Raw genomic sequence first — 144,179 nt, forward strand, 5'->3', positions numbered from 1 at the left:
TGTTTACTCCACTGCAGTTCATGCTTTGCATGCAGGTGCCTGGTCATGCAGGTTGTGCTAAGGTTCAGAACGTTAATGCCTCGCTTCAGGCTCTGATGGCACAGCGTGCAAACCACTCGGGTCTTGTCGTCAGAACATTGTTTGAAGAAGTGCCATGCCAGGGAACTCCTTGAAGCTGCCTTTGGGGTGCTCGGTCCCAGATGGCGGCGGTCAGTAGCAGGCGGAGTCTCTTGGCGGCGGGTGTTCTGATTTTGCCCACTGCTCCCTCTTTTGCTACGCTGTTGGCTCGGTCTCACCACTGCCTCTTCCTCCAAACTGTGAAAGTCAGTGGCGCGACCTTCATTCCATGTGGGGTCTAGGACCTCATCGTCCCCTGCATCGTCTTCCACCCAGTCTTGATCCCTGACCTCCTGTTCAGTCTGCACACTGCAGAAAGACGCAGCAGTTGGCACCTGTGTTTCGTCATCATCAGAGACGTGCTGAGGTGGTATTCCCATGTCCTCATCATCAGGAAAAATAAGTGGTTGTGCGTTAGTGCATTCTATCTCTTCCACCCCTGGGGAAGGGCTAGGTGGATGCTCTTGGGAAACCCTGGCAGCAGAGTCTTCAAACAGCATAAGAGACTGCTGCATAACTTGAGGCTCAGACAGTTTCCCTGATATGCATGGGGGTGATGTGACAGACCGATGGGCTTGGTTTGCATGCGCCATCTGTGCGCTTTCTGCAGAAGACTGGGTGGGAGATAATGTGAACGTGCTGGATCCGCTGTCGGCCACCCAATTGACTAATGCCTGTACCTGCTCAGGCCTTACCATCCTTAGAACGGCATTGGGCCCCACCAAATATCGCTGTAAATTCTGCTGGCTACTGGGACCTGAGGTAGTTGGTTCACTAGGACGTGTGGCTGTGGCAGAACGGCCACGTCCTCTCCCAGCACCAGAGGGTCCACTAACACCACCACGACCATGTCCACGTCCGCGTCCGCATCCCTTATTAGATGTTTTCCTCATTATTCCCGTTCACCACAATTTTGAGAATGGCAAATTTGGGAATGCTTTTTCAACCCAGAACAAAAAGTCTGCTTTTACGGTCACTACAAATAACTTGACCAGCTAAAACACTGCAGATTTGGTTGAATAGAGATGTGAGACCTGTTTTTTTTTGCGCTGTGTGACAGTTATAGGTTTAATCACAGAATGACACTTCTATCAGCACGCTAGCGTGTGTCTTAGGTTTTTCTGAATGACACTATCAATAACTTCAATGTAAGATTTTCTTTTTGGGATAGATTTCAAGTAGGCCTGAAATACCACAAACTAGTTATTTTCAGAATGGCAAATTTGGGAATGCTTTTTCAACCCAGAACAAAAAGTCTGCTTTGACGGTCACTACAAATAACTTGACCAGCTAAAACTGTGCAGATTTGGTTGAATAGAGATGTGAGACCTGTTTTTTTTTGCGCTGTGTGACAGTTATAGGTTTAATCACAGAATGACACTTCTATCAGCACGCTAGCGTGTGTCTTAGGTTTTTCTGAATGACACTATCAATAACTTCAATGTAAGATTTTCTTTTTGGGATAGATTTCAAGTAGGCCTGAAATACCACAAACTATTTATTTTCAGAATGGCAAATTTGGGAATGCTTTTTCAACCCAGAACAAAAAGTCTGCTTTGACGGTCACTACAAATAACTTGATGTCACAGCCAGACAGCTGAGAAGCGCTCACAGGAGCTTCTCAGATCCTCCTCCTTGAATTTCTTTGTTTTGGTTTAGTTTCTCATCTCGTTAGTCTATCTCAGCTGTCATGCAGTTAAACTGATCGCTACCCTTTAAGTTCCTCCCCATAATGCAGTAGTGTGCGGCTGATACAACTTCCTGAAGTGTGTGTGCATGCTGTTCCCAGTTCCCTGTTCCCAGTCGTCAGTCGTCAGTCGTCATTCGTTTGCAAGATAAGTGCTGTTTATGTATTTATGATTTTGTCTTTTCTGGATCCAGGTGACCCTGGGAGCCGGTGGTCGTGTCCCTTCACTATTGTAGGGTCTTCAGGTAATAGATAGCCGAGGAACGTGGATATGCGGCCATCCACCTTTGGGGTGTTCGCATAGGCTGAGCAGTGAGGGAGAGTGGCAGGTCTATTGCAGGGGTCTCCCTTTGTTCCTTAGTTGTGGATCCAGAGAGACATTGTTTATATGGTATTGTCTTGTTTCCTGTACACCATCCGTGACACTTGACCAGCTAAAACTGTGCAGATTTGGTTGAATAGAGATGTGAGACCTGTTTTGTGGATAGTGGAGCAGCTGTCAACCTCATTGATAATCAATTTGCAATAACTCATGGTTTCCAGGTATGCACTTTGGGAAAGGATATTCCTGTTTTTGCTATTGATTCAGCTCCACTTTCTCAGAAATCATTAAAGGGCATAGTTCACAATATCCGTTTAATTGTGAGTGATGCTCATGTTGAGGATGTGTCATGTTTCGTCCTTAGCGGTTTGCCTACTCCTCTAGTGTTGGGGCTACCCTGGCTCACTAAACATAACCCCACCATTGATTGGCAAGCGAGGCAAATAAATGGTTGGAGTAACTTTTGCAGAGAGAATTGCCTCATAACATCTGTTTCTGAGGTTTCTACTAAGACTGTACCACCTTTCCTCTCTGAATTTTTGGATGTCTTCTCTGAGAGTGGAGTTCAGGGTTTGCCTCCGCACAGGGAGTATGATTGCCCTATTAATCTCATCCCAGGCGCCAAGCTGCCTAAATCTCGTTTATACAATCTCTCCCAACCTGAGAGGGTCACTATGCGGGCTTATATCTCTGAGAGTCTGAGAAAAGGACACATACGACCCTCGAAGTCACCTGTTGCCGCTGGTTTTTTCTTTGTTAAGAAAAAAGATGGTTCTTTAAGACCTTGTCTGGATTTCAGGGAGCTGAACAGTATCACTATTCGTGATCCTTATCCGCTTCCTCTGATCCCGGACCTGTTTAACCAGGTTGTTTGGGCTAAAGTCTTTTCCAAATTAGACCTAAGAGGGGCATACAACCTGGTTAGGGTCAGAGAAGGAGACGAATGGAAGACGGCTTTCAATACCCCTGAGGGCCATTTTGAGAATTTGGTTATGCCTTTTGGTTTGATGAATGCCCCAGCCGTTTTTCAGCATTTCGTCAACAGCATTTTTTATCATTTAATGGGAAAATTTGTATTAGTGTATTTGGATGACATTTTGATTTTTTCTCCTGATTTCAAGACTCACAGGAGCTCACAGGAGCTTCTCAGATCCTCCTCCTTGAATTTCTTTGTTTTGGTTTAGTTTCTCATCTCATTAGTCTATCTCAGCTGTCATGCAGTTAGACTGATCGCTACCCTTTAAGTTCCTCCCCATAATGCAGTAGTGTGCGGCTGATACAACTTCCTGGAGTGTGTGTGCAGGCTGTTCCCAGTTCCCAGTTCCCAGTTCCCTGTTCCCTGTTCCCTGTTCCCAGTCGTCAGTCGTCAGTCGTTTGCAAGATAAGTGCTGTTTATGTATTTATGATTTTGTCTTTTCTGGATCCAGGTGACCCTGACTCCCTCCGTGTCAGTGTAGGGAGCCGGTGGTCGTGTCCCTTCACTATTGTAGGGTCTTCAGGTAATAGATAGCCGAGGAACGTGGATATGCGGCCATCCACCTTTGGGGTGTTCGCATAGGCGGAGCAGTGAGGGAGAGCGGCAGGTCTATTGCAGGGGTCTCCCTTTGTTCCTTAGTTGTGGATCCAGAGAGACATTGTTTATATGGTATTGTCTTGTTTCCTGTACACCATCCGTGACACTTGACCAGCTAAAACTGTGCAGATTTGGTTGAATAGAGATGTGAGACCTGTTTTTTTTTGCGCTGTGTGACAGTTATAGGTTTAATCACAGAATGACACTTCTATCAGCACGCTAGCGTGTGTCTTAGGTTTTTCTGAATGACACTATCAATAACTTCAATGTAAGATTTTCTTTTTGGGATAGATTTCAAGTAGGCCTCAAATACCACAAACTAGTTATTTTCAGAATGGCAAATTTGGGAATGCTTTTTCAACCCAGAACAAAAAGTCTGCTTTGACGGTCACTACAAATAACTTGACCAGCTAAAACTGTGCAGATTTGGTTGAATAGAGATGTGAGACCTGTTTTTTTTTGCGCTGTGTGACAGTTATAGGTTTAATCACAGAATGACACTTCTATCAGCACGCTAGCGTGTGTCTTAGGTTTTTCTGAATGACACTATCAATAACTTCAATGTAAGATTTTCTTTTTGGGATAGATTTCAAGTAGGCCTCAAATACCACAAACTAGTTATTTTCAGAATGGCAAATTTGGGAATGCTTTTTCAACCCAGAACAAAAAGTCTGCTTTGACGGTCACTACAAATAACTTGACCAGCTAAAACTGTGCAGATTTGGTTGAATAGAGATGTGAGACCTGTTTTTTTTTGCGCTGTGTGACAGTTATAGGTTTAATCACAGAATGACACTTCTATCAGCACGCTAGCGTGTGTCTTAGGTTTTTCTGAATGACACTATCAATAACTTCAATGTAAGATTTTCTTTTTGGGATAGATTTCAAGTAGGCCTCAAATACCACAAACTAGTTATTTTCAGAATGGCAAATTTGGGAATGCTTTTTCAACCCAGAACAAAAAGTCTGCTTTGACGGTCACTACAAATAACTTGACCAGCTAAAACTGTGCAGATTTGGTTGAATAGAAATGTCAGGTCTATTTTTTAGGCGCTGGGTGACAGGCTCAACTTGCCCCTGATGTAATATATGGCCAAAAAATAACCACACTGTTGATGGTTAAATGCACTTGGGTGACACAGGCTCAGCCTGCAGCTGATGTAGTATATGGCCAAAAAATAATCAGACTGTTGATGGTTAAATGCACTTGGGTGAAACAGGCTCAGCCTGCAGCTGATGTAGTATATGGCCAAAAAATAACCAGACTGTTGATGGTTAAATGCACTTCGGTGACACAGGCTCAGCCTGCAGCTGATGTAGGATATAGCACAAAATAACCACACTATCGATGGTTAAATACACTTGGTGATAGCTCGTGCTGGCGCACCACAAGTCACAAAATGGCTGCCGATCACCCCAGAAAAAAAGTGATCTAAAAACGCTCTGGGCAGCCTCAAAAAAGTGAGAAAGTCAATAATAGCACTTCAATGATCCACAGCTGCAGATCGATCACAGAATGAAGTCTTTTGGAGGAGTTAATCTGCCTAATCTCGCCCTAACGTCGCAGCTGCAACCTCTCCCTATGCTTGAATCAGCAGAGTGACGTGCAGCGCTACGTGACCCAAGCTTATATAGAGGCTGGGTCACATGCTGCACTGGCCAATCACAGCCATGCCAATAGTAGGCAAGGCTGTGATGGCCTCTTGGGGCAAGTAGTATGACGCTTGTTGATTGGCTGCTTTGCAGCCTTTCAAAAAGCGCCAAGAAAGCGCCGAACACCGAACCCAAACCCGGACTTTTACGAAAATGTTCGGGTTCGGGTCCGTGTCACGGACACCCCAAAATTCGGTACGAACCCGAACTATACAGTTCGGGTTCGCTCTTCCCTAACTACGACTCCTTCCTTAGTGGTCATCTTTCTCATGAATGTGGCCAATTTAAATACCTTCCCAGGTATGGTTCAATTTGGATTTTTTGTGTTGTACCAAAAATGTGAGATGGATTCCTGTATGATCCTCAACGGGATCTCAGTATACTGGATAAGGTCATCTTCCTTATCTGACCTTATCCAGTTTACTGAGATCCCATTGAGGATCATACAGGAATCCATCTCACATTTTTGGTACAACACAAACAATCCAAATATCAACCAATATCAACCAGATGTGTTTCCAGTGCTAGGTCCATAAAAGCGAGATTCTGATTGGCTGTTATGATGGCTAACAATCCTGTTATAATACTGAAATGCCTGACCACAGGGCAGAAAGATTTACCACTGGGACATAGTATCAGTCTTTCTGTCCCTCGCTTTTAACCTTTCTTACTTTCTATTTTCTCCTCTCCCCATCTTCTTCTGTTTTCCTCCTCTCTCTTGCACTCAATCTTTCCCTTTATCCCTTTTTCTCTTTCAATACTATCTCAATTTGCCCCTCCCACACTCACGTTCTCATTATTTTTATATTAACCCTGAGACAAGTAATTATTCCTTAGTGTGTTATAGATATATTAGTGTCTATAGCATGTATCAGGAACATGTAATTGTACCTCTGACTTTTTATAGCTGACTGATGCCCAGTAAGATGGTGGAAGCTGACATATTCTCTGGTCACCTGCAAGAAAAGAATCAAAAAACAGGTAATTAATACTACAGTGCTGCCCATAATTATTTATACCCCAGGCAAATTTTGACTTAAAGTTACTTTTATTCAACCAGCAAGTAATTTTTGGACGGAAAATTACATAGGTGTCTCCCAAAAGATAATAAGACAATGTACAAGAGGCATTATTGTGGGGAAAAAAAAACATTTCTCAGCTTTTATTTACATTTGAGCAAAAAATACAAGATGTTTTGCGCTGTGGAAAATCTCAAAGGACGTGGTCGGAAGCCAAAAGTGAAACCTGTGCTGGCCAGGAGGATAGTTAGAGAGTTGAAAAAGAATCCAAGGATCACCACCAAGGCCATCCTGGTGAATCTGGGCTCTGCTGGTGGCAACGTCTCAAGGCAGACAATCCAACGGACACTGCACACTGCTGGGTTCCACTTCTCCAGATAAGGCACACAAAAGCTCACTTGGCCTTTGCAAAAGCTCATCTGGACAAAGAAGAAAACTTCTGGACTGGACACTTTTTGCTCAAATGTAAATAAAAGCTGAGAAATATTTTTTTTCCACAATAATGCCTCTTGTACATAGTCTTATTATCTTTTGGGAGACACCTATGTCATTTCCCGTCAAATAATTACTTGCTAGTTGAATAAAAGTAACTTTAAGTCAAAATTTGTCTGGGGTATGAATAATTATGGGCAGCACTGTATCTCTCTGCTTCCCCTTCTCCCCCTTAAAGTTCTCTCTTCTGTCTGTTCTTTCTTTCTGTCCCTTGCTTTAAAGCTTTCTTACTTTCTATTTCCCCCTCTACCCATCTTCTTCTGTTCTCCTCTTCTCTCTCTCGCCCCCAAACATTCAGTTTATCCCTCCTTCTCTTACAATATGTATTTCAATTTGGCCCTCCCACACGCCCGCTCTTCTTATGTTTACATTAATCCTGAGATAAGTAATTATTCCTAAGTGTGTTATAGATATTAGTGTCTATAGCATGTATCAGGAACATGTTATCACACCGCTGACTTTTTATAGGTGACTGATGCCCAGTGAGATGGTGGAAGCTATCATATTCCCTGGCCACTTTCAAGAAAAGAATCACAAGACAGGTAATTAATATTTCTATTAATTACTTATAACATTCAGGCTAGACATGAGTTCTAGACTAACTGCTAGCTTACCTTCAGGCCGCTGAGGGTGGAGCGGAGGGCGGAGCTCTGCCGACTTGGAGGAGAACTTGAAGGCTGGCCGGGTTGGTACTTGGTAGCTGAGCCTGAAGACAGCTCAAGGGCGCCCCCCCGCCCTGAATGATCCTGATCTGAACCCCCCCCCCACTCGCCCCCGGCCCTGACCCCTCCCACCCTTGAGCACGTGACGCAGAGAGAGGGGTGGAGCGAAGGAGGAAGAGAAGGCCACACACTGAGCAGCAGCCGAGCAGCCAGCCACGGTCCACGCACACCACCAGCAATTTGCCTCCCCCGACCCCCAGAACTGCGGCAGTGCCTTCTCCTTCTGGGACAGAAGTGGGCTCCTACCTGGATTGGAGTGCAGCCTGCAGGTGCAGCTGCTTTCTTCTTCCCCAGGACCCCAGGGCGACATTGGTGAATGGTGTATGTAGCGTGTTTGTCTCCAGTCCCCAGAGCCAGACCAAGAGCCAGACTGCAGCCAGAGACCAGCTCATCTTATTGTCCTGGTGGTAAGTAGACAATGCAATATGTTTATTATTTACTGTATTTTTGGCCTTATAAGACGCACTTTCCCCCCCCCCCCAAAAATTGGAAGTGGGGGGGGAAATGGCCGTGCGTCTTATAAAGCGGATACTTCGCTGGCCGCTATGCTGCACAGCACGGCCAGCGAAGTATCAGTGTGGAGGGAGGAGGCGGGGACACTCATGGCGGGGCCCGGTGCAGTGACTCTACTCTAATACACCAGGCCCCGCAGATGTTAAGTACATTCAATCCGAATGGGTCTGTAATTACTGTACTGTACTTACTGTAGTACCTTATGTATAGCATTAAGACAGCGCAGACCAGCAGCTCCCTCGGTCATGCACCGCCTGCCGCAGCTCCCTCCTCATGCGCTGCCTGCCCGTCTGCCTGTTCATTCATCAAGTGAGATAAGCAGGCAGGCGGCGCATGACCGAGGGAGCTGCCGGTCTGCGCCGTCTTAATGCTATACATAAGGTACTACAGTAAGTACAGTACAGTAATTGCGGACCTATTCGGATTGAATGTACTTAACAGCTAAGGTGGGGCCCGTGTATTAGAGTAGAATCACTGCACCGGGCCCCACCATGAGTGTCTCCGCCTCCTCCCTCCACACTGATGCATCTGATGGGGATCTGTAGATGACACTTATGGGGATCTGTGTATGACATAAGTGTCATCCACAGATCCCCCCATAACAGTGCGTCATCCACAGATCCCCCATAACAGTGCGTCATCCACACATCCCTCATAACAGTGCGTCATCCACAGATCCTCCCATAACAGTGCGTCATCTACAGATCCTCCCATAACAGTGCGTTATCCACACATCCCCCCATAACAGTGCGTCATCCACAGATCCCCCTTAACAGTGCGTCATCCACAGATCCCTCATAACAGTGCGGCATCCACAGACCACCATTAGTTCAAAACCTACCAAAAGCACACCTTTTGGTTCAAAATATTTTTTTCTTATTTTCCTCCTCAAAAACCTAGGTGCGTCTTATCATCAGGTGCATCTTATAAATCGAAAAATATGGTAATTGTTTAGTTATTAATACTACATTGGAAACTAATTTACCTCACATTAAAAGGACACTATAGTCCCAGTCCCAGAACCACTACAGTTTAATGTATGTAACTGAATATGGTGTAACGGTTAATGGTGTAACTGAATCTCAATGTTTTTTTGCTAGTATAGGTGATTTTAAGAAACTTCATAAAATTTAAAACTGGATTTATTTTGTGTACTGTTGCCTAATCTGTATTTTGAGGCTGAAACAATGTCACTTCAGTAGGGTGTCAACAGGGGGCGATAGGAATAGTTCACCCTGCGTGGCGAGAAGGAGGGGGTACACAGAGTAACTCGCCATTACATTTTGTTGCATGGATCCAGATAGAAGATTGAATTACTTTGTATGTGACTTTGTAATGTGACTGTGTGTGTAATTATGTTGTGACGGTGTATGATTGTGAGTCTGTGCATGGGGGGTGCTAGCTCTCGCTTGCTCTCTCCATTTTTACTTATTCGTGTTTACATCAACTTCTCTCATACATGCAAGCCATAGTCTTACACACACATATTTGCCTCTTTCAAACACACACACATGCGCGCACATATGTACAGTAGGTTTCAAAATGATTTTCAAGTATTATTGTGGTTTAATGATCATCAAAGAGAATATTAATTGAATATTAATAATTTTTGATGTACATTTATTCTACAATAGTTATTTTGATAATTGAGCAAGATGTCTGCACCACCAGCTTGAAAGAAATTGTCTGGTGCTGCTTTCCGAAAGAAAAGACGGCTCCAAGAAGAAGACACGTCCAAGATGGCTGGATCATTAAATAAGTTCTTTAAACCTGATCCAGTACAAAAAGCTGTAAGCGAGTTGGAGTGCAAAACTAAAGAGAATCGCGAAGCTGTAGATGTCGAACCACAACCTTCTACTTCAACTGTGGGCGAACATTCTCTGGGTATTGAAAGTGATACACACACTGAGGAAGATAGTTCACAGAAATCAGCATCATCATCAGAAGATGAAAATGGAAAAAGCACGCTGGTAGACTTCTTGGATCCAGCTGACTGGCCTGATACGCTTACTAACTCACTTAAATAAACCATCATTATGAAAGGTCCAGCAAAGCCAAAAGAGCACTTTACATTTTCTAAGGATGCATCCAAGAGACGGTTTACATCAACCCACTATAGACAGCGTCTTGGAAATGGTGAAGTGATGTGAGAAAGTGGCTTAGTTATTCTCCTAGACTGGACAAAATATTTTGCTTTTGTTGTAAACTCTTTACAATTACGCAAATGAGCCTGACAATGGGAGGAAAAATGTGTCCCAGTGTCTGGCTACACATGCAGTTTCTCCATCTCACCTCATTGCTAAGGGAGACTGGACAGAACTGTTAACAAGACTTGGGTCAGGAAGTACTATTGACCATTTGTTAAAGGGGATATTAATTATTGATATTTATGCAAATCTCAATAATTAATATTCATAAATAGGCGTGAGTCATCTAGTGATGACTCCGCCTATTTATGCCTAAATAAGCAACAAACACTACTGATTACCTTACTCTACACTGAACTACACTACATGCGACTTACTACTATACTACGGCCGCGACTACTAAAAACACTATACGCTGTATATGAACAATAATGTATTTATTATACAATACAAGTCTAATTATACGCTATATCTATATATATTTATAGATCAATGGTTATAAATATATATACATATAGACGCACACAGCAATATAAGTAAACACACTACAGTAAACAATACAATCCTAACTACACTACACAATTCACAATTCCACCCCACACACTCTATTTATACATTACAATAATACATTTACATACTCACAAATATCGGTAACCCACCCGCCTGGCTACTCACTGTCCCTACGGGGTACAAGGGGTTAAATACAATTGTGGCACTGCAGGGGTAAATACATGCAGGCCAAGGAACATAGGGTTCTGGGAAAGGCAGGGCAAGGGGTAACCCAGGAAAGGGTTAACACCTGGTATGGTAGGGGTTATCAGGGCAGCAGACTGCAGCAGGGATCAGGCAGTGAAGGGGTTAATACAGGGATACAGGAGTGTCAGGGCAGAGCAGGGGAACAGGGCACTGACTTGCAGTGCAGACTGCAGGGGTGTCAGGGCAGAACAGGGGAACAAGGCACTGAAGGGCTTAATGATGGGGCTGCTACAGGGGTACAGGGGACTGAGGCAGCAGAGCAAGGTACAGAGTTAGGTACAGGGCAGCAGGGGTTAAAGAAGACCTTTCACCAGAATAAAGTATCTAAACTGACTATACAGACGTGTAGAGTGGCGCCCAGGGATCCCCCTGCACTTACTGTTATCCCCGGGCGCCGCTCCGTTCTCCGGTTATAGCCTCCGGTATGTTCATAGTTAGGCTCCACCCAGGGGAACCTGCCGCGGTCTCCTTCTCCTATGCTGTAGCGCTGGCCAATCGCAGCGCTCAGCTCATAGCCTGGCTATGAGCTGAGCACTGCGATTGGCCAGCGCTACAGCATAGGAGAAAGAGACGCCGGCAGGTTCCCCTGGGTGGAGCCTAACTATGAACATACCGGAGGCTATAACCGGAGAACGGAGCGGCGCCCGGGGATAACAGTAAGTGCAGGGGGATCCCTGGGCGCCGCTCTACACGTCTATATAGTCAGTTTAGATACTTTATTCTGGTGAAAGGTCCTCTTTAAGGAAGATACTTAGCCAGCTGCTCAACTTCTGCTCCGTCCTTCTGCTCTCCTCCTCTAGGCTGCTCTGGGCTCAACTTCTCTGGACTCAGCCCCCTCCACCTCTCTTCTGAGCGCTGCCAGCCTCTTCCTCCGATCTTCGCTGGTCAGGTATGTGCAGGGCTGTATGGGTTTAGCCTTCTCAGTGCTGCCTGCGCTCTCTCTGCTCTCTGTGGGGGGGCCGGTCATCTCTTCAGAGCGCAGCACATCGCTGCCTGCGCTCTCCTTTCCGGGGTTCTGCCACTCTGAGCGCTGGCTGTGCTCTCCTGTATGGAGGGGAAGGTCGGGGTCCCGTTCTAAGCGCCGGATGCGTTCTCCTTCAGAAAGGGGGGGGGTCCCGATCTGTCCGAGCGCTGGCTGCGCTCTTCTAATCTTCTGAGAGCAGCACAGCGCTCTGCTTCAGGGAGGCCGGTAGGGTTTTCCAACTGTAGAGCGCAGTGCCGCTGGGGTATTTAAACCCTGCGGCGCTCGCTCCCGTTTTCCCGCCCTGCAGGTGTACCAGCCCGCACTCCCAGGCGGGGGGATCCTTTGATCCTCCCGCCTGTGGAGATATCGCACATCTCTGGCGCTGTAATTACAGCGCCGGAGGTGAGCGGCACACAGGGGCATGGGAACTCTTTGTTCTCATGTCCCTGTTAGGCATACCATCTCCGGCGCTGCCGGAGATGGTAACAAAGGGCAGAGGATCTTTATTGATCATCTGTCCTTTGAAGAGGCCGAAACTGGACATAATTGTCCAGTTGTCGGTCCCCCCCCCCCCCCCCCCCCCCCCCGCAGGCACATTCCAGGGGGGGGGGCATCCATGGGAGTTTCTGGGCACAGTTTTAACTGTACATATATACTTATAGATGCTTGGGGCACATCCATAAGTATATATATATACAGTGAGGAACAGAAGTATTTGAACACCCTGCGATTTTGCAAGTTCCCCCACTTAGAAATCATGGAGGGGTCTGAAATTCACATTGTAGGTGCATTGCCACTCTGAGAGACAGAATAAAAAAAACAAATTCAGGAAATCGCATTGTATGATTTTTAAAGAATGCATTTGTCTTGCACTGCTGAACATAAGTATTTGAACACCTAAGAAACAGCAAGAATTTTGGCTCTCAAAGACCTGTTACTGTGCCTTTAAAAAGTCCACCTCTACTCCGCTCATTAATCTAACTTAGTAGCACCTGTCTGAGCTCTTTAAAGTCCCCTGTCCACCCCACAGTTAGTCAGATGCCAACTACTGCCATGGGCAAGACCAAAGAGCTGTCAAAAAACACCAGAGACAAAATTGTGGACCTCCACAAGGCTGGAAAGGGCTACGGGGCAATTGCCAAGCAGCTTGGTGAAAATAGATCAACTGTTGGAGCAATTGTTAGAAAATGGAAGAGGCTAAAGACGACTGTCAGTCTCCCTCGGACTGGGGCTCCATGCAAGATCTCACTTCGTGGGGTATCACTGATGATAAGAAAGGTAACGAATCAGCCCAGAACTACAAGGGAGGAGCTGGTCAATGACATGAAGAGAACTGGGACCACAGTTTCAAAGGTCACTGTCGTAGAACACTACGCCGTCATGGTTTCAAATCATGCATTGCACGGAAGGTTCCCCTGCTCAAGTCATCACAAGTCCAGGCCCGTCTGAAGTTTGCCAATGACCATCTGGATGATCCAGAGGAGGCATGGGAGAAAGTCATGTGTTCAGATGAGACCAAAGTAGAACTCTAAACTTCACTCGTTGCGTTTGGAGGAAAAGGAAGGATGAGTTGCATTCCAAGAACACCATCCCTACTGTGAATCATGGGGGTGGTAACATCATGCTTCGGGGGTGCTTTTCTGCAAAGGGGACAGGACGACTGCACTGTATTAAGGAGAGGATGAATGGGGCCATTTATTGTCAGATTTGAGCAACAACCTCCTTCCCTCAGTCAAAGCATTGAAGATGGATCGTGGCTGGGTCTTCCAACATGACAACGACCCAAAGCACACAGCCAGGATAACCAAGGAGTGGCTCCATAAGAAGCATATCAAGGTTCTGGAGTGGCCTAGCCAGTCTCCAGACCTAAATCCAATAGAACATCTTTGGAGGGAGCTGAAACTCTGTGTTGCTCAGCGACAGCCCCGAAACCTGACAGATCTAGAGGAGATCTGTGTGGAGGAGTGGGCCAAAATCCCTGTTGCAGTGTGTGCAAACCTGGCCAAGAACTACAGGAAACGTTTGACCTCTGTAATTGCAAACAAAGGCTTCTGTACCAAATATTAACACAGATTTTCTCAGGTGTTCAAATTCTTATGTTCAGCAGTGCAAGACAAATGCATTCTTTAAAAATCATACAATGTGATTTGATGAATTTGTTTTTTCTTATTCTGTCTCTCAGAGTGGGAATGCACTTACAATGTGAATTTCAGACCCCTCCATGATTTCTAAGTGGGAGAACTTGCAAAATCGCAGGATGTTCAAATACTTCTGTTCCTCAGTGTATATATATATATATATATATACATATATATAAAACAGGGGGTCTGAATGGGCAGCAATAAGCCCACCTACACATATATTATATACATAGAGATGTATGCTGACAAAGGGGCATACATACATCTCTATGTATACACCTACCACCTGGACTGGCCCATGCAAAAGAGCCAATATATATGCATATACACTCACCTAAAGAATTATTAGGAACACCATACTAATACGGTGTTGGACCCCCTTTTGCCTTCAGAACTGCCTTAATTCTACGTGGCATTGATTCAACAAGGTGCTGATAGCATTCTTTAGAAATGTTGGCCCATATTGATAGGATAGCATCTTGCAGTTGATGGAGATTTGAGGGATGCACATCCAGGGCACGAAGCTCCCGTTCCACCACATCCCAAAGATGCTCTATTGGGTTGAGATCTGGTGACTGTGGGGGCCATTTTAGTACAGTGAACTCATTGTCATGTTCAAGAAACCAATTTGAAATGATTCGAGCTTTGTGACATGGTGCAGTATCCTGCTGGAAGTAGCCATCAGAGGATGGATACATGTTCTCATTCTGTTTATGCCAAATTCGGACTCTACCATTTGAATGTCTCAACAGAAATCGAGACTCATCAGACCAGACAACATTTTTCCAGTCTTCAACAGTCCAATTTTGGTGAGCTTGTGCAAATTGTAGCCTCTTTTTACTATTTGTAGTGGAGATGAGTGGTACCCGGTGGGGTCTTCTGCTGTTGTAGCCCATCCGCCTCAAGGTTGTGCGTGCTGTGGCTTCACAAATGCTTTGCTGCATACCTCGGTTGTAACGAGTGGTTATTTCAGTCAACGTTGCTCTTCTATCAGCTTGAATCAGTCGGCCCATTCGCCTCTGACCTCTAGCATCCACAAGGCATTTTTGCCTACAGGACTGCCGCATACTGGATGTTTTTCCCTTTTCACACCATTCTTTGTAAACCCTAGAAATGGTTGTGCGTGAAAATCCCAGTAACTGAGCAGATTGTGAAATACTCAGACCGGCCCGTCTGGCACCAACAATCATGCCACGCTCAAAATTGCTTAAATCACCTTTCTTTCCCATTCTGACATTCAGTTTGGAGTTCAGGAAATTGTCTTGACCAGGACCACTCCCCTAAATGCATTGAAGCAACTGCCATGTGATTGTTGTCAACTTGCATTAATGAGAAATAGAACAGGTGTTCCTAATAATTCTTTAGGTGAGTGTATATAACCCCAATAGATTTTCTGTCTTACGTAGAAGTGCAATAGCAGCTGAACACAGGAAAAGTGCACAGTACAATATCAAATATTAGCAGTATAAGAGGACCAATAACCTTCAGTATATATCACTCATTAAGTGTCAAATCTTTACCCTAATAAATGTATAAAGTCCTGCTATATAAAGAAACTAATTTGATCAAAACAATAAAGTGCACAGTGCAGCAAAAAGTCAGCAGTAAACAGGGGCAAATAATAATCACTATATACCGACCAATGTAGCTCCAACCCAATGCACTGTTCGCATCTCGCTTCCTCAGGGGATGTTAAAAAATTATTGTATTCAGGTAGCAGATTGTGGTGTCTAATAATGATCTGCTGTCGGCAAACCACTATACAACATGGCATAGCAATCACTGCTCCCCATGCTGTGGGGGAGATCGCTGCATGTAATAGCAGAAGTCTCTTCCACTAGAGAGCAGGCGATAGACGGGAGGGAACGCTTCTCTCCCGACAATCGTCTGCCACATCGGGCATCAATCTGCAAGTTAAACAATACAATGATTTTTTTTCCATTGTTATGGATGCAGAGAAACTATTATGTGGAGAAGGGTGTTTTTGTTTATTTTGCTTCATTATATAGCACCAAAATATTCTGCAGTGCTTCACAGACATTATCATTACTCGCTGTCCCCAGAAGGGCTCACAAGCTAGATTCCCTATTAGTATGTCTTGCGGGACGAAACTCAGGCTAACATGGGGAGAACATAATTTTATCAAATATATTTTAAAACATTTTATTTTTTATACCTTTTTTCAATTTCCTGTAGGGTAATTCGTCACTAAGGGATTTGATCACTAGTATAACAAACTGCAACACACACTATGTATTGCAGTGTATTATGTCTGTTAAGAAATACTGACAAATATCCTAATAGGCCCAGCAATCGCATAGCGACAGGAGGGGAAGGGGGTCGTTGGCTGAAATGGGGATGTCACTTACCCGGTCAAATCCCTTAGATGCCACAGTTGCCACTTAAGTGGTTAAACAGTTATCTTCAATCCAGGATGTTGCAGCGGCTCCAGCTGTACATTTCTGCCATCTCCAGCTGCAGGTAGTGTGTGCACAGCAAAGTCCATTGAGGTTTTTTAGGGCAAGAGGTTAAAATTTGAATCACACAGGTTGCTATTATGAAAAGATGACATACACTTGAATGTGTGAACTGATAATACTCATAATACACCAGAGAGAAATTGTGTCCTGTATGTCTGTAAATACTTGCCAAATAAAGAAGGAGAAAAGACACTTCAACAAAAGTGAGTGCTGGAGTCTACATCTTTTTGTTATTTGTTGCACCTGTATAAGGAGGTTGAAAAACCAGGCACCGAGCACACCGGTATATTCCAATTGCAGACATAGTGAGCTGGCATTTGTGTTGATAATACTCATAGGCTGAGATGACTGAGTGGTTTGTATCCATACCTGTGCTTTACTTAATATCTGTGTGTAAATGGTAAATCGTGGCAAATTATCAATCTCTCTTACCACTTTTGAGTTTGAGGAGCTTAGTGGGAGGCCATGGCCTCCAACATTGCATAATATGCCCTATAACTTACACCAGAAGTTGATGTAAATTAGGCTACTTTCACACTGGCGTTTTGGCTTTCAGTTTGTGAGATCGGTTCAGGGATCTCAAAAGCGGTCCCAAACAGATCAGTTTTGCCCTAATGCATTTTGAATGGAAAAGGATCCGCTCAGAATGCATCAGTTTGCCTCTGTTCCGTCTCCATTCCGCTTTGGAGGCGGACACAAGAACGCTGCTTGCGGATCCGCACCAAACGCAAGTGTGAAAGTAGCCTTATAGTTCAAATGTACCCAATGCATAGCTGGCAAAGCTGCTCTGTTTTGGTGCACAGGCGGTTGCAAGATGTGATGTATTAAATTTATGAGAGGTCTAAACCTACTAAAGGTGTTTTCAGAGTGTTTTATAGTATCTGATTGGTGGGGGTCCAATGTCAGTACAGCAGGCCAAATATAAATATGAAGGTGAAAAAGGCTCTATGAATTAGCCGAAACATTGCGACCACATGGGTGAACAAGGTGTTTTTTCTTTTCGCTCATATTTTGTGAGAGTGCTGCCATTTTTTTCTTTATATATTGTAGGGATCTGTACTCGCAGTAGGATTGGCAAAGACAGATTTTCATGGGGACAGCAGGTTTCAAAGTCTAAATTGTGCTTTATTTGGTCACTTCAGCATAACAGATTAGCATCCAAGTTACAGCGTCACTTGGTGAGGTGAAGTTACAGCACCAGCGTAACATAACATAAAACAAAATAAATACCTGCCCGTCTGGGCTCTACCTAATACACAGGCTATTCCTGTCTCACCAATAGAGTCCTGTTCACACCAGGGAATATCAGGCTTTACTCAGCCTCCCAGTCAGCCAGTCACTAAACTCAAACCATGGAGTTCAGCTCTCCAGGCTTCATTACCCCAAACTGACAGTCTGGTATTTCTTTTTATTCCCCACTAATGATCACAGCAACCTACACCTGGGATCCCTCAGGCTACGGGGAATACCTGTCGAAAAGGGTGTGGACTGGAAGGCCTCTCTGCCAATCCTAACTATCAGTCTAAATAAAATCCAGCCTATGAAATCTAAACAAAACTGCTCCAGCAAACTATGCTTTGCTGAAATAAGTGCAGCTTTCTGGATTTCATCTATCTCACCCAGCTGAGGAATCTGTACACAACACCTTCCACCACGTACATATTACCACTATATATATATATATATATATATATATATATATATACACTCACCTAAAGAATTATTAGGAACACCTGTTCTATTTCTCATTAATGCAATTATCTAGTCAACCAATCACATGGCAGTTGCTTCAATGCATTTAGGGGGGTGGTCCTGGTCAAAACAATCTCCTGAACTCCAAACTGATTGTCAGAATGGGAAAGAAAGGTGATTTAAGCAATTTTGAGCGTGGCATGGTTGTTGGTGCCAGAACGGCCGGTCTGAGTATTTCACAATCTGCTCAGTTACTGGGATTTTCATGCACAACCATTTCTAGGGTTTACAAAGAATGGTGTGAAAAGGGAAAAACATCCAGTATGCGGCAGTCCTGTGGGCAAAAATGCCTTGTGGATGCTAGAGGTCAGAGGAGAATGGGCCGACTGATTCAAGCTGATAGAAGAGCAACGTTGACTGAAATAACCACTTGTTACAACCGAGGTATGCAGCAAAGCATTTGTGAAGCCACAACACGCACAACCTTGAGGCGGATGGGCTACAACAGCAGAAGACCCCACCGGGTACCACTCATCTCCACTACAAATAGGAAAAAGAGGCTACAATTTGCACGAGCTCACCAAAATTGGACTGTTGAAGACTGGAAAAATGTTGCCTGGTCTGATGAGTCTCGATTTCTGTTGAGACATTCAAATGGTAGAGTCCGAATTTGGCGTAAACAGAATGAGAACATGTATCCATCCTCTGATGGCTACTTCCAGCAGGATAATGCACCATGTCACAAAGCTCGAATCATTTCAAATTGGTTTCTTGAACATGACAATGAGTTCACTGTACTAAAATGGCCCAAACAGTCACCAGATCTCAACCTAATAGAGCATCTTTGGGATGTGGTGGAACGGGAGCTTCATGCCCTGGATGTGCATCCCTTAAATCTCCATCAACTGCAAGATGCTATCCTATCAATATGGGCCAACATTTCTAAAGAATGCTATCAGCACCTTGTTGAATCAATGCCACGTAGAATTAAGGCAGTTCTGAAGGCAAAAGGGGGTCCAACACCGTATTAGTATGATGTTCCTAATAATTCTTTAGGTGAGTGTATATATATATATATATATATATATATATATATATATATATATATACACACACAGTACTGTAGAAATGTTTTAGGTAGGGGTGGAAAAATAATTCAAAATAAGAATGCTTTCAAAAATAGAAGAATAAAAAAAAAACGAATCAATATTTGTTGTGACCATTCTTTGCTTTCCATACAGCATAAATTCTTTTAGGTACATATGCACATAGTTTTTGAAGGAACTCAGCAGGGAGGTTGCTCCAAACATCTTGGAGAACTAACATGAAATCTTCTGTGGATGTAGGCTTGATCAAATCCTTCTGTCTCAAGTAATTCCAGACAGACTTAATGATATCGAGATCAGGGTTCTGTAGGAGTCATATCATCACTTCCAAGACTCTTTGTTCTTGTTCGTCTTTATGCTGAAGATTATTCTTAATGACAATGACTGTATGGTTAGGGTTGTTGTCCTGTTACAGAATACATTTGGAGCCAATCAGACAAAAGTATCATGGGAAGCTCTGTGCCTGCCGCCATCCCACTATCCGTGGCAGACATGGACGATGCATTTTTCACCCTGCTGCTGAGGATCTGAGGCTCCAGTCCTGCTATACAATGTTTATTTTAAAACTCATGAGATGTCAAAGTCAAATATCTGAATAATATCAGCTTCAGACAAAATACTCTTCCATACCAGACTCTGACGCTAACACTTGACTTTAATATGTGGCTATGCAATACCCAAACGTGTATGTTTATTGTTTGCATATTATATATTACTGCCTGAATATCTAATCAAATAATCAATAGTTGCATGTAGAGATGAGCGAATCGACTTCGGATGAAATATCTGAAGTCAATTTGCATAAAACTTTGTTTGAATACTGTACGAAGTGATTGCTCCATACAGTATTTGAATGTATTGGCTCAGATGAGCCAAAGTTATTACTTCGCGAAGTCTCGCGAACCTTGGAACTGAATACGAGTTTGGGAAAAGGTTTTTAACAGTAGAAATGAATTTTTGAAGTTATTACCCAAAGTCTTGCGAGACTGTGCAAAGTAAAACCTTCGGCTCATCTGAGCCAATACATTCTAATACTGTACGGAGAGCTCGCTCTGTACAGTATTCAAACTCATCCCTAGTTGCATGTTCCTTTGAGACCATGCAGCATGTGACAGTGTCCTAACACAGACTCCATCAGTAATCTCTTATGCTTACCCTCTAAGCAGAAAGGCTGTACTGGCATGGCAGATCTTTGCATGTCACTTGCTAACTATTTGTGCTCAAGAGTTCAGATCAAATATATTTCTGCCTTGTAAATGGTTGTAAACAGCTGTAGTTGCTACTAAAGGTGGAGTCACATGTTGCAATAATCGGCAGATCTTGACAATCTGCCTATGTATAGCGGCAGCCAATCACCCAATGAACGTGCAAAATGCTCGTTCATCGGGAGATCCTGTCGTTCATGCAGCAACCTAAATTATTGTTTCTGGGCAGTAGATTGTGCTGTCTAAACAGCGATCCGCTGCCCAGCAACAATGAGGACGAGCGATTGCATTAGCGATCACTCATCCTAAACCTGTGGAAGTGATCGCTGCATTTACCACCCCCACTGAACTAGCAGCCAATTGTCAGGAAGGAACACTTCTCATTGCACCATGTATTTGGAGCTTTAGACTTTTAAATTGCTATGTAGACAAAACCTGCTCAACACTGTGCAAGATACCATTTATTTTCTGTTTACACACAGACTAGTGTAGCATGGAGTTTAGACTATTACCTAAACTCCATGCCACTTTAATAACAGATTATAAAAACAATGTCTTAAGGGCCCTTTACACAGGCCAAGAATCTGCTAGATAATCACTAACGAGCGTTCATTAGTAATTATCTGGCGGTGTCAAGGAGCAGCCGATTACCCGATGAACGAGCAAAAGGCTCGTTCGTCGTGTAATTAGATCGATTGTGCTGTCTAAACATGCTCTGCTACCGGCAAAAGAGTCTGTATGGGGTCAAGCGATGGCATTAGCATCGCCCCTCACCATACTGTGGAGGAGATCACTGCATGTAAATACAGCAGTCCCCTCCACTGACGAGCAGGCGATTGCTGGGAAGGAATGTTTCCTTCCCGACAATCACCTGCTAAATTGTCCCAACTTTACCGTATCTGTATCAGTCAGAGTGAGTTTTAGATATACTGTATTTGCTAGCCAGAGAAACTCATCCCATTAACAGTTGAGCCTGAGGCTTAAAGAGGTTGTCCTCTCCTCTTTTTTTATTTTATTTGGTCCCCGCTGCTCCTGTCCCCTGTGGAACAGAAATGTACTGTCCCATCTGTCATCACATGGACCAATGCAGCCATTCACTGGCCCCAGCAGTTTCCTGCCAATTGGGGAGACATCACTGCTAAGGCCAGTGAATAGCTGTAGTGGACCACGTGATGACAGATTTGATGTCAGGTATTCAATTCACTGGGGCCAGACCCTCAACTCTGGAATGGAATGCTGGCGATTAGGTAGGTGCCTTTGTTTCCTAAGGCAGAGCAGATTCTGGCACATTACTATAATTGCTTTGGGATTTGCTTTTAAAGCCCCTTTAAACGGCTAGTCTCGCATACGGCAGGCTTTGGGTTCAAGATCTTGCCACAGACAATTTGAAAAAAAATTATGTTTTTTTTAAAAATACGATAGCTAGATCAAACATTCAAATGATGTTTGACTTTGCTATCTGAATGAGAGATATATTGTCTGCACACCAATTCCTTTAATGGGGTCCGGGTGCACGTGGAGGGCAGTCGCCAATATCAAGGTATAGAGTAATCCACGGCACTCCTGGAATAATTTTTCAATGCTTATTTATTCATTAAATCATAGAAAAGGATCGAGTATCATACAGCAATTCATATCCAGAGTAATTTAAAAATTTTAATAAGCCACATGTAATATCCGAACGTTTCGGTCATCTTGAGTATATGTATGTCATCAGAGTATATGTATGTGTGTATGTCCACTAAAGGAATCCACACCGTCGCATTTACAATCACAAAATTTTGCAGACAGGTACATCAGGTGTTCGGGAAAGTTTTAGACCAGGTCTCAACTCTCTTGCACGTATAGTTCCTGAGATATTCCCAAAAAATTCTAATATAGCACATCACATGACTACAATAGCCAATAGAAGCCTGCAGGTCTTTCTCCTCATATCTCAACTGCCATACACACGGTCACATGACCCTTATCAGCCAATAGAAGCTCACAGGCCCTTAGTCTCCACATACACACAGTTTTACGCCAAGTTTCCATAACAACCCAGCCATTTTTCTTCACTGCTGCAGGTCAGCTTTAAAGGGGCAGGGCGCTGTGGATGACACTGTGAAGGGAGCGGAGTGCTGTGGAGGTCACGGTTAAGGAGGCAGGCTGCTGTGGAGGTCACAGTTAAGGTGACGGTCCACTATGGAGGTCAGTGGTAAGGGGCAGATTTCTGTAGTGGCCACTGTTAATTGGACGGGGTGTTGTGGAAATCACTGTTAAGGAAATGGGTTACTGTGGAGGTCACTAATAAAGGGGCGGCTGCTGTGGAGGTCACTGTTAAAGGGGCAGATCGCTGTGGAGGTCAATGTTAAGGGGGTGGGATGTTGTGTTGTTCACTGTTAAAGGGGAGGGCATTGTGTAGGTTACTGTTAAGGAGGCAGGGGACTGTGGAGGTCGCTATAAAAGGGGCAGCCACTGTGGGGGTCACTTTTAAGGCAGCGCAGTCCTGTGGCATTCACTGTTAAAGGGGCGGGCGCTGTGGAGGTCTCTGTTAAGGGGGCAGGGAATGGTGGAGGTCACAGTGAAGGGGACAGTCCGCTACGGAGGTCAGTGTTAAGGGGCGGGGTGTTGCGGAAATCACCGTTAACGAGACAGGGTACTGTGGAGGTCACAAATAAAGGGCCGACCGCTGTGGAGGTCACTGTTAAAGGGGCGGGCGCTGTGGAGGTTACTGATAAGGGGGCGGGGGACTGTGGAGTTCACTATTAAAGAGGCAGCTGCTGTGAAGGTCACTGTTAAGGGGGCGGGGTGTTGTGGAAATCACTGTTAACGAGACAGGGTACTGTGAAAGTCACTAATAAAGGGGCAGCCACTGTGGAGGTCACTGTTAAAGGAGCAGGGTACTGTGGAGGCCACTATTAAAGGGGCAGCGGGGTACTGTGAGATCACTGTTAAGGCAGCGGGGTACTGTGAGGTAACTGTTAAAGGAGCAAGGTACAGTGGAGGTCATTGTTAAGAGAGCGGGGTACTGTGGCAGTTACTGTAAAAGGGGCAGTCACTGTGGAGGTCTCTGTTAAGGGGGCTGGGAATGGTGGAGGTCACAGTTAAGGGGCTTGTAACCTATGGTCAGTGTTAAGGGGTGGGTGCTGTAGAGGTCACTGTTAAGGGGGCGGGCCCCTGTGGAGGTCACTGTGGGTCACGGTAAATTCACGGTTGGTAATGTTCTTTTTCCCCACGATTATTAAATTGTTTTCTTCACATTCTCTATATCTCGTCCGAACCCTTTGAACCTTGAGATCCCCCTACCTTCCTCCCCTTTTTCTTGACTCTCTATTTGATAAGTGCTAGGAAATTGCTCTCTGGAATAGGTGCCTTATTCTCTAGGCCTTTGTGGCCCATGGCAAAGTGTCATGCTTTCTTTTTTCCTCCCTGTTGAATTAGTCAGCTAACATATATCTTTATAGTAAGTAAAGCCTCATTCACACATCAGTGTTTCACGGACATGTGCTGTACGTGTTCTCCACGGACAGCACACGTGCCCATTCATTTTAATGTGTGTAATCAGACATCAGTGTTTTAGCACAGTCCGTGGGTCAGTGTTTTTAGCATGGATGCATACTCTATTTTGTCTGTGTTTACAGATCCATCACTTCTATTATAGTCTATGGGTCCGTGAAAACCACGGATGCAACATGGATGGCATCCACGGATCATTAAGAAGAGATGCTTTGAAAATTATTTTTCAGCTGTTCAGTGTCAGTGAAACATGGATGCAACACGGACAAAAAACTGACACTCGAAACTTTCACAGACAGCTTCACAAATGCATCACTGACCACTTGCTCACAGATTTGAGCACGGACACGGACGTGTGAATGAGGCTTAAGAAGGACATGAACTGTATGGGTAAGTATATAATGGGGGGTAAGGAAGCCAGACATGGCGCACTCAAACAATTATCCAGACGGAACAAGCATATCGATGACCACAGGCATCTCCCACATGTAACTATGCCTGCTTGTCACTTTAATCTCAGTTTTGACTTTCTTTGACTCTGCTCATTTAAAATGCAATATATTCTATGCTCATTACTCTATGGTACATGCCTCTGATGCGGCCCAGACATAGACTATAGGTTCACTCAGGATCTCATTTTTCCTTCTTCGCTGAAACTATCTACTCTACAATAATTATACTTCACAAGCGTATACCTTTACCTTGGCTTCATTATGTACTATAATTGAATAACTGAATATGGTCACAACTATGACACCATAATTTATAACGAATACTTTATGTATAGAGATAACAAAGCCTTGACCTCTATATTTTCCTATTTGGACACCTTGTATAACCTTCCTTACCCCCCATTATATACTTACCCATACAGTTCATCTCCTCCTTACTTACTATATACAGTACAGACCAAAGGTTTGGACACACCTTCTCATTCAAAGAGTTTTCTTTATTTTTATGACTATGAAGGCATCAAAACTATGAATTAACACATGTGGAATTATATACATAACAAACAAGTGTGAAACAACTGAAAATATGTCATATTCTAGGTTCTTCAAAGTAGCCACCTTTTGCTTTGATTACTGCTTTGCACACTCTTGGCATTCTCTTGATGAGCTTCAAGAGGTAGTCCCCTGAAATGGTCTTCCAACAGTCTTGAAGGAGTTCCCAGAGATGCTTAGCACTTGTTGGCCCTTTTGCCTTCACTCTGCGGTCCAGCTCACCCCCAACCATCTCGATTGGGTTCAGGTCCGGTGACTGTGGAGGCCAGGTCATCTGGCGCAGCACCCCATCACTCTCCTTCATGGTCAAATAGCCCTTACTTTCAAAGTTTTCCCACTTTTTCGGCTGACTGACTGACCTTCATTTCTTAAAGTAATGATGGCCACTCGTTTTTCTTTACTTAGCTGCTTTTTTGTTGCCATAATACAAATTCTAACAGTCTATTCAGTAGGACTATCAGCTGTGTATCCACCTGACTTCTCCTCAACGCCACTGATGGTCCCAACCCCATTTATAAGGCAAGAAATCCCACTTATTAAACCTGACAGGGCACACCTGTGAAGTGAAAACCATTTCAGGGGACTACCTCTTGAAGCTCATCAAGAGAATGCCAAGAGTGTGCAAAGCAGTAATCAAAGCAAAAGGTGGCTACTTTGAAGAACCTAGAATATGACACATTTTCAGTTGTTTCACACTTGTTTGTTATGTATATAATTCCACATGTGTTAATTCATAGTTTTGATGCCTTCAGTGTGAATCTACAATTTTCATAGTCATGAAAATAAAGAAAACTCTTTGAATGAGGTGTGTCCAAACTTTTGGTCTGTACTGTATATATATATATATATATATATATTTATTTATTTCAGATGATATGATATGATACTTGATCCTTTTCTAAGATTTAATGAATAAATAAGCATTGAAAAGTTATTCCAGGAGTGCCGCGGATTACTCTATACCTTGACTTTGCTATCTGACATTCTTCACTTGTCAGAGTGATTTTTACATGCACTGTATTTGCTAGCTAGATAACATAGTAACAGAAAATCTTCCTATTGATAACAGTTAAGCCTTGGGCTTAATTACTAAGTCTTTGGTGTTACATGCAGCAGGTTTTGGGTTCAAGACCTGGCAGCAATTTGGAAAAAAGAGGAATACATTTCTTTAGATACAATTGCTAGATCACAAATTCAAATGTTTGACATTTATATTTGACTTTCTTCACTAGTCAGAGTGATTTTTAGTTTTTACAGTATCTGTGACAAAGTCAGTTATCAGAGACAGGGGTCAGAGAGAGTATTTTGTCTGTAGCAGACATTATTCAGATATTTGACTATGACACCTGATGATGTCCTAAAATGAACACTGTACTGCTAGGCATCTGTAGCTTTTTCTTTCCTGCAGGCCACGGCTGACTCTTAAAGAGCCAGCACATGTGCACCCTGATCTGTTCCAGCCTATGACTGGCCACTTGTGGGTACTTAAGGAAACTTTCCCTGTGGGAGCGTGCCTGAGCAATAGATATAGTAAGCTTACTAGTCCCTGCGTAAGGTGTGCTGTTACCCATATACCAACCTCTGCTAGTTTACAGACTCTGACCCTCTGCTGTCTGACCCATGCTTGTTTACTGTATTAACCCTTTGGTGCCTGCCCTGACCTTGATCAAACTGTGCCTGCCGTGGCCTGTCACTGAGTATTGCCTGAACCCTTGGTGCCTCGCTCCAGCGTTTCTGATCCCAATGGGTCAGCTGTCAACCACACTGGGACTACTCCAAGAGGTAGCAGTCTGGTGGCTCCCTTGCAGCAAAGTACAGATCCCTGTATAAGGGTTAAAAGGAGAAAACCAGAGGACTGTCAGGATAACACCTTTAGGATTAGCCCTAAATTATACCTGTAGATTGACACCGTGGTTTCACATCCACTGCCTGTGACAATAAGTTTCTTCCTGTATTTCTCAGCATTGGGGACACCATTAATCCCCAACTCCATTTGCTGAATACTTAGTGTAACAGATGAAAGACACATCATACATACTTCCCTTCGAAATCAGAATACTTCCAACAGTACCATAAGCTCAGAACTGACAGAAACCAATAGGACCCAGATACACCCATTTACTGTTTCGAGAAGCCTGCCCAGATGGAGTGCAGAACTGGAGTGCAGAAAGATGACAGCAGGTGCTCCGGACTGATGTGGCAAAAACGTTAAATATCTGGCTTTGACAGGAGGCAATTTGTACGTGGAAGGACTAGAGAGCAGTAAAATAACGAGAGTCTACAGTCAACAGTGAAGCATGGTGGATGTTCCTTGCAAGTTTGGGGCTGCATTTCAGCAAATGAAGTTGGGGATTTGGTCAGGACTAATGGTGACCTCAATGCTGACAAAGACCGATGGATACTTATCAATCATGCAATACCATTAGGGTGGCATCTAATTACCTTCACCCCTAAAGGCAGGTTGATAATACCAGTTCATACTCTGTCCCACTGTATTATGTATCATTACATCTCACTATCCAGTGTCAGCTACATAAAACATCACAAATCTGTCAGTTTTTAATATTGTTGTATATAATCCATGTCACTCACTGTTAGATGAGGCTGCAGCTCACGACCCACATAGCTTCAATCAGTGCTTCTCCCTTCCATCTACACAGGCTGGATCTCCAGTTCAGTGAACTGTGCAACTATGGATCAATCACCACTTTATTTTTTAGGAATGTGCTTACGGGCAGTGCAGTTTTCAGCCACTAGAGCAAATTAGTGACAGTTTTCTCCACCAATCAACACTTAATTCAGAAGCAGGAAAGTACTGATTGGTAATACAGAGAAAAGATAATACTCTGAAGGCAGAGCAGTGAACCATCCTAGCCCTAGGGCCCTATACCAGGGCATGGTCTGCTTCCACTGGAGATATACCATTGTTGAGGATAGAGACAATTTTGAAAAGAGCTCTGGAACTTTTGCTGCAGGACTTTAGGAAACCACACAAACAGGTATACTCAAAAATATCATTCAATGAGAAAACAACTTATACAAGTCAAGTATTAAAACTTTACAATATATTACATAGTCTTTTAAATACAATAAAACTCCATAAGAAATTGCTTGATTCATATTGTCCAATGCAGTCTCTTTGGTAGATAGTAGCCACTGCACATTGTTCAATGTCATCTGGAATGAAACTTCACAGAGTCTACTTGTTTCTTTAGAACATGGTTTGTGGTAGAGGAAGCAGTCCTCTTGGAGAATGTTCCTTGACGGTCATTAGATGACTTTATTGACAGAAGAATAAGTGCAACAAACACAACAATATGGAAGTAGAAATAAATAGACCTGAAAAACAGAATCACAAATTTACTACATAGCGAGATCTTATAAAAAACCGACAACTTAAAGGCTATTTTTTTTGATTGATCATTTGCAACTTTTTAAACCGCCTTCATTAACAAAAATGTCCTACCAGTTTTCTTCTGCTAAGTGTTTAAGTCCTTCATCTAGCTGCTGCACCTTCTAAATCTGTTAAAATTCATCAGAGCAGTGCTCCTATTTCTGCCCCGCCTATTTCTCTGTCAGTAAGGCTCCATTCACACGTCCGCAAAATGGGTCCGCATCCTTTCCGCAATTTTGCGGAATGGGTGCGGACCCATTCATTCTCTATGGGGACGGAATGGATGCGGACAGCACACAGTGTGCTGTCTGCAGCGCAAAATTGCGGAGCGCGGCCCTGATTTTGGGTCCGCAGCGCCGCAAAAAGATAGAGCATGTCCTATTCTTGTCCGCAGCTTGCGGACAAGAATAGGCATTTCTATGGGGGTGACGGGCTGGTGTGTTGCGGACCCGCAATTTGCGGGTCCGCAACACACCACGGACGTGTGAATGTAGCCTTATAGAGATAGCAGCAGGGAAGGGGAAGATGTTAACACAGCAAATAAGAGTGCATAAAAGGGAAGAAAAAAGGAGGGCAGCTCACACAGGCTGTAGATAGGAAGGAAACTACACACAAGGCTGTTGACAGCAGCCTGCACACACAAATCCATTATGTATTACTGGAAGGTACAGACCCACATGAAAAAAGTCTGAAACTGTTAAAATCTTACCACAGTGATTGGATGCCAATCTTTGCTGAGATATTACATATATTTAAACTAATGTAACATTATTAAAACTTTGACTTTGCAAGCATCCTCTCAGCATCTCCTTGTAATTAACATATTTATGTTTTAGGGCTGGGTGCCCAGAGTAAAATTTTATTTTTTGGAATTCTGCATTGTAAATGTGAAAATTTGTTTTATTTCTTAGTATATAGTCTACCCAAAATGTTTTTGCAGGGCATAGGCTCTTATTTTGCAAGGCTTCCTTATTATTTAGAATTACTGCAGATATGAAATGATTTTGTAAGTCTTATTTAAGGAATTGTAGTTGAAAACAGGAAAAAAAAAGTTATTTTTTTCATGTTCTTTTTAAAGGGGTTTTTCGGAAGTTAAATATTTATAATCTTTCCTCAGGATCTACAGCCCGTTCAGACAGCAGATAGGTGAGGGTGCCAGGAATCGAAACACCACCAATCTGATATTGGAGACTTGTTCCATGAATATTTATCTCAAAAATGAAAATCTCAAGGCAGCATAAAGTAGTGACAGAGATGCTGTTTTCAGTTCCATTTTTTCCCTCCTCATTATTTTTTAATTAGATAGGTGGTGGTCTGACTCTCTGCACCCCCTCTACAGCACCAGAAATTGTAAAAACATCAATACAGCATGGGTGCAGGGAGTCAGAACCAAAACAATCTGATACTGATGACCGATCCTAAGGGATAGTTCATCAATAAGAACTGGAAATCCCTTCAATACATCCTTATCTAGAAGTAGTTCAGTTGTAGGTTAACCTATATAATATACAAATGGCTCATTGTGAAAAGCTGTTCCGTGTAAAATCCGCACAAAAAAGGAGTCACTCCTTTCATTTAGAGAAAAAAAGGTTCTCTCCTGAGAGAGAAAGCAGCGTTGGGGAGTGGACTGGTGGTGCGTGCACTTGGTTGTGGATTATTTGGCGGTCAGTTTGTCTGCAATGGTATTTCCCTTGTATATTTTGGTGGATGTTATCAAACTAGGGTGACCACTATTAAGTTGTACCGGTTTTGTATTCATTTAATGCCGAGCTCCTCTGTGCCTTGTGTGTGTCACAACAGTGACGCCATCGATGTTTTGTTTTTTGTATGATTCATCTTGGTTTATTCATATTGTAGTCGGTTACTATTGGATGCCAGCATTTATCCATCTACCTCTTTAACTTTTGCTGCTGACCGCACATTTGCACTTTATTACCCTATTATATATTTTTGTAGTCCACTAATCATGCACCACCAGCTCCAGTGTTTTTAATATTGTTTTAATCGTGTGTTTTGTCAATCATGTGCTCTTTAGTGATTATAATAACATTTTTTATTATATTCTGCTTTGGTACATTATTCTAGGTGATCTAGTGAGTATCCATATATTCTTGTTGGAAATGTAATTTGACCATATATTGGGTCGGTACATTTCTATGGGAAGTAGTTTTGGTGGTTCTCTCCTGAGAAAACGTAGAATGGTCTACGTCAGAACAAATGCTTAGAGAATGCTGGTTTCCCACTCCCCTTCTCTTCATCCCTATCTTCTTCCATCTATTAGTTAAACATGGTGAACATATGTCTTTCTTCAACTATGTAACCACACATGGGGGATGTCAAGTGCTGGAGGACCAGGCAGACCTCCGGGAAATCTTGCAAACAGGACACAGGCAAGATTCATACCAGGGACCAACAGAATACTTTCTTGCAAATGTAATAAAAGAACATGACAGTAATATATGCAGGTTAAGCACCAGTGGTATGACTACCACAGAACCAAGTGCACCGGCAGATCAAAGGCAAAAGCCAGTGAGCGGAGAGCCAGTGAGCCCAGTTCTTCACAGAGCCCCTGGTGGTGGGGATGAACTGGGCCAAGGGCTCACCTACCTGCAAGCACCAGCGGAACAGACAACAGAACTGGAACCCAAGCAAACACAGGACAAGACGAACGAGAACCAGTACAGAAACAGATACCTGGACCCCAAGCGGAATGGAAGCATGGTGGTCTCAGGCAGAGCTGCACACAGACTAGAAATCCTCCCACCGGAGAACCCGGGGGCCCTCTCACGAAGGCACTGGACCGGAACAGAAGCAGTAAGGCACTGCAGGACAGACATAGAACAGGCAGGATCGGAAGCAGTAGGCACTGCCAGGCTGGACAAAGGACAGGATCAGAAGCAGTTTAGCACTGCAAAGCTAGACAAAGGACAGGATCAGCAGCAGTTTAGCACTGCCAGGCTATCAGACGCAGTTAGAGCACTGCCAGGCTAGACATGGAACAGAGTGGATCCAGACAGAGAACAGGTACAGAAGAACAGGCAAGGCATGGACAAGGATAACAACATCAACATCATCACAGGACAGGTACAGAAGATCAGATCAGGGAATGACATCAACAATGCCTTAGCAGGCGACACAACAAACAAGGGCAGATGGCAAAACCCCCTGAGTGAGCAGCAAGGTGCAACACCCAGCAAGGGAGACGATAGACTGGCCACAAGCTCCACAGCTCACAGATAGATATATCTGCCTAACGAGGGCACCTAACGAGGGCACCACACCCAGAAACAGATCAGGGGACGATAACCCCATCATAACCGGAGTACCAGAACCACAGAACACACGGGCTGCAGTACAGTACATACATTGAGTCCACCGCAGCCAGTACGCCAGTGCACAAACAACCCGTGTCACAGTGACAAACAGAAAAGCATTCATATTCAGACCCTGTTCATACACAAGGGTATACATAGGAACATCCACAGCTAGTCCACACAGTGCATGCAGCCAGCCTGCAAGGCATCAGAGACAGGAGCCACAGAGATCCAGACACAGAAGCCACAAACACAGGCCACAGTTCACACACACCACCGCATCCAGCAAGCAGCCCCAAGCAACCAGCATAGACAGGTGTCAGCCTGCAGTCAGTACGTGAGAGAGCCTGCAGCCAGCCTACACAGCAACAACTGTTACAGCTAACCGCACCGTGACAGGGTAAATGCTTATTACAACATCAGCTGGTTAGCTCTGCTGCCCAACAATAAATGATGGTAAACCATTAAGTGTCTCTAATTCAGTTACAGAGAATGTATTATAATAAAATTATTTTTCAGACAGCAACGCACAAAGGGGCATACATACTTGTAGAGCTTAATGGTTGGTTCAGTCGCCAACAGGAAAAAGGGTGCAACAGTGTAGGAAATAGCCAGTTGAGTAACAATCCACGTGATGATGTCATACACAAATTTTCTGATTTTTGAGGAAATAAAGTAATGGCGAAAAACATGTCTCATCTGTAACACAGAAAGTAAGTGTGCATTATTTTCAATTTCCTTTGATAAAATTTTAGAGTTTAGGGAGGGAGTGAAGATGTGGTCTGAGTCCACAAATGTTGCATAAGTTAAAGGGGTTGTCTGGGGTACAGATATTGAGGACCTTTCCTCCGGATAGGTCATCAATATCAGATCAGTGAAGGTAGAGCATCACCACCGATCAGCTGTTTCGGGCAGCTATTTCGCTAAAAACTATAGAGCACAGCTCCTTACACAGTGTAGTGGTCATGCCAAGGTACTGCAGCTCAATTGCTATTCAAGTAAAGGGGAGCTGCTCTGCAGTATGCCATTGCTGGAGACTACACAGTGTTCGGAGCCTTCTGCTTCCATTCTGTACATTGTATACTTTCCAGCACCACAGCTGCCTGAAACAGCTGATCAGTGGGGGGGGGCGGGTTTTTTACAGTACCCCATGGACCTGATATTGATGACTGATCCTGAGAAAGGTCAACAACATCTGTAGCCCAGACAGCTCCTTTAAAGCTACTAACAAAACAATATAAAAATACCCATATATTAGTAAAAATTGACTATTGCCAAAGATTGATACTTGCATTCAAGGGTTACTGAGTTTGATATGTCATAGAGACATATCAAAGGTTTTGAGACCCCCACCAATTGCTAGAACAAGGAGAGAGAAGCACTCTCCTTGCTGCAGGAGACAGTCCATTAGACTTTCTATTGACTGTGTCTCTCTTCCTCTCTTGGCACAAGGAGAGAGAGTGCAATGCTTGAGTGCTTCTCTCTGTCCTCATTCTAATGATCAGTGGGGGTCAGCACTCAGACCCCACCAATCAAAACGTTTGATTCGTCTCTATGGCATATGAAACATTTTCTAAAAACTCAGTGACCCTTTCAGTTATGGTAGTTATTTTTGAAAAACTGTCAACAGTGAAACATACAGTTGCAAGAAAAAGTGTGTGAACCCTTTGGAATGATATGGATTTCTGCACAAATTGGTCATAAAATGTGATCTGATCCTCATCTAAGGGTACTTTCACACTAGCGTTTTTCTTTTTCGGCGCTGAGTTCCGTCCTAGGGGCTCAAATCCGGAAAAGAACTGATCAGTTTTATCCCCATGCATTCTGAATGGAGAGTCCGTCCTTCAGGATGCATCAGGATGTCTTCAGTTCAGTCTTTTTGACTGATCAGGCTTTTCAGAAAACCGTAGCATGCTGTATTTTTACCTCCGGCCAAAAATCCTGAACACTTTCGCTGAACGCCGGATCCGGTCTTTTTCCCATTGACTTGCATTAACGCTGGATCTGGCGCTGTGTGTTCAGTCAAACCGGATCCGGCTTTTGCATGTTAAACCCGAAAAATGTGAAAAAAAAGTTAAAGTCCATAAATGGCGGATCCGTTTTTCCCAATGCATTTTTTCATTGTGATCAAAATCCTGATCAGGATTCAAATGTAATCTGTTTTCACACGTTTTTCCGGATCCGGAGGGCAGTTCCGGTGTCGGAATTGAATGCCGGATTAAAACAACGCTAGTGTGAAACAAGCCTTAGTCACAACATTAGACAATCACAGTCTGCTTAAACTATTAACACACAAAGAATTAAATGTTACCATGTTTTATTGAACACACCATGTAAACATTCACAGTGCAGGTGGAAAAAGTATGTGAATCCTTGGATTTAATAACTGGTTGAACCTCCTTTGGCAGCAATAACTTCAACCAAACGTTTCCTGTAGTTGCAGATCAGACGTGCACAACGGTCAGGAGTAATTCTTGACCATTCCTCTTTACAGAACTCTTTCAGTTCAGCAATATTCTTGGGCTGTCTGGTGTGAATCACTTTCTTGAGGTCATGCCACAGCATCTCAATCGGGTTGAGGTCAGGACTCTGCCTGGGCCACTCTAGAAGGCGTATTTTCTTCTGTTTAAGCCATTCTGTTATTGATTTACTTCTATGCTTTGGGTCGTTGTCTTGTTGCAACACCCATCTTCTGTTGAGCTTCAGCTGGTGGACAGATGGCCTTAAGTTCTCCTGCAAAATGTCTTGATAAACTTGGGAATTAATTTTTCCTTCGATGATAGCAATCCATCAAGGCCCTGACGCAGCAAAGCAGCCCCAAACCATGATGCCTCCACCACCATACTTCACAGTTGGGATGAGGTTTTAATGTTGGTGTACTGTGCCTCTTTTTCTCCACACATAGTGTTGTGTGTTTCTTCCAAACAACTCAACTTTGGTTTCATCTGTCCACAGAATATTTTTCCAGTACTGCTGTGGAACATCCAGGTGCTCTTGTGCAAACTGTAAACGTGCAGCAATTTTTTTTGGACAGCAGTGGTTTCCTCTGTGGTATCCTCCCATGAAATCCATTCTTGTTTAGTGTTTTACGTATCGTAGATTCGCTAACAGGGATGTTGGCATATGCCAGAGACTTTTGTAAGTCTTTAGCTGACACTCTAGGATTCTTCTTCACCTCATTGAGCAGTCTGCACTGTGCTCTTGCAGTCATCTTTACAGGACGGCCACTCCTAGGGAGAGTAGCAGCAGTGCTGAACTTTCTCCATTTATAGACAATTTGTCTTACCTTGGACTGATGAACAGCAAGGCTTTTGGAGATACTTTTTATAACCCTTTCCAGCTTTATGCAAGTCAACAATTCTTAATCGTAGGTCTTCTGAGAGCTCTTTTGTGCGAGGCATCATTCACATCAGGCATTGCTTCTTGTGAAAAGCAAACCCAGAACTGGTGTGTGTTTTTTATAGGGCAGGGCAGCTGTAACCAACACCCCCAATCTCATCTCATTGATTGGACTGCAGTTGGCTGACACCTCACTCCAATTAGATATTGGAGATGTCATTAGTCTAGGGGTTCACATACTTTTTCCACCTGCACTGTGAATGTTTACATGGTGTGTTCAATAAAAACATGGTAACATTTAATTCTTTGTGCGTTATTAGTTTAAGCAGACTGTGATTGTCTATTGTTGTGACTTAGATGAAGATCAGATCACATTTTATGACCAATTTGTGCAGAAATCCATATCATTCCAAAGGGTTCACATACTTTTTCTTGCAACTGTAGACGTGCGGTGCATTCATATTGGTTGTAAATTTTGAATTGACCTTTCAGAAACAGATGGTAAAACAGTCACTTTGAGTGCGGCCATGCTGACAGAAAGAAAGCTGGCTGTCAGTTTCTGATCAGCTAACTCAAGAGCAATAACCAACATGGCTGCACTTCCTGCTGTTGTTATCGCTTAGCGGATGATGCAACTTTTGCATGCAAATCACTGCAGAAATGGCGTGATTCACATGGTGACTGTGTGGAGTACCCTTGATGGTATATTTCTTCTGTGTTGATTATGTGTAAAATGCACAACAGAGTTAAAAGTAGGCTGAGGAATCGTCGTGTGGTGGGGTGCTTAGCCACTGACACCCCCAATGTCTCTTAAATATTCATCTCCCTGACAATAGCACTGAAGATCAGTTTAAAGCCTCATTCACACAACCATATTCATCTTCTGCGTTCAATCTGCATTTTTTTCAGATTGCACTTGGACCCATTCATTTCTACGGGGTTGCAACAGAAATGCAGACAGCACACAAACGTCATCCAAGTGCTGTCTGCATCCATCTGTCCGTCCTAAAAATTATAGAACGTGTCCTATTCTTTTTGCAGACAAGAATAAGCATTTTCAGCTGCACCATGCACACGGCCTGTATCCGTATTTTGCCGATCCACAGTTTGCAGAGCCCGAAATACATACGGCCCTGTGAATGAGGCCTAAATCACCCAGAGCAATATATGTATTTATTTTTTCTCTACTACTTACTCCTCTTGCAGCCCACATGACGGGAATGCCAGTAAGAAATGTGAAGTAGTATCCTGGATAAACGCCATGCCAAACAGCTGACAGAAGAAATGTTAAACCTGTGCGATATTTTGGCGCCCTGTCATAGCAAACCCTGTAGGGGCACAACCAAAAAGTTTAACATAAAAAGAAGTATGTGATGTCTGTTATGAGAAACCTGTCAACCCCTTCAAGCGGCCCTCCCTAAACATAAAGTAGTAACAGACACGTCAACTACAGTGGTGTGCCATTTATGTGTGAACTACCTGCCTAATACTAATGTATCATGATATGAAGGCTTTTCCACCCATTTGCTGACTGTCAGCATTCTCCCTATTACTGTGCATAGGGAGAAATATCATGAATACATTGGACTGCTGTCATTGCACTGCAATAAATAGGAGGAACGTTTTCTCTGTGTGTCTGTGACAACTTTACGTGGCCCTTAATGCAGAAAGGGGCTGAAAGGTTCCCCTTCAATATTTCATATGAATCAACTGCTATCAAAATCAAGCTTCAATAGCAGGCCCACATATATCACAAACAGGGATTCAGTGTTTGACTTTCATTACTACAGCTGCAGAACATTCAGATTAATGATTTACATGTCCTTACGTTATCAGATTATTGCTATGAATAAAAATAGGTAATTAACATATTGGTATAGAAGAAAGTATGCAGCATATTTTAGCACTTTTTTTTTTTTTACTAGATTAAAAGTTTAATAATTTACCTCTTTAACCAAGCAGCAGTCTGGATATTCCAATTGTCTATATACATTTTAAAGCTTGTTGCCATCTAAAAGAATGGGAAATGACAAACACATTCATTACTGCCAGTATTAATGGGGGGGTTCAGTGGCACATAACCATGCCTTAAGGCAGACTTCTCTAGACTGAGTTAGTAGGCAAGGACATTCTTGGTTCTTAACCTATGACAAACCATCCACTCAGCCAAATTTTTACGCTCCAGTTACCACGTTAAATGAATAAAAGATTGGAATCAGAATAAAGCATTGCATTAATGTATACCATACAACAAAGGACAGTCTGAACTACTAAAAGTCAGGGCGCCCTTGTCAAATGTTCTAGTTTTTAACATATGTGGATACATTTTTTATTTTTATTTTCATTCAAAGATAAAGGAGATGTGATAAAAAAAAAACACAAGCAGCACGTGGGGTGAGTCACTGGCTGCACCATAGCATGTGACTTTGCTGCGGCGCATGTAAACACCCTACAGGTACCGGAACATGGACATGCGGAAAGCAGTGCAGAGGACAGTAGGGTTGCACTGGGAATCAAAGTCTCGATATTTTTTTGATACTTTGATACCTGGCTAGATATGATACCAGGATTGGCGTTTTTCCGATACTAAACTGCGCTATTGTGCAGCCTAGTATCAGTCACTATTAGAGAACATGGCCTCCTCCTCACTGCCATGTAGCCAGCCACTGCCACCAATGAAAACGCTGGAGGGCCCAATGGGGGAGTGTCAGGGAGAGAAGGAGGGTGGAGAATAGGAGGGCAGGGGAGAGAGAAACTCAATGTGTTCCCGTGGTGCTGGAAGCTGAGAAGTTAAAGGACCGTTGATGAATTGTTACTAATTACATGGCAATGACATCAAAGGTCCTTGAACTTTTCAGCATCCAGGAAGATCTTGCTGCAGGAGGTTTCTTGCAGCTTTATAGGTATGTGGCTCATGCTGTGTACATGTATTAATGTGAGGCACATGGTCTTATTACATTAGTACCTCCATCTGCCTAATAGTAACAGTGACCCCATCATATACCTCATATAATGGGCAACATAGGGTTAATGATGGTGTCACTATTAATATGAGGCACATGGAGGTTTAAAATTAATAACACCATGTGCCTCCCATTAACCCATATTGCTGTACATGTAAGACATTATGAGAAGGGAATTGTATTGAGCGGTCTGCTGTGGTGAGCCAGTTCTATACGCAGCAGGTGCTGGTTGTATAAGACAGCAGGCATCCGGCCACAATGACAGAGAACAGCAATCACACCGAAACCGGTCAATTAACCCCTCAGATGCTACATTCAACAGAGACTGCAGCATCTATGAGGTTAGAGCTCCCGCAGTGAAGTTGCGGGCCTCCAATCGATTACCATGACAGCCTGGGCGCTGCTGAAGGTTCCCAGGCCTGCCATGGTAATCTTCCTGCTAAACTGTGCACGAGGCAGAGCTCAGCAGGGAGTGTGTCAAAAGCCTATTAACCGTAAAATATCTCTATTAGGGTGAATGGGACAAGGATTCAAAAGATAAAAATAAAAATAAAAATTAAAAGTTTAAATCACCCTCCTTTCCCAATTTTACATATATAAAATATAAACAATAAAAAAAATAAACATATTATGTATCAATGCATCTGAACTACTAAAGCACTTGACAAGGCCAGTGATTGGCTGCAGCAGTCACGTGTTGTCGACCTGACACCACTGCGGCAGCCGGGTATATAGAGCCTGGTTGGGAGAAGTGGAGCAGCTGTGTGGGATCCGCCAGGTAAGTACTTGTTCTTTAAATCAGGCAGATCCCAATGGTTTAACAAAAAAGCCAGTGGAGATAATATATCCAAATTCATATTACTTTATTATAAAAAATATAGAGAGAAAGGGCAGGATGGAAAAAGTATACAGAGAAGCAAAGGGCATATATACCACTGGACTATCATGCATCCCCACAAGGCTGATAAGCACTTAACGGGTACCAGGTCCGTGCTGTGACACACAAGCATCAAATGTGCACCAAAAAGGTGTATAATATAACATATACACACCCCAATTGAGAATTGCACAATATACTGCAATTACCTCAACAGAGATTCATAGATGTTTGTGTGATCCGCAGCCAGCGTCCATGGCAACCATCAGCAACATAGATATATATAGTGCCTGGTACCAAAAATATCCGCAGCCTTTTCTACACACAACACACAATAATATGTCTGAATAGCCTGATCAATAACATAGGCCCAATATAGAAGCTGTATATGGTAGTGTCTATAGTGGTGTCTCAATAGACACTTAATCCTGGGACGTACCTGAAGACATGACCGAGCCCAAATGGATATCCTAGCCCTAAGGGATATCCTAGCCCTAAGGCCTAGTTCACACGAACGTGTGTGATCCAAGGCCGTATTGCGGCCCGCAAATTGCGGACCGCAATAGACGGCCACAGTTCCGTGTGCATTCCGCATCACGGATGCGGACCCATTTACTTCAATGGGTCCGCAAATCCGGAATTGCGGAATGGCCGCACGGAATGGGACCCCTCGGAAGCACTACGGAGGGTTGCGTCCCGTACTTCCGTTCCGCAAAAAGATAGAACATGTCCTATCTTTTTGTGGAACGGGCGGATCGCAGACCCATTAAAGTGATCCGATGCGACTGACCTACGGCTGGCGATCGTGCATTGCGGCCCGTGTGAACTCGGCCTAAGCGCTTCTCTGTATACTTTTTCCATCCTGCCCTTTCTCTCTATATTTTTTATAATAAAGTAATATGAATTTGGATATATTATCTCCACTGGCTTTTTTGTTATGACATTGTATGTTACTCCAGGTGGAATGTTGAGCTGTTAATCGTAGACAGAGAGGTTTTTTGTAGGTTAATATAGATCCCAATGGTTGTCTGGTTTCCTTATATATTTTTATATATAGTGTGTTTTATCACCTGACATTTTTAATGCTGTTTTTTGTATGACTTTATTTTATATGAACCTCCCTGTAATATCACTTACTCTGCAGAGCTGTGTGGAGAAACAGGGGCCAAAAAAGGCATGCAAAACCGCTGTTAAAAATACAATTCACCCCCCAAAAAAAACACCTTAAGGGCTTGTTCACAGGACTGTAGCCCCTCTGTTGCCATATTGCGGCCCGCATACGGCGGGTCTGCAATACACGGGGCACCGGCCGTGTGCATTCCACATCACGGATGCGGACCCATTCACTTGAATGGGTCCGCAAATCCGGAGATGCGGTGCGGAATGGAACGGAACCCTACGGAAGCACTACAGAGTGCTTCCGTGGGTTCCGTTCCGAGCCCAGCACCGCAAAAAGATAGAACTTGCTGTATCTTTTTGAGGAACGGACAGATCGCGGACCCCATTCAAGTGAATGGGGTCACGATCTGCATGCGGCAGCCCCACGGCCGGTGCCCGTGCATTGCGGACTGCAATTTGCGGTCCACAACACGGGCACGGAGGGGCAACAGTCGTGTGAACAAGCCCTAAGGGTGAAAAAGGTCACTACAAAAAAAGGAAAAAACAAAACACTTGTTTGTGTTACATTTAATATAATATTTGCTATGGCCTTCCATGAAACATCTGGAGCTGGCACTCAAATATAATAGCTGAAAAACTCTCCTTGAGGGGTAGGAAAAAATTTGACACTGCCAGTGGCTTGCTTGCTGTTTGGCGATCGTTTATCACCTTCAAGACATACTGTTTCAATGAAGATCAAATATTTGTACGCCCTCACATTACTATGTAACACCATGACACATTTACTAAAACTAAGATAATACTGTGCATTTGTAATCACCAAGTGCATTTTCACAGACCCTAATAGGGTACCTGCACACAATGCGGATTATGCAAGGTTTTTCATGCAGAAAAACTGCAGTGTAATAGAATACGAGCAAAGTGTATGAGATTAGACAAATCTAATTTCACCTTTTTCTTCTGTGCGGAAATTTGCCTGACATGCAAATTTTAAAATCTGAAGGTTTTTGGTGCGGATCTGCATAAGAGCGCATTAAATCTACACCTAAAACTATGGAAACTCATCCATATCTGGTGGAAATGCCCCCTAATAAATGTTTGGTGGAAAAAGATCTTTCAATTGAGCAACTCAATTTGTCACTCTAATTTCCCATGCACTCCCGGGATAGCTGTCTTGTCATTTGGCATCCATGGAGGGGACGTCCATAGTAGAACCCTCTTCTCCTTCTTGATTACAGCCGCCCGTCTTCTCATACCTACATTTTGGCGTTCTGCTGACACACCCAGTGTTGAACAGTGAATTAATAAAGTGGACCAGTTTTACCGTCTAGAGGCGATCTCACATTGGGAACTCCACTCTAGGAATACATTTCTTTCCATTTGGTCTCTCTGGAAGTCCCACAGGCATTTTGCCTAATACTATATCTTTGATTTGAACCCACGCGTTTTCCCCACAATAGTCAATCTAGGTAGTTGTATTGACAAATACGTTTATCTGTAAGGCTCCATTCACACGTCCGCAAATGGGTCCGCATTCGTTCCGCAATTTTGCGGAACGGGTGCGGACCCATTCATTTTCTATGGGGACGGAATGGATGCGGACAGCACACAGTGTGCTGTCCGCATCCGCATAGCGCGACCCCGATCTTCGGGTCCGCAGCTCCGCAAAAGATAGAACATGTCCTATTCTTGTCTGCAGCTTGCGGACAAGAATAGGCATTTCTATAGGGGTGCCGGGCGGGTGTGTTGCGGATCCGCAACACACCACGGATGTGAGAATGGAGCCTAACACATGTTCTTTAACAAAAAGAATTTAATTTGACTGTTTGATTGCTTTTTGTATCAATTGTGACATATGCCTTATTCTTTTGACTTTGTATGCATATACAAAACCAATAAAAAAAATATGGAAAACGCAAAGAAATCCACAGGTAAAACTGCACAGATTTTCAGTTTTTAAATCTGCACTTACATGTAGGTACCCTTAGGGAATTCTGAAATAACAAGAGGTGGAGTCTCCTGTTCGGGATTCTCATATTTGGCCTGAGTGGACTGCAATTACAAGTAGCATCTCTCGCTCTGGAGGTTCTGCCCTCTCCTGCTTTACAGACATCCCAATAATGTGAATGGGCACTGTGTAATTCTTCACCTCCCCTATTGTAGCAATGCAGGGAAACTGATGCCTTATGCAGACAACCGGAGTTTTGGTCTGCATCCAATATGCATGTTTTGCGGATCACACAGGGACCCATTCATTTCTATGTTCGTTTGTGGACAAGAATAGGCATTTTTACAGATGGGAGTTAGAAAATTGCAGAATGCACACAACCTGTATCCGTATTTTACAGATCAGCGATTTGCAGACTGTAAAATGCATACGTTTGTGATCATCTAATTGTCAAGACAGCTTCGTAACAATTAGGGAGCCAAACGTGAAGGCCCCCTTTTAAGAATCAATGTTTCGTAAATTACAGCTGTACCTTCAGAACAAGTAATTTTACTGTAAACTCACCTCTATATTCCATATATTAAGATTGCTAATTAGATCCCATCTATAGTTAGCATTTTCATCAATTCCATTAAATCCATATCCTGCTGCATTGTTTACTGCATCAGCTACACAAATGAAACACAATTCAAGGACTATCTTTAATACAATTAAATATCAAGTATAATATACATGATGCAAACATTTCACAGTAATGCTCTAGCCTCATTATCTATTTGTACTTAATCTCCTACTGACTTAGGATTTAGGCCCCTTTCACACGGGCGAGTATTCCGCGCGGATGCGATGCGTGAGTTGAACGCATTGCACCCGCACTGAATACCGACCCATTCATTTCTATGGGGCTGTTCACATGAGCGGTGATTTTCACGCATCACTTGTGCGTTGCGTGAAAATCGCAGCAAGCTCTATATTGTGCGTTTTTCATGCAACGCAGGCCCCATAGAAGTGAATGGGGTTGCGTGAAAATCGCAAGCATCCGCAAGCAAGTGCGGATGCGGTGCGATTTTCACGCACGGTTGCTAGGAGACGATCGGGATGGAGACCCGATCATTATTATTTTCCCTTATAACATGGTTATAAGGGGAAATAATAGCATTCTGAATACAGAATGCATAGTAAATAGCACTGGAGGGGTTAAAAAAAAAAATAATAATAATTAAACTCACCTTAATCCACTTGCTCGTGCTGCCGGCATCTCCTTCTGTCTCCTTTGCTGAACAGGACCTGTGGTGACGTCACTCCGGTCATCACATGATCCATCACATGATCTTTTACCATGGTGATTGATCATGTGATGACCGGAGTGACGTCACCACAGGTCCTGTTCAGCAAAGGAGACAGAAGGAGATGCCGGGCTGCGCGAGCAAGTGGATTAAGGTGAGTTCAATTATTATTATTATTTTTTTAACCCCTCCAGTGCTATTTACTATGCATTCTGTATTCAGAATGCTATTATTTTCCCTTATAACCATGTAATAAGGGAAAATAATACAATCTACACAACCCCGATCCCAAGCCTGAACTTCTGTGAAGAAGTTCGGGTTTGGGTACCAAACATGCGTGATTTTTCTCACGCGAATGCAAAACGCATTACAATCTTTTGCACTCGCGCAGAAAAATTGCTAGAATTGTTATTACATAGAGAAAGCAATCAGTTACTAAAACAGACCTGACAAATTACAAGTAAGATTGACCCTGAAAATCCAATAGGTAACTTACCCAACGTCCAAGCAAAGTAATATTTAGGTTTACACGCCATTGTTGCAATATAGAGATAAATGAGTTTCCAAAACAAAGGAGATTCATCAATAAACTTATCCTCCAACATATGTAGGAGTGGAAAAGCTTTGGATATGGTTAGGAAGAGAATAAGCGAAACCACACAAATTAGGAGTTTGGTTATCACCGCTTTCTGGAGAAAGAAAAACAAAAAAAATAATTAGGTCAATGCTTTACAGGGTGGAATTATGTGGAATACTATTATTGGTAAAGCTGCCTTTTGTGAGCAGTACAGTATTATGTGGGAAATATATGCCTAACAATAATAGTTCCATATAAAACTGTATTGGATGTGTGACTTGTGGATTCATACAGTGTGGCTACGCCAGACCCAAAAAATACACACTGCAGTGGTCCCTCAAGTTACGATATTAATTGGTTCCAGGACAACCATTATATGTTGAAACCATTGTAACTTGAGTAATTGGTTCAAAAGCACTAAAATTGCATCTAAAATAAGAGAAAATGAAGATTTAAGAAATATAAGCAGATATCTAAGGCAGATAAAACAAGTCCTTACATATAACATTCAGGAATAGGTTCTAACTAGCAACCAATAGTTATTTTACCAGAGAATTGGCCTTGATTGGTTGGATATGAGTCTGAGGCATTGTATGTTTGCAGCAGACCAGACCGCAGGGGAAGTAAGTGAGTGCACGGTGGGCTGATGGGGATAGTAGTCGTACTCACGGTTTTGCAGCTCCCTGGGTGCAGTGATGAGGAAGACAGCACTAAATCCTCAGGGGCACTCTCAATTGCAGGGAACACCAGCCAGATGGAAGTTGAGGTGCCCTTAATGGTAATGGGTATGCTTAGTGTGCTTTGGTAGCTGGGCCCCTGTGTTCATGATGCCAGCACCGTGAGGTGCAATTAGGAGATGATGTGGAATATGGAGACCAAGTTTCTTAACAAACTCCCAGTACTTTACTGAAGCTGATCCAAAGGTCATCAATGTAAGCAAAAGTCATTTACAGCAAGGCAGCTTTTACAGCGATTCAGATTAGTTCCCAGAAGTTGCATAAGGGGCAGTTTTCTATGACAATCAATCTTTCTCCCTTGTTTCTCCAGGCTGGAGGAATGTACTATCCCTGCTGTACTGTATAATCATATACTTCTGTATCCTCTCTAGGAATACTATATTCTGACAGATGGCCTTTCTGTCCTTGGTTATGGTGGGCAGCTTGTAGCTTAGGCTACTTTCACACTGGCGTTTTGGCTTTCCCTTTTGTGAGATCTGTTCAGGGCTCTCACAAGTGGTCCAAAACGGATCAGTTTTGCCCTAATGCATTCTGAATGGAAAAGGATCCGCTCACAATGCATCAGTTTGCCTCCGTTCCGTCTCCATTCCGCTTTGGAGGCGGGCACCAAAAAGCTGCTTGCAGTGTTTTGGTGTCCGTCTGACGAAACTGAGCCAAACGGATCCATTCTGACACACAATGTAAGTCAATGGGGACGGATCTATGACACAATCTGGCACAAATGACGGCTCTGCACCAAATGTGAGTGTGAAAGTAGCCTTAGAATATCTCCACCTAATGCAAAGGAGACTAGAGCCTGATAAACGACAGTTACCTTCCTTTGCCAATATTCTCACTTCCTCCGAGTTCCCTGGTTCTTCTGTAATCTTTCCCTTCTATGGGCTGGTACATGGAACTAACTTTGGAGTTTTTGTAACTCTCCAAGATGGCTGCTGAGGTGTAGCTTTGTCCTCAGACATCACACACACACACTGACCACCTTCTCCTCTGTACTGTGTGCAGGGCGGAGTCAGCCCTGGGGGGCTTCTTAGAACCTCCCCCTCCCTATGCAACTTTATTGGAACTCATATACAAGCACAATTTACATGAAACACAATCATAGCATTAAAGGGAACCTGACACCAGTTTTATGGTGTCCTAACTAAGGGCAACATAAATATGTGACTGATTCTCTTAGCAAAATGCTGGGTCACTTTCTTTAATTGACCCAGTCAATCTGCCAACATCTTGTATTGAAAAGCTCCAGCTCATAATGATGAACCCTGAATATTCATGAGCTCCTGACTCTCCCCGCCTACCTGCTGCTGATTGACAGTTATTTTCCATATGAATCAGCAGCAGGTGGGCAGGGGAGTGGCTATAGCTGTTAATTAAATAAACACTGGACTCAATGACATCACGCTGGACTCAAATCAGCTCATTAGCATGCGGCATGCGACATCTTTGTGTGTATATTATGAGGTAACCATTTGTCACACCAGTAAGTGAATACATCTAAAGGCTCTTTCACACTTGCGTTCTTGTCTTCCGGCATAGAGTTCCGTCGTCGGGGCTCTATGCCGGAAGAATCCTGATCAGGATTATCCTAATGCATTCTGAATGGAGAGAAATCCGTTCAGGATGCATCAGGATGTCTTCAGTTCCGGAACAGAATGTTTTTTGGCCGGAGAAAATACCGCAGCATGCTGCGCTTTTTGCTCCGGCCAAAAATCCGGAACACTTGCCGCAAGGCCGGATCCGGAATTAATGCCCATTGAAAGGCATTGATCCGGATCCGGCCTTAAGCTAAACGTCGTTTCGGCGCATTGCCGGACCCGACATTTAGCTTTTTCTGAATGGTTACCATGGCTGCCGGGACGCTAAAGTCCTGGCAGCCATGGTAAAGTGTAGCGGGGAGCGGGGGAGCAGTGTACTTACCATCCGTGCGGCTCCCGGGGCGCTTCAGAGTGACGTCAGGGCGCCCCAAGCGCATGGATCATGTGATCGCATGGATCACGTCATCCATGCGCATGGGGCGCTCTGACGTCACTCTGGAGCGCCCCGGGAGCCGCACGGACTGTAAGTATACTGCTCCCCCGCTCCCCGCTCCTACTATGGCAACCAGGACTTTAATAGCGTCCTGGGTGCCATAGTAACACTGAACGCATTTGGAAGACGGTTCCGTCTTCAAATGCTTTCAGTACACTTGCGTTTTTCCGGATCCGGAGTGTAATTCCGGCAAGTGGAGTACACACCGGATCCGGACAACGCAAGTGTGAAAGAGGCCTAAGGTACTTTTTAGTAGTTAATGATTGTATATAATTAGTTAGATTATAATCAAATATCCACATGACAGGTTCCCTTTAAGCAGTGTGTTTCAGGACACTGCATGTTGAGTCTAGTTTCACCTTACGATGGGTCAGAAAAGACCATTGTATGTTGAAAATATTGTATCCTGAGGCCATTGTATCTTGAGGGACCACTGCATTTATGGTTTAGTGCTGGCAATTACCTATACTTCTCATGGTTTATATTTAAAAAAGGTAACAGAATGTAACAGAAACAAAGTTGCCAGTTAATAATACTTTCATATTTAATACAATGCCTACATTAGGAGAAGGATCTGGAAATGTGGTGTCTTCTTTTCTTTTTTCTATAAGTAACTTTGATTGTATATGTCGTCCTTCAATAAATCCAATGTACTCATTGAAACTGCTACATGGCCCAGCCAAGATACTCATGAAATTCAGGTGGTAACTAATATACTCCAGAAATGTTGGTTTACCCCTGCAAATAAAATCATACCATAGTCAAAGTCATAGCAGTTTTGTTTGAGTTTGTATAGTCGTCCCCAAGATCACTAGCACAAGCTGTTAACTAGTGGACAAGAATATATATATATATATATATATAGTGGGGACTCGCTCTGGTAGACAGGATTAGCGGACGCAGTATAGAGGCAACAACAAGTTCTTTGGATCAAACAGTTCAGTGTTTATTCACACTTTAGGCAAGTGACAAAACAAGCAGTCATATTCAAACAAAAAGTCACCTTGCGGTGTTGCTGGTAATTCACATCATGCGGCAATTCTGCCTCAAAGAGTGCTTGCTGATAGTAGCACCAAGCTGTTTTCACACCAAACAGGTAGCAAGCCTTCATCCAGACACAAGGCTCCCAGATCCCAACACAGAGACAATGCTTCTGAGCCCAGCTGCCTATTTAAGGACAGCCAGGTACTGCCAAAACCCGGACCGGCATTTAAAATCCGATCCGGTATTTGACCTCAACTGGCAGCAGCACATGCTGGGAGGAAAATACCTGTTTTCCCAGACCAAACCTCTCACTGTGTCACTATGTATATATATGATATATACACAGTACAGACCAAAAGTTTTGGACACACCTTTTCATTCAAAGAGTTTTCTTTATTTTCATGACTATGAAGGCATCAAAACTATGAATTAACACATGTGGAATTATATACATAACAAACAAGTGTGAAACAACTGAAAATATGTCATATTCTAGGTTCTTCAAAGTAGCCACCTTTTGCTTTGATTACTGCTTTGCACACTCTTGGCATTCTCTTGATGAGCTTCAAGAGGTAGTCCATTGAAAAGGTTTTCACTTCACAGGTGTGCCCTGTCAGGTTTAATAAGTGGGATTTCTTGCCTTATAAATGGGGTTGGGACCATTAGTTGCGTTGAGGAGAAGTCAGGTGGATACACAGCTGATAGTCCTACTGAATAGACTGTTAGAATTGGTATTATGGCAAGAAAAAAGCAGCTAAGTAAAGAAAAACGAGTGGCCATCATTACTTTAAGAAATGAAGGTCAGTCAGTCAGCCATAAAATTGGGAAAACTTTGAAAGTAAGGGCTATTTGACCATGAAGGATAGTGATGGGGTGCTGCGCCAGATGACCTGGCCTCCACAGTCACCAGACCTGAACCCAATCGAGATTGTTTGGGGTGAGCTGGACCGCAGAGTGAAGGCAAAAGGGCCAACAAGTGCTAAGCATCTCTGGGAACTCCTTCAAGACTGTTGGAAGACCATTTCAGGGGACTACCTCTTGAAGCTCATCAAGAGAATGCCAAGAGTGTGCAAAGCAGTAATCAAAGCAAAAGGTGGCTACTTTGTAGAACCTAGAATATGACATATTTTCAGTTGTTTCACACTTGTTTGTTATGTATATAATTCCACATGTGTTAATTCATAGTTTTGATGCATTCATAGTCATGATAATAAAGAAAACTCTTTGAATGAGAAGGTGTGTCCAAACTTTTGGTCTGTACTGTATATATATATATATATATATATTACAGGCAAAGTATGAAATCAGACATTGTATAAAATGCCTAGTCATTCCATAGAATTATAGTATTCAAGAAAAGTATAAGGCCTATGGAGCCGGCAGTCATTCTGGTAACATCGAAGAACCTCCTGCGGGAACAATGCCGGCAGTATGAAACAAGCCTAAAATGCCTAATATTTCACATACTACTTAGGCATTATATATAAAGCCTGAATGCAAATCAGCAAAGTATAAGACAGCAATGTAAAATCACCCCCATACAGTGACAGCACCATAACACAAGTCAGGGCAATACTGGTCTCTTTCTTTTGTTTTTCAGTAAAAAAAAAGTTCTGTTCTTTTGCTATTTATAACAATTGTAGCTCATTTTGCATTTCTTTCTTTCATATTCACATCAGTAAAGGCTTCTTAACATGTAAATGGTTTGTCTCACTTCAGCAAACAGCATTTAACATGTAGAGAAAGTTAATACAAGGCACTTACTAATGTATTGTGAATGTCCATATTGCTTCCTTTGCTGGCTTGATTCATTTTTTTTTCAGTCCATTAAAGACTGGTCCTATCCAGGACTTACAATCACCCTGCAATCCAGCAGCAGTGGCCCTGTTTGCACACTATAGGAGAAAAAAAAACTGTCTGGCCTCTCTGGTGATCAGGACCATAGGAATGCACATAGCCTACATTGTGCAAGCACAACCGCTGCTGGATTGCAGGGTGGTCATAACCATAGAAACAAGCAGAGTATAATGTGATGGAACAATGAATCCAGCCAGCAAAGGAGGCAATATGGACAATCACAATACATTAGTGAGTGCCTTGTATTAACCTTGTGTACATGATATATCCCATTTGCTGAAGTGAGACAACCCCTTTAACCCATAGCGCCGTATATATACAGCGTTATGCGTCTGCGCATGTATGGAGCGGGCCTCTGCAGCGGGCCCGCTCCATACACAGCGGGTGCTGGCTGTATCATATAGCAGGCACCCGCCCGCACTGACAGGAAGCGGCGATCGCGCCACGCCTGTCATTTATCCCCTCAGGTGTCGCTAACAATGCTGATCGCCGCACCTGTCAGTGAAGGCAGAGGGATGCGGCTCCCTCTTCCTTCCGATCGGAGCCCCAGCAGTGAAATCAGTTTCCATGGCAGCCTAGACGCTGCTGAAGCGATTCAGGCCCGCCATGGCATTATCAATGTTGAGCTATGCACAAGGCATAGCTCAGAATGGAAACTGTAAAAATTCTTAACCCCCCAGTAGATCTCTATTAGGGTGAGTAGGAGAGGAGATCAAAAGATCCCATGTACTAGGACCCTAACGGTGCTAATAATTATAAAAAAAAAAAATGAAAAAAAAAACAAAACAAAACACACCAATATATTAAAAGTTTAAATCACCCCCCTTTCCCAATTTTACTTATAAAAATATCTAAACAATCAAAAAATAAACATATTGGGTATCGCCGCATCCAAAAATGTCTGCCCTACTAAAATATTGGAAAAAAATCCTGTGCGGTGGACGTTGTAATGGAAAAAAATGACATTTTTTGTCATTTTGTCCCCCCCAAAAATGTAATAATGGTGATCAAAAAGTCGTACATGCTACAAAAATGGTACCAATAAAAACGATAGTTTGTTACGCAAAAAATAAACAAAAAAGTTATGGTTGTCAGAATATAGCGATGCAAAGAAAATTTTCATTTTTCCAAAAGTTTATTTTTTTTTTAAGTAGTAAAACAAAATACAAAAAAGAATATTCAAGTTTGGTATCGCTGCATTCGTATTGAGCTGCAGAATAAGGACGTCAGGTCATTTTTAGTACATTGTGAATGCTGTGATGTCAAAACCCCAAAAACCTTGGCAGAATTCTGTCTAATACAAGACATGGTAAATTAAATGGCGGCATTAAAAAAATGCATCTTGTCCTGCAAAAAAAAGCCCTCATATACCTATGTGAACTGAAAAATAAAAAAAATATGGCTACTGGAACGTGGGGAGGAAAAATTCTAAATGGAAAAATGGAAATAGGCCCGGTCTTTAAAGAGGACCTTTCATCACTCCTGGCATGCCTGTTTTAATAGCTTCATGCATTCAGAATGTAATAACAATTGTGGAGCAGCTGTTCTTATGGCTCTATGTTGTGTCATTCCTTTATTATTTCTACTAGAAGTTATGAATGAATTGCTATTAGCCTTCAGTAAGGCTACAGAGGGGAGGTAACAAGTTGGGGGGCTGTACCTGCACAGACTGACTCTATCCAATCAGTGCTGCCATTTTCAGACTTTGCAGGGACCCAACCCCAACTTGTTACAATTCATTCATTCATAACTTCTAGTAGAAATAAAAAGGAATGGCACAACATAGAGTTATAAGACTAGACGCTCCAGAAATGTTATTACATGGGGAATGCATGTAGCTATTAAAACAGGCATGTCAGGAGAGGTGAAAGGTCCTCTTTAAAGAGTTAATACTTGTTAATATTCCATACTTTGCCCAAAGAGTACTCATCTTTCTATATATTATTATTGCATAGGCAAAGTATATAAAAGGCTGAAATAACAGAGATTTCATAGTTTGCCTAAATAGTTTAGACATTCTATAGAATGCCAAGGCATTTTATACATTGCGTGTGTATGTATATATATCTCTGCATTATTATCACACCATGTTATTCCAGCTCGGTGTTTGAGTGTTGGTATTTTCCCTGTCTCTATCAGACGTACAATATTTATTTTAAAAACTTTCTTGGATTACTTTGATTTTACGAATATTGTAAAAGACACAGGAAACTCTTACTTTATGGAATCTTTTAACTGTTGCTTGCTGAGCATGTCTGGATTTTTGCACATTCCTACAAAGAATACAAGAAGATAAATAAGAAAACGTGTTTTATCAAATCAGTGCTTGGCCATTTTCTAACTTAGCTGTAAATGCTCCAGATTTCGTCCATCCTGAAGCATAATATGTGCCAATCCCAACAGTTTCCCAAAAGATATTTCCTGTATTTTCAAGGGTCCCTCTGTTGACAGACATTCATAGCATTCCACTGGTAAAACCTGCTTCTCACTTCTCACCATGTTATCCCAAAGCTTCACTGAAAAGGCCACATTGTCAAAATTATATATTTGACTCACCGTATTTCTATTATATAGCATGAGCATAATCATTTATATGGAGCTGAAACTCCACTGATGAATACGTGTAGACTTAAACTCCACCACACTTCTAAATACTTATTTTCAGATTTTTTTCTTGAGGATAATGCTCAACGGAAGATATGCAGGTGAACATTTTTGGCTGCTAATTATTCGACCTTCATCAGACTATTTGCCTACAAAGAATAAGTGTAGGTTCACACATATAAGATATCATATAGGACATGACAATCTTTTTCTAACAAAGCTAGAACCAGCCCTCACATGGGTCTAGAGATCTTCCCATTCATTGCTCTGCTATATATCAAGCTGGCAGAACAAGGGGAATGTCTTTTCTGCTGAAGTTCAGGGGGTGTGTCCATTCTGCTACAGCTCTCTCCCTATCACAGCTCAGGAGGAAGTTGAAGGATGAAACTGAGCATGTGCGGCCATCTCAGTGAGCAGGTCAAATAAATAAGAAAACGTCAGATGTTTAGTCCATGGATAGTTTTTTGCCAATATGCAGTCAAAAGAAAACATATGCCTCAACTATATGGGAAAAATGTGGCGTGAACCTAGCTAAACGTAAACAAGTCTTAAAGGGTTTATCCAGGATACCTGATCAAAGGAGGTCCAAAACCTCGGGGCTCTGCCGATCAGCTGCTCCAAAGTAGGCACTGGAACGGCATAGCTCCGTCCATTGTGTACTGAACAGAGATGCTTACTGAACCGCTGCTTCCATTAACTTCAGGAGCAGAGCTGCACTAGCCAGCCTCCTGAGGATCAGCCATCAATATAAAAATTATGAACAATCCCTTTAAACATACCAAGCATACAAACAACTTCACCGTTAAATCCCGGTAATAGTCATTTAGCAATGTCTTCATTTACTACTGCAGTCACAAGTGAAAAGGATATAGGTCTGAACTACTTTCACAACTTCCCATATGACCGTGACTCAGTAACAGATACTCAGTTTGGAGTTTGCATAGTGACAACTGCTTTTAAAAGGCGTACTCCAGCCACTGTGTGTGTGTGTGTGTTTCCTGCACGTCTTATCGCAAAATAAAACCCCTTAAGGACGAAGCCTATTTTTGCTTTAAAGGGGATGTGCAGGCAATATATATTGATTATCTCTGCAAGGGGAACAATGCATTGTAATGAAGAGGAGGCAGTGCTCGCATGTAGCTTATTTTCAATAGAAAAAAAAGCTTTTTTTTAAAACTTTTTTAATACACTTACAGTCCTACAATGGGACTACAACAGGGAATCTTTTCATTGCTTCTAAAATACAATGCATTATCCCTATAGTGCATTGCATTTTAATGTCTGTGCTATACTGACATTGACCAGCAACCTGCTGGGGAACACTCAAGGCAGGCTTGGGACCTACACCAGGTCCCAGCCTGATTATACACAAATCGGCACCCCACAATTGCATTTGTGGGGTGCCGATGGGATACAGAGGGGGCGTCCACGGCATGTAAGGGGTTAAACTGCCCGGATCAGCAGGAGGGTGGATCTCATGTGAGAGCCGAGCCCCCCAGTCCAGAGTGAAAAGGCGCGGCCCAGCCTAAGGCCCCTTAGTGACTGCCATAAAAAGGCGTATTAGTGATCAGTAAGGGGGAAAAACTGCACCCTAATGTATTCAAAATCACGTTTATGAAGTTTGTTAACCCTTTAGGTGTTTCACAGGAAATAATGCAAAATGGAAGTGAAATTTCAAAGTTTAACTTTTTTGCAGATTTTCAGTTTTAATCAATTTTTGGAACACAGCAGGGGAGATTTATCAAACTGGTATAAAGTAGAACTGGATTAGTTTGCCTTTGCCAGTTCGATAAATCTCCCCCAGCAAGTCATGAAATAGAACTAATACTCCAAATTTAATACTCTGATTCTGCAGTTTTTATAAATATCCAATATGTGGCCTTAGAGTGCCACTTATTTCAAATACCGTCTCAGTACTGAAGTATCACCTTGAACATTTGGGGGTCTCCATTTTTTAGGAAGTTTTTCAGGCACCATTTCAGGCTGCAGATGCCTTGAGGTCCTAAATCAAACACCCATAAAAGGTCCCATTTCAAACACTACACCTCTGAAGAAATTAACATATTGGTGCAGTGAGCATTTTGAACCCACAGGTATCTCATAGGACGTATTAAAATTTGGGAGTGAAAAAAAAAATAATCAAAAAATACATGTTAATTTGTAGTTTTATCTCAAAATGTTTCCTTTTTACAAGGGTTAACCCCTTCAACCCCGGGCCTGTTTTCACCTTCCTGCCCAGGCCATTTTTTGCAAATCTGACATGTGTCACTTTATGTGGTGTTATAACTTTAAAACGCTTATACTTATACAGGCCATTCTGAGATAATTTTCTTGTCACATATCGTACTTCATGACAGTGGTAAAAATGAGTAAAAAAAATATCATTTTTATTCATAAAAAATACCAAATTTCCAAATTTTTATTTCTCTACTTTTATGATAGATAGGAATACCTCCAAAAATTGTTATTACTTTACATTCCCCATATGTCTACTTCATGTTTGGATCATTTTGAAAATTACATTTTATTTTTGGGGGGACGTTAGAAGGCTTAGAAGTTTGGAAGCAAATCGTGAAATGTTTCGGAAAATTTCCAAAACCCACTTTTTAAGAACCAGTTCAGGTCTGAAGTCACTTTGTGAGGCTTACATAATAGAAACCACCCAGAAATTACCCCATTTTAGAATCTACACCCCTCCAGGTATACAAAACTGATTTTACAAACTTTGTTAACCCTTTAGGTGTTCCACAAGAATTAATGGAAAATGGAGATGAAATTTCAGAATTTCACTTTTTTGGCAGATTTTACATTTTAATCCATTTTTTCCAGTAGCAAAGCAAGGGTTAACAGCCAAATAAAACTCAATATTTATTACCCTAATTCTGCGGTTTACAGAAACACCCCACATGTGATTGTAAACTGCTGTACGGGCACACGGCAGGGCGCAGTAGGAAAGGAACGCCATATGGTTTTTGGAAGGCAAATTTAGCTGAACTGGTTTTTAGATGAAATTGTCCCATTTGAAGCCCCCCTGATGCACCCCTACAGTAGAAATTAAAAAAAGTGACCACATTTTGGAAACTACGGGATAAGGTGCCAATTTTATTGGTACTATTTTGGGGTACATATGATTTTTAATTGCTCTATATTACGTTTTTTGTGAGGCAAGGTAACCAAAAAATGGATGTTTTGGCATCGTTTTTATTTTTATTTTTTACAGCGTTTACCTGAGGGATTAGGTCATGTGACTTTTTTATAGAGCAGATCGTTATGCACGTGGCAATACCTAATATGTCTACTTTTTCTTATTTATTTAAGTTTTACTAATAATAGCATTTTTGAAACCGAAATAATGATATTTTAGTGTCTCCATAGTTTGAGAGCCATAGCTTTTTTATTTTTTGACCAATTCTCTTAGGTAGGGTTCATTTTTTGCGAGATGAGGTGACGGTCTGATTGGTACTATTTTGGGAGGCATATGCCTTTTTGATCACTTGCTGTTGCAATATTTGTGATATAATGTGACAAAAATGCCTTTTTTTTTACACATTTTTTTTTTTTAGTGTTCATCTGAGTGGTTAGGTCATGTGAAATTTTTATAGAGCTGGTTGTTACGGACGTGGCGATACCTAATATGTATACTTTTTCTTATTTTTTCACTTTAGCACAATAATAGCAGTTTTGAAACAAAAAATAATCATATTTTAGTGTCTCCATTGTCTGAGAGTGATAGCTTTTTTAATTTTTTACTGATCCTCTTAGGTGATTGGTACTTTTTTGTGGGGCATACGCCTTTTTGATCACTTGCTGTTGAAATTTTTGTGATGTAATGTGAAAAAAAATGTTACACTTTTTTATTTTTTTAGACGGTGTTCACCTGATATTTTTATAGAGCTGGTTGTTACGGACGTGGTGATACCTAATATGTATATTTTTTTTTTATGTATTTCACTTAGCACAATAATAGCAGTTTTGAAACAAAAAAAATTATGTTTTAGTGTCTCCGTGTTCTGAGAGCTATAGTCTTTTTATTTTTTGGGCGATTGTCTTAGGTAGGGGTTCAGTTTTTGCGGGATGAGGTGACGGTTTTATTGATACAATTTTCTGGGACATATGCCTTTTTGATCGCTTGGTGTTGCACTTTTTGTGATGTAAGGTGACAAAAATATAATTTTTTTTTTCTTTATGGTGTTTATCGGACAGGGTGGATCATGTGATATATTTATAGAGCCGTTCATTACGGACGCAGCGATACCTAATATGTGTGGGTTTTGTGTTTTTTTTCTGTTATAAAATAAGGGGAAAGGGGCTTTTTTTTCTTTTTTACTTTATTAATTTTATTACTTTATTAATTTTATTAAAAACACTTCTTCACTTTCTTTACTTTATTTATGATGTTCACTTTTGGGGGTCTGATCTCCTCTGCAATGGATTACAATACATCTGTATTGTAATGCATTGCCTGTTAGTGTATGACACAGGTTGCCTAGGAGACTCAGCCTGAGGCTGGATTCCTCGGCACCCGTAGAAGGCAGTTCCCGATGCCGTGCAAGGCATTGGGCAGTCTCTGCACGGCATCGGGCTGCCTTGTGTTGCATCAGAGCCCCGCCACAGCAGCGCGGGAACTCGATGCGATCACTGACCCGACACAAACCCCTTCTATGTCGCGGTCAGCGCGGACCACTGCATAGAAGGGGTTAATCCGCCGGCATCGGCTTTTACAGCGATGCCCGCGGATACAGCAGGGGCCCGGCTACCACGGACTGCCGGGCCCCTGCAGTGATCGCACGTGCACCGCTCCATCCCGCGCGATCACTATGATGTACTATTACGTCAAATTGTGGAAAAGCAGTGGTTCCCATGACGTAGTAGTACGTCATAGGTCGGGAAGGGGTTAAAAAGGGCAGGCCAGAGAAGAGCAATACTCCATATGTGGTCATAACCTGCTGTATGGGCACACAACAGGACTCAGAAGGGAAGGAAAGTAATTTGTCTTTTGAAGCGCAGACTATACTGGAATGGGTTTGGACGCCATGTCGAACGTGCAACACCTCTGGAGTACCAGTATAGTGGAAACCCCAATAAATAACCCCATTTTTTAAACTATACTTCCCAGAAAGATATAATTCTAGTGATATCAGATTTCTTTAGTTTTTTCCTGTTTTACTACTTTTGCATCATAAAATCACTTTATTAAAAATAAGTATTTTGCATCGCCATATACTACCATCCATAACATTTTTATTTTTCCATCAACGTAGCTGTACAAGGGCTTGATTTTGGTGGACAGGCTGTTGTTTGAATTGGTACTATTTCGGGATACATATGACTTTTTGATCACTTTTTATGTCATTTTTTGGGAAGTGATGTGGGCAAAAATTGCAATTCTGTGTTTTATTATTTTTTATTGGCTCACATGTGTTATATATGATAAAACTATTCTTAGTGTCGATACGAATAAGGAAATACCAAATTCATATAGGTTTATTTCATGTTTTACTACTTTTGTATCATAAAATCACTTTTTTATAAAAAATAATTATTTTTCTTTGAATTGACACAATACTCAACTTATTTTTTTATTTTTTTTTGTCAGTTGTGTAAAGGCTTTTTTTTGCAGGATGGGCTGTAGTTTTTACATGTACCATTTTGGGGTGACAAAAGTCGAGGTGACAAAAACGGCAATTCCATCTTTTTTTTTTTTTTTTTACAGTGTTCATCGCATGGGATAAGTAATAAGATCCTCTTATAGGCCAGCCATTTTTTTTACTTTCAATTTTTATTTCATTTTACTTATTTTGAAGTTTCACATGGGGACTTGAACATACAGTTGTCCGATCATTGGTACAATATACTGCAATAGTCATCTAACTCTTCTGTCTACCGCAGTTGCTATTGACTGTGGCATCTGAGGGGTTATATGGCTGGGATCAGAGTTATCTACGATCCCGGCCACAGCAGGCAGGTGTCTGTTATGTAACACAGCTGCTGTGCATGGAGCTGGTTCAGCTTGTGAGCCTGCTTCATGCAGTCCTCTTGCACCATGGACGTACAGTTATGTCCAGGTGTGCAAAAGGGTAAATGCAATATGGTTATGAAAAAAAACTTTGTATATTACAAAAAAATATAAAAAATCTGTCATATTTCCCAAGTCTGCATTATTTTGTCTCATTTAAAAGGTTTCTTGCTCGTATGATTGAACGGGTTGTTAAAGACAGTACATATTGATGACCTATCCACAGTAGAGGTCATCAATATCTGATTGGTCAGGGTCTGACTCATTGCACCCCCACGGATACAAGATGTTTAAAGAGGGCTGAGATGCCACCAATAGAAAGAAGTGCTGGAGCCCCTTCCAACAGCTAATCGGTGGGGGTGCTGGGAGTTGGATCCCCAACAATCAGATATTGATGACCTATGCCAGTGATGGGACCTTTTTATCCGGCCCACAGAGCTGCCTGGAGGCAGCAGGAGTGGAGATGAGCGCTTTCATTGTGGAAGCGCTCATCTTCATATTCATCTGTATCACCGTCCTCAGGACAGCGATACAGATGAATGGTGCGGAGGAGCAGGTGAGAGTCGTCTCCCTTGCCCATTCCTCTGATAGGCTACAGGCACTAGGTCTGTAGCCTATCAGAGCCCTATAGAGCGTGACACAGGCCTGCATCGCATCACTGATAGCAGCATAAGGTAAGTAAATGTGTTCATTGTTTTTAGTATTTATAGTATACTGTGGCAAAAAAGGGGAGTGGGGGCCCTATATACTGGCACAATATGGATTGGTACTATGGAGAAGAGGGGAAGCACTATGGGGGCCACTATGGAGAAGAGGGGAAGCACTATGGGGGCCCTATATACTGCCAAAATATGGGGGGGGCACTATGGAGAAGAGGGGAAGCACTATGGGGGCCCTATATACTGGCACAATATGGATTGGTACTATGGAGAAGAGGGGAAGCACTATGGGTGCCACTATGGAGAAGGGGGGAAGCACTATGGGGGCCACTATGAAGAGGAGGGGAAGCACTATGAGGGCCCTATATACTGGCACATTATGAGGGGCACTGTGGGGGCCCTATATACTGGCACAGTATCTATTCTGCGAATTGCAACAACAAAGCTAACTCCAGACTTTGATGCCTTAACAAAAAAGGGAGGCTAACAACACTGTTCCTACTCTACATACTATGTTATGTAAGAAATACATTGCTTAAAAGTTTTGTACAAAAACTTTTTATGCCTTTCTACCTTGAATTAAACTAAACCTTTAATGTTACGAAATGTAAAATTAATTTATATTAATTCACACAAACGCCCCATCCATCTACTTTTGGTCCGGCCCCAATATATGAACCCATTGTGGCCCACGAGTCAAAAAGTTTGCCCACCTCTGACCTATCCTGAGGATAGGTTATCAATACATAACCACTTGCCATCTGGGCCATTTGCCCCTTTCCTGACCAGGCCTAATTTTGCAAAACTGACATATCTCACTTTATGTGGTAATAACTTTGGAACGCCTTTATTTATCCAAGTCATTCAGAGATTGTTTTCTCGTGACACATTGTACTTCATGACAGTCATAAATTTGAGTCAAAATATTTCACCTTTATTTATAAAAAAATCCCAAATTTACCAAAAAATTTAAAAAATTCGCAATTTTCTAAATTTCAATTTCTCTGCTTTTAAAACAGAAAGTGATACCTCATAAAATATTTATTACTTAACATTCCCCATATGTATACTTTATGTTGGCATCATTTTGTAAATGTCATTTTATTTTTTTAGGATGTTAGAAGGCTTAGAAGTTTAGAAGCAATTCTTCAAATTTTTAAGAAAATTGCCAAAACCCACTTTTTAAGGACCAGTTCAGGTCTGAAGTCACTTTGTGGGGCCTACATAGTGGATACCCCCATAAAATGACCCCATTGTAGAAACTACACCCCTCAAGGTATTCAAAACCGATTTTATTAACTTTGTTAACCCTTTAGGCGTTCCACAAGAATTAACCCCTTAAGGACCGGGCTCATTTTCACCTTAAGGACCAGGCCATTTTTTGGAAATCTGACCAGTGTCACTTTAAGTGCTAATAACTTTAAAACGCTTTGACTTATCCAGGCCATTCTGAGATTGTTTTTTCGTCACATATTGTACTTCATGACACTGGTAAAATGAAGTCAAAAAAATTATTTTTTTGCCCAAAAAAATACCTAATTTACCAAAAATTTTGAAAAATTTGCAAATTTCTAAGTTTCAGTTTCTCTACTTCTGAAATACATAGTAATACCCCAAAAAATTGTGATGACTTTACATTCCCCATATGTCTACTTCATGCTTAAATTATTTTGGGAATGATATTTAATTTTTTGGGGATGTTATAAGGCTTAGAAGTTTAGAAGCAAATCTTGAAATTTTTCCGAAATTTACAAAAACTCAATTTTTAGGGACCAGTTCAGGTCTGAAGTCACTTTGCGAGGCTTACATAATAGAAACCACCCAAAAATGACCCCATCTAAGAAACTACACCCCTCAAGGTATTCAAAACTGACTTTGCATACATTGTTAACCCTTTAGGTGTTGCACAAGAGTTATTGGCAAATGGGGAGGAAATTTGAGAATTTCATTTTTTTGTCTAATTTTTCATTTTAACCCATTTTTTCCACTAACAAAGCAAGGGTTAACAGCCAAAAAAGACTGTATCTTTATTGCCCTGACTCTGCCGTTTACAGAAACACCCAATATGTGGCCGTAAACTACTGTACGGCCACACAGCGGGGCGTAGAGTGAAAGGTGCGCCGTTTGGTTTTTGGAAGGCTGATTTTTATGGACTGGTTTATTTACACCATGTCCCATTTGAAGCCCCCTGATGCACCCCTAGAGTAGAAACTCCCTAAAAGTGACCCCATCTAAGAAACTACACCCCTCAAGGTATTCAAAAGTGATTTTACATACGTCGTTAACCCTTTAGGTGTTGCACAAGAGTTATTGGCAAATGGAGATGAAATTTGAGAATTTCATTTTTTTGCCTAATTTTCAATTTTAACCCATTTTTTCCACTAACAAAGCAAGGGTTAACAGCCAAACAAGACTGTATCTTTATTGCCCTGACTCTGCTGTTCACAGAAACACCCCATATGTGGCCGTAAACTACTGTATGGCCACACAGCGGGGCGTAGAGTGAAAGGTGCGCCGTTTGGTTTTTGGAGGGCTAATTTTGCTGGACTGGTTTTTTGACACCATGTCCCATTTGAAGCCCCCCTGATGCACCCCTAGAGTAGAAACTCCATAAAAATGACCCCATCTAAGAAACTACACCCCAAACTTTGTTAACCCTTTAGGTGTTGCACAAGATTTAATGGAAAATAGAGACACAATTTCAAAATTTCACATTTTTGGCAGATTTTCCATTTTAATATTTTTTTTCCAGTTACAAAGCAAGGGTTAACAGCCAAACAAAACTCATTATTTATGGCCCTGATTCTGTAGTTTACAGAAACACCCCATATGTGGTTGTAAACCGCTGTACGGGCACACGGCAGGGCGCAGAAGGAAAGGAACGCCATACGGTTTTTGGAAGGCAGGTTTTGCTGGACTGTTTTTTTTTACACCATGTCCCATTTGAAGCCCCCCTGATGCACCCCTAGAGTAGAAACTCCAAAAAAGTGACCCCATTTTAGAAACGGCAGGATAGGGTGGCAGTTTTGTTGGTACTAGTTTAGGGTACATATGATTTTTGGTTGATCTATATTACACTTTTTGTGCGGCAAGCTAACAAGAAATGGCTTTTTTGGCACCGTTTTTTTTTTTGTTATTTACAACTTTCATCTGACAGGTTAGATCATGTGGTAATTTTATAGAGCAGGTTGTCACGGACGCGGCGATACCTAATATGTATACAATTTTTTTTTATTTATGTAAGTTTTATACAATAACTTCATTTTTAAAACCCAAAAAATGTTTTAGTGTCTCCATAGTCTAAGAGCCATAGTTTTTTCAGTTTTTGGGCGATTATCTTGAGTAGGGTCTCATTTTTTGCGGGATGAGATGACGGTTTGATTGGCACTATTTTGGGGTGCATATGACTTTTTGATCGCTTGCTATTACACTTTTTGTGACGTAAGATGGCAAAAAATACCTTTTTTTTTTTGTTTTTGTTTTTTTACGGTGGTCACCTGAGGGGTTAGGTCATGTGATATTTTTATAGAGCCGGTCGATACAGACGCGGCGATACCTAATATGTATACTTTATTTTTATTTATGTAAGTTTTACACAATGATTTCATTTTTGAAACAAAAAAAATCATGTTTTAGTGTTTCCATAGTCTAAGAGCCATAGTTTTTTCAGTTTTTGGGCGATTATCTTGAGTAGGGTCTCATTTTTTGCGGGATGAGATGACGGTTTGATTGGTACTATTTTGGCGTACATCCGACTTTTTTGATCACTTTTATTACCTTTTTTGGGAAGTAAGGTGGGCAAAATTTCCATTTTCTCATAGTTTTTATTTTTTTTATTTTTATGGCGTTCACCATGCGGGGAAAGTAATGACCGTTTTATATATCAGGTCGTTACGGACGCGGCGATACCTAATATGTGTAGTTTATTTTATTTTTTTTATTTTTATTCAGTGATAAATGTTTTGTTTTTTTTATCTTAACTTTTTTCACTTTTTTTTACATTTTTTTGACCCAGACCCACTTGGTTCTTGAAGATCCAGTGGGTCTGATGTCTGTATAATACAGTACAGTACAATATATATTGTACTGCACTGTATTTTACTTACACTGAACAGATCTATGCTTTTAGCATAGATCTGTTCAGCACCATGGACAGCAGGACGCCTGAGCAGGCGTCCTGTTGCCATGGGAACCTTCCCCGTCTGCCACAACTTCGCAGACGGGGAAGGGTAAGCACAGGGCTGGGGGGGGCTGTCGGGGGGCTCTCTCCCTCTCCATCGGGGGGCTGCAAAGGCACAGCAGCCCCCCGATGGAGAGGGAGGGAGCTCCCTGACCGATGACAGTTAACTTTTTCCATACAGCGGTCCGTACGGACCGCGGTATGGAAAGGGTTAAACGGCTGACATCTGCACAGATGTCAGCCGTTTATACCAGGGTGCCAGCAATGTGCTGGCACCCTGGTATACCCACTAGAAGCCAACGATCATTCAAGGGGAGGCGGGCGGGGGATCGCGATCCCGCCTGCCGCACCGCCCGCTTCCCGCAACGCCTGCCGACACCTTCCCGCACCACCCGCTGGCATCAAATCGTGCAGGGGTGCAGGTGGGGGTGAAAAATATTGATTTTAGGCACTCTAAAGTTTCTGATCCCCGCGGGATCAGAAACTGCAAAAAGCGCAGCAAACCGCAGGTCTGAATTGACCTGCGGTTTGCTGCGATCGCCGACACGGGGGGTCACATGACCCCCCCTGGCGTTGTGACAGAATGCCGGCTGAATGATTTCAGCCGGCATCCTGTTCAGATTAACCCCTGGGGCGCCGGAATGCCTATTTAAAGTTAGGACGTACCGGTACGTCCTTGGTCCTTAAGGACTCGGGAAATAGGGCGTACCGGTACGTCCTATGTCCTTAAGGGGTTAAAGGAAAATGGAGATCAAATTTTAAAATTTCACTTTTTTGGCAGATTTTCCATTTTAATCAAATTTTTTCTTTAACACATCGATGGTTAACAGCCAAACAAAACTCAATATTTATTACCCAGATTCTGCGGTTTACAGAAACACCCCACATGTGGTCATAAACTGCTGTATGGGCACACGGCAGGGCGCAGAAGCAAAGGAACTCCACATGGTTTTTAGATGCCATGTCCCATTTGAAGCCCCCTGATGCACCCTTACAGTAGAAACTCCCAAGAAGTGACCCCATTTTGGAAACTAGGGGATAAGGTGCCAGTTTTATTAGTACTATTTTTGGGTACATATGATTTTTTGATCATTCATTATAACACTTTATGGGGCAAGGTGACCAAAAAATTGGTTGTTTTAGCACAGTTTCTATTTATTTATTTTTACAGCGTTCACCTGAGGGGTTCAGTCAAGTGACATTTTTATAGAGCAGATTGTTACGGACGTGGTGATACCTAATATGCATACTTTTTCTCATTTATTAAAGTTTTACACAATAATAGCATTTTTGAAACAAAAAAATTATGTTTTAATGTGTCCATGTTCTGAGAGCTATAGTTTTTTTATTTTTTGAGAGATTTTCTTATGTAGGGGCTCATTTTTTGCGGGATGAGGTGACGGTTTTATTGGTACCATTTTGTGGGACATACGTGTTTTTGATCACTTGGTTTTGCACCTTTTGTGATGTAAGGTGACAAAAATTGCTTGTTTTGACACAGTTTTTTTTTTTTTTTTTACGGTGTTCACCCGAGAGGTTAGGTCATGTGATATTTTTATAGAGCTGGTTTTTACGGACGCGGCAATACCAAATATGTCTATTTTATTTTATTTTTTCTATTTTTAACATTTATTTTTTTATTCCTTAGGGCTCTTTCACACCTGCGTTCTTTTCTTCCGGCATAGAGTTCCATCGTCGGGGCTCTATGCCGGAAGAATCCTGATCAGTTTTATCCTAATGCATTCTGAATGGAGTGAAACTTTTTTTTTTTTTACCCTTTATTTTTTTTTACACTTTTCGTCCCCCATAAGGTCATACAAGACCTGTGGGGGGACATTTACTTCACTTTTTTTTTTTTTTTTTAACCCTTTATTTTTTTTTACACTTTTCGTCCCCCATAAGGTCATACAAGACCTGTGGGGGGACATTTACTTCACTTTTTTTTTTTTTTTCACTGTTGATTTCTCCTGTAACTGGGGCTGACATAGTAGCCCCAGTTACAGGAGAAATACACCCCCCAGAGAGGCTGTACAGCATAATTCAGCGCTGTACAGCCTCAATGCAGGGCTGATCGAGGTCTCTGAAAGACCTCACACAGCTCCTGCACTCTCCGGTCACGGCAGTCACATGACCGCCGGGCCGGAACAGGAAGCGCATAGCGCTTCCTGCTCTGCATACACAGCGCTCGGTGAACGATGTGTATGCAGCGATCCAGAAGGCAGGGACACCTGGGCACTGTCCCTGCCTTCTCTCTGGGTTGCCCTGCTGTCACTGACAGCGGGCAACCCGATAAGCAGCTGCACGATTAGCGTGCAGCTGCTGTTTCTGAACGGACGTTCAGGAACGTCCGTTCAGAAATAGAGATCCACCCATAGGACGTTTATATCCTATGGGCGGACGGAAAGTGGTTAAGTCTCAAACAGCCCCTTTAACTAATAATATATTTAATAACACAAGCATGTACTTTAACTTTTTAGAAACCTTTGTACACTGATACTTTATCATATTCCACAGTTGAAATATACAGGACGTTTTTGAAATATTTTGCATGATTTAAAGAGGGCCCAGCAGCTCGCCTGACATGTCTGGTTTTTAATAAATACTTGTATTCCACATGAAATAACATTGCTGGAGAATGTTTAAAAAAAAAAACGCTTAGTTTCTGGAATGTATGAATAAATTGACAATTGAGTGTTACCATTCACCTTGTACATGGTCTGACAAGGGGATGGAAACACCAAATCACCAATTTATTCATACTGTACATTTGCAGTAGGAATAACACAACTGCACAACAATGATTTCTAATAAAAGATGCTCCAGAATTGTTATTTCACAACATATACAAACATTATAACAGACATATGAAAAGTGCTCATCGGTCCTCTTTAAAGTAGTATTACAGTTTCCACAATTAGGGCTCATGCACACAAAAGTTTTTTGCATTTAGTATACTGGCTGTTTTTTTAGTTCAGTATGTGTTACTTATACTGAACCATTCATTTCAATGGGTCAGCAAAAAAACAAAACTGAAGTGTCTCCGTGTGCATTCTGTTTCCGTATTTCCATTCCTTTCAAAGATAAAACATGTCCTATTATTGCCCTCAAATCACGTTCTGTGGCTCTAGTCTATTCAAGTCAAAGGGTCCGCAAAAAAAAGGAACACATACGGAATGTACTCTGTATGTCTTTCGTGACCGTTCCGTTTTTGCGGAACCATCTATTGGAAATTTTATGCCCAGCCCAATTTTTTCTATGAAATTACTGTATACTGTATATGCCATACGGAAAAACGGAACGGAACCACTACTGAAACAAAAACCGGAAAAACTGACCCGTTAAAAACGGCCCGCAAAACACTGAAAAAGCCATACGGTCGTGTGCATGAGCCCTTAGAGTCTTCGGGGGAGGGAGAGGGAGTTTATCATGAGGGGAATATCTGAAGTCAGTTTTGCTTGAGTCTGTGTTGGCGTACTTTATGCCAGATTTATCAAATGTCTCATGTTTGATATATTTGTATTATTCTTAAACCTAACACTTTTGCCTAGAAAAGCTACTCCAGTTTTCCTACTTCATCCACCTACTGGAGCGAGATTGTGATTTTTTTTTTGCGACTTGTCGTAATGATAAATCTGGAGTGAAACTCATTGACATAGCTAACCACACCCACTTTTCAACCACATTGAAAAAATGGAGTGAGTGGTGTACACATGCAAAAAGTCACAAAACTTTTTGCACAAACAATTGTAAAAAGTCGCAAAAGCCCTATTTTGTGACTTTTTGAAGCCAGATCTTTGAAGTGAAGGCATTATAAATCTGCCCCATACTGTGTATGGACACGTCCCTATGGAACAGTATAATGCAAATTGCAAAGTTCTAAAAAACAAACCAAAAAAACAAAAACTGATGTAGAATTGTTATGTCATGGGGGATACAAGTAATTCCTAAAACAGGGGTGCTCACAGATTCTTTTTTAACAAGGTACATAATGCCTTTAACATGAAAAGCAAGCATGTAAAGGTTAGAAAACAATTATAGGAGATTTAGATTGGATGCACTACGCTCTTCAAATAAAACATGCAGCTTACCATCATGTAGCTGGAAGGCCAAAGTGGTGATTTTCTGTGTCACAATCATCAAGGGGCTGCAATCAAGAAATATGATGCTATTAGATAGAAATCTTCTACAGCTATGTCACACTCAAAATGAATGGCGAAAAACAAAAAAAAAATTCAAAAAACATTTCAATATAAAAGCTACATGCTGGTTCTTTCAATCGTGGACAATAATAGGCACAAGGAACACACAAGGCCGGTATCCGTGTTTTGAGGATCCGCAACTTGCGGATGGCAAAACATTACAGCCTTCTGAATGTAACAATGAGCTTCCTAAACGCAGAGTACGGAGGAAGGAATGCATGAACAGTACACTATACGAACACCCAAAAAAACAAACAAAAAATAAAAACATCCACATGTACTTGTGCACATCCAAACCTACAAAAAATAAAAACTTAGCGCATGCCACATCCGTGATGCACATTTGGAGTATTGGAGTATACACCAGGAAAATCTCCCATGAGATATGCTAACCTGCCCTTAGACTTTAACAGCCAAATGTACAAAAACGCAATTCAGTATAACTGTATACAAAAAAGACATACTGCACACTATCCGTTTTTGTGGCATCAGGAAAAATTTGGAGCGCACCTAATGCCTAAAAACTCTAATACGCCACTTCCATCTTTGTTGCTCAAACATTTTAAAACACAAGGGCCCAGCATTACTGATGCGTGTGCCCAGAAAAATGTCTAAAAAGGGGCACAAATTGGCATACCTAGAGTTTCTACACTTTTTTCAGACATGTTTGACAAGGGGTGGGGAATTTGCAGATTTTGCATGCAGCAAATTCTGGTGTAAGCCAAACAGTAGCTGGTACAGAGTCAGAGTAAAGTCGCTGCACCACATTTATCATCCAGCCTGAGACACCTGATAAATCTGGTCCAGGTGTAGACAGTCTGTCTAAAATCTTTAGGATTAGTAAATCTGGGGAGAAAGGACTGCAAAAGTTATCTGGGTATATTTTAGTATATATATTGCCTGTATATCACATAATATCATAGTTAGGGCCTAGCAACTTGAGGATAGTTTCACTACTTCAACATACTCCAATGAGCTTCATAAATCAGAAGAAGCAATAGCAAAAAATGAAGTTGTAGAGAAACTGGACTTTCTACCGGGTGGTCGGGTTGTCAAGGCGTCCAACACCCAGAGAATATCATGTGCACGTTCAAATTATTTTGTATAAAACTGGTGCAGAGTACTTGCTGAGACAATGGGAGTCCCAATGCTCAGATCCCAACATTCACTTATGGCTTTTTAAAGGCTATGGACACCTTATTATTGCATTGTGCTTATTTTGGCCCAAAAAAAAAATGTATACTTAGTATTTATTAAACATGTTTAGCAGTTTGTCCTCCACAGCCTTTTGGTTTTCACCGATTCTGCACACTGTTATTTCTTCTTCTCACTGAAATCTGCCCAGGAGCTGCCCTGGTGGCTTGATCTGTAGCCCTTATCTGTACTTTGCTAACAGCTCATAAACACTCATTTAACGGGGTTTTCCAGGGAATTAAGAAAATGAAAATACTTAATTACTTTATTATAAATATATTCCCAAATGCCTTTCATTAGTTATAATTGCTCGTCTTGTCTGGGGAGCAATCATTAGGAGAAATAAAATGCCCACGTCCTATTAGTACACACAAAACCTGTCCTGATCACACAGCAGGACAAGTTACTTCACAGCACAGAGCTAAAGAGCTGCCTCATCCTCCTCTCTGCTCTGCTTGTCAGGGATTATGATCCTGAATACAGCTGATAAAATGAATCTCTGTAGGAATGGAGTTCATGAGGAGACATGAAGTACAGAGAGGAGCATGGGGATGTGGATAATGAAGAGCAGCTCTTGTATACAGTCTCCATTACCACAGCCGCACTTTACCACAGTCTGTCCTGTCCGTCCTCTCTGTGCTTCATGTCTCCTCATGAACTCCATTCCTACAGAGATTCAACTGACGATCTTACCAGCTGTATTCAGGATCATGGATTGGTTTCCTGGGCACCCCTGAAAGAATCCAATGAAAACACAAACAGATCAACACTTTATACCCTGGCAGCGCCAGGGACTTTTTTTTTTAGTTTTCAATAAAGACCAATTGGAAAAATTATTTTTAGCCCAAAATAAGCAATAATAATAGAAATGACCCCCAAAGCCTTTGAACCAAAAAACCATAAATGTTATTCACAAGAAAACCCCTTTTCTATAAAGAAAAATTATGTCATACAACTGTTTGGAAATGGAGGTCCACAATACAAAAGATTAAAAAATCCCACCTTACTACATTCATTGACAAAAAAAAAAAATAACGCATCCAGATAGAAATGTCGGACTGCTGCACAACTTGGCATGCAGTTATGTTTCAAGCAGATATGTAAATGATTAGACACTGGAGGGCGTAAAAGTGCTTCTCCGCTGCCCTATAAAAGGCTCTCAGAGGCTACTTTTAGGTAGTGTACCTAATGGTGAGTGATCAATGACTCATAGACATGCCTCTATGACACACTCAAAGACATTTTTCCCAGTTGAGAGACTTTGAGAGGGGGAACATCAATGGACTGAGAGAAGCAAGATGGTCGTCTCGATGAATTGTTCATCTAGGCCATTCTGACCTGTTTGGAGTAGAGATGAACAAATCGATTCTAAAAAAGTGATTTGTATCAGACTTCCTCAACTGTGGGCGCTATGCCCAAAGGTGAAGAAGTGGCCACTTGCTGTATAATTGACAGGACAGGAATTTCCACCCAGCCCTGTAAGTCTCCTGCTTGTGCCCCTGCTCAAATTCAGCTTTGGGAGCAGCTATTGTGCAAGTGCTGCTACACTTCCAGGTAGAGGCGCATGTGCAGTAGCTGCTCCTGAAGCCGAATTTGACATTCGGCAGCAGCATAGGCAGGGGATTTGTGGGAACGATCTACAAGCCCAGCTACAATATCTGTGGGCAAATGTGCTGCAGTATACCACACGGAACCTGTATGCCTCTATGCCCAACCGAACTTCATCTCGTATCCAGGATAGAGGCAGCCCAACAGGGTCCTAGAGCCAGTGGCGTTGCGAAGGGGGTGCGGCCCACACCGGGTGATACCAGTCTGATGGGGTGAGTGCATAGGCGCGATTCCCCTTTAACACTGTGAATACTAATCAGCGCTTCCATTTTGAAAGCGCTGATTAGTACCGGAGGACCGGGAAGCGGTGAAGGATCTGTACTCACCGCTTCCTGGTCCTCTGCTGTCTGCTGTGCAGGGCTGCGCACAGCGCTCTGTGACGTCACGCTGTGCGCGCAAGCCGACAGCAGGAAGTAGAAGATCACGGGAGGTGCTCGTGAGGAGCGGCGGCGTCCAGGAGCTAGAGAGGTAAGTGTTTTATTTTTTTTATCTGAGGCTGCTGGGGGCAATCGGGGCATTATGGCCAGGTTGCTGGGGGCTGAGAGGCATAATATGGGGGGGGGGCTGAGGCATAAATTGGGCTGAGAGGCATAATGGGGGGGCTGAGGTATAAATTGGGCTGAGAGGCGCTAATGGGGGGGGGCTGAGGCATAAATTGGGCTGAGAGGCATAATGGGGGGCTGAGGCATAAATTGGGCTGAGAGGCATAGATTGGGCAGAGAGGCATAATGAAGGGGGGGCAGAGGCATAAATTGGGCTGACTCGACGAGGCAATCGCATAATGGGGGCCGAGAGGCATAATGGGCGCTGAGAGGCATAAGGGCTGATAATGGGGGCTGAGAGGCATAAGGGCTGATAATGGGGGCTGAGAGGCATAAGGGCTGATTATGGGGCTAATGAGAGGCATGGGGCTGAGAGGCATAATGGGGGCTGAGAGGCATAAGGGCTGATAATGGGGGCTAAGAGGCATAAGGGCTGATAATGGGGGCTGAGAGGCATAAGGGCTGATAATGGGGGCTGAGAGGCATAAGGGCTGATTATGGGGATAATGAGAGGCATGGGGGCTGATAATGGGGGCTGAGAGGCAAAAGGGCTGATTATGGGGGTTATGAGAGGAATAGGGCTCTTATCTGAGGTCTGATTGGGGGTCATTTACATTGGGGTCTGAGCTGAGATCTGATTGGGTGTCTGATTTGAGGTCTTATTAACCACCTCAGCCCCTATAGCTTAAACACCCTGAAAGACCAGGCCACTTTTTACACTTCTGACCTACACTACTTTCACCGTTTATTGCTCGGTCATGCAACTTACCACCCAAATGAATTTTACCTCCTTTTCTTCTCACTAATAGAGCTTTCATTTGGTGGTATTTCATTGCTGCTGACAATTTTACTTTTATTAATCGAAATTTAACTTTTTTTTTGCCAAAAAATGACATTTTTTACTTTCAGTTGTAAAATTTTGCAAAAAAAAAGAGATCCATATATAAATTTTGCTCTAAATTTATTGTTCTACATGTCTTTGATAAAAAAAAAATGTTTGGGTAAAAAAAAAAATGGTTTGGGTAAAAGTTATAGCGTTTATAAACTATGGTACAAAAATGTGAATTTCCGCTTTTTGAAGCAGCTCTGACTTTCTGAGCACCTGTCATGTTTCCTGAGGTTCTACAATGGCCAAACAGTACAAACACCCCACAAATGACCCCATTTCGGAAAGTAGACACCCTAAGGTATTCGCTGATGGGCATAGTGAGTTCATAGAACTTTTTATTTTTTGTCACAAGTTAGCGGAAAATGATGATTTTTTATATATATTTTTTTTCTTACAAAGTCTCATATTCCACTAACTTGTGACAAAAAATAAAAAGTTCTATGAACTCACTATGCCCATCAGCGAATACCTTGGGGTGTCTTCTTTCCAAAACAGGGTCACTTGTGGGGTAGTTATACTGCCCTGGCATTCTAGGGGCCCAAATGTGTGGTAAGGAGTTTGAAATCAAATTCTGTAAAAAATGACCAGTGAAATCCGAAAGGTGCTCTTTGGAATATGGGCCCCTTTGCCCACCTAGGCTGCAAAAAAGTGTCACACATGTGGTATCTCCGTATTCAGGAGAAGTTGGGGAATGTGTTTTGGGGTGTCATTTTACATATACCCATGCTGGGTGAGAGAAATATCTTGGCAAAAGACAACTTTTCCCATTTTTTTATACAAAGTTGGCATTTGACCAAGATATTTATCTCACCCAGCATGGGTATATGTAAAATGACACCCCAAAACACATTCCCCAACTTCTCCTGAATACGGAGATACCACATGTGTGACACTTTTTTGCAGCCTAGGTGGGCAAAGGGGCCCAAATTCCTTTTAGAAGGGCATTTTTAGACATTTGGATACCAGACTTCTTCTCACGCTTTGGGGCCCCTAAAATGCCAGGGCAGTATAAATACCCCACATGTGACCCCATTTTGGAAAGAAGACACCCCAAGGTATTCAATGAGGGGCATGGCGAGTTCATAGAAACAAAAAAATTTTGGCAGAAATTAGCGGAAATTGATTTTTTGGATTTTTTTCTCACAAAGTCTCCCTTTCCGCTAACTTGGGACAAAAATTTCAATCTTTCATGGACTCAATAAGCCCCTCAGCAAATACCTTGGGGTGTCTTCTTTCCAAAATGGGGTCATTTGTGGGGTGTTTGTACTGCCCTGGCATTTGAGGGTCTCCGCAATCATTACATGTATGCCCAGCATTAGGAGTTTCTGCTATTCTCCTTATATTGAGCATACGGGTAATGAGATTTTTTTTTTCCGTTCAGCCTCTGGGCTGAAAGAAAAAAATGAACGGCACAGATTTCTTCATTCGCATCGATCAATGTGGATGAAAAAATCTCTGCCAAAAAAAGAAAAAGGAGGGGAAAGGCGTCTGCCAGGACATAGGAGCTCCGCCCAACATCCATACCCACTTAGCTCGTATGCCCTGGCAAACCAGATTTCTCCATTCACATCAATCGATGTGGATGAATAAATCCTTGCCGGGATTTTTTTTTTTTATATATATACAAAGTGTTTGCCAAAGTATATGAACACCGCCACCTCCTCAGCTCATATGCCTCGGCAAACGTATCTTTTACTGCAGAGGAGAAATCTCGTCTTGCAGCGCCGCATACACCGACTTGCGTGTAATCTGACAGCAGCGCAATGCTTCTGTCAGAATGCACATCAGTGCTGCAGCTAGTGGATCGGTTGGTCCACCTGGAAGGTAAAAAAAACAAAACAAAAAAGAAAAAACCAGGCCGCAACGCAATAAATTTATTAACTGTTGAACAGAACATAGAAACTTTTTTAAAACTTTTTTAACTAAACGTTAACTTTTTTACTTACCGGTAATTTTTTTTTTGTTTAGTTTTTTTTACCTTTATAGAACAAACCTCTCCTTCCCCATGGGACAATGTGCAAAGCGCAAATCGCCCAAAGATGTGGCGAAGTACGTTATGCACTTTATCCCAGGTGAAAGGAGAGGTTTGCAGCAGCTGTGAGTAAAAGGGCCCTAATAGCCCTGTGTGCCTGTCCTGTGAGATGCAATCCCTATGCTAAGTGTACCTGTGTGTGGTACTTCCGGAAACACTCACCAAAGCATAGGGCAGGGTGGTCAGGACAGTCAGGACAGAAATAGCGGGTGTCACGCCTTATTCCACTCCTGCTACAGACACGACATTTTTTTCGGGGTGGCGGTTGGGTTGAGGTACAAGCAACGACACTGGGGAAATGTCGCTCGTGTAGACGGCTAACTACACTGGTGGATGGGGCCACGGAACCTCCTGGATACAGGAGGTTCTCGATGATCTCTTCCTGGAATTTGAGGAAGGATCCTGTTCTCCCAGCCTTACTGTAGAGAACAAAACTATTATATGCAGCCAATTGAATTAAATATACAGACACCTTCTTATACCAGCATCTGGTGCGTCGGGAAACTAAATAGGGAGCCAACATCTGGTCATTCAAGTCCACCCCTCCCATGAGCGCATTATAGTCGTGGACTGAGAGGGGCTTTTCAATGACACGGGTTGCCCTTTCAATTTGGATTGTCGTGTCTGCGTGAATGGAGGAGAGCATGTAAACGTCACGCTTGTCTCTCCATTTCACCGCGAGCAGTTCTTCATTACACAAGGCAGCCCTCTCCCCCCTTGCAAGACGGGTGGTAACGAGCCGTTGGGGGAAGCCCACGCGACTAGTTCACGCGGTGCCACAGGCGCAAATCCGTTCTAGAAACAAATGCCTAAAGAGGGCCACACTTGTGTAAAAATTTTCCACATAAAGATGGTACCCCTTGCCGAATAAGGGTGACACCAAGTCCCAGACTGTCTTCCCACTGCTCCCCAGGTAGTCAGGGCAACCGACCGGCTCCGGGGTCTGATCTTTTCCCTCATAGATCCGAAATTTGTGGGTATAGCCTGTGGCCCTTTCACAGAGCTTATACAATTTGACCCCATACCGGGCACGCTTGCTTGGGATGTATTGTTTGAAGCCAAGGCGCCCGGTAAAATGTATTAGGGACTCGTCTACGCAGATGTTTTGCTCGGGGGTATACAAATCTGCAAATTTCTGGTTGAAATGGTCTATGAGGGGCCGAATTTTGTGGAGCCGGTCAAAAGCTGGGTGGCCTCTGGGACGGGAGGTGGTGTTGTCGCTAAAAAACAGGAAACGGAGGATGGTCTCAAATCGTGTCCTGGACATAGCAGCAGAGAACATGGGTATGTGATGAATCGGGTTCGTGGACCAATAAGACCGCAATTCATGCTTTTTAGTTAGACCCATGTTGAGGAGAAGGCCCAGAAAAATTTTAAGTTCGGAAACTTGGACTGGTTTCCACCGGAAAGACTGGGCATAAGAGCTTCCCGGGTTGGCGGATATAAATTGTGTGGCATACCGGTTTGTCTCTGCCACGACTAAGTCCAAGAGCTCCGCAGTCAAGAACAGCTCAAAAAATCCCAGGGCCGAACCGATATGAGCCGTCTCAACCCGAACTCCAGACTGGGCGGTGAAAGGGGGAACTAATGGTGCGGCTGAAGTTGGTGACTGCCAATCAGGGTTTGCCAGCACCTCAGGGATTCTAGGGGCTCTACGGGCCTGTCTGCGCGGTGGCTGCGACGGGGTAACTACTGCACGTGCCACCGTACCAGCTTCAACTGCCCTTCTGGTGCTCGCCACGTCACCATGTTGTACGGCAGTGCTGGTACTAGGTCCAGGAAGGGCTGCGCTGCTGGTGTATGCCTCACCACGTGATCCGGCAGCGACAGCCCCACTCTGCTGCTCTTGAAACGGATCCTGCGCAACCTGTGGTCTAGCGACACGGGGCGGGGTACGCCTGGTTCTATCAGGGACCTCCACCTCCTCGTCCGAACTTTGGGTCAGAGAGCCACTGCTTTCCACAGGTTCATATTCTGACCCGCTAGATTCGTCAGATGAGGGTTCCCATTCCTCATCCGACTGGGTCAGAATCCTGTAGGCCTCTTCAGAAGAATACCCCCTGTTTGCCATTTGGACTACTAAATTTAGGGGTATTCCCTGAGACTACCCAAGAAAAAAAGCAAACCTGTCTTACAAAGGGGAGGCTAGCGAAGTACCGGAGGCCGCTGCGGTTGATAAAAAATATCAAAACAGATTTTTTTATCGCCGCAGTGCGTGTAAAGTGATTGTGCAGTGATCAAAAAATATATATTTTTTGTCACTGCGGCGGGGCGGGCGTGGGTGAACGCACGTGTGGGCGACCGATCAGGCCTGATCGGGCAAACACTGCGTTTTGGGTGGAGGGCGAACTAAAGTGACACTAATACTATTATAGATCTGACCGTGATCAGTTTTGATCACTTACAGATACTATAAAAGTACAAATGCTGATTAGCGATACGCTAATCAGCGAATCAGTGACTGCGGTGCGGTGGGCTGGGCGCTAACTGACGCTAAACTACCTAACCAAGGGGCCTAAACTATCCTAAAACCTAACAGCCAATACTAGTGAAAAAAAAAAGTTTACACTGATCACTTTTTGTCTTTCACTAAGTGATTGACAGGGGGCGATCAAGGGGTTAATTTGGATGATGGGGGTGATGGAGGGTGATCTGGGGCTAAGGGTAGTGTTTGGTGGGTACTCACAGTGAAGTCTGCTCCTCTGCTGGATCCAACCGACGAAAAGGACCAGCAGAGGAGCAGAGAAGCCATATAACAGATCATATTTACTAATATGATCTGTTATCTGGCTTCTGATTTGATTTTTTGAAAATCGCCAGCCTGCCAGCCAATGATCGTGGCTGGCAGGCTGGTGACGAAATACTTCTTTAACTTTTGCCGGCCCGCGATGCGCATGCGCGGGCCGGCAATGCCCGAAATCTCGCGTCTCGCGAGAGGACGCACCGGCGCGTCCACCCAGAGAAACAGGACCGCCGCAAAGACGCAATCCTGCGTACGGCGGTCCTGAGGAGGTTAATATTGGGGGTCTGATTGGTGATCTGACCTGAGGTGTAATGAAAAATATTTTTTTTCTTATTGTCCCCCTCTAAAACCTAGGTGCGTCTTATAGGTCTCCTTCCTGAACTGCAGAGCGGTGCCCACTTCCATCCATGAGCCCAGCTGCCCAGAGCACTGATCCTGAGCCTGCTGGAGTTTTCAGAACTGTAAGTATTTACAGTAATTCACTGTAAGCTATATTATATATATTACTTGGTTTATGTGAGTAAGGGTGCTGGGTGGTTGGAGAAGGGGGGGGTGGAGAAGGGGGAGGGAGGGGTGGATGGAGGGGTGCAATACTATCTGCACATTGTAAAAAAAAAAAGGGAAAGGGGGTGCTGGGGCTCTAAGCTTTGGGGGGGTCTGCTGAGCTAATGGATGCCCCCCTATGGCAGTAGCACCCCCATATATGGCAAAAAAATTATTTCTTGGGGGAGGGTGTGACACAATTTTTCTAACGCACCGGGTGACACCAGCCGCAGCAACGCCACTGCCTAGAGCCTCTATTCAATTGTACAGTTTTCTACACTAAACATATCCTTTGCCTCTAATATTGTAATCACTTTATACAGTAAATAATTACATTCGATTTCAGTAACTCCAGCTTGGTATGATATTTATTTTGCCAGTGAGGCTATATCTCTTATATTATAAAAATGAGTTTCTGTCTGTCTGTCCCGACATCTGTCTGTCTGTTCTTTATGCGCGACCAAACGACTGGACCGATCTTCACCAAATTTGTACCGTTCCTGAGATATTCCCAAAATATGACCTGCATTAGCCAATGCAAGCCTGCAAGTCTTTCTCTTCAAATCTCAACTGCCATACACACAGCTTTACTCCAAGTTTCCATAACAACCCAGACATTTTTCTTCACTGCTGTAGGTCAGCTTAGGCTAGGGCTACAGGACGACAATAAGTCACACGACACAGGGCACAACTACGCTGCTACATGCATCCATCTTGGATGGATTTTTTGCGACTGTTGTGACGCCGTCGAAGCATGTCGCAGTGCGACACCATAATAGCCTATCATTATAAAAGTTGTTGAGACAAAATGTCGCATGACACATGTCGTCGTGTAGCCCTAGCATTAAAGAGGCGGGCACTGTGGAGGTCACTGTTAAGTTGGCAGGGGCCACTATTAAAGGGGCAGGGCACTGTGGAGGACACTGGTAAGTTGGCAGGGGCCACTATTAAAGGGGCAGGCCTCTGTGGAGGTCAGATTTAAAGGGGCGGGCACTGTGGAGTTCACTGTTAAGGGGGCAGGGGCCACTATTGAAGTAGCAGCTGCTGTGGAGGTCACTGTTAAAGGGGAGGGCACTGTGGAGGTCACTGTTAAAGAGGCGGGCACTGTAGAGGTCACTGTTAAAGGGGCAGGCATTGTGGAGGTCACTGTTAAAGGGGCAGGGGCCACTATTAAAGGAGAATCTGCTCTGGAGGTCACTGTTAAGGTAGCAGAGTACTGTGAGGTCACTGTTAAGGAAGCGTGGTACTGTGGAAGTCACTGTTAAGGGGGTAGAGGCCACTATTGAAGTAGCAGCTGCTGTGGAGGTCACTGCTAAAGGGGAGGGCACTGTGGAGGTCACCGCAAAAGGGGCAAGCACTGTGGAGGTCCCCGTTAAAGGGGCGGGCACTGTAGAGGTCACTGTTAAAAGGGGCGGGCACTGTAGAGGTCACTGTTAAGGGGGCAGGGGCCACTATTAAAGGAGCATCTGCTGTGGAGGTCACTGTTAAGGCAGAAGGGTACTGTGAGGTCACTGTTAAGGGAGCGTGGTATTGTGGAGGTCACTGTTAAAGGGACGGGTGCTGTGGAGGTCTCTGTTAAGGGGGCAGGGAACAGTGGAGGACACAGATAAGGGGACGGTCCCCTATGGAGTTCAGTGTTAAGGGGCGGAGTGCTGTAGAGTTCACTGTTAAGGGGGTGGGCCCCTGAGGAGGTCACTGTCAAGGGAGTGGGGTGCTGTGAAACTCACTGTTAAAGGGGCGGTCTGCTGTGAAGGTCAAAGTTAAGGGGATGGGCTGATGTGTTGGTCCCATTTTAAGAAGGCTGGGCACTGTGGGGGTGTCAGTGTTAAGGGGTGAGGGGGCTGTGGAGTTCACTGTTATGGGATATACTGTCGATATATTTTAATAACACACAGAAACATTAAATAAAATAGATAAAATATACCTGTGCGAAGCCGGGTCCTTCTGCTAGTCTCTTAAATATATAAAAATGAGTTTCTGTCTGTCTGTCTGTTCTTTATGCGCGACCAAACAACTGGACCAATCTTCACCAAATTTGGCACACAGGTACATCAGGTGTGCAGGAAGGTCGCATGTCCCTTATCAGCCAAAAGAAGCTCGCATGGCCCTTAGTCTCCACATACACAAAGTTTTACTCCAGGTTTCCATAACAAACCAGCCATTTTTCTTCACTGCTGTAGGTCTGCTTTAGGCTAGGGCTACACGACAATAAGTTGCACGACACATAGGGCACAACTACACTGCTACATGCATCCATCTTTTTCACGACTGTCGTGTCGCAGCATGTTGCATGTCGCAGTGCGACACCATAGCCTATCATTGTAAAAATTGGCGCGCAACACATGTCGTGTAGCCCTAGCCTTAAAGGGGCAGGGCGCTGTGGAGGTCACTGTTAAGGGGACAGACCGCTGTGTAGGTCACTGTTAAGGGGGCAGGGAACAGTGGAGGTCACAGATAAGGAGACGTCCCCTATGGAGGTCAGTGTTTAGGGGCGGGTGCTGTATAGGTCAATGTTAAGGGGGCAGGGTACTGTGAGGTCACTGTTAAGGGAGCGGGGTACTGTGGAGGTCACTGTTAAGGGATCGGGGTAGTGTAGCAGTCACTGTTAAAGGGACGGGTGCTGTGGAGGTCTCTGTTAAGGGGCAGGGAACAGTGGAGGTCACAGATAAGGAGACGTCCCCTATGGAGGTCAGTGTTAAGGGGCGGGTGCTGTATATGTCCCTGTTAAGGGGGCGGGCCCCTGAGGAGGTCACTTTCAAGGGAGTGGGATGCTGTGAAACTCACTGTTAAAGGGGCAGGCTGCTGTGAAGGTCAAAGTTAAGGGGATGGGCTGCTGTGGAGATCCCATTTTAAGGAGGCGGGGAACTTTGGGGGGGTCAGTGTTAAGGGGTGGGGGGCTGTGGAGTTAACTGTTAAGGGGCCAGGGTGCTGTAGAGGTCACATTTATGGGAGATACTGTCGGTATCTTTTAACGACACACACAAACATTGAAAGAAATAGATAAAATATATCCGTGCGAAGCAGGGTCCTTCTGCTAGTATTATATATGCTTGAGCAGACAGTTTATACTTACCCAGAAAAATCTGTCGTGAGGATCCCGTAGTTGAATATATACACTCGGTTAATCTGGCATAGCGTTAGGTATCCCAGTGCAAGTATAAAGGAGTAACTGAAACACATAGCAGATTGCATCAGTATTTATTCTCAATATTATCTCACAACTCTTCAGGAGGAACATCAAAGAATTCAGTAATTTCAGATAAATTGTGAATTACAGTTATTTGTAGTCATATTTTAGGATAAACCCCACCCAAAGCACCAAAAGGGAAATAGTGAGCCAAAATACAGATCCATCCTGTTTCTATTGGATGCAATTACTTTCTTTTAATATATACATTAAAGGAATGGCGTCCATGCGTATTGTGAGGGGTAGCTTTCTTTTAGGGGATCATCCTCACAGATACGGCTTCAGGACACCAGGTTTAAGGTCCAAACAGTGCATTTATTGTGGCACACCAGCAAAAGCAAAACAATAGACACTCGCCCGTCCAGGCTCTAACTAAACACAGTATTCCTGACTCACCTAAGTCCCCGTTCACACCCTGTGATCACATGCGGCTTTCTCAGCCAGTAGTCCAGCTCACTTCCAGGCTGTAACAGTCAGTCCAGGCTATCTCCCAGCCTCATGGTCCCTCAGCCTTGCCCAGCTGAGACGACATTCACAGAGCCTCCAGGCCTCTGTCCACGGGTAACACACTCCCCCCTTACTGATACCCTGGGAGGTGCTTTATGCCAGGCTGAGTACATCCAGCTGGTGGAATAGGGGTATGGACCGCATTATCCACCCCTTCCTTGCCTCTAACCTGTGTTAGACCTGTCACTGTCTCACAGTATGCACAAACAGGAAGAGGAGCATGCCAGGGATATGGCGGATGACCTCAAAGATCAACCAACCTGGAAGAGATAGTACTCACCAGTATAGGCAAACAATGGCGTCTTTATTCACCTGCAGTGAATCCAAGACGCACACAGGCATAAAGACGTCCCTGATTGCATATACTCCATCTTCTTTCTTAAATGGGTTATATCACAGCATTATCAAAATTTTTCAAGCCAGCACCTGGATCTGAATACTTTTGTAATTGCATGTAATTAAAAATGTAAAATAGCCAATGAGCTATTCAATAAATGTATCTGCATAGTGCCACCTGCTGTTTGTTCTTATTCATATTTTTTGTCCGTCTCACTGAGCTGGTCGAAAATGCTCAGGTTAAAAATTCAACTGCCACCAGCCATATGTTCTGTTAGAAAGTGCGGCAGTTATAGGGAGAGAACTGCAGCATACAGGACATGCCCCCTGAGCTGCCAGGCTGCAGATAATCTAGCAGAGCAATCGGAGCAGTGAATGTGGAGCTCTCTGGACCCTTGTGAGGTACAGGGCTGGTTCTAGCTTTGTTAGGCTACTTTCACACTAGCGTTCAGAGCGGGTCCGTCTGATGTTTCATCAGACGGATCCGCTCCTATAATGCAGACGTTTGTATCCGTTCAGAACGGATCCGTCTGCATTATAACTTAGAAAAATTTCTAAGTGTGAAAGTAGCCTGAATGGATCCGTCCAGACTTTACATTGAAAGTCAATGGGGGCGGATCCGTTTGAAGATTGAGCCATATTGTGTCATCTTCAAACGAATCCGTCCCCATTGACTTACATTGTAAGTCTGGACGGATCCGCTTGCCTCCGCACGGCCAGGCGGACACCCGAACGCTGCAAGCAGCGTTCAGGGGTCCGCTTGCTGAGCGGAGGCTGAATGCCGCCAGACTGATGCATTCTGAGCGGATCCGCCTCCACTCAGAATCCATTAGGGCTGGACGGATGCGTTCGGGGCCGCTTGTGAGCCCCTTCAAACGGAGCTCACAAGCGGAGCCCCGAACGCTAGTGTGAAAGTAGCTTTAAAAAGGTATTGTCATGTACTATATGTTGTCAATTTTCATTTTTTACACCAATCATGGCACAAACCCTTTAAGACAACACTTTTAAGGTAGCACACAGGAAACGTTTGCTTTATGCTCTCTCCTTACCTGTGAACTTTTTCCATACTTGCATAGATCATGATGCAGTAGTTCAAAAGAACCAAAGAAAATATGTGCAAGGAGTACCTAAAATATAGAAGGCAAAACATCACAATAGATTTATAAGCTTCTATAACTTGCTCCTGAGGAAGGGGATTTACTTCCCCGAAACGCGTCAAGCTCATTTTAATTGGAATAAAGCATCCTTCTGATGCTACATCCTGTGAGGTCCCTGTTTTACCACTCTGGGAAAAGGAATCCATTAGATCTGTCAAGCGATCTCGGTGAGGGAGGTGAGGGTACGAGTGGATTGAGTTTATCTCATACTCCCCTCCCTGGTAAAGTAAGTGGTTAATATACCGTTTCAAAAACAGTATCTACCGCACTCAGAAGTATGTAGTTGTTTTTTTATCTTTTACTTTGTAATTCTTCACTAACACACCTGGGATTGGCATTTCTTTGGCGCCCCCACACTTCAGATGCACTCTGTATATATTCCTTTTTTAAGTTTTATCTTGCTCTATATTCACAGTTCACCCATTTGGGTTGAATTAAATACATAGGGTGTAGCCTTAGTGTCCAATTCCGCAACACTCCATCATTTAGGTATTCCCCTGGCACTGTGTAATCCTCTACCCCTCTTATCCCTTTTTCCCTTCTTCCTAACCGAATTCTGCTTACATTTTACAACTCCTTTTTTTTTGTTAACTCTTGGAGCGACAGATTATTACTTACCTGGCTACTGGCCATGAGGAGGGCTCAGGTGGCCCCCTGGGCATCAGCCCACCGGGAAATTTCCCTTTAGAGTCTATGGCCAATCAGCCCCTGCCTCAGCCAAGGAGGAAGAGGGGGCAACTACTGTAGCCAAGAAGAGCAGCTTAAAACTAGCAGGGGGAAGTGGGGTTAGCTTTACCCCCAACATGATTGAATACAATAGCATGTCTGAGGCAAGAGAACCGGTGGTGACGGGGAGCAGACAGCACACAGGTAAATTGCACAGGAGAGCCCCGCGTCTCACCTGGTAGAGAACATGGGCTGGCGTGAATGTGGGAGGTGGAATGGAGGCTACTGGAGTCCAAAAAAAGTAGGGCTATGCACGCTGAGCACTCTGTATGCCAAAAGGACACTCTTTTCATATAGGCTGGGTACATGGATGCCTGCAGGCAAGTGTGAGTTTACGTCATGTAATAGCCCTGGTGTACACTGCCAAAGTGTCTAAAAAATGTGAACTGGAAATTATACTTTCTACTCTTCCCAGTAAAAAAAAACCAAAAAAAAAAACCATTGTAAGTCCACAAGATCCCTCATATCCATTGTGGAAACTAGAAAACTAAAGCTATGATGAACATATGAATGTGAATGTACCACTATGAGCCCCCCTTGAAGTGGACACTTACCACTAAAGAGGAACCTTTTTCTCCACACAACAGTGGGACATTCCATATTTCTCTATTCCATCCTCAGGATAGGTCATCAATATCAGATTGCTGGTGCTCTGACTCCCGACACTACGAGGGCTGCATCCTCTTTAATGTTTACCTGCATGCCATCTCCCTTGTACCAGAGGAATTACAGTTTTTCATCCCATTCACTTAAATGGGAGAAGCAATAATTACACTGCAACACCACTACAAAGCAGGCTGTGCGCAGGTGAACATTGAAGATGATGCAGCGCTCGCACGAAAGCCGTGCCCCCGTTAAAAAGCTGATCAGCAGGTGTGCTGGGAGTCAGACCACCCCTGATTTGATACTGATTACCTATTCTGAGGATGGATCATCAATATCATGAATCCGGATAACCCCTTTAAGCCCCAGCCCAGTTAAGTAAAAAGAATAATAGGTGGACCATCACATATAACTGCATTTACAACTTACCATCCAAAGCAAAATACTGCCAGGTAAACACCAATGATTGTGGCGATGCCATGGCGGATAGAGGCATGTGCTTTTCTTGGACTCAGGTAGGTACGGAACCACACAGCAATGACAAGAGCAAACAGCTGACACGTCACAAAGTTGACCTGAAATAAGAAAGATGTTCTGAGGGCATGGCAAAGCCATTCCATACAACGAAGATTTAAAGGCTATGTACACCTTGGAAGGCAATTGTACTTTTTACTATCACTGGTCATCTAATAACTCTTATCTCTATTATATTAAGAGGTCAAACACTTTTTTAAAGTGGTTATATCAGCAGGATCAACCCTATTAAACCAGACATACTGCCTGGTAGGGCTCATCATGCTGATTAAAACTATACCTTTCTTTTGTTTGTATGCTAAACGGCTGCGGAGATATCAGCATTTTTATTCATATGCAAATTAGCCATTCAAGCACTAAGAGGCGGGGCTGAATCATCTGAGCACTGCTATGTAACACAACACCCCCCTTTCCCCTGCCTTCTCCTTGATTGAGAGGGCAAAACATCAGGCTAAGGGAATAGATGTGTCCTGGCTTATACATATCTACTGTATATGTGTGTATTATACACACTCTGTACTATAGCTAAACCACACTGAGATCTGCTCAGAAAGCTAATCTACATATCACTGCTTTATTCACAGGCACAATATATGATCATATAGACACCAGTAGGGTTGTATTAGGTATCGAATTATCAATACCCAATCAATACTTTTGTACCCGGATCGAGTTGATACCGGGATTTGCCATTTACCAATACTAGGCTGCGCTACTTCGCAGCCTAGTATCAGAGAACATGGCGCGGGCTGCTCTCAGCGCTTGCCATGTTCTCCTCAGCAGCACAGTGGAGAAGGAGAGAGTCTCTCCCTCCCTACTGTGCCGCTGCTACCAATGAAAAGAAAGAGGGGAGGGGCTGTGGCCACTGCCAATGAAGATGACTAACCCATTAATACAAATACAGGTGGCGGGTGGCGGATGCAGAATCACATAGCCGACAGACGGCCTCTATGACAGAGCCTATATGACAGGGCGCGGCAGTTTACCCCTCAGTGCCTAAAGTCTACAGTAACTTGGACACTGCAACCCAATAATAATGTATTTATTTCTGCATTCTCCATCACATATACCAGCATTTCCATTTTTGAGAATCTATAAAACATTTGCATGAAACGTGTAACTTGCCAACAAACCCTTAAACTGGATACAAAGGAAATCATATCTATAACACATAGGACCTGGATGAACGGAACTGGCATATGCTTGATCTTCAGAACTGTGTTTTATCTTTTTATTTCAAACGTGCAAAAAAAATTTAAAAACCACAGTGATTTTGCCGCTGCAAAACTTTTCCCTCCTAATATGGGGTAGTTAACTTCTGGCTCATGGGGAATTTTTGCATTCCTATGGATCAGAAGACTAGAATTATAAATTGGATTTACAGTAATCCCGTAAAGAATGCCAATATGTGTTTTTACAGCGATCATAAATGGACTTTATTCTAAGCCACCGCCTTTTTACAGCGGCCTAGAATAAGCACTGCACTGGTCTTCTGCAGTGGAGACAGTAGGTGATCATCTCTTATATGACAGCCAGGCTCCTGCTCTAACGGCCTGGATCGGCAGAAGTGCTGTTCCAAGCTGTTTCACCACTTAGATGCCACGGTCAATAGCGACCATGGCATCTAAGTGGTTGAGAAGGAGAGAACTCCCTCTCTCAGGCATTGGCACCCCAATGAAGGAGACTGTGGGGCGCCAATGTCTGTACACTAATACAGTGTTCCTCAACTCCAGTCTTCAGGGCTCTGCTACCGATCATGATTTGAGAATATCCCACAGAATGAATACCTGTGGTAAGTCCTGATGCACTGACGCTAATTATATCACCTGCTCAATACTAAGGAAATCCTGAAAACATGACCGGCAGGTGGGCCCTGAGGACCGCTGTTGAGGAACCCTGCACTAAAAAATACACTAATGAAGGCCCTCGGGCCTGCCTGCAGGATATGGGCATCAGGCTGTCAATATGCTACTGGCAGTATAATACACAGTAGTACAGTGCATTACAGAAGAGATCAAAGGATCGCATGTCCAAGTCACCTTGAGGGACTAATAAGTGGTTAAAAAAAAAAATCCAAGTTCTAAAATATATACCTTTTCTATAGAAAAAATAAAGTTCACTTCACATATTTAAAAAAATACTAAGCAGGTGGCTCACTTTGATTTGCCACGACAGGTGCACAAGTTCAGAAAACACCCCTTGGCTCTATTAGGTAAATATGGATTGGATAGAACCAACACTCAAAACAATCGGAATATACGTGGAAATAGATTAAAATTATTTATTAAACAATAAACGCTAGATAAGCTAAATCCTGTGTACATCAGGGTAAAATTCATAAAAATGACATAAAAGGCATATAAAACATATGTGTCAACCAAATGAATATATATCTCTAATGTAGAGAGATCTCAATGCTGAGCACAGCAGGCTGCATCCGTGTCCCCCCGGTTGGGTAAGGCTATTGGATCGCAGGCGTCTGCGACACAGCAGAGTTAGTGTGTTTGAGATATATTCGGTGGTATATTTGCATACAATAGTACTATGTTTAAGATGGATTCAATAGGGGGGCGTGGTCTGGCTGCCTAGGCGGATGGGTGTGTAGAGCCTGAGCTCCTGCTCCAGCACCGTCTAAAGCGACAAAAAAGCGGACTTCTCATCTAACACTGAGACCCAATTGTACTTCCTAGCAGGGAGAAACATCCCCAGACATGACGGGGCGAAGAAAGAAGGTGGCCAAGCAGCCTAAACTCACAAAGTTTTACTTTTCTAGAGACGCCGGAGAAATCCAAGATGGCGCCGGAAATGACACAGGCCCTCCCGGTAAGCGCGCAGTGACTACAGACGCGCCGCTGACTTCCCCTGCACCGAGCCTGCGGAGATCACTTTCAGACTCGGCGCTTCACACCCAGCTGGGTCTGGGGGACGGAGAAACGGACGTAGGCGGGGGTCCAGACGAAGCCGCAAATCGGACCGAAGCATACGGCCAGGGGGGCAGAGTCCACTCACCTGGCGGGACTTTGCGGGACCTCGCCTCGGGCCACCAGGACACTACATGGTCACAGACCAGTTGGGGGACTGTTTCTACACCTCCGGGGGGGGCCACTAAGCCTGTCCAGACAACCCCAAATGATGAGGGGGAAGCGGCGCTGCAAGCGTTACTAGTGTCTAATACTGCCCTCACAGACACTGCCATGAGGGACATGCTGATCCTACAGAGGCGCTCAATGTTATTGGACATAAAGTCCATAATAGCTCCGATACGCTCAGACATTGCTGATCTGGGGGCCCGGACGGACCATCTGGAAAATAAATTTGGGGACTTTGCGGCCTCGCATAATGCGTTGATTGACGCGCACGCTGATTTGGAAGCAGAGGTGGAGAGCATTAAAGCCAAAATGGCCGACCTGGAAGACAGAAGCAGGCGAAACAATATCAAGCTGAGAGGGATCCCAGAGTCGGTGTCCCCCAAGGATATCCCGGATTACGTGCGGTCTCTCCTGAAAGCGGTGTTACCGGACTGTCACGAGAGAGATCTGGAAATAGACAGGGCGCATCGTGTACCGCGCCCACGCCACCTGGATGAGTCGGTACCCCGAGATGTACTAGCTAGGGTGCATTTCTTCAAAATCAAAGAACAGCTGCTGGCATCTGCGAGGAAAAACGGAGGTCTTCCTGCGCCTTTCCACAAGGTGCTCATATATGCGGATCTGTCTGCGGCTACCCTGCGACTGAGAAGAGCCTTTTTACCAGTCACAGCGTCCCTTAGAAGCGCGGACATACCTTACAGGTGGGGTTTCCCGGTACGCCTGTTGATCCATCATGGGGGAGAGATCCATGCTGTTAAGGCTTTGGAAGAGGGGCTGAAGCTACTACAAAGATGGAACATCCCTGTCCACGCAGCTGAGGAAACTTCACACCAGGCCCCTGCTAAAGTCAGGAAAGACTGGTCGAGAGTTCGCTGAATACAGCCTCTTTCAGGGCGAGTGTACCTTGCCAATCAGGTGCTGTACGTCAGTACAGGTTTTTGTCATCCTTGCATGCCTTTTTGTCCTAGGTTGCAGACAGGACATTTGCCCTACACTTGGTAAGGAGTCTTATTAGGCTCTGTCTGTTTTATGTTGAGATGTTATTGCTGTCGTACCTCCTCTGTTTTGGGGGGCTGCAGATGTTGAGTATTAACGATTTGCCTGTATCTACAAGTGCTACCTTGGTCAGGAAGACGCGGACGTCCTCGCTGGGAGTCGTTCCGTGTCTGATTTCTACTTTATTACCTACTACTATGCAATTGCTGTTTATTCTGATATATAATGGTAATAACCTTTGCTAGTCTGAATGCCAATGGCTTAAACAGCCCTATGCGTAGGTCCCATATGTGGAGGGAAGCTAAACTGTTGAAATGTGACATTTTGGGAATTCAAGAAACACACTTGATTCAAAGTGATGCGTTTAGGTTAAAGCACCCTCTGTTCCCCCACATATTTCAGTCACACTTTCATACGAAATCTAGGGGGGTCATGATAGCAGTTAAGAATACAGTTGCGTTTAAGCATATAGCGGACCATGCGGATACTATGGGGAGATATGTTATACTGATATGTACACTAAACAACGTGATGTTCACATTAGTAGCATTATATGCACCCAATAAGGGTCAATTACATTTCCTCCGCAAGGTTTTGAAGGTGGTTAGAAAAAGGCAACAGGGGAAACTGGTGGTTTGTGGGGACTTCAACGTAACTGCAGACCCTATGGTTGACACATCTTCGCCCACAACTAGGGCCACCCCCTCCCTAGCAGATACTTTCTGGAGAGAAGAACTATATGACGTATGGCGTATACACCATCCGTCCGCCAGGGACTACTCATTCCACTCAGGAGTTCACAATATGTACTCCAGATTGGACATGTTTCTGGTGGACAGAGCACTTCTCCCACACGCGCAAGCCTCCTCCCTAGAAAATATCAAATGGTCGGACCACGCGGCTATAACTCTGGAAGTCTCGGAAAAGGTTAGTACCCCTCAAACATATATGTGGAGAAGTAGTCCATTCCTGTTAGCTGATCCCCAATATAGGTCCAAAATAGAAGCAGATGTGAAGGAGTTTTTCCAACTAAATGATCCCTCGCAAACAGACCCCGTAACTCTGTGGAACACCCATAAGGCATTCGTTAGGGGCTCCTTTATACAGCAGGGGGCGATTAGGAAAAAACGCATGGAAGCCAAGATGACAGACATATTGGCCAGATTGCGTCTGGTGGAAACTGACAACAAAGCGAGACCTTCTCCACTTCTGGCTGAGGAAATAAAAGGCCTCAGACAGGAGTTGAGAGGATATATGCTTTCCACCTTTGAAAAAATGCACAGAAAATCGAAGGCGTCCTATTATTCACAAGATAATAAGGCGGGGAAGTTGTTAGCTTCGCGTTTTAAGGCCCGGTGTATTAAAAGTAGAATACCTCATATTATTCATCCACATACGCAGGAGAAGATCTATTCCCCAATAGATATTGCCAATGGCTTTAAGGCGTATTATGCTGATTTGTACAACTTGCGTAATACCCAACCTACGCCAGATGAGATCAATGCTCAAGTTAACCACTATCTTAGGTCCCTGGAGTTACCCGCATTGGATAGCTCCCAGCTCCTAGGTCTTAATTCTCCGATTGAGGCCGGGGAGGTGGAAGCAGTGATCACGTCCCTTCCAAGAGACAAGGCGCCTGGCCCGGATGGCTTTGCCAGTCACTACTATAAGGAACTAAAACAGATCATTAGCCCCTTTCTAAAAGAGTTCTGTCAGTCAGCTATGAATCGTGGTTCCCTGCCAGCGGAGAATTTGCAAGCTCTAATAATAACTCTCCCCAAGCCTGGCAAAGAACCGGACAGGCCCCAAAATTTTAGGCCAATTTCCCTGCTAAACCAGGATGTAAAGATCTACGCGAAATTACTGGCCACTCGTTTAGCTAAAATTCTCCCAGCACTCATTCATGTGGACCAAGCGGGATTCGTCCCGACCAGGCAGACTTATTACAATACAAGACGCCTCCTAGGTATTTTGCACCACGTCCAGAGATATAAGATCCCTACATTGGCTCTTGCTCTCGATGCGGAGAAGGCCTTTGATAGGCTACGCTGGGCCTTTGCCTTCTCAGTACTGGAAACTATGGGGATAACGGGACACATACTCACAGCCATTAAGGCACTGTATAGCAACCCTACGGCTAGGACATTTGTGAATGGTGCCTTATCTGATATATTTGAGCTCACAAATGGGACGCGTCAGGGGTGCCCCCTTTCCCCCCTTATATTTATAATAGCCATGGAGCCATTGGCTCAGGCGATAAGAAGGGACAACGACATAACAGGGGTTACTATAGGTGGATGTTCTCATGTCATTTCCCTGTATGCAGATGACGTCTGCTTAACCCTAACCAACCCTCTAGTGTCTCTAAAGGAAGCAATGGCTCAAATTTCCCAATATGGGGTCCTTTCATATTACCACTTGAATGCCTCCAAAACGCAGGCCTTGCCTTTTAATATGCCGGGTCACCAGGTAGGAACTTTGCACAACTTATGGAAGTTTGACTGGAGATTGGATAGCATTAAGTATCTAGGAGTGAATGTGTCCTCATCCCAAAGCCTGCTGTATACCCAGAATTATGAGGCTTTATTGCAATCCACGGAAAGGGAACTCTCGGATTTTGCCAAATATGACACCTCGTGGTTGGGGAAGATTGCGGCGTTCAAAATGTTTGTCCTGCCCAAGTTCTTATACTTGTACCGCACCCTACCAATTTCCATCCCTGATAAATTTTTCTCTAAAGCACACTCATTGTTATCTAAATATATATGGAACGGGAAGCATCCTAGGATAGCTCGAGAAATAATGATAAGGGAACGCAATAGGGGGGGCCTAGCATTACCTGATTTGAAAATGTATTACATTACTTCGCTAGTCTCCATGTTAAAGGGGTGGACTAAATCCTCTCAAGATCTACCATGGGTCCAGCTTGAGGCTTCCCAGGCTGCTCCGTATTCCTTGGAGGGTCTGTTAAACCTGCCATTTTGGACAATACCCACTCCCACACAGTTAGGCCCGGTGGTATCAGCATCCTTGAAGGCGTGGTCCAGGTATCACGTCCTAGCAGACGCAGATAGTCCCCCTACAATTGCTTCTCTCCCCTTTTCAACTATATGCGCATTGCTTCCCCAAACAGATCTGTCGCTTTGGACGTCAGCGGGTATACTAACTGTAGGAGATTTATTGGTGCAAGAGGTGTTGCAACCATTTCAGTGGATCAGGGACAAGTTCTCTATTCCTAACCAAGAGTTCTTCAAGTATCTCCAGCTTCGTCACTTTCTGCAGGGCCTGCGGCCATCCGGAGTAAAAGTGGACAGATTGGCTAGGTTGTATCTTACCAGTGGTCTGAAAGGCCTGAAATCCCTTTACAATACCATTCTTCACTCAGAGTCCTTTAAACGTTCGCATTTGATGGTGGCGTGGGAGAAGGACATGAATCTGTCTATTTCTGAAACGGAATGGCTGCAGGCCCTCGGAATGATACACAAACATTTAAAGTGCGTATCCCATGTGGAATCTGCTATTAAGACGGTTCTACGGTGGTATTATACCCCGGATAAACTAGCAATAATGTATGACTCGGTCTCAGATAGATGTTGGAGAGGCTGCGGGGGTAGAGGTACTTTGTACCACATTTTGTGGCAATGCCCTGAGATACAAGCATATTGGTCGCAATGTAAAGGGTTATTGGCTGAACTTATGCCACGGGGAGTGGTTTGGTCACCGCAAATGGTCTTACTATTAATAGGTCTTGACGCTTTACCGGTCCGCTTAAGGGCCATTCACTGTATCTTTTGTGTAACAGCGAAGCTACTATTGTTACGAAAGTGGAAGTCCCAAGATATACCAGATATAGCTGAATTGACAGCTGCAATTAACACTTCTTATACGTATGAGAGAATTATAGCTATGGGAGGAGCGGGGTATAGTAAATTCCTCCTAAATTGGAAACCATGGGCAGACTCTAGTTACAGTGTCCAATTTTAACATTACGGACGAGATATAGGGAGACCCCTTTGCAAGCAGGCGAGCCTGCAATTGTCTTGGGCTGGGAAAGGTTTGTTGGAAGTTGGGAAGGTTGGCCATTGGCTTCGGAAATAGTAGACTTAGGTAGCCACTTACTCCTAATCAATGCTAACTTCGCTGATAACAGGCATTTATTGTATTAAAGTGATGCATTATATTGTTTGCCAATCGGGAATGCCCGAGGCTTTTATGTTCCTTTATACCGTGTTAAACTTAATAAAAAATTATTGAATCAAAAAAGATGGATTCAATAGCATATATCCCACATAGTCCTAAATGCATATGATTGCACCAACGTGTAGGATAAGGGATAAGGAATAATCAAATGTGGTCTGTATTTTGAACCATGGATGGATTGTCCAGCACCTATAGCGGTCTCAGATTCAAAGTCAATTGCCCAGCACGTCTGTAATCACAGTACCTGTGCCGCCTCTCATGCAGAAAATCGGTATAGTTCCACTGAACTTGATGTTACTCACTGTGTCCCCGTGTAGGCTCACTCGGTTAGGTCTGCGGAGGGATTTCTACCGTGGCGTCCCACGCTTCAGCCTTTCTCCGCTGTGTTTGTGTCGGGTCCGGTTTGTACTAGGATCCCGTCTTTACTCTCGCGAGAGACCTGTGTTAGACCTGTGTTAGCTGTTTCAGCTGTTTCACTTCGGTGAGTCTTACAACACTTCTTGATCTTCTGTAGGTGGATATATTCTCTCCGTCCTTTTAGTACATGGCCATGTACCGCTGAGATGATTCTTTTACAGCTAATACGCCCAGACGCGTTTCGAGATATCTTATCTCTTCCTCAGTGGGTATAAGATATCTCGAAAAGCGGTACATGGCCATGTACTAAAAGGACGGAGAGAATATATCCACCTACAGAAGATCAAGAAGTGTTGTAAGACTCACCGAAGTGAAACAGCTGAAACAGCTAACACAGGTCTAACACAGGTCTCTCGCGAGAGTAGAGACGGGATCCTAGTACAAACCGGACCCGACACAAACACAGCGGAGAAAGGCTGAAGCGTGGGACGCCACGGTAGAAATCCCTCCGCAGACCTAACCGAGTGAGCCTACACGGGGACACAGTGAGTAACATCAAGTTCAGTGGAACTATACCGATTTTCTGCATGAGAGGCGGCACAGGTACTGTGATTACAGACGTGCAGGGAAATTGACTTTGAATCTGAGACCGCTATAGGTGCTGGACAATCCATCCATGGTTCAAAATACAGACCACATTTGATTATTCCTTATCCCTTATCCTACACGTTGGTGCAATCATATGCATTTAGGACTATGTGGGATATATGCTATTGAATCCATCTTAAACATAGTACTATTGTATGCAAATATACCACCGAATATATCTCAAACACACTAACTCTGCTGTGTCGCAGACGCCTGCGATCCAATAGCCTTACCCAACCGGGGGGACACGGATGCAGCCTGCTGTGCTCAGCATTGAGATCTCTCTACATTAGAGATATATATTCATTTGGTTGACACATATGTTTTATATGCCTTTTATGTCATTTTTATGAATTTTACCCTGATGTACACAGGATTTAGCTTATCTAGTGTTTATTGTTTAATAAATAATTTTAATCTATTTCCACGTATATTCCGATTGTTTTGAGTGCCGGTTCTATCCAATCCACTTCACATATTTGTCACTGCATCTGTAACAACCTGCACTATCCAATTATATTAAAATTTACCCAGCAAAGCAGAATTGCTGTATTTTTGCATATTCACTACCAAAAATGGAATGAATTGTGATATGTACCCCAAAATGATACCAACCAAAAGTACAAGTCATCCCACAAAAAAAATCAAGCCCTTACACATCTCAGTCGAACGAAAAGTAAAATAATTATGGGTCTTGGAGTGTGGTGCTGCAAAAACATTTTCTTTTTGGTAAAAAGGGTTTTATTATGCAAAAGTAGTGAAAAAAACAAAAAACTAGTAGTAATATATATGTAAAAAAAAAAATATATATATATATATATATATATATATATATTTGTGTAAGGCGCTTACAATAGTACAGTGAGGAACCCTAGGAAATAGGGTAATGAACGTAGTCGGTTGTGGTGTGCCGAAACCGAAGATGAGGTAGGCCTGAGAAAGAAGAGGGCATACCCAAGGAAAAGATATGGAAAGGAATGAGTGTGAATAAGTGGAGTGGTGGGAGGGTCAAGCAGTTCAGACCTCGGACGGTACAGGAGCCAGGTAAGGGGAGTGCCTTAAATAGGCTGGAGGTGGATCTCAGCCCCTCCCACAAATCCAGGCAAATTGCCTTGATACTTGTGTAAGGCGCTTACAATAGTACAGTGAGGAACCCTAGGAAATAGGGTAATGAACGTAGTCGGTTGTGGTGTGCCGAAACCGAGGATGAGGTAGGCCTGAGAAAGAAGAGGGCAAAAATGAAGAGAACAAGTTTATTGCAGACAATCAATATACGTATTTCTCAACCAGACATGTTTTTGAAAGCAACCCTAACCTCCTGAACTGGATGGGTATGTATCGCGAGTGAGCGGATGATTTTCAGCGCCCTGATGTTTTCATGACATGAGTTGGGATGTTGGCACTGGAGGCTGTGGATGCAGCTCTTATACGAAAGGAGTGCCCTGAGTAGTTGGCCGCGTTGAGGCTTAGTTGTGAGAGGGAAGACCTGACATAAGTCATGAAGGTGGTGGTGGTGAGTACAGAACTTGCAGCTGTAGAAATAGCTGTGAGGGTAGAAGATTATGACGCTGCCTGTAGGCATCAAGAACCCTGACTGGACACCATCTGTTGTGCGTGGGGTAGTACGGAATGTTGATAGGAATGTGCTGACAGTTCTTGGAGTGAGGTAAGATCAGTATGTAACGATCCATGTGTTTTGACAAGTGGGAGACAAGGAGGAAAGGCGTAGCTGTTCAGACCTTGGACGGTACAGGAGCCAGGTAAGGAGAGTGCCTTAAATAGGCTGGAGGTGTATCTCAGCCCCTCCCACAAATCCAGGCAAATTGCCTTGATACATATACACACACACACACACATAAATATACACTGCTCAAAAAAATAAAGGGAACACAAAAATAACACATCCTAGATCTGAGTTAATTAAATATTCTTCTGAAATACTTTGTTCTTTACATAGTTGAATGTGCTGACAACAAAATCACACAAAAATAAAAAAATGGAAATCAAATTTTTCCACCCATGGAGGTCTAGATTTGGAGTCACACTCAAAATTGAAGTGGAAAAACACACTACAGGCTGATCCAACTTTGATGTAATGTCCTTAAAACAAGTCAACATAAGGCTCAGTAGTGTGTATGGCCTCCACGTGCCTGTATGACCTCCCTACAACGCCTGTGCATGCTCCTGATGAGGTGGCGGACGGTCTCCTGAGGGATCTCCTCCCAGACCTGGACTAAAGCATCTGCCAACTCCTGGACAGTCTGTGGTGCAACGTGACGTTGGTGGATAGAGCGAGACATGATGTCCCAGATGTGCTCAATTGGATTCAGGTCTGGGGAACGGGCGGGCCAGTCGATAGCATCAATGCCTTCGTCTTGCAGGAACTGCTGACACACTCCAGCCACATGAGGTCTAGCATTGTCTTGCATTAGGAGGAACCCAGGGCCAACCGCACCAGCATATGGTCTCACAAGGGGTCTGAGGATCTCATCTCGGTACCTAATGGCAGTCAGGCTACCGCTGGCGAGCACATGGAGGGCTGTTCAGCCCTCCAAAGAAATGCCACCCCACACCATTACTGACCCAATGCCAAACCGGTCATGCTGGAGGATGTTGCAGGCAGCAGAACGTTCTCCACGGCGTCTCCAGACTCTGTCACGTCTGTCACATGTGCTCAGTGTAAACCTGCTTTCATCTGTGAAGAGCACATGGAGCCAGTGGCGAATTTGCCAATCTTGGTGTTCTCTGGCAAATGCCAAACGTCCTGCACGGTGTTGGGCTGTAAGCCCAACCCCCACCTGTGGACTTCAGGCCCTCATATCACCCTCATGGAGTCTGTTTCTGACCGTTTGAGCAGACACATGCACATTTGTGGCCTGCTGGAGGTAATTTTGCAGGGCTCTGGCAGTTCTCCTCCTGTTCCTTCTTGCACAAAGGCGGAGGTAGCGGTCCTGCTGCTGGGTTGTTGCCCTCCTACGGCCTCCTCCACGTCTCCTGATGTACTGGCCTGTCTCCTGGTAGCGCCTCAATGCTCTGGACACTACGCTGACAGATACAGCAAACCTTCTTGCCACAGCTCGCATTGATGTGCCATCCTGGATAACCTGCACTACCTGAGCCACTTGTGTGGGTTGTAGACTCCGTCTCATGCTACCACTAGAGTGAAAGCACCGCCAGCATTCAAAAGTGACCAAAACATCAGCCAGCAAGCATAGGAACTGAGACGTGGTCTGTGGTCACCACCTGCAGAACCACTCCTTTATTGGGGGTGTCTTGCTAATTGCCTATAATTTCCACCTGTTGTCTATCCCATTTGCACAACAGCATGTGAAATTGATTGTCACTCAGTGTTGCTTCCTAAGTGGACAGTTTGATTTCACAGAAGTGTGATTGACTTGGAGTTACATTGTGTTGTTTAAGTGTTCCCTTTATTTTTTTGAGCAGTGTATATATATTCGGTATTGCTATAATCATACTGACCCAGGGAGTAAAGTTATCATCATTATTTATGTCGCAAAATGAATGTTGCAATATTTACAACGTAAAAACTAAATGATGATATTGCTGGTTCTTTCCCATCCCCCCATAAAGAATTAAAGTGGTATTCCCATCTTGTGAATCAGTTGTCATAAGTATCTGATCGGTGGGGGTCCGACACCCAGAACCCCCACCCATCAGCTGTTTGAGAAGGCAGCGGCACTCCTGTGAGCATCGTGGCCTTCTCTCAGCTTTCCCTAGGACAGTGATGACACGTTCATCATTCACATGGCCTAGGTGTAGCTCAGCCCCATTCAAGTGAAAGGGGTTGAGCATGATACCAAGCACAGCCGTTATACAATGTACGGGGCTGTGCTTGGTGAGCTGTGAGAAGGTCGCAGCACTCCCAGGAGCACCAGTGCCTTCTAAAACAGATCATTAGTGGGGATCCTAGGTGTCAGATCCCCACCAATCAGATACTGATGACCTATCCTGAGGATAGGTCATCAGTATTAAAATGTCAGAAAAACTTTTTAAATCCGAAATAGCATAAATAATATCTTACTAAATACATTCAAGTTTCCATCTTTAATCATTTTTCAGATATCTGTATTTCATTCTTTGTCGTGTTTACTGTTAGTAGCCTATGGTCACAGCCACCACTGCGATACAGCAGCGGTGGCTGTCATTGTGCAGTTTCTATCTGCTTTGCAGTTTTCCATGGGGACCTTGGGAAGGCACACGCCAGAGCTTTCTGCCCGGCTACCTATACTCTGCTGCATAGATGTCTATGGAAGGCTTCAGGGCATGTTAGGCTCTCTCATACATAAACTGGACTTGCAACTATTTAGCATATGATTAGTTATTCAGATTCTTGTCATGCAACTGCATTGTTACTGTTTTTCTCCTGGTGGTGGAACAATCTTTTTCTTCTAGTATACTACAAATTACAACCTGTTCTTACATTCCCTAATAGCTCAGTGTGTTATTAGGTTGATTCCCAAGCAAAAGGTCACTGGTTTGAATCCAGGAGCAGCCATGAAGAAGATTTCCACAGAAAAGAGAAACAGCATCATCCAGCTCATTGACAGCGGTATCTCGGCCAAGAAAATTGCCAAACTGCATAATGTGAGTGCCATGACAGTTGGACGAATATGAAATGAAGTCTGTCCATCCATTCCAAAGCCAAAAGGTGGACATCCAGGAAAAATATCAGAATCAACAAGTCAGCTCATCACAAGATCTATAAGTTCTGGCACGACAAACATGGCAGTGGAGGTCGCTCGTATGCTAAGTAATAATGAGATCACAGACGTCCATGCAAGCGCCGTGGCCCAACTGGTGGCCTGAAAAAAGGTGAAGAAGCCTCAACGTCAATATCGTCATAAGAATCGTCAGCTAATGTTTGCAAAAAAAGCACAAAGAGTATAAGATTGGAAACTGGTAATTTGGTGCGATGAGACGAAAGTCAATAGACTGGGCTCTGATGGATGCAAATGGGTCTAGAACAGGCATGCTCAACCTGCGGCCCTCCAGCTGTTGTAAAACTACAACTCCTACAATGCCCTGCTGTAGGCTGTTCGGGCATGCTGGGAGTTGTAGTTTTGCAACAGCTGGAGGGCCGCAGGTTGAGCATGCCTGGTCTAGAAGAAACAAGGGAAAAGGGCTAATGGATTGAGAAATTGAAGGAACTGTCAAGTTCGGTGGAGAAAGCCTGATGATATGGGGTTGTTTCACAGCCAAAGGCATTGGATACTTGACCAGGATCGACGGTGGTCTCAATGCCGAGCTATATGTGAGTGTCCTACAAGACAAGTTACTTTTTACACTCGAGTACTATAGGTATGAAAAGGACGACATAGTGTTCCAGCAGGACAATGACCCGAAGCATACATTGAGATTAATGAAGAAATCGTTTGATGACAATGAAGTAGAGGTGCTGGATTGGCCCCCCACAGTCCCCAGACCTCAACCTAATCAAACACTTGTGGGTAGAGTTGAAAAAAAAGTCGACCATATGCAGCAGCACCAACATTGGGATTGTGTAGAAGAGATCAATCAATGGAGTTACATGACAAGAATCTGCATAACTAATCATATGCTAAATAGTTGCAAGTCCAATTTATGTATGAGATAGCCAAGATGATTGTCTATAAAATTATGCTAGTCTCATGTTTGAAGCTGTAGTGGATGGTGAGATATGGAGCCTGAAAGTTCAAAACATTGTTACCCTTTTGCTCGTCATATAGAAAGAGAGAGAGAGAGAGATGACAATCCTCATACAAGACTTGAAAGACTCTTGGCTAGCTACAAAAAAGTGTTTACAAGCTCTGATACATGCCAAAGGGGGTGCTACTAGGTACTGACCATGCAGGGTGCCCAAACTTTCGCTTCAGGCCCTTTTCCTTTTTTGTTATTTTGAAAATGTAAAAGATGAAAATAAAAAATAGTTTTTACTTAAAATACAAAAGGGAATGTGTCTTTATGTATCTATTAGGGGTGCACCGAAATTTCGGCAGCCGAAAATATCGGCCGAAAATGTACCTAATCCATTTCGGCCGATATTGTTAAATATCGGCCGAAAATATGGGGTGTAGGATTTGTCACCCACCAAGTAGCTGGCCGGCGGCGGGCGGCGGGCGGCGGGCGGCGGGCGGCGGGCGGCGGGCGGCGGGCGGCTTACTTTAAGTCACTGCATCTTTATTTTACCTTACAATCGTGACGCTCCAGTAACAACTCTGCAGGCAGAGCGGACGGCGGCGTAACGTCACTTACTCACGTGACGCGCCTGCTCCGCCTCCTTCATTCATAAAGTGGGCGGAGCCGGTGCGTCATGTGAGTAAGTGACGTTACGCCGCCCTCTGCTCTGCCTGCAGAGTTGTTACTGGAGCGATTGTAAGGTAAAATAAAGAATAAAGATGCAGTGAGTGATGCTGTGAGCAGCAGGGCCGGGGCTGTTATGGAGAGGGGGATCGGTCTATGGCACTGCTATGGGGAGGGGGGGATCTGTGCACTGTTATGGGGAAAGGGATCTGTGCACTGTTATGGGGAAAGGGATCTGTGCACTGTTATGGGGAAAGGGATCTGTGCACTGTTATCCCCTTTCCATACAGCGCCACCCACAGATCCCCCTCTCCATAACAGCGCCACCCACAGATCCCCCTCTCCATAACAGCGCCACCCACAGATCCCCCTCTCCATAACAGAGCCACCCACAGATCCCCCTCTCCATAACAGCGCCACCCACAGATCCCCCTCTCCATAACAGAGCCACCCACAGATCCCCCTCTCCATAACAGCGCCACCCACAGATCCCCCTCTCCATAACAGAGCCACCCACAGATCCCCCTCTCCATAACAGCGCCACCCACAGATCCCCCTCTCCATAACAGCGCCACCCACAGATCCCCCTCTCCATAACAGCGCCACCCACAGATCCCCCTCTCCATAATAGCGCCACCCACAGATCCCCCTCTCCATAACAGAGCCACCCACAGATCCCCCTCTCCATAACAGCGCCACCCACAGATCCCCCTCTCCATAACAGCGCCACCCACAGATATATTTTAATTCACTTTCCTTTTTTTTTTTTATCTATAGCTGAGGCATAGTCCTCTTTCAGTGACTTTACAATGTCAGCGGTTTGGAAATATTTTAAAGTTTCTGTTAAAGACACCAAATTTGCCGTCTGCAGTCTTTGTTCAGCTAAAATTTCAAGAGGGGGTACAGTGCAGAGGCAATTTTCCACAACCGGGTTGATATACCACCTGAAAACACGACATTCAATTCAGCATGAAGAGTACAGAAAAGCAACAATGCTTAAAAGTACCCCAACTACTAGCACACAAACACCTTCTGTCGCCACAGTCTTTGAAAAAATTAAGAAATTTGCAAATGATAGTGCCAAAGCAGAAGGCATTACAGAGAAAATAATGGAATTTATTGCCTTAGATGACCAGCCATTCTCTGTTGTGGAAGACATTGGATTTCGTAAGCTCATAGAACACATTGAGCCTCGTTACACACTGCCAAGCAGACGTTATTTTGCAGAAACCTGTCTACCTGAAATGTTTGACCGTGTTTCAAAACACATTCATAAGGTCTTGACCACAGACATCCCAGCTCTAAGTTTTACCACTGACATTTGGAGCTCAGACGTAAGTCCAACTAGCATGCTCAGCTTAACAGCGCAGTGGATAGACGCCGATTTTAAATTGCAAACAATTTTGCTTCAGGCACAAGAGTTTGTTGGGTCACATACTGCAGCAGCAATATCTGAGGCTTTAGTTAGCATGCTTGAAACTTGGCACATTGACAGGTCTAAAGTGCATCTGATTGTCCGAGATAATGCACGGAACATGGTAAAGGCTATGGAGGACAGTGGCCTCAATAGTATACCGTGCATGGCACACACGCTGCAGCTGGCTGTAAATGAGGGAGTGCTGAGTCAGCGCAGCATATCAGATATAACCGCATCAGGGAGAAAAATTGTGGGTCACTTTAAGCATTCTCCGCTTGCTTATTCCCGATTACAAGCTTTGCAAGTACAGTTTGGAATGCCACCCAAACGACTGCAGCAAGATGTAGCCACTCGCTGGAACAGCACGTACTATATGTTGGAAAGATTACTTGAACAAAAGCGCGTCTTAGCTGCGTACATGGCAGATTACGAACTGCCAGCAACCTTCAGTGCACATCAGTGGATCTTAATTGAAAATATTGTGTCTCTTCTTGCTCCATTTGAACAGTTAACCAAGGAAATAAGCTCAACTAATGCATCTGTTGCTGAAGTTATTCCCTTGATTGCAGCACTGAAGCGTCTGCTAGGAAAAGAGGTGCAAACAGACCATGGCATCAAAACAGCTAAAAGCACTCTATTGGAGGCTGTTAACAAACGCTTTCAAGACACTGAGTCCAACCCCCTGTACTGCATTGCAACAGTACTAGATCCTCGATTTAAAGAACATTACTTCGACATGGAGAAAAAGCAGCGTGCACGGGAAATGATACAGGCACAGTTGGAAGTGATGGAAGCATCTGGTGAGGGAGACTTGCACAGCACAGAACAAAGTGTGCCAGAGAAACGGTCACGACGTACAAGAAGTGATGGGGAGCACACTCCCTCGCTTTCTGACATGTTTGACGAGATTCTACAGGAAAGCAGGACCCCGATCCACAGCAGTGCCACAAGTGCAGCTACAAAACAGCTGGAGATTTACCTTGCTGAACTACCCATCGCCAGAAGCGACAATCCCCTTGACTACTGGCGCATGAACAAAGATCGCCTTCCATTGCTTGCACGGATTGCACGCAGATATTTATCTGCCCCAAGCACCAGCACAGAGAGCGAGAGACTATTCAGTGCAGCATCTCATGTTCTTGATGAGAAGCGGAACCGTCTCTCGTGCGAGAAAGCTGAGCAACTTTTGTTCTTGAAAAGAAACCTGCCTCTTTTACTTAAATAGAAAGCAGTCCAAGTTGTGTTTAGTTATTTTATTTACATTTAAAAAAAATTGTGTAGCCCAGCAAAAATTTGTTCTTGACCTGAGGCTACGTCTGTTTACAGTTTGAGGTTGGTTTTACAACTGTTTCTTGCACTGTTGTTTTGTACAATCACTTGTGTATGAGGAAGCACCATGTTATATGATTTATTAAATTCATGAAAAATAATTATTAATAAAATCATTTAAAAAAAAAGTATTTTAAAAGTATTTTGGCAAAAAGGCAGTTTCGGTTTCGGTTTCGGTTTTCGGTCAAGGGCATCCTGAATTTTCGGTTTCGGTTTCGGACCAGAATTTTCATTTCGGTGCACCCCTAGTATCTTTATGCCTTTTGGAGATCATTTCATCTTCAACTTGCTTAACTATTTACAGTAAAAGTAATTTTGACCAGGGGTGCCCAAACCTTTGCATGACACAACACTGTATAAATTATTTCATGTATTTTACCCTAGGTTAGTAAACCTTTTACGCACCTAAGTCATGTCAAGCTTATTTTATTCCAAGATCTTAGAATTTATGGTATACAGTCCCAATAGCAAAACTTATTATGGGCCCTCCTGCCACATGCAGTTTCCCAGCATGCCGGCATCAAACACCCCCAGGCAACATGGAGAACAAAGTGCTATTCCCCAGATTTCTGACAAATTTAAAAAATTTTATTAAAAAAGTAATAAAAACATTATCTGACTTGTATGTTGGAAAAAGTGTAACAGATGTCTCAAATATGTTGCGCGTTCTGAACACCATATTTATCAATGCCTTTACACTACTTGCATACATACACTTACCAATTTCCTGTTTTCCTTCACACAATGACCCGGATTTATTAGTTTGTCTGAGCCTAAAATCTGTCCAAAAACTGTAGCAATTTGGCACAGTTAGGGGTTCTCCAATTCTTAAAACTTTCTTGAAAAGGAGTAGGAAGGAGTGTGACTAAGATACAATGTTTGGCACCAAAATTGTGAATTCTGGTGTGAAATTCTGTCTCGAAGTAAGCCAACCAAATTTATCATCCAGCCAAAGTCCCCTCGGAGCTCCCCGAATGGTGGCTGTTGGAAAATGCAGTGAATCTGTGTCGTAACAGGGAAAGGAGTTCATCATCAGGCCCCCTCCCCCTGGGTTCCACAGCAGTCACGTGGTCTGCCTCCTTGGTAGGCATGGCCCTAGCTAAAATAAAATACTTGGTATTATTGGCTGTCTAAATGTAGTCTACATACTACAAAGCCAAATATACTTTTCATCTTAACACTGGAGTGACAAAATGTAAAATGTTACAAAAATATTTTTTCCATTGCCGCACAGATTGGTAAAGATGTAATAAATGTTATAATAAAAGCTGCAGTTTAACCAAAAGTCCAATAATTATAGTCTCTTTGGTTGTACAATTCTAGGAGCTGGCAGTGTGTAGCTCTAATTATTCTGAAAAAGGGATCACCTTGTTGGTTTGGGCTACGCTCTAGAAGCTTGGCAGATGCCTACAGATCTCCCTCCAAGAAATACAGAATGATTCTGCTTAGCCCACTCCCTAATAACGACTAGTCATCCTTGTCAATCCTCAGCCTTCCAAATGCTTGGCAGATGGCAAGCCCCATACACGTCCTTCCTCGCTGAAGTGGATGAGGAAAGCAGGTTGGCTGTTTCCTCTTGGTAGTTTGTGGTCAGCAACAGTCAGCAGTACATAACGGTCTATTTAGTTTCTCCCTTATATGAAAAAAAGACATGAAGATGAAGTTCAATTTGATCGACTCATTCACTCATCTTCTTTAAATCTTAACGTGCTATGTAGGTTAACCCTTTAAGCACACAACAATCAGTGGGACTTTTTTTTCCATGACATCATCTGTTAAAAGCACATTAACACATAGCAATTCGGGACTACAGCTGGCCAGGCACATTAGATTACTGCAAGCTCAACCCACCAATTTCAGCGGTACTGGACGTGTACCACGTGATTCTTTCTTGACAGCAGAAGTTGGGGAAGAGAATGCCTGGTCAATGGCGTTTCAACAAATCCAAACCTTTGGTCTAAGACATAACCTGCCGCCAGTGGTGTCAGGCATCGGCTTATACCCCTCCCCCCATTCAAAAGTAAAAGAGCCTTCACACTTTGACAGAAACTGACCAGGCGCAGATAAATGGCCACTATGGGGAATAGCTGGGTTCTGTTCACTAGGAAGGGATTGTGCCTATGATTTTTATTCCCACCAAAATCAATCTCTCTCAAATACGTTAAATCTCTAGTGACCATGAATTGTTGATGGCTCTGTTTCATATCTGGAGTACAGAGGCTGAAATATGAAAAATGTCCAAAAACTGGAGGAGCCAACTGTATGTATACTAAGCAGCACCCTATTGAATACCCATCAACACCTGTTTTGACTCCTAAATGTGGGAAGCATGGTTACACTCCATTCACTGCTATGGGACTGCCGAAAATAGCCGAGGGTGGCCGTGCATGTGCGGCGTGCTCTCCTCCACTTTGAGGATCTTGTTCTTGAGATAGGAATGGTTCTAAGACAAGGGACCAGCAGCTCTCCTAGCAATATCCCATCAATATCCCAGATGGGAATTTTACAACCGTTACGGTACAAAAACATAAGCAGTCAACACCTTAGCCGTCTTCCATTTTTCTCCTCTTGCTCCTCACTGACTCGTCTCAGCACTCGCAGTTATGATGACGGTGCTCACTTTAGAAATTATAAAACTGATCTTGGTCTGCCAAGACCCTCCTGGCCTGCCAGCAGACCACCTCAACGAGAATGTGATCCCATGATTTAGTAGAAGCACTGCGGCTCAGTTTAAATGGTGACTTCCTGATGGCTGCAGGTCTGGCATATCCAACCCCTGGCGATCAACTGTTATAACCATGTATTATGGCTATACATTACATTCTAGCCATTCAAATGGCTGTCCATGTAATGAATGGATTCCCCAGGCCCACCTGAATACTTAAAAATGGTTCATAACAGAGTAACCCCCTGCTACGACATCTAAATGCCCTGGAGGGGTTGTCATTGTGAGACACCCCCTTTAAATAGGTAGAAATAGAAAAGAAAAAGCAGCAAAAAAGTTGTGTCTACTCTCACTGCTCGTATTGAGGATCCTAGCACACATAGCTATTTTATCAAGCATGAGTCTCAATTAGCAGGTAACATTAGGCTGTCCTCTCCTTGACTTACGAAACCTGTTCTCCAAGTACAGAATAAGAATCCACCTTATCAACAAAAAGGACGACATTCCAGACAACTAAACTTTTGACAAAAACAGATGGGGGCTCCTCAAACACACACTCGTATATTTGTATGCAACCATGGTGAGGACCAACTTAGCAGCAGCTTAGGGGTTGTCCAGGATTGGAAAAACATGGCCGCTTTCTTCCACAAACAGCCCCACACCAGTCCATAGGTTGCGTTTGGTACTGCATCTCAGCGCCATTGACGTGAATGGGGCTGAGCTGCAAAACCAAATACAACCTATGGACTGGTGTAGGGCTGTTTCTGGAAGAAAGCGGCCATGTTTTTCTAAGCGTGAACAACCCCTTTAAGGTACTTCATGAGAAAAAGGTGGCATCAGTAGTTTCCCTTACTCTGTTGCACTGATAATTGAGCCAGAGGATTAACATTCAATTTCAACTTATGCAGATAGGAAGGTTTTTATGGTCATACAAATTATAGCGCATTTCACAGAAAAAATTTATTATGAAAGCTCTACACCAGATTTGTAACGTATAAAAGTCGCACATTTTGGTGCAAGTCACGTATGGCACCAAGATTTGCGACTCTTCTCACTACTTTTGTAAGAAGTAGGTAAGCCATAAAGATGGGTGGTCATGGACCAGACATTTGCAGCCTGACATATTTCCCAATATGAGGACCAGAAAACCACCACTCAATACACCAAAAATGTACGCCACCTCCTTGCTAGAGCGCATTATGCGACAATTTTTACATTGACTGGCGTAAAAAAGGTTGTCAGGTTTCAAGAGGAAACTGTACAACTCAGGGCATGGACCTGTAATAAAGAATAGATGATTAGTTACCTGGCAGATCCTGCACTGGTGCCCTGGGCCAGGCTCTGTTTTCTCAGCAGAAGTGGTGAGGTGACAACTTCTGACCACTCCAGCCAATCAGTGGCCTGTGTTGTTACTTGTGCATGAACATCAAGTGGACAGTGACTGGCTGCAGCATCATGGGGAAGATGAATAGCACCCGACTGCAGCAGGCCCACCATGGGCATTCTAAGACCTCATGCACCCGAATATGTATTTTGCGGCCCGCAATTTGTGGATCCAGAAAATACAGATACTGTCCGTGCCGCATCCGCATTTTTTGCGGACCCATTGACTTCAGTGGGTCCGTGGTCTGCATTTTGCAAACAAGTATAGGACATGTTCTATCTTTCTGCAGAACTGAAATACGGATTAGGAAGGCACATGGATCATCCTTGTTAGTGTTGAGCAAACTTGTGGTTTCAAGTTGGGCGTACAAGGTTCGAGAATTCGGTTATGGAATCCGCTACCACGGAGTATAACTTATGGTCCGTGGTAGCGGAATCCATAACGGAATTCTTAGATAACCCGAACCTTGTACGCCCAACTTGAAACCGCAAGTTCACTCAACACTAGTCTTTGTGCTTTCCACATCAGTAAGTCCATTCTGCAAAAAGATAGAACATATTTGCAAAGCGTGGACCATGGACCCATTGAAGTCAATGGGTCCACCAAAAAAATGAAGACTCCACACGGACCACAACCATTGTTTGCGGATCTGGATACGGTTGAGTCCAAAAGGTAAGAAAGGTTTTGCACCCTGCGCAATTTTATTAAATTTTGGAGACCCTCTTTAAAACTTTTGCACAAGATTTTCTTATAAAAATTATTTTCTTTTCTTAATGGGTATCATTTTGTTTAAGGGCACAGCTCCAGTCCGGCCACCATTTACTCCAGGTAAAGGTACGTCCCCATTGCAGGAATGCACCAAGTTTGGTACAGTTAGACCCATTTGTTGGAAGGCACTGCACTGAGTAACTGGCTTTCTCCATTGAGTGTCCACTATGTTAACCCTATAGAGGTACTTTCACATGTGCCGCACCAGTACTGCTGTAGCAGGAATCCATAAAGTGGCCGGTAGTGGTTTACTAAGTTAAAGAAAATGTTCTTACGACTGCTTATATGGAACAGACTTGCTGTGGCGCAATTTCTTTACATGCAGGTTTCTAATGCGGCATCCTCTTCACTCAAGGCTATGGAGAAAAGAGCCTCAGAGACAGAAGAAGCGTACAGTGCCATGCTGAAGGGAAATACGGTCAGGCTGGAGTGCAACTAAGATCTATACACAGCGTGAGAAGCTCTCAGACTGTATACAGAACGCCTTTCCTCTACATTCCTTGAGTCAGTGCTGGCCAGGTGTGGGGTAAGAAAGGTTCCTCTCTATTTCTAGGGCTAGGTGGTGCCAGCGTGGCACAGGCACCCACTGCTACAGGCAGAGGACTGAATGCAGATCTCACTACACAGGCTGCTCACTACTGAGCTTCTGAACATCTGCAGTAAAATAAATATTTCTAGCAACGAAAATCTCCATAAGGAGAAATTTACAGGAGAATTTAATAACAAATACCAGTTTATGTTTTCTCAAAAAAGGAACTAAACTTCTCTGAACTTTGGAAGCAAAAGAAGGAAGCGTGTTCATAATATAGTGCTGACCGCACCCCTCCTTACCGACTGCTCCCCTCACCTCACCCCCTCCTTACTGACTGCTGCCCTCACCTCACCCCCTCCTTACCGACTGCTCCCCTCACCTCACCCCCTCCTTACTGACTGCTGCCCTCACCTCACCCCCTCCTTACCGACTGCTGCCCTCACCTCACCCCCTCCTTACCGACTGCGCCCTCACCTCACCCCCTCCTTACCGACTGCTCCCCTCACCTCACCCCCTCCTTACCGACTGCTCCCCTCACCTCACCCCCTCCTTACCGACTGCTCCCCTCACCTCACCCCCTCCTTACTGACTGCTGCCCTCACCTCACCCCCTCCTTACCGACTGCTCCCCTCACCTCACCCCCTCCTTACTGACTGCTGCCCTCACCTCACCCCCTCCTTACTGACTGCTCCCCTCACCTCACCCCCTCCTTACTGACTGCTGCCCTCACCTCACCCCCTCCTTACCGACTGCTGCCCTCACCTCACCCCCTCCTTACCGACTGCTCCCCTCACCTCACCCCCTCCTTACCGACTGCTCCCGTCACCTCACCCCCTCCTTACCGACTGCTGCCCTCACCTCACCCCCTCCTTACCGACTGCTGCCCTCACCTCACCCCCTCCTTACTGACTGCTGCCCTCACCTCACCCCCTCCTTACTGACTGCTGCCCTCACCTCAACCCCTCCTTACCGACTGCTGCCCTCACCTCACCCCCTCCTTACCGACTGCGCCCTCACCTCACCCCCTCCTTACTGACTGCTCCCCTCACCTCACCCCCTCCTTACCGACTGCTGCCCTCACCTGACCCCCTCCTTACCGACTGCGCCCTCACCTCACCCCCTCCTTACTGACTGCTCCCCTCACCTCACCCCCTCCTTACCGACTGCGCCCTCACCTCACCCCCTCCTTACTGACTGCTCCCCTCACCTCACCCCCTGCTTACCGACTGCTCCCCTCACCTCACCCCCTCCTTACCGACTGCTGCCCTCACCTCACCCCCTCCTTACCGACTGCTCCCCTCACCCCCTCCTTACCGACTGCTCCCCTCACCTCACCCCCTCCTTACCGACGGTTGCCCTCACCTCACCCCCTCCTTACTGACTGCTCCCCTCACCTCACCCCCTCCTTACCGACTGCTGCCCTCACTTCACCCCCTCCTTACCGACTGCTGCCCTCACCTCACCCCCTCCTTACTGACTGCTGCCCTCACCTCAACCCCTCCTTACCGACTGCTGCCCTCACCTCACCCCCTCCTTACTGACTGCTGCCCTCACCTCAACCCCTCCTTACCGACTGCTGCCCTCACCTCACCCTTTCCTTACCGACTGCTGCCCTCACCTCACCCCCTCCTTACTGACTGCTGCCCTCACCTCACCCTCTCCTTACTGACTGCTGCCCTCACCTCACCCCCTCCTTACTGACTGCTGCCCTCACCTCACCCCCTCCTTACTGACTGCTCCCCTCACCTCACCCCCTCCTTACTGACTGCTCCCCTCACCTCACCCCCTCCTTACCGACTGCTGCCCTCACCTCCCCCCCCCCCCTTACCGACTGCTCCCCTCACCTCACCCCCTCCTTACCGACGGTTGCCCTCACCTCACCCCCTCCTTACTGACTGCTCCCCTCACCTCACCCCCTCCTTACCGACTGCTGCCCTCACTTCACCCCCTCCTTACCGACTGCTGCCCTCACCTCACCCCCTCCTTACTGACTGCTGCCCTCACCTCAACCCCTCCTTACCGACTGCTGCCCTCACCTCACCCCCTCCTTACTGACTGCTGCCCTCACCTCAACCCCTCCTTACCGACTGCTGCCCTCACCTCACCCTTTCCTTACCGACTGCTGCCCTCACCTCACCCCCTCCTTACTGACTGCTGCCCTCACCTCACCCTCTCCTTACTGACTGCTGCCCTCACCTCACCCCCTCCTTACTGACTGCTGCCCTCACCTCACCCCCTCCTTACTGACTGCTCCCCTCACCTCACCCCCTCCTTACTGACTGCTCCCCTCACCTCACCCCCTCCTTACCGACTGCTGCCCTCACCTCACCCCCCCCCCTTACTGACTGCTGCCATACTCATGAGTGACAGTCATATGTCATCTAGATGTATGCAGCAATATAAAGGGTTTTTTCCTGACCAGAATACTGATCTCCTTAAGGCCTCATGCACACGGCCATCATGCGGCCGTTCCGTGCATTGGGGACCGCGATTTGCGGTCCCCAATGCATGGGCAACGTCCGTGCGCCGGCCGGGACAGATCGAGACCCATTCAAGTGATCCGTCCACACTGCAAAAAAATAGAACATGTATTTTTTTGTGGTGTGGAGGCACGGACAGAAACACCACGGAAGCACTACGTAGTGCTTCCGTGGGGTTCCGTGCCTCCGTTCCGCACCGCAGCTCCAGATTGCGGACTCATTCAAGTGAATGGGTCCGCATCTGTGCTGCAGGGAGCACACGGGCGGTGCCCACATATTGCAAACCCGCTGTTTGCGGGCCACAATACGGCCATGGCTGGGCAATGGCCGTGTGCATGAGGCCATCAATATCTGACCAGTGATCAACTGTTGGAAGGCACGGTAGCGCTCCAGCAATTCTTCGGCCTGTGATGTCATTTCCATCCGTCACATGGGAGTGATTGGCAATATCAAGCCCAATCGCTATACAGTATACCGAGCGGTGCTTGTCCGAGGTCTGTTTCACACTTGCATTCTAGTATTCTGGTTTTGAGATCCGGCAGAGAACCTCATAACTGAGCCAAAACGGTTCCCTATTGTCCCCATTCTTTGTCAATGGGGACACAACTGATCAGGATGCATTCTCTTTTGTTTTGTTGCTGCGTTTTTGTGTCTAGTCTGCGAAACGGAACAAACCAGATTCGACAGCAAAATGTCGGATCCATCACCCATTGACCTACAATGACTTTAGTGCCAGATCCGGTTTGTTCCGTATCAATGTAACACAACAGCATCCTAACGGAACCGATGCATCCGGATGTGTTAACATCCTCTGCTGGATCTCAAAATCGGGCACCAAAACGCAAGTGTGAAACAGGCCTTAGTCATCAATATGATTTCCCAGATCTAACATGATGGTGAGCAGCACTGGGGACGGTGATACTACTAGTGTCATAGCTACAACATATTCTGTAGCGCTGGACGCAGATTGTCACCTTTTACTTTAGTCCCTGTCCTCAATATGATTTTCCTCTGAAGGAAACCTCTCAGTATGTCCATAGGGTCTGAGAAGAGACTGGTATAGCTGGAAAAAAAACAACAACTTAGGGCTCACGCACACGGCTGTAGCCATTTTTACGGTCCGCAAATTGCGGATCTGCAAAACACGGACACCAGCAAAATGCGGAACGGAATATCCTGCCCATGACAGAACAGTCCTAACCTTGTCCATAATGTGCACATGAATAGGACATGTTCTATTTTTTTTTTGTGCGGCCACAGAACAGACACACGGATGCGGACAGCACGCGGTGCGCTGTCCACATCCTTTGCGGCCTCATTGAAGTGAATGAGTCCACATCCAACCCACAAAAAAATGCGGATCAGATACGGCTCAAAAATATAGACAACATATAACTTCCATGCAGATATTGCCTTTGGTCAGATTTGAACCCAGGACCAAGAGACAACAGTTCTCCTCGGGCTTCAATGGTCTGTTTTGGCCTACAAAAGTAGGATGCGGTTTATAATGTTTTCTTTTTTTTTTTTCCTAATTGATTCTAATGGGTAAAAAGAGACAAGTTCACAACTGTAGTTATCCACAGAGGAACTGTTGGGCAGCATTCACACTGCACTTCACGTAGCTGCGACTGTGCTTTCTTAGTGGGGAGTTCACATAGATAACACTGGGAACCATGACGGGTATCTGCCTATGTATGGTTTAGCTTCATTCAACAGGTCGAAACCACGGATGCGTCCACAGCATTCAATGTGAACAAAGGAGGTTTTGGCTGCGGAATACAAGGCAGCAGATCTTCCGTTTTCAAAATCTGCTGTGTGAACCGGCACTTACAATCCGCTGTGTGAACCGGCACTTACAACCCGCTGTGTGAACCGGCACTTACAACCCGCTGTGTGAACCGGCACTTACAATCCCCTGTGTGAACCGGCACTTACAACCCGCTGTGTGAACCGGCACTTACAATCCGCTGTGTGAACCGGCACTTACAACCCGCTGTGTGAACCGGCACTTACAACCCGCTGTGTGAACCGGCACTTACAATCCGCTGTGTAAACCGGCACTTACAATCCCCTGTGTGAACCGGCACTTACAATCCCCTGTGTGAACCGGCACTTACAACCCGCTGTGTGAACCGGCACTTACAACCCGCTGTGTGAACCGGCACTTACAACCCGCTGTGTGAACAGACACTTACAATCCGCTGTGTGAACCGGCACTTACAACCCGCTGTGTGAACCGGCACTTACAACCCGCTGTGTGAACCGGCACTTACAACCCGCTGTGTGAACCGGCACTTACAACCCGCTGTGTGAACCGGCACTTACAACCCGCTGTGTGAACCGGCACTTACAACCCGCTGTGTGAACCGGCACTTAAAGGGCTATCTATAGAAAAATTGATGTCAGAAAGGATAAAATATAATAAAATTCTCCATATCATTTTCTTTCCGCAGCTCACTCAGCTCTACTTTTTAGGTACCCCGCCGGCATGGCGGCATGGTGTCTGTAGTGACATCACCACGGCGGGCACATGGCTGGCAGTGAGTGGCAGCAGTGAGTGGCACTGGAGCATACAGGTAAAGATATTGAGAAATTACTTTTGCATCTTACTGCTTCCCATCAGTTTTATATATATATGGAAAAGCTGGAGACTTGTGTCCAGGAAAGACAGCAGAAATACCATCCATACTACATGTCACTGGTGAGTGAAGAAGAAGAGGCCAGGAGTAGCAGAGCGCAGTCAGTAACAAGCTCCTCTCACCTGCTCCAGGGGCATGTGCAGGGCATCGCTGAGCGGCTGCAGGACGGTGGAGCCTGTGGTCCGGGAATACCTGTTGCCAGGAGTCTCCATCACTGCCTCAATGAGACAGGAGAGCGGGCACCCGGGACATGTGTACACATCACACACCCAGGAAACCAAACAGCCCGTATCTGTGGCAGCGGCGAGGCCCCGCCCACCCGCCGTGGACCAATCGCAAGTAGCTCGTGCGGCCCGGGTGGGGCAGCTCACACCCGGCGCCCTCCGACCTCTCCCCGGGGCTTGCTAAACCGGGTGAGTGAGTCATTCCGCAAATGATGACGGGATTGTGTGGTGAGGACGGGTGTGTGACTGGGGCTGCGAGCATCCTCTGCAGTAACGTCCGTCACCCCCCGATGTATTAGAGGCCCCCAGAAGTGACGTCCCTCCGGTGCCCCATTATAGTAATACCTGGCCCAGTTACCCTGATGAATGGTGCACTTTCTGCTTTCCTCAGCAGCAGGCGCCATCTCAACCTTTAATGGCTTATTGCCATGCCTCCCAAGTGTCCCTCTTTTTGACCCAAGTTCCTCTTTTCTTTTTGACCTGGAAAATAGATGTGCATTGTTAAATACACTAAATTGTTTTTTTTTACTAAACTATCTGTATGGTTTCTACCTATATATTAGACCTCAACTCATTATTTGGTGCAGTTTGGACATTAAAATTGATAATCAGATTATTTATATGCTAATATTTAAAGCAATATTGAAGTGCAAGAAGAAAACTGTTCCAGGGGCTGCACATGCTGTAAGAAAAGAAAAAAATGATGTGACAGTTCACAGCATCGCGCCTGCGCCGTTCACCTCTGTGTTCGGCGCAGTGAGTGAATGATGCGCTCCTGGTGCCAGATTCCTCACTGCGCCTGCGCGGGATTTCGTCAGCGATGCTGCGTGAACCGTCACATCAATCAAGAGGAGCGGGCAGAAGAGGGGACCTGGGCACAGGCTCGGACTGGGGTACAGGGGAATCCCCCGGTGGGCCCCTAGTCTCCCACCCCCTGCACAAATGGCATATAACACAGTAGACTTACAGGATTTCATACATATATTCAATGTACAGCACTTCAACCAGCCTATGTTCATATAAAAAACTTGTTAGATTATTTATTATATTTGAATGTATCCGTATTGTAAGCCCCCAAAATTAATTTTACTGGTGGGCCCTAGGTACCCCAGTCCGACACTGCCTGGGCAGGATAAAGGGTGAGTGGACGGAGCCTCTAGGTGCTGATTCTACGCCCACATAGCACCTAGAGGCTCATTAGCATATTATAAAAGTGCTTATTTTATCAGAACGGCTGCAGGGAGAAAGGTAAAAAAACATCCTGTTACGTAGTGCTGACATTAGCGCATCGCTATATCAGTCAGCTACATAACAGTATTTCTGGTGGTAGAAACCCTTGAATGCTCACCTCACCGAATCCCCAACTGATGCAGTTCTGGGGTCGTCACCCCCCCCCCCCCCCCCCCCCCCCAACCTCTGCACCTCACAAATGACTGTGAATGCTGCCCAGTCACAGTAGGAGCAATGACCCGCCTCAGCCAGCAGTTTCATCTTTCACAAAATGAGCTGGAAGTGTCCCTTTTTAACTATCCAAAAAGTTGGCTACTACTGTATGTATTGCTGGCGTACCAACCAACATCTGAGCGGCCTGAACTCAGCGCAGCAGCAAATCCTTTTCCACTGATTCCCGCCTCTAACACCCACATGCCTAATCCTGCCCCCACACAGTAAGAATACCCCCTTAGTGCCCCCCACAGAGTAATGATGCATTCAGAGCCCTATACATGTTATTAGCCATTCCTCCTCCTTTCCTCTATAAATGACCTTCAGTTGCAGCCTTATTTACATCTGGTAGTTATTAGTTACGGCCACCCCAGCAATACTGGCGCGGTGGCCGCGCTTGCGCGCTATCCTCCTGTTTTTTGATTCTACGAAGCCTGACCTGACTCACGGGCTTGTGCATTTTCGCGCATGCGCGATCAATAACTTTCCTCCGTCCTGGTTTTCTTTTTTCAGGGAAATCTCTGCGCCTGCGCGCTGGTTATTTCTCCTGTGCTCGTCAGTCCACTTACCCCTGAGGAAGCCGGACTGCTCCGGCTATACGCGTTGGGCGCTTTCTCATTTTTCAGGTCCACTTAACCAGCAGCTTATGTAGGTTTGGCTCTTTCATTGTGACCCTACCCAGGTCTGTCTGCATTTTCAGAGGTCTTACCCCATGCTATATTTGTTCTATACTCTACACTGAAATTTTATATGCTGGTATATTACATACATTTTTGCCTATGGTGTGGCAACTCAGTGGACCTGTATGTGCTGGTTACATATTATATCGCATACCGCACTTTGAATTGTATACAATTTTTTAATGTGTCTGTTGGTGTGTCTAATAAACTTTATATATATTTTTGATACTATTTATTGTCGGATGTGCATTTATAGGGTGGTTCTTGTGACTCTCTCTTGGGTCAATATTGTTCTACCATGGGTATCTAGTTGCAGAAAGGGATAGGAGAGTAGGAGCGCAGAGGAGGCTGCTGGAATAAAGTCCGGCTCACACGGGAGCGCGCACGTAAAGAAAGGAGGCGCTGATCCCGCTGTCAATCAATAGAAAGGACAACGCCCCCTGACTGAGCAGTTTATTGAAGAGGACAGAGCAGCAACGGCATGGAAAGCAGAAGGTGGGATAACCCTTTTAATGTCTCCTCACACAATATGATGCCCCCCAAGTGCTCCTCACACAATAGAATTCCCTCTAAGTGCCCCCTCACAGTAGAAAGTTCCCATAAGTGACCCCCACACAGTGCAATGTCCCCTTGTGTCCCAACACAGAGGGATCCCTCATATGTGCTCCCATACATAGTGATACCCTCATATGTGCCCTCATACCTAGTAATGCCCCATTAAGGGCCCGCATACCTAGTAATGCCCCATTAAGTGCCCCCATACATAGTGATCCTCCCATAAGTGTCCACATATATATAGTGATGCTCCCATAAGTGCCCCCATACATAGTGATGCTCCCATAAGTGTCCCCATACATAGTGATGCTCCCATAAGTGCCCCCATACATAGTGATACCCTCATATGTGCCCTCATACCTAGTAATGCCCCATTAAGGGCCCGCATACCTAGTAATGCCCCATTAAGTGCCCCCATACATAGTGATCCTCCCATAAGTGTCCACATACATAGTGATGCTCCCATAAGTGCCCCCATACATAGTGATGCTCCCATAAGTGTCCCCATACATAGTGATGCTCCCATAAGTGCCCCCATACATAGTGATGCTCCCATAAGTGTCCCCATACATAGTGATGACCCCATAAGTGTCCCCATACATAGTGATGCTCCCATAAGTGCCCCCATACATAGTGATACCCTCATATGTGCCCTCATACCTAGTAATGCCCCATTAAGGGCCCGCATACCTAGTAATGCCCCATTAAGTGCCCCCATACATAGTGATCCTCCCATAAGTGTCCACATACATATGTGGCTGTTCACATGAGCGGTGATTTTCACGCATCACTTGTGCTTTGCGTGAAAATCGCAGCATGCTCCTCTTTGTGCGTTTTTCACGCAACGCAGGCCCCATAGAAGTGAATGGGGTTGCGTGAAAATCGCAAGCAAGTGCGGATGCGGTGTGATTTTCACGCACGGTTGCTAGGAGACGATCGGGATGGAGACCCGATCATTATTATTTTCCCTTATAACATGGTTATAAGGGAAAATAATAGCATTCTGAATACAGAATGCATAGTACAATAGGGCTGGAGGGGTTAAAAAAAATTAAAAATAATTTAACTCACCTTAATCCACTTGTTCGCACTGCCGGCATCTGCTTCTGTCTCCTTTGTTGAATAGGACCTGTGGTGAGCATTAAGTACAGTTACAGGACCTTTGCTGACGTCACTCCGGTCATCACATGGTACGTCACATGATCTTTTACCATGGTGATGGATCATGTGATGACCGGAGTGACGTCATCAAAGGTCCTGGAATGAATGCTCACCACAGGTCCTGTTCAGCACAGAGGGAGACAGACGAGATGCCGGCAGCGCAAGCAAGTGGATTAAGGTGAGTTTAAAAAAAAATTAACCCCTCCAGCACTATTGTACTATGCATTCTGTATTCAGAATGCTATTATTTTCCCTTATAACCATGTTATAAGGGAAAATAATTCAATCTACAGAACACCGATCCCAAGCCCGAACTTCTGTGAAGAAGTTCGGGTTTGGGTACCAAACACGCGCGATTTTTCTCACGCGAGTGCAAAACGCATTACAATGTTTTGTACTCGTGCGAAAAAATCACGGGTGTTCCCGCAACGCACCCGCACATTTTCCCGCAACACCCGTGTGAAAGGGGCCTTATATGTTGACAGGAAGTCAGTTTCCCTATGTATTCCTATGAGACTGATATCGAGGCTGTCCACACATAAGACACTGTGTCAGTTTTACAGTCACCAGTAAAAAGATTACCTTCACTCCCATTTACATCCGTGTTGGGTCCGTGTGTCAGTATTTTGCTGTCCGTGTTGCATCCGTGTTTCACTGACACTGAACAGATGCTTTTTTTTTTTTCAAAGCATCGCTTCTTAACCACTTAAGGACCACAGGTTTATACCCCCCTAGTGACCAGGCCCTTTTTTCCAAATCGGCACTCCACAACTTTAGCGGTTTATTGCTCGGTCATGCAACTTACCACCCAAATGAATTTTACCTCCTTATCTTCTCACTAATAGAGCTTTCATTTGGTGGTATTTCTTTGCTGCTGACATTTTTACTTTTTTTGTTATTAATCGAAATTTAACGATTTTTTTGAAAAAAAATGACATTTTTCACTTTCAGTTGTAAAATTTTGCATAAAAAACGACATCCATATATACATTTTTCTCTAAATTTATTGTTCTACATGTCTTTGATAAAAAAAAAAATGTTTGGGTAAAAAAAAAATGGTTTGGGTAAAAGTTATAGCATTTACAAACTATGGTACAAAAATGTGAATCTCCGCTTTTTGAAGCAGCTCTGACTTTCTGAGCACCTGTCATGTTTCCTGAGGTTCTACAATGGCCAGACAGTACAAACACCCCCCAAATGACCCCATTTCGGAAAGTAGACACCCTAAGGTATTCGCTGATGGGCATAGTGAGTTCATAGAACTTTTTATTTTTTGTCACAAGTTAGCGGAAAATGAGGATTTTTTTATTATTTTTTTTTCTTACAAAGTCTCATATTCCACTAACTTGTGACAAAAAATAAAAACTTCCATGAACTCACTATGCCCATCACGAAATACCTGGGGGTGTCTTCTTTCCAAAATGGGGTCACTTGTGGGGTAGTTATACTGCCCTGGCATTTTAGGGGCCCGAATGCGTGAGAAGTAGTTTGAAATCAAAATCTGTAAAAAATGGCCGGTGAAATCCGAAAGGTGCTCTTTGGAATGTGGGCCCCTTTGCCCACCTAGGCTGCAAAAAAGTGTCACACATCTGGTATTGCCGTACTCAGGAGAAGTTGGGCAATGTGTTTTGGGGTGTCACTTTACATATACCCATGCTGGGTGAGATAAATATCTCGGTCAAATGCCAACTTTGTATAAAAAAATGGGAAAAGTTGTCTTTTGCCAAGATATTTCTCTCACCCAGCATGGGTATATGTAAAATGACACCCCAAAACACATTGCCCAACTTCTCCTGAGTACGGTGATACCAGATGTGTGACACTTTTTTGCAGCCTAGGTGGGCAAAGGGGCCCACATTCCAAAGAGCACCTTTCGGATTTCACCGGCCATTTTTTACAGATTTTGATTTCAAACCACTTCTCACGCATTCGGGCCCCAAAAATGCAAGGGCAGTATAACTACCCCACAAGTGACCCCATTTTGGAAAGAAGACACCCCAAGGTATTTCGTGATGGGCATAGTGAGTTCATGGAAGTTTTTATTTTTTGTCACAAGTTAGCGGAATATGAGACTTTGTAAGAAAAAAAAATAAAAATTAAATCATCATTTTCCGCTAACTTGTGACCAAAAAAAAAAATTCTAGGAACTCGCCATGCCCCTCACGGAATACCTTGGGGTGTCTTCTTTTCAAAATAGGGTCACTTGTGGGGTAGTTATACTGCCCTGGCATTCTAGGGGCCCTAATGTGTGGTAAGTAGGTAAATGACCTGTGAAATCCTAAAGGTGCTTTTTGGAATGTGGGCCCCTTTGCCCACCTAGGCTGCAAAAAAAGTGTCACACATGTGGTATCGCCGTATTCAGGAGAAGTTGGGCAATGTGTTTTGGGGTGTCTTTTTACATATACTCATGCTGGGTGAGAGAAATATCTCGGCAAAAGACAACTTCTCCCATTTTTTATACAAAGTTGGCATTTGACCAATATATTTATCTCACCCAGCATGGGTATATGTAAAATGACACCCCAAAACACATTGCCCAACTTCTCCTGAGTACGGCGATAACAGATGTGTGACACTTTTTTGCAGCCTAGATGCGCAAAGGGGCTGGATCCCAGACTTCTTCTCACGCTTTAGGGCCCCTAAAATGCCAGGGCAGTATAAATACCCCACATGTGAACCCATTTCGGAAAGAAGACACCCCAAGGTATTCAATGAGGGGCATGGCGAGTTCATAGAATTTTTTTTTTTTTGGCACAAGTTAGCGGAAATTGATATATATATTTTTTTCTCACAAAGTCTCCCTTTCCGCTAACTTGGGACAAAAATTTCAATCTTTCATGGACTCAATATGCCCCTCACGGAATACCTTGGGGTGTCTTCTTTCTGAAATGGGGTCACATGTGGGGTATTTATACTGCCCTGGCATTCTAGGGGCCCTAAAGCGTGAGAAGAAGTCTGGAATATAAATGTCTAAAAATTTTTACGCATTTGGATTCCGTGAGGGGTATGGTGAGTTCATGTGAGATTTTATTTTTTGACACAAGTTAGTGGAATATGAGACTTTGTAAGAAAAAAAAAAATAATTTCCGCTAACTTGGGCCAAAAAAATGTGTGAATGGAGCCTTACAGGGGGGTGATCAATGACAGGGGGGTAATCAATGACAGGGGGGTGATCAGAGAGTCTATATGGGGTGATCACCCCCCTGTCATTGATCACCCCCCTATAAGGCTCCATTCAGATGTCCGTATGTGTTTTGCGGATCCGATCCATGTATCCGTGGATCCGTAAAAAACATACGGACATCTGAATGGAGCCTTACAGGGGGGTGATCAATGACAGGGGGGTGATCAATGACAGGGGGGTGATCAGGGAGTCTATATGGGGTGATCACCCCCCTGTCATTGATCACCCCCCTATAAGGCTCCATTCAGATGTCCGTATGTGTTTTGCGGATCCGATCCATGTATCCGTGGATCCGTAAAAAACATACGGACATCTGAATGGAGCCTTACAGGGGGGTGATCAATGATAGGGGGGTGATCAATGACAGGGGGGTGATCAGGGAGTCTATATGGGGTGATAACCCCCCTGTCATTGATCACCCCCCTATAAGGCTCCATTCAGATGTCCGTATGTGTTTTGCGGATCCGATCCATGTATCCGTGGATCCGTTAAAAACATACGGACATCTGAATGCAGCCTTACAGGGGGGTGATCAATGACAGGGGGGTGATCAGGGAGTCTATATGGGGTGATCACCCCTCTGTAAGGCTCCATTCAGATGTCCGTATGTGTTTTGCGGATCCGATCCATGTATCCGTGGATCCGTAAAAAACATACGGACATCTGAATGCAGCCTTACAGGGGGGTGATCAATGACAGGGGGGTGATCAGGGAGTCTATATGGGGTGATCACCCCTCTGTAAGGCTCCATTCAGACGTCTGTATGTGTTTTGCGGATCCGATCCATGTATCCGTGGATCCGTAAAAAACATACGGACATCTGAATGCAGCCTTACAGGGGGGTGATCAATGACAGGGGGGTGATCAGGGAGTCTATATGGGGTGATCACCCCTCTGTAAGGCTCCATTCAGATGTCCGTATGTGTTTTGCGGATCCGATCCATGTATCCGTGGATCCGTAAAAAACATACGGACATCTGAATGCAGCCTTACAGGGGGGTGATCAATGACAGGGGGGTGATCAGGGAGTCTATATGGGGTGATCACCCCCCTATAAGGGTCCATTCAGATGTCCGTATGTGTTTTGCGGATCCGATCCATGTATCCGTGGATCCGTAAAAAACATACGGACATCTGAATGGAGCCTTACAGGGGGGTGATCAATGACAGGGGGGTGATCAGGGAGTCTATATGGGGTGATCACCCCCCTGTAAGGCTCCATTCAGACGTCTGTATGTGTTTTGCGGATCCGATCCGTGGATCCGTAAAAAACATACGGACATCTGAATGCAGCCTTACAGGGGAGTGATCAATGACAGGAAGGTGATCAATGACAGGGGGGTTATCAGGGAGTCTATATGGGGTGATCACCCCTGTCATTGATCACCCCCCTGTAAGTGTCAAGGCTGTAAGTGAGCAACTAGAGCATACACAGAAAATAGAGCCACTGACCGGACCCAAACTAGGGAGGATAAAGGGTGACCCCTGTCAGACCCTCAAAGCTTTCCCTATGCTGCTAAGCACATACCCGGATCCTAATGGTGGAACGAGGCATGCCCGCGTACCTAAGACTGATGACCACTGTAACCCCTACAATAGTGGAAGGGGCACGGCCACCGGTGCCCTGCTCAGTATATGGAGGGAACCGTGGTCGCCTCGGATCCGGTCAGAAAACAAACAGATACACTACAATGTCTGCACACTTAGCTGAAGGTGCTGCGGCAGCAGAGAAGACGGATCCAAAGGCAGGTGGCAATATCCGGAGTACTTGCTGCAGCAGAACAAAGGTCCAGTGAAAAGATAGCATACAAGTGAAGATACTCAAGCAAGAGCTACAACTCAAATGAGAAATATAATCCACACTCTACAAAAGGAGGAGGGGTGATTTAAAGACAGAGAAATCAAACATAGGAGGAACAGCTGGAAGGAAGGAAACAGAAAGTAATGACCTCATCCCAGGGGCGGAGAAACAGAGCAGTGAGAACTCCTCCAAGCTCTGGTAGTGACATCATCACAGGGGTGGAGAAACAGAGCTGTGAGAACGTCTCAAAGCTCTGGTAGTGACAGTACCCCCCCCCCCCCTCTACGGGTGGACTCCGGACACCCAGGACCCACCTTCTCAGGATGAGCCCTATGAAATGCCCTGATGAGGCGAGTGGCTTTAATGTCCGACACCGGAACCCACATCCTCTCCTCAGGACCATAACCCCTCCAATGAACGAGGTACTGAAGAGAACCGCGGACAATGCGAGAGTCCACAATTCTGGAAACCTCAAACTCCAGATTGCCATCAACCAAAATCGGAGGAGGAGGCAAAGAGGAGGGTACCGTGGGCTGGACATATGGTTTTAAGAGAGATCTGTGAAATACATTATGTATCTTCCAAACCCGTGGAAGATCAAGACGGAAGGCAACAGGATTGATGACTGACAAGATTTTATAAGGCCCAATAAACTTGGGACCCAATTTCCAGGAGGGAACCTTCAGTTTAATATTTCTTGTAGACAACCACACCAGATCACCCACATTCAGGTCCGGACCAGGCACACGTCTCTTATCAGCCACACGCTTATACTTCTCACTCATCTTTCTAAGATTACTCTGAATCTTTTGCCAAATGGTAGACAAAGACGAGGAAAATCTCTCCTCCTCAGGTAAACCAGAAGGAGCCCCTCCCGAGAATGTCCCAAACTGCGGATGGAACCCATATGCACCAAAGAATGGTGACTTATCAGAAGATTCCTGACGACGGTTGTTCAGAGCAAACTCAGCAAGAGGGAGAAATGAACACCAATCCTCCTGATTCTCTGCCACAAAACAGCGCAAATATGTCTCCAGATTCTGATTGAGGCGCTCAGTCTGACCATTCGACTGCGGGTGAAAAGCAGAAGAGAAGGACAGCCGAACCCCCAGGCGAGAACAGAAAGCTTTCCAGAATCTGGACACAAACTGCGTGCCTCTATCGGAAACAATATCAGAGGGAATGCCTTGCAACTTAACAATATGGTCGACAAAAGCTTGCGCCAACGTTTTAGCATTGGGTAAACCAGGGAAAGGTACGAAATGAGCCATCTTGCTAAAACGGTCCACCACCACCAGGATCACCGACTTCCCTGAGGAACGAGGAAGATCCGTGATAAAGTCCATGGACAGGTGTGTCCAAGGACGGGAAGGTATGGGTAACGGGAGAAGGGAACCTGAAGGCCGTGAACGAGGGACCTTAGCGCGAGCGCACGTCTCACAAGCAGCCACAAAACCCTCCACCGACTTACGAAGAGCCGGCCACCAAAATCTCCGAGCAATGAGATCTACCGTGGCTCTACTCCCGGGGTGACCAGCAAGAACAGTATCATGATGCTCCTTGAAGAGTTTGTGACGTAGCTCAAGAGGCACAAACAACTTCCCAGAAGGACAACGGGCAGGTGCCTCAGTCTGGGCAGCCTGGACCTCGGCCTCCAAATCAGAATATAGAGCAGAAACAACTACCCCCTCCGCCAAAATGGGACCCGGGTCCTCGGAGTTTCCTCCTCCCGGAAAACAGCGAGAGAGAGCATCAGCCTTCACATTTTTGATCCCAGGGCGGAATGTAACGACAAAATTGAATCTGGACAAGAACAGAGACCATCTGGCCTGTCTCGGATTCATACCCCTGGCCGACTCCAAGTATGCCAGATTCTTATGGTCGGTAAAAACGGTGATAGGGTGCCTGGCCCCCTCCAACCAATGGCGCCATTCCTCGAAAGCCAGCTTGATGGCCAACAACTCCCTATCTCCCACATCATAGTTTTTCTCTGCCGGGGAGAGTTTTTTAGAGAAAAAGGCACAGGGTCGCCATTTGGCAGGAGAAGGGCCCTGGGACAAAACCGCACCCACACCCACCTCGGAAGCATCCACCTCAACAATAAAAGGTAAGGAAACATCGGGATGCGCCAAGACGGGAGCAGACGCAAAACTCTCTTTAATCTTAGAAAAAGCTGCAAGCGCCTCCTCCGACCAAGAGGAAAAATCCGCCCCCTTTTTTGTCATGTCAGTGAGGGGTTTGACAACAGAGGAATAATTCAAAATGAACTTTCTGTAATAGTTCGCAAAACCCAGAAAGCGCATCAATGCCTTCTGATTCTCGGGAAGCTCCCACTCAAGTACAGCACAGACCTTCTCCGGATCCATGCGAAAACCAGAAGCAGAGAGGAGAAAACCCAGAAATTGAATCTCTGATACCATAAAAACACATTTCTCCAGCTTGGCGTACAATTTATTTTCCCGCAGAATCTGCAGAACCTGAAAAAGATGATCCTGATGGGTCTGAACATCAGGGGAAAAGATCAAAATATTATCAAGATACACCAATACAAATTTCCCCATTAAATGGTAGAAAATACTGTTAACAAAATGCTGAAAGACGGCCGGAGCATTCATCAGGCCGAAAGGCATAACGAGATTCTCGAAATGCCCGTTAGGGGTATTAAAGGCCGTTTTCCATTCATCCCCCTCTCTGACCCTGACCAGGTTGTACGCGCCTCTCAAATCCAATTTGGAAAAAACCTTGGCCCCAACAATTTGGTTGAAGAGGTCCGGGATCAGAGGAAGGGGATAGGGATCGCGAATCGTGATACGGTTCAGCTCCCTAAAATCTAGGCAAGGTCTCAGAGAGCCATCTTTTTTTTTAACAAAAAAAAACCCAGCGGCAACAGGTGATTTTGAGGGACGAATATGCCCCTTATCGAGACTCTCGGAGATATAGGTTCGCATTGCGATTCTTTCCGGTTGTGAGAGATTGTAGAGGCGTGCTTTTGGCAGCTTGGCGCCGGGAATGAGGTTAATGGGACAGTCAAACTCCCGGTGAGGAGGTAGCTCCTGAACACCGCTCTCGGAAAACACGTCCGAGAAATCAGAGAGAAATGATGGCACAGTTTTAGTAGACACCTCTGCAAAAGTCGCTGTGAGACAATTCTCTCTACAAAAGTCACTCCACTCATTTATTTGCCTTCCTTGCCAATCAATAGTGGGGTTATGTCTAGTGAGCCAGGGTAACCCCAAAACTAGAGGAGAAGGCAATCCGTTAAGGACAAAACAAGATATATCCTCCACATGAGTGTCACCCACAGCCAACCGGATATTGTGAACAATGCCCTTCAGAGATCTCTGTGAAAGTGGAGCAGAGTCAATAGCAAAAACAGGTATATCCTTTTCTAATGTACAAACCTGAAAACCATGCATGGCTACAAATTGAGTGTCAATAAGATTGACGGCCGCTCCACTATCGACAAAAATCTCACAAGAAATGACTTTGCTCTCTAGCGCCACCCTGGCAGACAGGAGAAAATGGGAACTGCAGGTCAGAGGAAAAGCATCAATTCCTACATCAACTTTGCCCAAAGTAGCAGATGAAGCAGAGTTTGATGATTTACCTTTTGAGGTTTTTCTCTTATTATCACTCTTAGTACAGTTCAAGAATCTCCTAGACGGACAAACATTTGCCAAATGACCTATGCCCCCACAACAAAAACACACCATACTCTGAGGACTAAATCCTCTTTTATCAGGGGCAAGTGGACCTAGCTGCATGGGCTCCTCCTCAGAGGGGACCGAGACAGGATGAGGCCCTTGCACACTGAATGAGTCCGCACCACTGCCCCTAGACTGACAATGGCTGGACAGAGAGGTCTCGTTTCTTTCTCTTAGACGCCTGTCAAGGCGTACCGCCAATGACATGGCAGACTCTAAGGACGTTGGTCTCTCATGGAAAGCAAACGCATCTTTCAATCTCTCTGAGAGACCATGACAGAACTGACTCCGGAGTGCAGCATCATTCCAACCTGAATCAGCTGCCCATCTCCGAAATTCAGAACAATAAAACTCCGCAGACAGTTTGTTCTGGCATAAAAAACGTAAGTTAGATTCGGCCAGCGCAACACGATCCGGGTCATCATATATCTGCCCCAGGGCCACAAAAAATCTTTCCACAGATCGAAGGGAGGGATCCCCTGATGGCAGCGAAAATGCCCAAGTCTGAGCATTACCCCTGAGCAGGGAGATGGCAATCCTCACCCTCTGCTCTTCATTACCAGAGGAATGGGGACACAAGCAAAAATGGAGTTTGCATGCCTCTCTGAAGCGAACAAAATTCTCACTGCCCCCGGAGAACGTTTCCGGAAGTGAGACCTTTGGCTTGCAACAGACTCCATGGGCCGGAGCAGAGCCCAATGCTTGAAGCTGAGTCATAGATTGACGGAGATCCGCTACCTCCAAAGAAAGACCCTGCATGCGGTCAACCAGGCCAGAAAGCGGATCCATGTCAAAAGAGACGGTTTTGGTGGATTATAATGTCAAGGCTGTAAGTGAGCAACTAGAGCATACATAGAAAATAGAGCCACTGACCGGACCCAAACTAGGGAGGATAAAGGGTGACCCCTGTCAGACCCTCAAAGCTTTCCCTATGCTGCTAAGCACATACCCGGATCCTAATGGTGGAACGAGGCATGCCCGCGTACCTAAGACTGATGACCACTGTAACCCCTACAATAGTGGAAGGGGCACGGCCACCGGTGCCCTGCTCAGTATATGGAGGGAACCGTGGTCGCCTCGGATCCGGTCAGAAAACAAACAGATACACTACAATGTCTGCACACTTAGCTGAAGGTGCTGCGGCAGCAGAGAAGACGGATCCAAAGACAGGTGGCAATATCCGGAGTACTTGCTGCAGCAGAACAAAGGTCCAGTGAAAAGATAGCATACAAGTGAAGATACTTAAGCAAGAGCTACAACTCAAATGAGAAATATAATCCACACTCTACAAAAGGAGGAGGGGTGATTTAAAGACAGAGAAATCAAACATAGGAGAAACAGCTGGAAGGAAGGAAACAGAAAGTAATGACCTCATCCCAGGGGCGGAGAAACAGAGCAGTGAGAACTCCTCCAAGCTCTGGTAGTGACATCATCACAGGGGTGGAGAAACAGAGCTGTGAGAACGTCTCAAAGCTCTGGTAGTGACAGTAAGGCTCCATTCAGACGTCCGTATGTGTTTTGCGGATCCGATCCATGTATCAGTGGATCCGTAAAAATCATGCGGACGTCTGAATGGAGCCTTACAAGGGGGTGATCAATGACAGGGGGGTGATCAGGGAGTCTATATGGGGTGATCGGGGGTGAATAAGGGGTTAATAAGTGACAGGGGGGGGGTGTAGTGTAGTGGTGTTTGGTGCTACATATTACTGAGCTGCCTGTGTCCTCTGGTGGTCGATCCAAACAAAAGCGACCACCAGAGGACCAGGTAGCAGGTATATTAGACGCTGTTATCAAAACAGCATCTAATATACCTGTTAGGGGTTAAAAAAATTGCATCTCCAGCCTGCCATCGAACGATCGCTGCTGGCAGGCTGGAGATCCACTCGCTTACCTTCCGATCCTGTGAACGCGCGCGCCTGTGTGCGCGCGTTCACAGGAAATCTCGGCTCACGCGAGATGACGCCAATCGGCGTTAGCGTAGCCTGGGAGAGCCGCCGCGATGACGCCTTTCGGCGTTAGCGTGGCGGCAAGTGGTTAATGATCCATGAAACAAGGAAGCAACACGGATGGCATCCGTTTTGCATCCGTGGTTTTCACGGATCCATAGACTACAATAGACGTGAGGGATCCAGGAACACGGACCAAGATAGGACATGCATCCGTGCTGAAAACATGGACCCACGGACCGTGAATGCGTGAATACACACATTCAAATGAATGGGGATGTTTGCTGTCTGCAAAGAACACGTACGTGAAACACTGATGTGTGAATGAGGCTTAAAGGGAACCTGTTAACTTTATGCAGACCTCACTGAGGGCAGCATAAAATAGTGACAGAAATGCTGATTTCAGCGGTGTGTCACTCATGAGCTACAAGTAAGTGGTTGCCGAGAAACAGCATCATAATCATTGTAGCACAAGGCTTGAAAAGAGTCAAATCTTCCTGAGATGAGTAATCTCCTGCTCTCTCACCGATCTGCTGATGATTGGCAGTTGCCTCCTAGAGAGACAGAGAGAAAACTAGGTCATCAGCAGGTGGGCAGGGAGAGCAGGATTTTTAGAATAACCATGACTCGGCGGGGCGTGTCCGGATGCCAACTGAGATGGCCGCCTGAAAGACCAGCTCCTGCCCGCACCCCAGCTTTCTGGCCAGCGATTCGCCTGTTTCGGCTCTTCCTGGTTCCCAGGAAGACCCCTCTTCCTCCCCGGTCCCCCTCACCTGCCAGGACGCTCGAACAGTGCTGGGACCAGGCTCCAGGTCCAGCGCTCCCGCTGCGCAGCGCTAAGACACAGAGGGCCTCCCGCCATTCCTCCCTTCCCCCGCCTGACTCCCGCGCTCTGAGCAGTGAGCGAGAACCAGCGCTGCAAACCCCTGCTGGAGCTCACCAAGGGACCGTATCACCGCTGGCGGCATCTGTGCACGGAGTCTCGGAGCTGGGGCTGTCACCGGCTGCCCTGGAGTTCCGGCCAGCCACCGCTGAAAGGAGGGATCTCACCATGATGACTCCTGGATTCACCCCTCAGAGGTGACATTGCGCAAAGGTACTGTGGCTCCTGTTAGGGGATGAGATGCTACCCCTGTGGCCCCTGCACCTAGCCTTCCTAGGACCCCCCTGCATGAGCCCTGGCAAAGTAAGCAGTCTACAGCCCCCCCCCCTTACTGGATCAAGGGGAGAGCAGCTCTCCTCTCTCTTCTGACATCTGGGCCAGATCACCAAGCCCCCCATAACTTGCTGTTATGGACCCCCCAGCCCTGTCTGAACCCCCACAGCCCTGGGCGAGTTATTTTAGCCGTTTTCCTACAAAAGAGGACTTTTGGGCTCTTATCTCTGAAGTTACAGAAGCCTGCAGAGCTGAGATTGCGGCAGTTCGCACTGATATCAAACACGCGGTGGACCAGGTGGACTCCCGGGAAAATGCCCATGATGACACCAGGCAGTACAAATCCACTCTTCAAAAATCCATTACTGCCCAAACGGCTGTGCTCAGGGGCATTGGACGGCATTTAGAGGACTTGGATAACCGAGGCCGCCGGAATAATATCCGGATACGGGGCCTTCCGGAGGCTACCGGGGATGAGGACCTCTTTGCCACACTTGAAGCCATATTTAACATGATCTTGGGACAACCACCCTCACATAAGATCAAGCTGGACAGAGCTCATAGAGCACTCAAGCCCAAGGGCTCTGCTGCACGTCCTAGGGACGTAATTTGTGAAGTGCGCACGACTTCACCCTTAAAGAAGCCATCATGGCTAAGGCGAGATCTCTACGCAACTTTGATTTTGATGGCGCTCCTGTGCAATTGTTTCCTGACCTATCCTGGTTCACACTTCAGAAATGGAGACATCTTCGACCTCTCCTCACAATCGCCAGATTGCCTATCGCTGGGGATTCCCCTTTGCCCTAGTGGTCCGTCATCAAAGAAGAACAGAGACTCTCCGTTCCTTCTCGGATCTCCACCCCTTTTGCGAATCACTCGGAATTCCTATACCCGACATGTCGGATTAGGAGTTTGAGTCACCAGTGCTTCTGCCACCTCGCATATGGTCTCCTGTAACCAGGAAAAGAAGACCTGGCCCAAGTGCATCCTCTTCTTCGCGGTCACCTCCGTCATCAGGGCACTGTCCACCTGCCTGACCGCCACTGGCCTGGAGGACTCGGTCATCCTGAACTTTGCCCTTAATCCTTCACACTCCTATGGTCGTTGGACTCTGATGGACTCCAATATTGGTCGTTTAATATTACTGTTAAGCCAGTTGTTGATACCTTGTTGCTACATTACGGTGCGGGCTATCTGAAGGGCACACCTCGTTGTTAATTGTTTTTTCAGATACCTGTGGTTGGCTCTCTGGCAAACCTTAACTTGTTGGTCTCCGACACTTACACCCCCAAAGGGGCTTCTTATTCGCCCCTGGCAGGGATTGCATTCCTGGGAATAGTTGCTTATTGTTGCTTGTTTGTCTGACTTTGTGTTGTCTTGTCCTGTCTCTCCCCCCTATTGTGTTTTCTTCTCCTGCTATAGGTGCCTGAACTTCCATACCTGTGGGGATGGTGTACCTCAGCCTTGCCTTTGGTCCGTTGTTCCACTAGTGTGAAGCCACCGACGCACACGGATTCCTTCGGTGAGCTGTACCCTGCATATATTATATATCATCACATACCCTCATGGTGCGGTGCATAACCTTCAATGTCAAAGGGCTCAACTCCAACGCCAAGAGGAAACTCTTGCTTTTGGAACTGAAATCCATTAAAGCGGACATTGTGTTCCTACAAGAAACACATTTTGATGGCAGCTCTTCCTTTCATTTTGCCTCTCACCTGTACCCTATTGCTTATTCGGCTACTCATAGCTGTCGGAAGGCAGGGGTTGCCATCTTGGTATCTGCACAGTGTCCCCTCAAAATTGAATCCTCAATTCTAGACCCGCAGGGGCGTTATATTGTTCTCCATGGCCATTTAGCAGATAAACCCATCACCTTATGTAACATCTATGCCCCAAATACTTTGCAGATCCGCTTTCTCGGCGGAATCTTCCGCAAGGTTTTTGTTGAGGGAGTGGACTCTTCGGAACCCCTGGTCCTCCTAGGTGGGGACTTTAATACCTTGTTTTCTGAATCAATGGATCGCCTGGCTCTACCGGGCAGACCGATATATTCGACACAGCAGCGCTTAGCTAGGGACTTTCGGAAACTGGTGCGGAAATACTCCCTGTATGACCTCTGGCGTCTCACTTACCCCACTGATAGGTCCTTCTCCTTTTACTCTGCCCCACACGGCTCCCACACCCGTATTGATTATCTCTTTGGTACCATTTCGACCCTCAGGATATTGGAAGGAGCGGACATGGGCCAAATCACCTGGTCTGACCATGCTCCTGTACTGGTCGACATTAGTAGCGGGTCGGGCCATGTTCGCCAATGCCACTGGAGACTTAATGACTCCCTCCTGAAGCAGCCCATCACTAGGGAGGAACTCCGCGAACACCTGAAAACGTACTTTTAACTGAATGAGGGATCGGTAGGGGATGTCCGTCCTTTGTGGGAAGCTCATAAGGCGGTCATGAGGGGACATTGTATTGCAATAAGCTCAAAATTAAAGAAGGATTCGACTGCTTTGGTCAAGACCCTTACGTCTCACTTGCAAACCCTAGAAGACAAGATGGCTGCTCACCCCTCACGCTGCACACTGAGACGAATTGTTGATACTAGGGCCTAATTGAAGAGTCTAGCTTTAAGTCGTGTCAACAAGTTACTACTTTACACACGACAGCGTTATTATGCTTGGGGGAACAAACCCAATACTTTGCTGGCCAGACAACTCAGGAACCGCAATCCCCAAATGGGTCCGTGCTATTAGGGGGAATGACAGAACAATTCACTATGACCCAGGAATGATAGCAGAGAGGTTCTCGACCTACTACTCTTCCCTGTACAATCTACCCTCCGACCTCCCCTCAGATGAGAGACTTAGAGATAGTACACTCGTCTTATTTGGCCTCCTGTCACCTCCCTACCCTATCGACTTCCGATCTTGCCGCCCTTAATAGTCCGATAACACCAGAAGAGATAGGGGAAGTGGTGGACCATCTACCTGAGGGTAAATCCAGGGCCTGATGGCTTCTCGTATAAATATTATAAGACTTTCAAGACCGAACTAATCCCTTACTTCGTGACCCTTTTTAATCATTTTCTAGCTGGCAACGCAGTACCTGCCCCAATGTCTCACTCTTATCTCACGATGATTCCGAAACCTGGGAAAGACCCCCACGAGTGCCAAAATTACAGGCCCATTGCCCTGCTTAACTCAGACCTTAAGATTTACACCAAGGCCCTAGGCTCCCGACTAAACGTTTTTCTCCCCTCCCTGATCCACAAAGACCAGGTGGGATTTGTCCCAGGCCGTCAGGGGGCCGACAACACACGAAGAAGCATTGACTTGATAGATGTCATATCTCGCTCGGGTAAGGAGGCGCTACTTCTTAGTTTAGACGCTGAAAAGGCATTCGACCGTTTAGGTTGGCCTTTGCTTTTTGCTACCTTGCAGGCATATGGCCTTTCTGGTCCCTTCGTTAGGGCCATTCGTAGCCTATACTCCTCCCCCACAGCGACAATCAAACTACCTCATGCTCAATCTCGACCCATACGCATTGCTAATAGGACGAGGCAAGGGTGCCCCCTATCTCCACTATTATTTGCCATGTGTATCGAACCCCTTGGCGGCCAAAGTCAGGGCATGTCCAGACATCAGAGGTGTTATGGTCAGGGACAGGGAGTTTAAGCTATCGCTATATATGCAGACGACATCCTTCTTACCCTTACCAAACTTCATATTTCCCTACCAAACCTCCACTCCATCCTGCAGGAATTTGGTCGGCTCTCAGGGTATAAAGTCAACACCCATAAAACTGAGGCCCTCCCTCTTAATGTTTCTCAGATGGCCCTGGGCTCTCTTAGGGTTAACTTCCCTTTCCACTGGAAGATGGACTCCCTGCGATATTTGGGTGTTGACCTTACGCCCCGATATGGGGACCTTTATAAAGCTAACTTCCCACGCATATATGCGGAAATCAGGGGTCTTCTGGACAAGTGGCACGCTCTCCCACTCTCTCTGATGGGACGTATTGCTGCGACTAAAATGACGATCTTGCCCAAGCTTCTGTATCTTTTTGAGACCTTACCGATTGTAGTTCCCCTCAAAGATCTGAGATCCATTCAATCTCACCTCCTTAGATTTATGTTTCAATGATGTTTATTAAAGTTTTTTCATATTAATAAGGTACACAGTACATTGTGCATAAAATAAAGGACTGAGCGTCCAGTCAGGTAGACATTAGCAAATAATACAAAGAACAAAAGACAAAGAATAAATTAACCAAAAATAAGGAAAATCTCAAATAGTCAGGGTCAGTAGTCATGCAGTTCAAAATTACGTGAGTTAAGTCTTGGAAGGCGATAAGCAAAAAGCAGGCCCATATTAACCCCCATCCCTTAGTTGCAAACATCATATACTGAAACTTATCAAAGTTCAGAGTAGAGCGAAAGATTGGCAGAGTGAGGAGAGGATGACCAAGGCTCCCAGACAGTCTCAAACAAAGGAAATGTATCAGAGCGGATAGCTGACATCCGTTCGTATTAGTAAATCCTGTTAACTCTATCAATCACCGCTTGGTAGCTCAAGATTGAGGAACGCCACTGAGAAGCAATATGTATCCTAGTAGCAAGTAGAATGAATTGGGCCAACTTGAACCTAGCATTCGTTAGTTTAGATGGCTTGTCTCCAAGTAGAAATACCGGGGGTGTAAGGGGGAGGGTGTGCCCCAACAAGGATGAGAGCAGATCGCAAATGCGACTCCATAACCTGGATACCATGGGACACGTCCACCATGTGTGGAACATCGTGCCCTCCTCCTCACAACCCCGGAAGCAAGTGGAGGGGACTTCTGGATAGAAGTGGTGCAATTTGGCAGGTACCAAATAAGTCCGGTGGAGAATCTTAATAGAGGTCTCTGCCAGGGTAGTTTGCCACGAACCTTTAGAGAGTGTCTGGGAGCGTTGGTGCCATCTAGATACACTGAAATCCTCTAACAAATCGGCCTCCCACTCCAACATATAACGAAGCTTAGAATCTTCTGGAGGTGCAGTGAGAATCGAGTAAATCCGGGACAATAAACCCTGCTTATGTAGAGAGAAGGACATTAGCCTTTCAAAGGGTGTATAATCAATATTATGTGAGCCATTCTTTAGAGAATGAAGGAAGGAGAATACTCTTCGGACATTGAATTGCTCACGAACTGGAGGGGAGAATTTCTCTAGAAAATCAGACATAGTTAAGACTTTACCCCGTACAAGGAAATCCCGGAGGGAGCACAATTTTTTTTCGACCCACCATGAGAAAGCCCCAGATTGGAGTCCAGGGGAGAAAGCTGGATTACCCAAAAGATATTCTAAGGGGGACGGTTTAGATTGGAGGGAGCGCTTGAACCTAATGGATCTCCATAGGAGCAAAGCGTAATATGAAAGTTGGGATTTTGTACGGAGTGAGGAGGGTAATGAGGAGGTGGTCCAAATAAGAGCTCTCCAGGAGAACGGCCCCAGCAGCGATTGTTCAAGGGAAACCCAAATAGGCTGAGCCTGTGCAGGGAGATGAGTCAGAAATAGTTGAGCTAATCTGACAGCCCTGTAATATTGAGCTAAGTCTGGCACAGAAAGGCCGCCACAGGCCTTATGACGACACATAACAAGCTTAGAGACACGAGCTTGTTTATGGGCCCAAATAAATTTAAGGATGTCCGCCTGGAGAGCCCCCAGGTCTGACGCTGGGACTGGGATCGGTAGGGTGCGGAATAGGTATAGTAGCCGTGGAAGGACCACCATTCTTACTATATGGATCCTACCCACCCAGGAAACTGGAAGAGACTCCCATGACTGCAGATCCCTCCGTATTTGAGTGAACATGGGAAGATAATTATATTTATACAGGGTGTTAAGTGTTTTGGTCAACGATATGCCTAAATATGGAAGGAAATGCGTGTTGTGTTGAAATGGAAACTCGCTCTGAAGAATCTCAGAAACCTGGGAGGTGACATTACCTAACAAAAGCTCCGACTTAGATTGATTGACTAGTAGGCCTGACGCATCTGAGAAAAATTTTAGTAGTGACAAAAGAGAGGGAAATGAAATGATAGGATTGGTGACTGTTAACAAAAGGTCGTCAGCAAAAAGGCTCAATTTATATTCCACACCCCCAACCGAGATTCCTGTTATGTCTGGGTGAGATCTAATTTTTAACGCTAATGGTTCCATGGCTAGTGCAAAAAGGGCTGGGGAGAGGGGACAACCTTGGACCTCCTTAGATTTATATGGGCGGGAAGACGTCATAGAATCCCAAGGTCAGTCCTTCTATCTAGTAGGCACCAGGGTGGACTAGGGGTACCAGATCTGTCCAAATATTACTGGGCGGCCCAAGTACGTTCTGTCACGGCCTGGACTTCCTTGCACCCATACTCTAGATGCAGGTAGAAAGACTCTGGCTAGCTCCTATACATCCTAACTCTATGCTATGGTCTGGATCTCACAAAACCCTACCAGTTAAGGATCTGTTAGGGCCCATGGCTTGCACTAGACTCATATGGCAGCTGTGCAGTGGTAAGTTCCGTCTGGTTTCTAACCACTCCGCCATGACCTCCTTTTTGTATCACCCTATGCTCCCTACTAGTCTTACCACGTCCACGACGAGACCATGGTTTCAGCGGGGAGTGTTTCGGTTTGCAGATATTGTGGACCCCTTCACTAGGGACCTTTTGCCTTTTTCTACCCTCCAGACAAAATATGATTTCCCCTCCTCCTCCAATTACTTTTATATCCAGATCAGTCACTTTGCACAGTCCATTTTTTCGGGGGTCACAGTCTCCCTCCCGACTCCCTTTGAACGCCTTTGTAGGGAAAGGGTACACGCGAAGGGTCTAATTTCTGAGATCTACTCCATATTGCTGACTCCCTTCCCCGATCGGGTTCAAAGGCATTCCTACATGGTACGGTGGGAGGAATACCTAGGGAAGGCCTTACCGGACGCACTCTGGCGCCTTATATGGAGGAGGGCAGCGAAATCCTCTATGTCGGTACTTCACCAGGAAAACCAATATAACATTTTAATGTACTAGTACCACACTCCTGACCTCCTCCATAGAATGAACCCATAATCCCGGGATACTGCTGGAGATGCGGGTTGCATAGGGGTACATTGCCTCATATTTTCTGGGACTTCCCCAAGATACGCCCCTACTGGACTGGAGTAGGCACTCTCCTGAGTGATATTTTTGCAGTAGAAATCCGACCTGACCCTATGTCCTTCCTGCTTAATGTGGTCCCCATTCAAGTTAAAAAACACTCACTTAAATTATTACTATTGATACTCACAGCAGCTCGTTGTCTAATCTCCCGATGTTGGAAAAGCCCTGAACCGCCACGGGTTTCCGATTTGTACGCTAGGGTGACAGAGGTCCGAACAATGGAATACTCCACGGCCATGTTTCAGGACAAAATTGTACTCTTCAACGCCATATGGGACCTGTGGGATAATTACTGGGCCACGAGGCAACCTTAACGACCACCTTATGAGAAAGAGGTTTCCCCCCCCCCCCCATCCCTGTGTCATTGTCTTTGATCACCCCTAACTCAAGCATCTCCCTAATCTCTGCTCTCATCCCTTCTTGCACAGCTCCGGGAATCGTATAGACTGATTGTCTCAGGGGCTTCTGCCCGAGGGTCTCCACCTTGTGCACTGCCAAGTGAGTGTATCCAGGGAGTGTTGAGAACATAGTCTGCAATGATTGTGATGTTGGTTCTCGGCAACCACTTACTTTTAACTTTTAAATGACAGACCGCTGAAATCAACTCACCTGTCTCTACTTTATACTGCCGTTAGTATGGGCAGCAGAAATTTGATGACAGATTCACTTTAAAGGGGTTTTCCGGGATTGGGGTCATTGTTGTATGTGTACAACAGTCCCCTAAATATTACATTCATGCCTGTCCTACCTTTACCAGACATTTCTGATGCCCCTTTTGCAATTCACAAAATCTCAGCCGGAAGTGCCATTTTTCACAGTCAGTGACGTACCAGGTCCTTTTCTGCAGAGCGAAGGCTCTTCTTCCGCTTCGCAAGGAGCGCATGTATGGGCGGTAGCTAGGCGGCAAGTCTTGTGATGTCACCGGGCAGGGTGCTTTATTATCAGTGAAGGAGGCAGAGGGGCGTAACTAAGGGGGAGGAATATGTGCGGCAGGAGGCGGCATATGAATTAGGGGGGCGGATGCACGGAGGAGCAGACAGACACCATAAACCACGCGATGCTGCGCTGCGCTGGGACCAAGAAGGCAGTGCAGCAGGAAGTTACACACACACATAAACATAGATGTCAACAATCAGTGGGGGACTGTCTGGAACGTCCATTCAGAGATCGCAGCTGCAGAGCGGGTTGCCCACTGTCAGTGACAGCAGGGCAACCCAAAGGGAAGGCAGGGACAGTTCCCAGGTATCCCTGCCTTCTAGATCTCTTCATACACAGCGCTCAGCTATGCGCTTCCTGTCCCGTCCCGGTGGTCATGTGACCGCCAGGGCCGAGAGAGTGCAGGATCTGTCGGGTCTTTCACAGATCTCGATCAGCCATGCACTGAGGCTGTACAGCGTAGTATAATGCTGTACAGACTCTCTGGGGGGTGTTCTTCCCCTGTAACTGGAGCTACTATGTCAGCCCCAGTTACAGGAGAAATCAATGGTGGGGAAAAAAAAAAAAAGTGAAGTTAAATGTCCTCCAGAGGTCTTGTATGACCTTATGGGGGACACAAAGTGTAAAAAAAAAATTAAAAAAAAATAAAGTGTTTTATAAAAAAAATTAAAAGTTTCACATGTAAAAAAAAAAATGCCCAATTAAGTAATTAAAAAAATATTAAAAATAGGAAGAAAAAAAAATAATATTTGGTATTGCCGCGTCCGTGACGGCCGGCGCTATAAATATATCACATGATCCAACCCGTCCGATAAACACCATAAAAAATTAAAACTGTGTAAAAAAAAATGCCATTTTTGTCACCTTACATCACAAAAAGTGCAACACCAAGTGATCAAAAAGGCGTATGTCCCACAAAATGGTACCAATGAAACAGTCACCTCATTTCGCAAAAAATTAGCCGCTACATAAGAAAATCACTCAAAAAATAAAAAACTATAGCTCTCAGAACATGGAGACATTGAAACATTTTAATTGCTATTATTGTGTTGAAGTGAAATAAATAAAAAAAAGTAGACATATTAGGTATCGCTGCATCCGTAACAATTAGCTCTATAAAAATATTACATGACCCAACCCCTCAGGTGAATGCCGTAAAAAAAAAAAGAAATAGAAACAGTGCCACAAAAAAGCCATTTTTTTGTCACCTTACATCACAAAAAGTGTAATAGCAAGCAATCAAAAAGTCATATGCACCCCAAAATAGTGCCAATCATACCGTCATCTCATCCCGCAAAAATTATACCCTACCTAAGACAATCGCCCAGAAAATGAAAAAACTATGGCTCTCAGACTATTGAGACATAAAAAAATAATTGTTTCAAAAATTCTATTGTGTTAAAGTGAAATAAAAAAAAAAAGTAGACATATTAGGTATCGCTGTGTCCGTAACAACCAGCTCTATAAAAATATTACATGACCCAACCCCTCAGATGACAGCCGTAAAAAAATGAAATAGAAACAGTGCCACAAAAAAGCAATTTTTTGTCACCTTACATCACAAAAAGTGTAATAGCAAGCGATCAAAAAGTCATGTGCACCCCAAAATAGTGCCAATCAAAGCGTCATCTCATCCCGCAAAAATTAGACCATACCTAAGACAATCGCCAAAAAAATATAAATAAATGACTCTCAGACTATGGAGACACTAAAACATGATTTTTTGTTTTGTTTAAAAAATTATATTATTATGTGAAACTTAAAAAAATAAAAAAAAGTATACAAATTAGGTATCGCCGCGTCCGTAACAACCTGCACTATAAAAATACCACATGTCCTAACCCCTTAGGTGAACACCGCAAAAAAAATATAAAACAAAAACAGTGTCAAAAGCCATTTTCTGTCACCTTACATCACAAAAAGTGTAATAGCAAGCAATGAAAAAGTCATATGCATCCAAAAATAGTGCCAATCAAACAATCATCTCATCCCACAAAAAATGAGCCCCTACATAAGACGATCAAAAAAAAAAATACTCTCAGACTATGGAGACAATAAAACATGATTTTTTGGGGGTTTCAAAAATGATATAAAACTTAAATAAAAGAAAGTACACATATTAGGTATTGCCACGTCCGTAACGACTGGCTCTATAAAAATATCACATGACCTTACCCCTCAGATGGACACCGTAAAAAAAAAAAAAAAAACGGTGCTAAAAAAAATCCACTTTTTTTGTCACCTGACATCACTAAAAGTGCAACACCAAGCGATCAAAAAGGCATATGCCCCCAAAATAGTACCAATCTAACAGTCCACTCATCCCACAAAATTAAGCCCCTACCTAAGACAATCGCCCAAAAAAGAAAAAACTATGGCTTTCAGATTATGGAGACACAAAAAAATCTTTTTTTTTGTTTAAAAAAAGCTGTTATTGTGTAAAACTTAAGTAAATAAAAAGTATACATATTAGATATTGCCGCTTCCGTAAGAACCTGCCGTAAAAAAATAAAAATAAAAACGGTGTCAAAAAAGCAATTTTTTTGTCACCTTACATGACAAAAAGTGTAATAGCAAGCAATCAAAAAGTCATATGCACCCCAAAATAGTGCCAATCAAACCGTCATCTCATCCCGCAAAAATGATACCCTACCTAAGACAATCGCCCAGAAAATAAAAAAACTATGGCTCTCAGACTATGGAGACACTAAAATGATTTTTTTTTATTGTGTAAAACTTAAATAAATAAATAAATAAAAAGTATAGATATTACCGTATTTTTTGCCCTATAAGACGCACCAGTCCATAAGACGACCCTAGGTTTTTGAGGAGGAAAATAAGAAAAAAAATATTTTGAACCAATAGGTGTGCTTTTGGTGGGTTTTGAACTAATTGTGGTCTGTGGATGGCGCACTGTTATGGGGGATCTGTGGGTGACGCACTGTTATGGGGGATCTGTGGGTGACGCACTGTTATGGGGGATCTGTGGGTGACGCACTGTTATGGGGGATCTGTGGGTGACACTTATGGGGGATCTGTGGGTGGCTCTTATTGGGGTCTCTGGATGGCACTGTTATGGGGATCTGTGTATGACCGTTATGGGGGGGAACTGTGGATGACACATATATAGCATCTTATGCTATGTGTCATCCACAGATCCCCTCCATAACAGTGTCCCTGTAGTGAATGACCCTCAATACAGGGGGTGGGGGTTGCATCTGCTTTTATAATGACAGCGGGGCCCATGCAGTGGCCCGTGTAGTAGAATACAGTCACTGCATGGGCCCCGCTGTCATTATAAAAGCAGATGCCGGCTCCCAGCCCCTCCTCCTTCACAGCTCATACACCCGCCCCGCGGCATCGCGGCGGGTGTATCATTGAAAATTCGGCAAAATACGCAGCATTCGCCCCATAAGACGCACTGCTATTTTCCCCCCACTTTTGGGGGGGGGAAAGTGCGTCTTATAGGATGAAAAATACGGTAGGTATAGCCACGTCCGTAAGAACTTCCTGTATAAAAATAGCACATAATCTAACCTGTCAGATGAACATTGTAAATAACAAAAAATAATAAACGGTGCCAAAATAGCTATTTTTCGTTACCTTGCCTTACAAAAAGTGTAATATAGAGCAACCAAAAATCATATGTACCCTAAAATAGTACCAACAAAACTGCCACCTTATCCCGTAGTTTCCAAATTGGGGTCACTTCTTTGGAGTTTCTACTCTAGGGGTGCATCAGGCGATCTTCAAATGGGACATGGTGTCAAAAAAACAGTCCAGTGAAATCTGTCTTCCAAAAACCATATGGCGTTCCTTTCCTACTGCGCCCTGCTGTGTGGCCATACAGCAGTTTACGACCACATATTGGGTGTTTCTGTAAACTACAGAATCAGGACAATAAATATTGAGTTTTGTTTGGCTGTTAACCCTTGCGTTGCTACTGGGAAAAAAAATTAAATGGAAAATTTTCAAAAAAATTGAAATTATGAAAATTCATCTCCATATTCCATTAACTCTTGTGGAACACCTAAAGGGTTACCAAGGTTTATAAAATCAGTTTTGAATACCTTGAGGGATGTATTTTCCAAAATAGCTCACTTTTCTGGTGTTTCTACTCTAGGGATGCATCAGGGGGGCTTCAAATGGGGCATGGTGTCAAAAAAACAGTCCAGCAAAATCTGCCTTCCAAAAATCATATGGTGTTCCTTTCCTTCTGCGCCCTGCCGTGTGGCCATACAGCAGTTTACAACCACATATGGGGTGTTTCTGTAAACTACAGAATCAGGGCAATAAATATTGAGTTTTGTTTGGCTGTTAACCCTTGCTTTGTTACTGGAAAAAATGGATTAAAATGGAAAATTTACCAAAATATAGAAATTCTGAAATTTCATCTCCATATTCCATTAACTCTTATGGAAAACCTAAAGGGTTACCAAAGTTTGTAAAATCAGTTTTAAATACCTTGAGGGATGTATTTTCCAAAATGCATCACTTTTCTGGCGTTTCTACTCTTGGGTTGCATTGCGGGGGCTTTAAATAGGACATGGTGTCAAAAAACCAGTCCAGCAAAACCTGCCTTCCAAAAACCATATAGCGTTCCTTTCCTTCTGCGCCCTGCCATGTGGCCAGCAGTTTACAACCACATATGGGGTGTTTCTGTAAACTACAGAATCAGGGCAATTAATATTGAGTTTTGTTTGGCTGTAAACCCTTGCTTTGTTAGCGGAAAAAAAAAATATTAAAATGGAAAATCTGCCAAAAAAGTGAAATTCTGAAATTTCATCTCCATTTTCCATTAATTCTTGTGGAACACCTGAAGGGTTAACAACGTTTGTAAAATCAGTTTTGAATATCTTGAGGGGTGTAGTTTCTAAAATGGGGTCATTTTTGGGTGGTTTCTATTATGTAAGCCTCACAAAGTGACTTCAGACCTGAACTGGTCCTTAAAAAGTGGGTTTTGGAAATTTTCCTGAAAAAAGATTTGCTTCAAAATTTCTAAGCGTCCCCAAAAAATAAAATGACATTCACAAAATAATCCAAATATGAAGTAGACATATGGGGAATGTAAAGTAATAACTATTTTTGGAGGTATTACTATCTATTATAAAAATAGAGAAATTGAAATTTGAAAATTTGCTAATTTTCCCACATTTTTGTTAAATTTGGTATTTTTTTTATAATTAAAAATGAAATTTTTTACTCAATTTTACCACTGTCATCACGTACAATATGTGACGACAAAACAATCTCAGAATGCCCTGGATAAGTAAAAGCATTTTAAAGTTATTACCACATAAAGTGATTTGCAAAAAATGGTTCTGTCAGGAAGGGGGAAATGGCCCGGATGTGAAGTGGTTAAAATAAATGGGGACGTGTGCTGTTCGTGGAAAACACGTACAGCACACGTCCGTGAAACGCTGACTTGTGAATGAGGCTTAACACAGCATGAATATTTTTAACATTTGTGAGTGCTTATTTTCATTGTTTTGTATGAATTTCCCATTTCTTAGTATAAATTACCAAAATGTGCCCTGAGCTTTCTTTACATTCTTGTAGCAAACTGTAATACTTTTACATTTTTGTGCTTATAATTTAAAGGAGAATTCTCATCATAGACGTATGCATATTTTGTGGATATGCTATAAATATCTGATATCTGTTTCTCACCTCTAGAAAACAACTAAATTGAAAGGCATGTAATGGGGAAAATTTGATTAGACCCAGATATATCCTGCCCATAACTACCTGCTCCATCCAAACTAGTTAACCTGTTTTCACTATCTCTAACTTCAAAGCCAAGCTTGGTATTTTAATACACTACAGTATTTTTAATTTCAAAAAACATTTATTTGGTTTTTGAGAAATTTAAGCAAAAAAGACATACATAACAAAATATTTCAAAGGAAATACAGAAAAAATAATAAATGTTTAAGGCATATACATGTTTGTTCAAAATTCGGTATATTCATAGTAGATGAAGTTCCATCAGACCCGGGTGAGGGCATCGTGTATCAGATAAAGACCCAAACATTGAGTGAAGTTTGACATAGGGGCTTATAAAGAAATACTGTAGCGTATATCTGGGGCATAGGAGGAGGACAGCCATGGCTCCCAAACCCTTTCAAATGAACAGAATGTATCAGTACGTATGCACTACAGTATTTTTAATACCCTGTAATTACTTGTATGTGGCAGTATATTATGCCAGTCAGTATATGCAGCACGCTGCTTTCCCCCAGGTGAGTAGTCCCGGTGTGTAGGATGGTATACTGTGGCCTAATGTTTGTGTTACAGTGCTGATGGTTTTCCAGCTGGTGGCATATGTTCTGACAGATTCCTTTAGAAATAATGGAACTATTTATTTCTGCCCTCTTTGGGCAGAAGTGGGTTTTCCCATTTCCCACCAACGCAAAGGTTTTCAGGAAGTTAGTTGAGTGAGAAAGTCCAAAGAGGCCAGACAAGGCAAGCATGCAATGAGGCAAGCATTTTCCCCTCCGGCTGCAGGAGCTTTGGGAAAGCAGCACGTAGAGCAGCATCACTCCTGATATTAATAGGACTTTGTATCTTAGATGGGGACAACTGGTCCAAGACACCCCACTCTGTTTTAGACAGTAACCAAAACTTGAGGCTAAAGGTAGCATTACTGGATAAACAGTCAAGGCCAACTGCCAGAACTGTTGCTCCAATCAATGTTGCTCAAATCAAAAGAGTCCATGCAATGGGTTAAAGTGATTGAACATTCCGAAAAACATCTCAAGGAGCGCATGTGGCATTTGAGTCTATTCCTTGGCTTAGAACGTTGCATAACAGATCTCAGGTGTGTCTTTGCTTAACCTGAGAAGATAAGGCACAATAAATGCCAACGTGAAATAGACAAAGGGAGTCCATTTTGTAGGTAAGAGGCAGGAGGGTGGCTGTGTAGGACCCAAACATTAAAGAGGACCTTTCATTTGTTTTACTTATAGGAGCTAAATACATGTACTTACGAGGTACCCCTGCTGATGCTGCCACCTATTTTTTTTCTTTAAAATATCGCTCCTACGCCCCGCTGCGCCCTCCTGAAGTTCTCGCCCTCAGTATGTAAATACTGAGCATCGGAACAGGGAGGAGGAGACGCCAGGGTTTCTCAATGGGCGTCTCCTTCTCCCTGGCTGTGTCGCAATCCAATCACATCGGAGAGCGTCACAGCCTTCCTGCTAGATACAACTGTATTGCCATCCATAGGACGGCAATACAATTGAATCTAATGCGGTAGAAGAGCTGAAGCTCCTGTGGTGACATCACAGGTCATGTGACCAGTAAAGCAGTCAGTGGTTGAGAAGGACCTGCGATGATGTCACCATCATGTGACCAGTGCAGGAGAGGGCGGCAGTGAAGAGGGGAAGAAGCTGAGGTGATATCTGCTACATCTGGAGAGGTAAGTGGAGAGGCTGAGCAATGCTGGGAGTTGTGGTTATTTAACTGGGACTGTATGTTAGGGCTGAAGGGAGGGATGCTATTTTCATGGAACTGTGTGTTGGAGGTGGCTGGGAAGAGGGTCATGTTATTTACATGGGGCTGTATGTTGATGGTGGCTGTAGGAGGGAGTGATGTAGACAGAGATACGACCACAGCACTCTTC

The 144,179-nt window shown here is 44.4% G+C and overlaps 1 protein-coding gene across 1 annotated transcript; it reads right to left on the reverse strand.

Annotated features, from left to right (window-relative positions):
• Positions 1-28,104: 28,104 nt before the first annotated feature.
• Positions 28,105-113,048, reverse strand: MBOAT1 (membrane bound O-acyltransferase domain containing 1). Its single transcript, XM_040432798.1, has 13 exons — positions 112,700-113,048; positions 83,669-83,814; positions 81,803-81,880; positions 79,797-79,892; positions 67,062-67,117; positions 51,733-51,787; positions 47,234-47,411; positions 43,828-44,020; positions 42,610-42,713; positions 37,085-37,149; positions 36,334-36,466; positions 32,347-32,498; positions 28,105-28,430 (listed from the first exon to the last, which is right to left on the reverse strand). Exons 1-13 carry the CDS (start codon positions 112,787-112,789, stop codon positions 28,265-28,267), a joined length of 1,512 nt encoding a protein of 503 aa, XP_040288732.1. The 5' UTR covers positions 112,790-113,048; the 3' UTR covers positions 28,105-28,264.
• Positions 113,049-144,179: the final 31,131 nt, after the last annotated feature.

The sequence above is a fragment of the Bufo bufo genome, chromosome 5 (genome assembly GCF_905171765.1).
Source record: "Bufo bufo chromosome 5, aBufBuf1.1, whole genome shotgun sequence".
Classification (NCBI taxonomy): Eukaryota; Metazoa; Chordata; class Amphibia; order Anura; family Bufonidae; genus Bufo; species Bufo bufo.

What these genes read in the sequence shown, in the direction of transcription:
- MBOAT1 (XM_040432798.1), bottom strand. Translation starts at nt 112,789, where the DNA reads ATGGAGACTCCTGGCAACAGGTATTCCCGGACCACAGGCTCCACCGTC. An exon ending in TTCCAGATCCTTCTCCTAAT is followed by an intron (nt 44,021 to 47,233) that starts GTAGGCATTGTA and finishes TTCTTTCTCCAG; the next exon opens with AAAGCGGTGATAACCAAACT. An exon ending in TTACTTTGCTTGGACGTTGG is followed by an intron (nt 42,714 to 43,827) that starts GTAAGTTACCTA and finishes TCATTTGTGTAG; the next exon opens with CTGATGCAGTAAACAATGCA.